At 39.7% G+C, this 144,179-nt stretch overlaps 2 long non-coding RNA genes across 3 annotated transcripts; one reads left to right on the forward strand and one right to left on the reverse strand.

Moving 5' to 3' along the window:
• The first annotated feature begins 5,671 nt into the window (after positions 1–5,671).
• On the forward strand, positions 5,672–6,995 carry LOC124159637. 2 transcript variants are annotated; one of them, XR_006864992.1, is made up of 4 exons: positions 5,672–6,252; positions 6,329–6,528; positions 6,628–6,831; positions 6,940–6,995. It is a non-coding gene; the product is annotated as an uncharacterized LOC124159637 (long non-coding RNA). The 2 variants fall into 2 exon arrangements; XR_006864991.1 differs by having other exon boundaries at positions 5,672–6,528.
• An 11,926-nt stretch (positions 6,996–18,921) lies between these two features.
• Positions 18,922–78,806, reverse strand: LOC124158418. The gene is made up of 5 exons (XR_006864783.1): positions 77,663–78,806; positions 72,497–72,534; positions 52,846–52,940; positions 19,484–19,565; positions 18,922–19,190 (listed from the first exon to the last, which is right to left on the reverse strand). It is a non-coding gene; the product is annotated as an uncharacterized LOC124158418 (long non-coding RNA).
• Positions 78,807–144,179: the final 65,373 nt, after the last annotated feature.

The raw sequence follows: 144,179 nt of genomic DNA on the forward strand, positions 1-144,179 counted from the left end.
ACTCCATGAAAACCTACCTTAATCGGTAGAATACTATAATAATAATAATAATGTTGATCTAATAAAAAACTTCCATCATTCTGAGGGCAGAATCAAGTGGCATAACACTAAATTATATAGCTTTCTCGGACTATTGCCAGAGAACTGCAGAGCTATATGTTTACCTGTATCCGTGGTATTATATGCCAACCACGGTGCATAAGGTACTGCTGCATGGAAGCGAAATTGCAAAAGAAGCGATTCTTTCCTTGGGGCAACTTTCAGAAGAGGCACTGGAAGCTCGGAATAAGAACACACGTACATTCCGCATGAGATTTCGTAGGAAGCACTCCAGAGAGGCCACAAACGACGACCTATTCAAAAGACTGCTGTTAACGTCTGATCCGTTTCTTTCCTCTACACTGACATCAACTCGGAGAAGACCAAAAGAAATGCCAAAAGATTTAAGATATCTGCTGATTTTGGATGATGTTGAAGAAGAGGACTCAGACATCAGTGACGACAGTTCATTCGGGGATTGAAAGTTGAATTACCGTTGATGAAAAAAGTAGAGATGGGTCGAATAGCAGATTTCTCGAATTCGATTATCGAATTCGAATATTAAATCATAGCTCGAATATTCGAATACCTCGAATTTCGAATACCTCGAATACTAAATGATGAATGCTGGAATGTTTGACTCGGTTGCCTATGCAGCAGGCAACACAAGATTTTGGGGAGTAATTTTGATTTCCTTAAAATGATTCGAACAGGAATTTAGCTGATTAATGAATAATTTAATTTTATGGAAACAATTGGGCATATAATTAATTCAACTAACATCGCTTTACCCCCACTCCTGCTGCCAAGTGCTAGCTGACAATCTGAGGCATTTTGCAAAATACAAGCTCTTTTCCACCGGATTTTCTTCAATTATTTTCAGTCCATCTTTGGGAGTTCTCACGAGATAAGAAGATGAATTGGAATTGCTATCAGGGAAAAACCAAATATTCTGAGAAAGTATCCTTTTGTCTGTGACTGTAACAATAAAGATTTATAGCACCACTCATAAATTGTAACTTGATATATGTTTTTGGAAAAAAATACCGCATCAACTTCCGAGAAGCTCTGCTGCTCATATCGAGTTTCGCCAGAATGCTAAGTCTCCGTCGTGTTTTGACATTTATTTCTTTGCGTAAAATGCTTAAATAAACTCAGAAATACGTCGTGTTTGGTCTTATTCTTTTTGAAATTACGCGCACATTACTAATATTTCAATTCAATAAAGGTGTAACATCAATTGACGAAAGTCATTCTTAGACACCCTTTGTGCTAATAGATGACTCATGCAGCGGTTGACCTCCACAGAAATGGGGAACTTCGAAGCTGGTAGGAAAAAAAAGGTCAGTGGGGGAGGAGAGGGAGGGCCCGAAACACGTTTCTATTGTTCTCGCGTATTTTTTCGAAGCTAAGGTCTTCGTAATATGATCCCTGCGCGAGCTGTGACCTTTTTTTTATTTTGAAGAAGAGGAAAGCCTCAGAGGGGGGCTAGTGCTGAATGGAGAGGGATACCGGACCTTGGGAAATGCGCTAATGTAAGTATCCCACGGTACTCACACAGCAGTTGACCTCCAGAAATGGGGAACTTCGAAGCAGGTAGCCAGAAAAAGGTCAGTGGGTGAGAAAAGGGGGGAGGGCGTGAAACACGTTTTTATTGTTCTCGTAACTCGATATTTTTTCGAAGCAGGGGTCTTCGTAATGCGATCCCTGCGCGAGCTGGGACCTTATGTTTGATTTCGGAGAAGAGGAAAGCGTCAGAGTGGTTGAGGCGAGTGCTGAATGGAGGGGGATAGAGGATCGTGGGAAATGCCCTAAGGTTGCTATCCCACGGCACTGAGTTTCTCCTGGTGGGGGGAATGGGGGATTTTCGGATTTTTTCACCCGACTATTTTCGGTTCCCCTCGTCGAACACTTTTCACCGCTAAAATCCACGAATTTGATGCAATTCGTCAACTTGCGTAAAACGGCGCTGCGAGCACTAAATGACTACAGTTCTCTACATTTTTCCGAGTCACTACCAACGACGTGCGTGCGACAGTGTATGACGCGAAATTCAAAGTATTCGAGGTATTCGAGGCGGTACTTTTCGCATAACTATTCGAAATCTCGAATATCGAATACTTTCTAGTATTCGAGGTATTCGAGTATTCGCGGATACTATTCGCACATCTCTAGAAAAAAGACAATCTAAAACCTCATTAAAAAAGTGATGTAAAAGATGAATTCCGAAGTACGTATTCTCTTTATATTCTTGTTTATAACTCCACATTAAATTAATTCGTAAGATTTAGAGCTAATGATTGGTAATCCGCTAATTCTACATTCTTTTATTATTGAAATATTCCACTACGAATTTAAAAAACAGTTTCCAAACTTCATTAACGCAAATGTTTGATTTCATAATGATTTTTGCATTTATCAAACGTGTTTCTTGTATGCTGCATAACGATGGATGAAAAGTTAAATTTGAGAAAATCAATTTAACTCTTTATTTACCATATTAATATAATATTTAATTATGAATTCAAGGATAAAAGTTATCTTTTCTTTCTCCCTCAAACATTCTCCTATTGTATGGTGACATCAAAAAGGAAAAACCCGTGTAGAAGGACCCTTTACATACCTTTGCCTTTAAAGGCCTTGCGTGGTCATTAAACGCCACTATCCGCGCGACCCTCCTCTGCGAGGGTTGAAAAGGGAGGGTAGCTAGTGGTAGGGACAAAGAATATAGGTCGCTGCCTTCCCCAGAAGCTGTTTACTTCTCTCTTTATTTCGCATGCCAACTGAATCTCTTAACAATACTTCAATATCCGAAGCATACTTCGTGAACGTAGAATGGTACGGACAAAAATCTAATCCTTACCATCTTCACTAGAGTAATGCGTTAACCGGTTAATCTATTGATCCATTATCTTGGTAATAGTGTTTAAAGTCAATGCTTACTATGTGTCATGCTTCAAATGGTGATTTTTAAGAAGCAATTCTGAAAAAAAAACTGATAAATCGCCCGCAGTTACCGAGCCTCTGAGTCCCGCGTGGCGTAGCTCTCACTTGACGCGCGATCGAAAAATCGCTCTCATTTTCGTGGTCGCAAACATTTTTCCAAGATTTCTTCGCAGTATTCTTAATAAATGTCTACTTCACACTGTGATGTAAATTTCCCGATTACCATATTTCGTAAACGGAAGATAATATCTACTATATTTGAAATTTCACGCGAAAAATGGGTACGCCATTTTGTGTTGTAAAACCATGTAAATGTAAACCAAAATCTTCAAAAATCATGAACAATATGGCCAAAGCATTTGCTCAAAGGAATTTAGTGTTTTTTATTCCATAAATATCATACAACTGCAACACCACCTGCATAAGTTCAAAGATTTTCGGAGAAAAGCGAGTTCGCCCGAGTTTTTGGAAATTGGTCATGTTTGAGCTGCTGCATCTCAACAACGGATCAAAATTATGAAAAATGGCATACAAGTCCATAATTAACCATCATTTGTGAGTATTTGTGCCAAGTTTTAGGTCCCTATCTCAATAAAAGCCATTTGGGACTTTTGTCCGGCTTTTTCCGATTTCAGACCACTGTACGGCGCACAGTGGGCCAAAACCGAAAAAAACTGGCCAAAAGTCGAAAAATGAAGTTAGCGCAAATCAACCAAAAACAGTTTATATTTATTATTAAGCATTTACTCTTTAAGATAGGGTGCCATACAGAGCATAGAATGTGTTAATATAATTTTTACAGCTGGTCAAAGTAGAGCATGTCAGAGAGACTTTAGTGACCTGATTTTTTCCGTTGAAAATAGCTAAATTTGTGGCTTCATTACAGAGTCGTTGTTAAGAATATTGGTTTCAAAGTATTTTTATCCATAACATTGATCTTTATTAAATGAATGGAGAGAGTTTTTGTTTGATTTTACTTACTAATTAATATTTTTATAATTTTTCAAAAACTGTGTTGATTTTCCATGAAATTTTATGTTTAACGGTAATTATCGTTTATATGTACATCAGGCTACACAGAGTTATTTATACTGTGAGATAGAAAAAAGCATGTAGAACAATTTACAGAATGCAGTTATTGCGATAACTTGCGATCCTAATTTTAACAACCATATTTATGTGAATCCACCCCGGCCACTCGGACCACTGTGGCGGCCACGAAACGGCGGCGGGACTAAGCGAGGAAAGGATATGATATCCGTGCATAAAGACGACGGAATGCCTGTTCAATGACATAAGTCACTTGAATACATATTTTATGAATACTAATAACCTTGATTTTTGCATATTATACTATAAATGGCTAAATTCAACGTACATCTTGGCGCAGATAACAGTTTCTTGCTAAATTGGTGACTGGCAATTCTACGATTAGGAGGTAATTGGGAGGTTTCTCAGCAGAGTTATGGGCTAAAATCTTTGAAAAGATTTTTCCAGAATTTCGGATTTCCCTCAAGCATCATGAGCAGGCTGTGGTCGAGGGGTTTAGGGAAGGTCATGCACATGCAGCGGCAGGCGCCCGCGCCGGCTGGTTGAGGATTTGCGACCCTCCGTACTTACTGGCCCGGCAATGCTGGTTTTACAACCTTGCTGGTAATGACTCTTTTCTACTTCCCCTAATTCTATGGTAGCTATCCCAAGTTATGCTTTTTACACGTTTTCGCCTCTTGCCGACCCTTTCCGCCACTTGTTCCGACAAATGGAATTCTCAGTTATTGTCCCTAGGGGTTTTCCGGTTGTTTTTGCCCACCACATGCATCAGTTGTCCTAGAGAGTGTCGAGTGAACATCCACTGTAAGTGACTGTGCTGTGTGATAACACTGGATTGATCTGTCAACGTTAGAAGCACTTCAAAGGAGGATATAGTTGTACCTGGGAAGCAAAGCCTCCTTGCACCCGCCTCCGTTTCGTTGTGACTACAATAAGTGTACTCCTCATCCATCGAAAACGATTTTACTCTCCATTGTGGTGAGAAGAGTGCTAATGGTAAGCAAAATGTTCATTTTTAAAATGGATTCCTCGTTAGAGTCCGCATTTTTTTTTTGCTACCCATGTATGACTGATGATAGTTGGGTTGTCGATGGAACTGATTACCTGATATTTTTTTATTTCATATAGTAGTGTTTGATACTAAATTTGATATAAACCATGGAGAGTAGAGAAGTGACGCGGTTACAGCTTCATGACAAAATTGTGGAGAGAAAAAAAGTACCACGGCACGTGAGATAAAAAATGTTGTGATAGATTTTTTGATTGAAAAATATCGATTGAATGCTAATTTAAAAGGTATTTTGACGAAGTGCCTACAAGCATACTTTTTCGCAAGATATTTTGAGAAATGGAAGAAGGCGCAGCGAAGGGAAAGCTACTTTAGAGCTAATAATAGCAAATGGCTAGAGGAAGAAATCAAATTCCCTGAAGTAGTGTACAAATATCTTCCTGCTACCTACGGTGCGTTCATTAAAATGTTTAATAAATAGTTTTTTTTTAGATAGAATCACTTTTCTATGTCACTAATTCGTATTTTTACAGATTCACCGCAGGACACCGTGTTTGGTAGACCTGCATTACACTTTGAAGTTTCTAGTGAAAGATCAAAACTAAGGAAAACGGAGCAGCTAAGAGCTGTTACATCAGTAAAGGAGTTATCATTCGCCGCGTCCATGAAATTCCGCGAGCGAGGAGAGGAATCAACTGCCAAAGTAATTAGAGAAGTGACAATGACGACTCCCACAAGAGCTACTAGAATTCTTTCCAAATGGAGGAAAAAGGACCATTCTCAGAGGGAAATGACACCAGAAACGGCACTTTCCCTTTTTATTTTAGTGAATATGGCAAAATTCCAGTACAACCTCATCCGGCATGTGTCAAAAAATCACGGGCATAAGTTGTTTCCCAGCTACAATCAGGTGTTTTCCGCAAAAAAATCAACTTATCCAAATGGAATACATATCAGCGAGGAAACGTGTGAGGTGGGCACATAAGAGTTACTTAACCATACGGCACAATGGATCATTGAATCCATGACAAATGATTCTATGGAACATATCGCCATTCCACATGAATGCACGTTGATCTGCAAGTACGGCTTCGACGGCAGTGCGGGGCATTCTCAATATAAGCAAAAATGGACGAGGGATGAACTGAATGATGAATATTTATTTGCAAGTTCATTGGTTCCTCTCCATTTGAAAAGCAATATTTCTGGTAAGAGAAATTATTTCTTTAAATAATGTAGTCTGCTCTATCGGATAAACCTCCTTCATGAAAGACTTTATTCCAGGAAATTTTTTGTGGTCCAATCCCTGCCCTTCATCGGTAAGATATTGCCGACCGATTCGTCTTCAGTGGGCTAATGAAAGTAAAAAGCTTTCAATTGAGGAAGAAAAGTATATAGAAAGGCAAATAAAGACGCTTAAGAATCTAGAGATTGAAAAATGTTCAGTAAAATTTTGTATGGTACTCACAATGATAGACGGAAAGGTTAGTACGAGTAATAGACCTCTATCATTGACATCATTTTGTTTTTCTCTTGTGGCCTGGTTTGAGTGTACTACAGGAGCTCATGATTATCTATTTTAGGTGTGCAATGCTCTTACTAATGCCAGTTCAATGAAGTGTTATATTTGTGGGGCAAGGATATCCGAAATGAACAATCTGGAGAACTTGAGGACTACAATCAGTACCTTAAGATTTTCATTTGGCTTATCCCCTCTCCATTGCTATATTCGGTGCTTGGAGTGTCTTTAACGCATATCCTATCGCTTGGACATAAAGCAGTGGAAAGTGAGTGTATTTTAAACCTACGTGAAGCTTTTATTGCTTGTAATACATTAGTAATGTGTCTGTCCGTGTATTTTAATTCTGATTTCATTTTGAAACTTCATATTTAAGGCAAAGGTTAGTGATGGGAGTAAACAGAAAATGCAGGCTAGGAGAGAAAGGATTCAGAGGTTTTATAAAAAAAATGGGCCTGATAATACATGTACCAAAACCAGGATACGGCACCACAAACGATGGTAACACAGCTAGACGCTTCTTTTCGAACCCAAAATTATCAGCAAAAATTACCGGTAAGAGAGTCTGACGACAGCTACAAAATTTGAAAATCTTCGGTGCTGAAATTAAGAGAGATGTTTTAGTCAATTAAATATTTTTCAGGACTACATGAACAACTGATTTCAAGGCTTTCAAATATTTTGAAAGCAATCTCAAGCTGTCGAGCACTCAAACACAGTGAGTTCAGAAAATACTGTCTAGCGACAGCAAAATTGTATGTGAAAAAATACCCTTGGTATTATATGCCGCCAACGGTGCACAAGCTTTAATTTCATGGTGCAGGTATATCCAAGGAAGCTATTCTACCCATCGGGCAGCTTTCAGAAGATGCCTTGGAATCGAGAAATAAAGATATTAGGAAATTCCGGCAACACAATACGCGGAAGATATCAAGAGAGGCGACTAATGAAGATTTATTTCGGAGGTTGCTGCTCACCTCTGATCCCTTGATATCTTCGATTTCATTTCGCAATAGTAAATTGAAGGAAGATTTAGATCCAGAAGTGAAAAAACTTATTGACAACGGGAATGATGAATATGAAGATGAGAGTGATGACGAGTCATCAGAGGATGAGTGACCACTTTTATTTTATGTATTAATTGATTAAAAATATTGATTCAAGTTTTTGACAATGAAATTATTGGCTAATATTTATTCAATATTCAAATTATAAATTATCATGGTCTCTGTCACTGGTTAAAATTTATGTTGCATTGCACTCAACTACTAATTATATGCGGTGCCTTTATGGTATGTACCCTTTCATGACGGTTTTACCCTTGAGCCTTCGCGCGGAGGCCGCGTGCAAACGGTAAGAAACCTAACGGTTCGCGCGCTCCCCAAGCCCTTTTCACTCGTCGGCTGCCCATTTGTGCACCCAAATTTGTTCTTTTACTTTGAAAACGTGCAAATATTTCCAGTAGAGAAATTTAGTTTTCCCGAAATAAGCCGCCTATGCGATTGGCTCGCTCATTTCTAGCCGAGTCAGTCTCCTTTCAGTATTCCTAGTCGAATTGCCGAATGACGTTCACAGAGTAGTTGCTCAGTTATGGATACAACGAAAGTGACTAGTCAAGATTTACATAATGTGGTCTTGGCAAATAGAGAGGGGACTATTCACAAAGTTTTAATACATGGAGCGGGAATTGTGAAACATTACATTCTTCCTATAGGACAGCTTTCCGAGGAGACATTGGGAGCCCGACACGAGGAAGTTAGAAGACCATAACATATCGGGAAAAACATACCAGAAAAGTTTGTTTTTGGACTCAAAATTTACCTTATGCACAACTATTTGACAGCTTCAACGGCAGAAAAATTCTGTTTTTCCCTTGATATTTCCATAGCAGAAGGTAGGCATGCCCCTGTAGAGTTTGCTTCCCGTATCACATTCGCCTATTTTAATTGTTATCGCCCTTCTAAACAATATTGTGGCCTAAATAATCCTAAATAAGTTGTATTTTTACAATACACAATTTGTAAAAAGTTTCGTTAATTTTCCAATTCTTTGGACTCTAGCGACTTTTGGCCAGCTTTTTTTGATTCTAGCCCACTGTGCGGAGTCTGTGATCCGTCGGCGGAGAAAGCAAGAGATGTCTGTGGAGCTGGAAGACAAGGCGTTGCACTCGGGGCCAAGATTTCCGGGAGAAAGGGTGGAGAAAAGGGGGGGGGATTGGAAGGCACTCGACTTGTCGCCAGGGACGACCTTGAGGAGCGCACAATAGTAGCTGCCGCACACCCCCCCGAGTCCACCATAGGGAGCAGATGCTTCGCGCAACGAACTCCAGACCAAGGGTCATAAACACGCTGCCCGGCGGATAAATATTTGCGGCCCTTAAGAGTTAAAGAAAATATTATGTAGTCACACAGAATATAAAATGTATATCGACACACTCGTCAAAAATTAAAAAATGCCAAAAATCGACAAATTCATTGATTAAAATTTTTAACCAATAATTAATATTGCACGTTGAAATTGCACGTTTTTATTTATTTCAATGATGTTAATTGGATTAATATGGCCCTCCATACGCTGTGAAATCGATTTTTTACCCTTGAATTAAAAAAGGTTGACGATCACTGCCCTAGACGAAGATTACATGAGGCTTCATCCTCGGCGTTTGTGTTTCTTGGCCTCGCACTGCCCGTTATAAAAGCTTTAAGATGCCCACTGCCGGCGCCATGTAAAGCCGATTAGTTTTTAAGTTTAATTTTAGAACTATAAAACCTTAGGGAAATTCATCATCAGGTAATTAATTTTTATTCTTCCTAATTTTAAGAGTGCAATGCACACGCTCACTAGAAGACTTTCTTTCCTTTTCTCCTTCACTTACACTGGAAAGGTAAATACTGGTCCCTTACACGCTTGAAAAGTCATGTCCCGTATGTCGAGATTTATTCTCCAATGCAAATTAAAGACTAATTCTCCAATGCTAATTAAGTGCCAAGGGCACGCTCCAAAATGCTGAAAATGTGGTCTGAAGACGCACAAAGGCAGCAAGCTAAATGCAAGGGCCAAAAGCCCAGTCAATGAGGGAACGAACGAACGCATTAAAATATATAACGGGGAATGTTTACCATGCAAAATTCAATAAAATTTTGCATGGTAAACAATATTTGCATAATCATTAGGTGTATATATTGATATTACGACTTGCACTAGTCTCTTTCAGGGAAGAGGGATTATTATTATTATCTACCAGCTTCAAAAATAAACAAAAACAGTAGCAGTTTTTCTTCAAGAGCCTTAAATGCTCAGAATGGTAGGGTGAAATGGGTAAAGAGAACGCAACATACCCGCAAAACTGCTAGTATTTGGTGAGTTTTGACCTATCAATAGTTTGAAACTTGAATATCATGAGGCAATTTTCAGGAATGTATAACCAGTAACTGCCTGTTCTTAATATTTATCCTGAGTACGGAAATTTAACATAGAAAAAAATTTAGCAGCTTACGAGGAAGAAATTTTTCCATCGTTTCAACAGCGATCATACAGCGTCAAACCATATCAGGTATTTAATTACTGCAATTTTTTATTTTTATTTCCACGAACTAGGGTCGGTGCCAATTTGATTTTGTTGTAGGCACGTGACTCTTAAAATAGGAAATTACAGTTTCTCCACCTTAGTGCCTTTGAGGGAATAAATATCAGCTCATCATCAGTAAAAGCAAGGAAAATTGCCGCACAACCATGGAGACACAGTGATCATAATACCCACACGAAAATGTTATTAATTGTTTTAAAAAAAAGTCGGTAAGTTTTTAATGACACCCCAGATTAAAGCCTTGCCACTCCAGTAAAAACAAAACACACAAGAATAAGTTTTTCGGTGGCACCTCCAATTCGACGGAGTCCACTTGCTTAACAACGTGAAGACTACCGACCTCAGAGCGTCCACCACGCGCCTCCTTGCCGAAAGCAATCTTGTCGTAAGTCTAGCAAGTTAAGTAAGCGAAACTGTGAGGAAGAAGGAAATGGGTCCAGTTCAAAGGCGACGCGTGACTGAAATGCGGAAAGATATCACGATTGCAATTGCCACGATGAGCTTATCGCGAAAGGAATGGAGACCGATCACCATGGTCAACTGATTACACGAATTTCGTTCTCTTTTTTATCATTTATCCGCCTTACCACCGAAAACCGTACTAATTTGGCTCTTAAAATTGGGGTTTTTGAATGAGTTGACAGTTAAACATGCACGAATATCCACGTCCTGTGTAAGAGCAACCCATGTCGGCGGTAGGCGAACCCGCGACCTCCTCTGTGACAGGCGAGGACTTCATCAAGGCCAGCAAATATTAAAATTTTAGAATTAATTTTTCTAATAAATAATTTCTCATCTAATATCATAAAAAATTACGTAAAAATAAGTAAGGTTAATAGAGGTGAACTTGTGCCCTATTCAACTGAAGAGTATGGTTTATCACATACCAAGAACTACATTGCGTTTCTTTCCGCAGACTACGAAAATCGGATTTGCTAGTTGATACACACTTATCATATTTTAGCCTTTGAACGCCCCAAAATTAAAAACAAATGCGATGCAACGCGATCTAGAAGAAGGAACAGATTTCCCTGAAAAGAATTCGTGAAATTCACTAGCCTTGCAGCTTATTGATCTGTGTTGAGTTCTACGCTCACCTATCGAAACTAACTTCCGTTTCGCAACAGTGCTGAGAGATAGTTTATTGCCAAAATGCTCACATTTTAACTTATTCCGGCAGATCTTGCCATAAAAAATTCGCTATGAGCTGAAAAGGAATAAATGTTACCATTAATATAGTTTATGGAGAATATATCCCTCCAATCTGAGAAACCATGCAGTCATTTTAATCGTGCTGAGACCCTTACTAATTAGTGGTTTCCCTTTCCCTCAACCGTCACCCACTCCCACCCCCGCCTATGCTCACAAACGTGGGAAATTTTGTACTCGGTTAATGTCCTTTGTATCCTTTCCTCTCTCCCCTACCTCTTGATTACCCCCCACCCACTACTCTGGTTTATATATAGGAAGAATCTTCATTGTACTCATCGCCGGATGATGACGCAGTGCGTCGAAACCATGGTCGCGTGTTAATAAATATGTGGAAAAACAAAGTAAAAAATTTTTCATTCATCATGAGCAACTTCCATAAAGTAACGCCTCAGACTATCAACTTGATATAGAGGTTAACTGCGAGATGAGCAAGTTCTCTCGTCGAAAAAGCTGTCACGGACAAAAAGCGGCGGTGTTCTGAGTGGGTATTCGGCTACCTTTGGGTAAGGTAGACCATTTAAATGATACCGAAACCTGTTAAGATACCGTTACTTGGCGACTGGGAGCCGCCAACAATTATGCCTCTCATCACCCGGGGGAGAGGGCAGCAGCTCTTCTTCACATGTGCGAAGGTGGAGACCATACTGGTCGGTACAGCGACACACATTTCACTACGGGCGTGGTAACATTTACTTTAACGGCTATAGTACTGCCATGTGGAAGGCAAGGGGAAACCACCACATTATCATCCCGAGGAGTCGCAGCTACTCCAACTCAATTTATATAATGACACGATGGAATTCTCTCGGGTTAAATCGGAGGTAAACTAGTCCCCCATTCGGATCTCCGAGCGGGGACTACTCGAGAGGGTACATCGGTCAAAGGTGATAGAATAGTACGGATAGGAACATGGAACGTCAGATCACTTCGTACCTGCGGTAGGCTAGAGAACTAAAGGGTGGAGATGCGAAGAATGAACCTCAACGCATTAGGCATCAGCGAAATTTTGGAGTGGAAGCTACATAATGATACACGCATGATCACTAAATAGTAATGTTGGAGTAGGGATAATGCTTAGAAAAATTGCCGATGTGCGTGTTAAAAGCTACCTGCAGTTTAATGAAAGGATAGTAATGATGAAGATAGATACTAAACCCGTAGCTACTGTAGTCGTGCAGGTTTACAAGCCTATATCAGAATATGAACTAGTACTCCACTCTACTTATACAGCTACTCCACTCAATTTATATAATGACACGATGGTATTCTCTCGGGTTAAATATTCCGGAGGTAAACTAGTCCCCCATTGGGATCTCCGGGCGGAGACTACTCGAGAGGGTACATCGGTCAAACGAGATAGAAAGTTACGGATAGGAACATGGAACGTCAGATCACTTCGTACCTGCGGTATGCTAGAGAACTTGAAGGTGGAGATGCGAAGAATGAACCTCGATGTATTAGGCATCAGCGAAATGAAATGGCCCCAGGAAGGAGACTTTTGGAGCGGAAGCTACAGAATTATACACACAGGATCGCTAAATGGTAATTCTAGAGTAGGCATAATGCTTAGAAAGAGTGCCGGGATGCGTGTTAAAAGCTACCTGCAGTTTAATGAAAGGATAGTAATGATGAAGATAGATACTAAACACGTAGCTACTGTAGTCGTGCAGGTTTACAAGCCTACATCAGAATATGAAGATGAAGAAGTATAAGATGTCTACCAAGATATAGCGGAAGTTAACAAGCGGGTAAGAGGGGGAGAAAATCTAATTATTTTAGGTGACAGGAACGCCGTCGTCGGCGAAGGTCAAGACCGAATAATAACTGGGAAATATGGGTTAGCTAACCGAAATGAAAGAGGAGAAAGGCTACTGGAATTCTTCACGGAGCACAGGCTAGTCGTTGCCAACACTTTATTCGAAAATCCGCTGCTAATAAATATTACGGTCTAGACGATTCTGTTACTCGTAACGCCGTAAGGTTATATTTTCCCACGCCATATCCGAAGAATTTCGAGACGTATTCATAAACGCGGCATTATAAACACCTTTCTTAATATAATATGCAGGGGAACAAAATAAAAAAATGCGAAAGCCTGCCCCGGTCTCCCCTACCTACTAAGCAGAGAGTTTAAACTAATTTTAACATTTTATGCAAAAAAACTCCATTTGCCAAAGAAATATGTGGTAAATTCACGATTTTTCAAATTTTCATTTTCTTTTATGACGGATAATAATTTTGTTCTTATATTTTGGGGGGCTCCGGACCCCCCGGACCTCCCCTGGCTACGCCACTGCCCCGCGTTACCTGATGTCTGCTCCGTGTGAATTCGTTTAGTGTAGTTTACGAAATCTCACCCGGGGAAATTCGGGGGAACTGTAACGTGTAAAATGGCTAAGAGTAAGAATGCTAATAGCAGCGTCGGAAAAAATAAAACTTCCAGGGCAGGGCATATTCCAATGGAATATGCCCTGGATCCAAATCAGACACATATGAATAAAATTTTGTATTATTGGCAACCACACTTTATTTATTTTTTTAAATTGTATTCCCAAACCACCGAATACAGCTCACCTAGGCCATGTTATATCAGGGTATTCGACAAATCTAACAATTAAACGTACACGAACAACCATGCCCTGAATAGGGGAAACTTACACACGCGGGACTCGAACGTAAGACCTTATGTTCGGCAGTCGTGGACAATACCCGGCCGCCACCGATGCCGGCACTTCAGGAGTCCATTTATTTTTCAATGAAAATGGCACTTGCACCGAGTATTATCACACTTATCTGTATCAAAAAATTTTTTCCTTAACTTTCTCTAACACCATTAATGATAAAATACTGCTCAGAGTATAGATCAAATGTATACGATGCAATAAGGCATTTATCTAACGTTTCAGTTTATTTAAAAATATCATCAGGGCTCAGAACTGTTCAATCACTTCGATTCCCAATTGGGGATACAGCAGCCCACTGAAAGGGCGTAGCGTCGACGTAGCCAACATAAGAAGAAACTAAATGCCGGGCACCGGCACACTTGATGGAAAATTCCTTCCTCGTAACACTTTTCTAACCACATTGTCTTGCGACGGTACACATTAATAATAAGAAAATACATAATATAACCAATCCAACTAATATAACCAGCTAATTTAGGAATATCAAGTTCCCGAAGGCGAGGAATTTTCTTAATTGCTAAATTCGAGCGTGAAAGCGTGTGATATGGCGTCAGTCGCACAGTTGATGCTTGTCTATTTTCACGCCGAGGTACGGTAAGACCTCTACAGGAGTTGAAACAAATTTGATTATGATTTTCTGCTGTTTAGGCTGATGCCCACGTCATCAACCAGGAATTTCACTATATCAAACACTAAGGTCCTTGGAGTATGCTGGTCGCAGGTGAAGACAATTAACCAGTCGTCTAAGTAAGGTACGAGGACAGTCTGGAACCAGGAATATACTTCGTGGCCACCGCTCGCGCCCACCGCTGCATGGTAGCAGGAGCAAGACAGTGGCCCATAGGAAGCCTTGTAAAACCGAAGTATTTATCATTGCACGCATTTCCATAAAACCGCCAGTGGCCTGCACGAACAGAGCGCTGGTAAAATGCGTCTTAGAGGTCGAGCTCGCAGACAAAGGCGTTTAACTGAATTATGCTGACCGCCTGGGTGGCGTATTTCAGGCGGGATTTTGGCCTATAATAAAATTCGGTCCATGGACTCAAGTCGTGAATTGAACGGCAACCACCAGAGGACTTAGGGATTAAATTCGCTTTAAACCCACACTTCGGTATTTCACGTATCAAAATTCTGCGGGACACCATTGATTCTAGAACTGAAATTAACTCTTCTGAGGGCGTTGATCTTAAGAAAACAAAGAGTATTTGTGGGTTTTGGGATGTTTGCACCGGACAATACCAAATCAAGCACTGATTCATCGCCATTTGGGTATATCTTCACCCTGGGTAAATTTCGAATTCAACACTCACCGCCAGCTGTTGTTACGGAGGCTGAGCCAGTAGCTCCTCCAGCGGAAGGGTGTCTGGTCCGTCGACAGGAGCTACGTATCCGAATCCGGGTCCCCGGAAACGGTGTCCTCCGGGGCGTCAACGTGATAAGGGTCCACGGGTGATCCACTGCGCTGAGTTGAGAATGAAGCAGTGTCCTCGTCGTCACTGTTGTATATGAGAAATCACGAATTAGAGACGGATTATATTTAGAGTTAGCATTTTTTAAGTCAGTGGTCGTAGGCCTGTTCTCATTCTACACAGATTGACTGTTACACAATAATGTTTCATAATTTCTTTGCTACCTTATTATGTTCCTAGATATATTTTTAAGCCATAACTATGTATACATGCTTAAAACGTGTACAAAATCAATTTCATATTCGTAATATAATATATTAAAATATCCCCCCTAATTACTGGACATAAGGAACAATTACTGTCTATTTTTCGCAAAAATTCCAAGTTCTCGGAAAAATATAAGTTTTCTTTATATTTCAATATTATGTACGGAATATGTGACGTCGAAAACTGTTATACTCCAAAATTCAAACAAATTACATGAAATTTAATAATTAACATCACCTTTGAAGCATTTGGCCCCAACGTGTGGTGGTCCTGTGGCACAACTTGGGATTCAGGGATGGGAAGGAGACCAGAGTAGTGGTCTCCGATATCAGCTCATGTTGTGTCAGAGGAATGCCGTGGCTGGACCTGGGGCCAGGGTCTGGAACTACGGTTGCAGCGCTGGCAGCGGCTAGATGTCTCTGACCATCCCCAGGGCCCTGGACTCAGTAATGGGATCAAGGGGGATAGGGAGCATGGAGGGTGGCTCTTCCGACGTAGGCGGCTGGACTCGCGTGTTGAGCAGGCTGGATGGAAAGGAGGACATGTGAGATCCCGATGGGGATGTCTTGGGGACAAAGGTCGGAGAAGGCGACTCTTTTCATGGTGAGCGAGAGCGGCTTCGTCAAATCCTGTGCTACCTTTATGACCCATGGTGGCTGAGAGTGTATTAGCCGCAAGTGCTGAAGACGCGAGCGTATGGTCAGTGTGAAATGACGTCCCCTCCCGTGCTAGCTTTCTGGACCATTGTGGCTGCGAGCGTATTACCCGCTAGTGGTAAAGGCGCGAGCTTGCTGCGAGCGTATCAGCCGCTAGTGCTGAAGACGCGAGCGTGTGGTCAGTGTGAAATGACGTCCCCTCCCGTGCTATCTTTCTGGACCATTGTGGCTGCGAGCGTATTACCCGCTAGTGGTAAAGACGCGAGCTTGCTGCAAGCGTATCAGCCGCTAGTGCTGAAGACGCGAGCGTATGGTCAGTGAGAAATGACGTCCCCTCCCGTGCTAGCTTTCTGGACCATTGTGGCTGCGAGCGTATTACCCGCTAGTGGTAAAGACGCGAGCTTGCTGCGAGCGTATCAGCCGCTAGTGCTGAAGACGCGAGCGTATGGTCAGTGTGAAATGACGTCCCCTCCCGTGCTAGCTTTCTGGACCATTGTGGCTGCGAGCGTATTACCCGCTAGTGGTAAAGACGCGAGCTTGCTGCGAGCGTATCAGCCGGTAGTGCTGAAGACGCGAGCGTATGGTCAGTGTGAAATGACGTCCCCTCCCGTGCTAGCTTTCTGGACCATTGTGGCTGCGAGCGTATTACCCGCTAGTGGTAAAGACGCGAGCTTGCTGCGAGCGTATCAGCCGCTAGTGCTGAAGACGCGAGCGTCTGGTCAGTGTGAAATGACGTCCCCTCCCGTGCTAGCTTTCTGGACCATTGTGGCTGCGAGCGTATTACCCGCTAGTGGTAAGGACGCGAGCTTGCTGCGAGCGTATCAGCCGCTAGTGCTGAAGACGCGAGCGTGTGGTCAGTGTGAAATGACGTCCCCTCCCGTGCTAGCTTTCTGGACCATTGTGGCTGCGAGCGTATTACCCGCTAGTGGTAAAGACGCGAGCGTGCTGCGAGCGTATCAGCCGCTAGTGCTGAAGACGCGAGCGTATGGTCAGTGTGAAATGACGTCCCCTCCCGTGCTAGCATTCTGGACCATTGTGGCTGCGAGCGTATTACCCGCTAGTGGTAAAGACGCGAGCTTGCTGCGAGCGTATCGGCCGCTAGTGCTGAAGACGCGAGCGTCTGGTCAGTGTGAAATGACGTCCCCTCCTGTGCTAGCTTTCTGGACCATTGTGGCTGCGAGCGTATTACCCGCTAGTGGTAAAGACGCGAGCTTGCTGCGAGCGTAACAGCCGCTAGTGCTGAAGACGCGAGCGTGTGGTCAGTGTGAAATGACGTCCCCTCCCGTGCTAGCTTTCTGGACCGTTGTGGCTGCGAGCGTATTACCCGCTAGTGGTAAAGACGCGAGCTTGCTGCGAGCGTATCAGCCGCTAGTGCTGAAGACGCGAGCGTATGGTCAGTGTGAATTGACGTCCCCTCCCGTGCTAGCTTTCTGGACCATTGTGGCTGCGAGCGTATTACCCGCTAGTGGTAAAGACGCGAGCTGGCTGCGAGCGTATCAGCCGCTAGTGCTGAAGACGCGAGCGTATGATCAGTGTGAAATGACGTCCCCTCCCGTGCTAGCTTTCTGGACCATTGTGGCTGCGAGCGTATTACCCGCTAGTGGTAAAGACGCGAGCTTGTTGCGAGCGTATCAGCCGCTAGTGCTGAAGACGCGAGCGTATGATCAGTGTGAAATGACGTCCCCTCCCGTGCTAGCTTTCTGGACCATTGTGGCTGCGAGCGTATTACCCGCTAGTGGTAAAGACGCGAGCTTGCTGCGAGCGTATCAGCCGCTAGTGCTGAAGACGCGAGCGTGTGGTCAGTGTGAAATGACGTCCCCTCCCGTGCTAGCTTTCTGGACCGTTGTGGCTGCGAGCGTATTACCCGCTAGTGGTAAAGACGCGAACTTGCTGCGAGCGTATCAGCCGCTAGTGCTGAAGACGCGAGCGTGTGGTCAGTGTGAAATGACGTCCCCTCCCGTGCTAGCTTTCTGGACCATTGTGACTGCGAGCGTAATACCCGCTAGTGGTAAAGACGCGAGCTTGCTGCGAGCGTATCAGCCGCTAGTGCTGAAGACGCGAGCGTATGGTCAGTGTGAAATGACGTCCCCTCCCGTGCTAGCTTTCTGGACCATTGTGGCTGCGAGCGTATTACCCGCTAGTGGTAAAGACGCGAGCTTGCTGCGAGCGTATCAGCCGCTAGTGCTGAAGGCGCGAGCGTGTGGTCAGTGTGAAATGACGTCCCCTCCCGTGCTAGCTTTCTGGACCGTTGTGGCTGCGAGCGTATTACCCGCTAGTGGTAAAGACGCGAGCTTGCTGCGAGCGTATCAGCCGCTAGTGCTGAAGACGCGAGCGTCTGGTCAGTGTGAAATGACGTCCCCTCCCGTGCTAGCTTTCTGGACCATTGTGGCTGCGAGCGTATTACCCGCTAGTGGTAAAGACGCGAGCTTGCTGCGAGCGTATCGGCCGCTAGTGCTGAAGACGCGAGCGTATGGTCAGTGTGAAATGACGTCCCCTCCTGTGCTAGCTTTCTGGACCATTGTGGCTGCGAGCGTATTACCCGCTAGTGGTAAAGACGCGAGCTTGCTGCGAGCGTAACAGCCGCTAGTGCTGAAGACGCGAGTGTATTGTCAGTGTGAAATTGCGTCCCCTCCCGTGCCAGCTCTCTGAACCATAGTGGCTGCGAGCGTATTACCCGCTAGTGCTAAACGAAGGGGAAGGATATTAGGATTTTTGGATAGAATGAAAGGTAGTTGGTCTTATTGTGCATGAAGAGGGATGCGCATGATGTACGGGGAGGATCCATGATTCCTTCTTAATCACTCCATGGAAACCTACATAAATCGGTAGAATATTTTAATAATAGTGAAAGTTAGTTAACACAGAATACAGTGTTCCGGCAGGATTTTTTACAGGTATCAAATATCATTTTCAGGCAGTGTTTACAAGTATCAATTCTTCTTTAAAACATTAACATACAAGTTCCTATTCTACCCACATGCAGCATAATAGTTTTGACTCTGTCTAAGACTTAGATATTTATGAGGTAGAACACGAGATTTGGTGATCTTTGGTTATGATTTGGTGTATTCTCAATTTAGATGCGTAAAGCACTGATAATACTTACCGCTCGCGGTCTAGAGGCAAATCTTTTTTTAGTACCCTCGTTGAAGATATCTTGATTGTAGTCACTATGAATATTAAGCCACCTGTATCAAGAGAAAATTATGATATAGTAATAATATTCACATTCTTGTTTCCGTTTTCTAAATTGCAGAATGCATATTGCGTACGTTAAATTAGCAAAAAGGCGAAAAAGATTGAAAAGGACAATAAAGTTTTTTCCTATATTTTTATTGCCTTAATGGAAAGATTCCTTTCCCTTGGGCTACAACCTTATCGCGGTGGAAAGGCTCCAAGAACCAAAAAATACCCTTATCCCCCTCACTTAGGGTATTTACTTGCTCTTCATCATCCGAGTCTTCGTCGGATCGATCAATATTTCTGATTACCTCCTCCTCCTCTAGAATATCCTTGAGAGGGCACGTTGGCGTATAAAGCGCGCCAATCTTCGAAAACCAAGGATTTCAGTATTATGCGTACATTCTTGTCTGGAATGGCCTCGTGTATTCTTACAATGTAGTTTTGACTGTCGATAGTGCGAGTTTTCAAAGGTCTAGGTAATGAAGCTAATTTAAATATAGATCGGCAAGAGGAACTACGTCAACGTCAAGACGTACAAAGTATGCTGCGCGACCGTGTATATCATCCTTTGCTATTCTTGAATCGCCTCGCTTATTCTTACAATGTCATTTTTTCTGTCAAAAGCGCGAGTTTTTAAAGCAAAAAGTATTGCAGCAATTGTTTTTAGATTGGCAAGGAAACCCGACCCCCGGGGCGTATACATTACGCCGCACAACCAGCCTCGTATCAACAGTGTGCCTTTAAATTTTTATTACCTATAAATGCACGAGCTTGAACTAATTTCTACAAATAAAGATAAATTTCAACAAAAATCAAGTATTATCGTATAAATGCATACCTCGTGGACAGAGTACGCCACGCTCCCGGTCGTGTAAAAATATCAGGCATGCCCGCTCGAGGGTTAAATGCCTTTAGTAAGAAATTGACAACATGGACGAAATACAATATAAAATAAAATTGTAATGTCACGATAAATTGAAAAGAAGTTAGATACTGTGCTCACTAGAATAAAGAGAACAGGGACGTAATGTAATATAAAATAAAACGGTAATGTCACGAATTGGTAATGGCAAATTGAAAAAAAGCTACAAATAGTGCTCACCATAATATGCCTTGAAGGAACGGAATAAAATGTAATTTTCGAAAACTATTCTCACCAACACGAAGGCACAAGTGGTACTATGGAACTGGCGTCGGAAGAGAATGAACACAATAAAACCCTATTGTAGGGGAAGGCGACGAAACGGAATCGTTACGGGACGCGAATGCGCGTCCATAGGCTTCCTGGCAAAACACTCCGGACGCGTATTCGCGTCCGCCGGCTTGAATGTGTTAAAAGACCAACGCCCGTTAAAATGACAGGTGAGGCGTTTCTATTTCACTTGTAATGGTAACGCGAGCTTTTTATCAAGAAATCACTGCATTGCTTTACGTCTTGCCATTTTGATGTTGCAATATGATGACTTTCTTAGACAAACGTAACTTCCTCCATGACTGTCAGCACGAATTCCAAAAGGTAGATCATGCGAACCACAGATAGCGTTCTTCCTTCGCGACGTTATAAAATCTGGCGACGTTTTTTTCTATATTTTAAGAAAGCTCTCGAGACTGTACCTCACATAAACTTTCATACAAATTACAGCCATTCGGATTAAACGAAACAGTTTTAAACTGGATAGGATACTTTCTCAGTGATCGTAAAAAGAAGTAGTTCTTGACGGTATTACCTCTGACGTTGTATATGTTACATTTGATGTTCCACGAGAAAGCGTAAAAGGGCCCCTGTTGTTCATTACATACATTAATGATCTCGTTCCCGTATTAGATTTAAAATACGTTTATTTGCTGACGACGCGGTCATTTATCGCGAAATTAGTGATCACTCTGACAATGAAATTCTATTATCTGACCTAAACTACGTTCAATTATGGAGCCCGGAGTGGGGATTGGAACTTAATATGAACAAATGCATGGCGGTACATTTCTTCCGGAATTTTCCCAACTCTAACCATGTTTATGCAGTGGATGGTATTAAAATAAAGGCAACAGACGAAGTGAAATACCTGAGAGTTACGATAACCTCGAACCTCACATGGGGAACGCATAAAAAGAATATTTGCGGCATAGCCCTGAAGAAATTAGGATTCGTCAAGCGTATTGTGGGAATATTTTCGCATAAAAAAGCAAAAGAAAGTTGCGATTTCGTACTCGTCCGACTGCATCTTGAATATGCAGCGAGCGTATGGGATCAGAATGGATTGAATCAGGATGCAGAAAGACTTAATCCGCGAACTGAATAAAATACAAAGGAAGACTGTACGTATCGTCAAAAACTGTAAGGGGCGTACAGACAGTGTTACCCAAATTTTATGCGAATGAGGCTGGGAGCCGCTGGAGACTCGGAGGCTGCGCGATAGCCTTAGATAGCTTGAACAATTGCGAATGGATATCTTTAAGGGCGACATGGGGAACATAATATTAGAGCCACACTATATTTCCAGGTGCGACAGAAGCGATAAATTAAGCGAAATGTTTTGCTGGACGGATAGATATGGTAATTCGAGTTTCCCCCGAACCATGAAGGACTTTAATAAACGCTAGTCCAAACTTTTTTAGAGTTCTTCATTTTTTGCAGCTGTAAAAAACTGGTGTCCTAACACCCCCTGCCACACGCCTTTTAGGCGGCTTACGGGGTATTATGTAGATGTAGTTGTAGATGAAGTATTGCGGGTTCGAACAAAAATTACCATTGTATCACTGCATCCAGGTAACCATTACCCTGACCATTCCAGTGTTAAGAAATCTGTCACGGTCTCCGCCGCGATTTCTGTGCATGCCCACCAGCTGAGGGAAAATTTTAGTTACAGGGACTCTTCGCGATCCGACTTGCGTCCGAAAAAACAGGCTCTGGCGTCCCGCAGACCTCTGACCCCCTACTCCCCCTCCTCGCCTCCCCTCCCGGGAGCCCTCCCAACCCGGCGACGTGCGCAGTCTGAACAACCAAGGGGGCGACAGAACTGTAATATATCGTTTATAAAACCTCTTGTTTTGATTTTCTGGAGCCCCAGTGGTCCAACGGCCTATCCAACATAGAGGCGCTGGTGTAGCCTGTTTTTCTGGGCAGTCTGCTGGGCAGTAATAAACTGGGGGCTGCCATATTGAATCTCGTTGTAAACAAAGGTGGTATTGAGGCTTATTGATAGATATTAGTGTTAACTGCAGACTTTTTATTGCTGACATTGTCCCTTACGATTTTTGAAGTTGCTTGAAGAAGGCTACGAGACTCAATGATCTTGACTATTGCTAAATTGCGTGGGTATGAAATGTATTTGGAGATGAAAATGTGAGTAATTCTGTTTCCTCCATTATTCCATTTTGATTTCAACCTGTGATTAGCTAACTTTTTCTCATGTTTTCAAAATTTCATGGTGTCTTGTATTCCTTATATTTCAATGTATTTTTCATTGTACTTGCAGTACTTGTAGTGTTCAAACTACTCATTTATCGCTACTGCTTCGCTTTGGTTTGTTTAACCTTACCATTTTGTTGGTTATGTATGTAATTTGCTATTTCAACTCTGTCCTTCCAACTGTTTAATTGTCATTAATTGAGCATTATTCATTAAGTGTTCTACGATATTTACATTTCTTAAAACTTTAATGTCTTTTATTTTGAAGTAAGAACCTATATACTACATTGTTGTAAAATATTCTTCGCTTTTCTCGTTTTCCACATTTGGAATGCTTTCTTTCGTATAAGTGATGGTTATTAACTTATAAGAACCTTTCATTTTAAGACTACTCTGCCAAGATATGTTGTATATCTTAATGGGTACTCATCATGAACAACTTTATACGAAATAATGTCCTTTCATAATTAAATAATTATCTTCCATGAAATGATATCCAAACTTGCATACTTATTTCTAGTGAAGTGTTGTTATGGTCTATGGTTTCAGAATTAGCATTATATTCCCTGTACCAGAGCTATTGCGAGATACATCTACCTCAAAGAAAATTGGGTCACCCTCATTGTCTATAACTATCGTGTGTTTACTTAAGTAATGGAATCTTACTCCTATTACGCAAAGACTGCTCATATCTCATTGCAACGTACTGCTGTCATTGATATTTGTTGCTTGTGAATCTCATGTGCTTGTAAAATTGTTAACTTCCACAGATTTCATCTATAGAATGCCATATTTAAATTGTTATTGTTGTATTTCTTTTACCAGTTATTGTATCAATAAATACCAACGTCCACTGAACTAAGTTTCCATGATCATTATTCTTACCAACCACCAGATCGTCAGTTGACCTTGTACATTAATCTTATATTATGGTTACTAGTTAAGTAAACTGGGGAAGTTCATCGGGATGATTTTCCTACATTCATTTCTTTTAAGTTTCTCGCAATTGCAGTAGCATTATTAAACCTGAACAGCATGCCCTATCGTGACGCGTAAAAAAAGTTTGAAACGCGCTGAGATGGGCATTCAAACTTCGCGGCAGCCTTGGACCACTGGCATAGATGGCACTGATATATCAAAACCTATACACATTATCCTTAGGGGTTTGTCGCCCCCTTGGTTTGAACAGACACGCTCCGACGCAGTCCTCTCCGCCATGCCTCCCACTTCGCCCGCATCGGGTCCCATTTTAGTGCAGCCAGCTGTTTCTCTCTCGATGGCGTACATCGCCATATGGCTGCAGAGTGGATTTTGTCTTCCTCTCCCAAGTTTATGGGTGAAAGCAGCAGAATATTTATTTTGAAATGACAGGAGTTATATTTTTGTTTTGTTTTATTTTATCTTACAAAGTGTGGTAAGATGAAGAGTAAATGTTTTCGCGGAGTGTGACCTGAGTGAGCGTGTTTTAACTTTGAGGAAACTTCATGATTGGAGGCATAATTGTGAATTGGGGAAACTCCTTACTATTCCCAGAATGTTGGTGAATTTATATTAAATCCTGGTGAAAATAAAACTTGTATCTGTTATACTTCATCTCGTCATAAAAGGTGGTGACTTATCTTCCTTGGTGGTGCATCTAATGCATGCACCTGGCGCTCTATTAATAAAAATATAAATATAAATTGTCTACCTCTCAACCAAGGTTTTGGGGAACCGCCCCATCTCTACCTACGTTCACCAGGTCTGGGCTATGCCTAGGTAACATACAAGTTCAATTCAGTAACTCGCATAACTTGTCATTGTGGGATTTTGCGTCGCAAATACTCATCTATACGCATTTTAATTTAGAGTATTAAGCTATTTTATAGAATACTTTTAAGGGGACATCGCTTGAGTTAAACGAGCGATACGCCGCACAGTGGTCTGAGATGCCCTTTTCGGCGGACAAAAGTCGATTTTTCGATTGCGTTCAAACCATCCAAAAATGCTAAATATGTGAAGCTAAAACATCATTCCATTGTAAATAGATCTTTATATCTTCCTTTACTGCCCATTTTTCGAATTACAGGAGTGATTTTTAGCGAAAGTTGTTTGAGTGTAATTTCTCAAATTTTTGACGGCTTTTTAACTTGATAAATACCATAACCAATTGCCATTTTTTTGTTTTCTTTTGAGTTTATTTCAGCAAACTCACCTTTTTTATGATCCATAAACCTAATTATTAATGTTATGAAAGCGTCCGGGGTGTCAGGATAGCACGCTATAATATCATATGCAAATATTTTTTTTAATTATGCACAGTTAGAGATATAAAAAAAAACCACGCTCTACCACTGTGTTCTCATGTAATAGGATGCAAAGAAAATACTATCCTTGAAGCAATTTAGAAAGAATTATCTACCTTTAGTTGCCTTTTTTAAATTTATAAGCCGAAATGTGTTACAGAGACGCCTGGCTATCCTAACGCCATGGCGCGCTATCTCTCGGCCAGTCGCTTTCGCTGATAAAATCGTCCGTTTTGAGTCTCTCTATCAGACGCAATTGGTTCATTTATTAGCATTATCAGCACCAATTTTATCCATGCCTAAACACTACATGATTCAGTGACCATATCAGGAACAATATAGCCCATTTGACACGGCTTAAACTAACAATTCGGCTGCCACTAGGCTTCTTCCAGTGTGCGACAACTCCAGCTATTGTTAAGATTCCTCTAATTGTTCAGTGAAAATTGAATACTTATTTTCTATGAACCAGTCTTCGGATATGGCACTCGTGAAGGAATATTTTTTTCAATTTACGAGAGATGTGGGCCGAGAAGGACAGCGTTCGTTACAAGCATCTATATGAGTACATTTTAAGGTAGGTGAAAGTGATTTAATTCCGAGGTGCAACATACTAAGGTGATTCATTAACCCATAGTTGGCGTATCATATTTATGTCTTTGGCCACAAGGAAGGTCGAACGTGAAAGATGACAGGAAGCTAAGAATTCAAAACTGGCTGTTTTCTTTCATTACTCGGGCGACACTGAGATGGTAAAAGAGCCGTAGAACAATAAACGTGTTTTTGCAGAACAAAAATATGTGGGTTAATTCAGATATCGATTTTTTTGGCGGGAAAAAATCAAGCCCCAGATAACGAGCTCGGAAACTTCTCAACCCTCTACCTCGGGTAAGTTCAATGTTATCGATGGCATATATTATAGCATTTACGTAAATGAGAGTATTACCTATCAAATGATTGATTTTATTTAGGTGTGTAGTCCATTCAGTCGTCCGTGTAAGAATTTTGAAACGTTGTGCGAGCGATCAAAGCGGAGGAGAACCACGGAATTGCTCGACACTTAGACCATATAAGAACTAGACCCGCCATTCCCCACCCCTACCCATATCTCGCCGTGTGGCCAACATCTCCCCTCCGCTCCCTTCCTTCCCCACCCACTTTTAAAGCGACGTGACGTCACGGTTGGGACGCTCATCGTCGTAGCGCATTGCTACGAATCGGGATTCACTGTATCACTGCGGTATTCTGACAATTTTCTTCGCGATTTTTCAATTAGAAGTACTAATATTTATTGCGTTATGTACAAGAAGTATTCTCTCAGCCATGGTTGGATTGGTGAACTTACAATTAATGAACAGTGGCATTTTTCGGCATTGGCAGCGACGAAAAAATATTGTGGCAGTAAAATGAAGACAAAGCCCTTTGTAAACTTCCGCAGATTTTTTTCTTATCTCGTTAGCGATCTAGCATCATTCGGAACATCGTTATAAAAACATGAAATCTTGCACAAAAATTGTAAACGGGTGGAATTTTATATAGGAAAAGGGTCATGGTGTAAAGAATTTGCCGGTCGTCCACGAAGTAACGCGGCAACGCCTTCGCATATAGTAATTTTTAAACGGTCAATTATGCGATGCAAATTGAACTGCGCGCTAGTGCTATTAAAAAGGGATGTCAACAAATCAGCATTCATATTATTTAGGTAAGTAATTTAGTTATTTCATAAATGCATAATTTTTTACTTAGCAGACAGCTCTCGTGTTATTTATATTTTGTGATGGTGGAAAAAGGTCCAGCGCCGGCTTTGCAAGTGACAACTACGATTTACGTACGCTACGGAAAATTCTGGGAACAAATAATGCCTATCAACATATTTATAATTAGAAAGAAAGAGAGGATTGAATTAAAATAATTTTAAAAATAAATTTGCTTTATAACAATCAATTATATTTAATATATTGAATAACTTATTAAATATTTTCATCTAATGTTGTACGTGTGTACTTACACTGTACATACTTCAATTAAATTTTTTTAAACAATTTACGACATAATTTAATTTTTTATATTCTTGTCACAATACGTAAGAAAAGAGGATGCGGATTCAAAGATGATCTAAGAAGTGAATCTCATTTTAATAAAAAATCCAGAAGCGATTACCGACTCTGTGAAATGTGTGAAATGTAATGGATAATTTTCTATTTTTCACGGCAGTATGATATTTCGAAGCACTTGGAGACGCAAGAGCATAATAGATATTTAAATACTGCTGCACCTTCCTCCAAAATCCGGAATTTTTAGTAAAAACAATTTATGGAGACGAAGAAATAAACTAGCATTAGCAGTAGGATGTCTTTCCATGCTATTTTTCATAGTCATTCCTTCATATCTAAGGCCTGTACATCACAAGTTATCAAATCGGTTTTGCAGCGCACATGATACATAACGCCGTTCAAACAGCTGCTGTTTTGTTGCCCGCAGATGTGGAAAATATTGTCATTAAAATATATTTTTATTTCTACATTACACTGTGCGTCTTGAAATGCTGAAATAACTTTGTTAAACTGCGGAAGTCGCATGTTTAAGAAAATACTTGGTTACTGTAAAACGCGCTAGTTACCTCTTTATTCGTCAGCTGTAGATAGAATTTTTAAATTATACCACTCTATGTATTCCTACTTTCTATATCAGGTTTAATGTCCTAAAATTGTAGAAGAGAGTTTTAAAAAAGATTCCTCAAATTTAGCTAGAGTTTAAAAACAATCAATCACCTCTTTTTCAAAATGCTATTAAAGTTATTGAAGGTGATAAAATTTTTGGTAATCGAAGTAGCGAATGAAGTTAAAAATATCTGAATCAAAAGCGGTCAGAAAGTAATTTTCTTCCATTAACCATCTGTAAGAGTTTAAGCGAGCTCGAAGTGGGTGCAATAAATCATGCAGATATCATGAATCACGTTAAAAATTTCTAAAGTAACTGCAAAGATTATTTAGAAGAGTGGACGCTATATTAAAATTATATTGAACATTTTCATTGGATTACATTAAAAGATGAACTTAATTGGAATAATGTTCTAAAATCATTCGATCATTGTGCATAAAATTTTCCATATAATAATATTTCCAAAAACGAACTTTTTAATGACATATCATTATTTTAAAAAATATATTGGTTAGAAAAGGGTAAAATCTTGGGCTTCTGCACAAATCTTGATAGAGTACAAATGGTTATTAATATTTAATCATTTGAAACAAGGCATATTCCATACAATATTGCCCTAAAATTAAGGAATATTCTTTGCCCTTACCACAAGCAATTGCTGCGACTGAACGCGTTTTTTCTACTGTAAATGAAGTGCGTGCATCAGAAAAGCAATTCAATGTGTGAAATATAACTAAACAAATTCGTGTGAAAAATTTCACGACCTTTTCCGCAAAAGAAATGAAGAAAAAAATCACTCAAATATAAGAAATATGCCAAAGAAAAAATTATACTAGACTTAATTTTTCATGCATCATATTTGCTATTCTTTTTGCCACCCTTATGACCTTGACGGTGACCTTACTGGGTCAACGGTTGAATTTTCGTAGATGAAAGTGTTATTTTCGGGTTTCTCGGTTCCGAAAACCTAAGAATTGACATCTTGGTCAATGAAATGTAGACCTTTTTCTATCTCGATTTTTTTTACATTAAAACCACATAAGGCAAATTAAAATGTTTGGTTTGGACATTATGAGGTCAAAAGGTCAAAATTGTAAAATTTCGCTTTCACTCAACAAAACTTAGGACCTTTCCCCATAAGTGTGCCAATTTTCATGAATATTGCTCGATGCAAAGTTACTAAAATTACAAGTCAAAAATGACACACGACCCTTGGGACAGTCTGTATATTCATTTTCTAGGAATGTCACCGTTAGGTTAATCTACTTGTAAATAAGTAATATTTCTGAAATAATTTTGCTTTTTATGGATCACTCCCTTCACCCTTTGTGAGATATCGTGCGATTTTGCTCCACGCCTTCTTTCTAATCTCACTAAAGATTTTTCAAAATGCGTATTTTCAGTGTAAATGCGTTAATCTAGGCTTCATTGTGTTGGATTTATAAATAAAATGATTTGTTTAATTATCTTTATTAAAGATTACCGAGATCGCAATAAACTGGTTTTTGTGGAAAAAATTACGTGATACTTGCCAGACCCCTTCCTTTTAGGGGGGAAGCCATGGTCTAGGGGGAGGAAAGCCATGGTCTAGGGGGAGGAAAGCCATGGTCTAGGGGGGAAGCCATGATCTAGGAGGGGGGGGCAAGCCAAGTTGTGACATTTTAGCATGGAAAAGATGAATTAAACCAACATTATAAGAACATTATAACAGCGCTTTTTTAGTTTATGAGATTATTTCATTGAAAAAATAGTTTTATTTCAGTTACTTAACTTATAATAATACATATCATTTTTCGTTCATGGTTTGAAGAAAATTTGTTGAATACTTTCGTTTCAATTGAGTACTGATTTTGCTTAAACACTTTTGCGATTTTTGCTTCCAGGGGGTCAGCTGCTCCCCCTGCCCCTCGCTGGGTACGCCCATGTTTACATATGACATTCTTAATCAATTTATTTTACACGATCGCTTCTCGGTTTATCTTGATTTATTTAGCTTTTTGCGCAGAGTCAAGGCTATAAAATGCCTTAGTTCATCGTAAAAATATATTTATTAAGTGTATAATCATTTTACGTGCCCAATATCGTCACTTTTCAGCGACTTTGCAGCGTATGAGCGTTAAAATATCTCAAGCGCGCATACGGAATATCGTCTGCAGTCCCAACTGTGACGTCACGCTCCCTCATCCCACTCACTTCTCCGCCGTGCGATGTTGGCCACAGCGTTCCACCCGAATGGCAGGTCTACTTACTTAAATGGTCTAAGCAGCCCCCTCCAACTCGGCTGTTACGCTGCTGGTTGGCTGGTCCCAAAATCCTCCCACGTTATTCAATTTTTTTAGTTCATTACAGAGTGGCGCTGCGAGCCTGTCGCGCGCCCAGTATCGCGTTGCTGTTACATTCATTTCAATGGTGAACCAGCGAAGCTCATCACTTGGAAGATGTGTTATATTGCTGAAAAGCTATTAAATTTGAAGATGGTTCATGCATCGCGCTTTTGATATGTGTCTAATAATTCTACAAGATACAGGAAAACCAGGAAGGAATGCTGAGCTGAAAATAAAAGTTTTTCCAAAGCAGTGGTAAGTACTCAAAATGCGGTGGGTTACCGATGTTAGTTTTATGGCTCTGTTATCATTAATTTGGTAATTTTTTCGTGGTTTTAGATCTAAGTGACCTCGTTTTTTAGTTGAAAATATGTGTTATTCGCTAAGAATAAATTAGCGGTGCAAATAGATAGCGGAAATACTGCGGTATCTGCAATGGCGGCTTTGTTTACTCTTCTATGCATGTCCTTTCTCTTGTTTTTAAAGAGGATATGGCAAAGCATCCGATATTTATTTACGGAAATTTTTATTTTTATCTTCGCGGGAAATCATTGGTTCATGTTTTTCACATAATACCGAAATAATATCATGCCATGTTGCCGTGGAGGCATAGTTCAATCAGTTTTTACTAATTGTGTTATTGTACTTAATTACAATTGTATAACCTAGGTGGTTTCGTAGCTCGCTCTGCAATTAATTGATGGCTTTAGATATTTAGTGAAGAATTTTGTGTCAGTACAGAAAGAGGAGGAAAAATATCGCTCCACCACGAATTGAAAACTTGTATTATTTCATTCCTATTAGATACAGTTGTGCAGTGAATTTATGTTTTTATGATCATGGTGAAAGTGTTAATGTGCATCCTACTCTAGTTTTAGGACTTAATGACAGTGAAATTATAATGATAGCTTCTGTTATTTGGTGGGATAAGATTTATGGCGCCCTAGCGATAGTTATACTTGCATCCATGCTCATTTTATGCAAGTATTGATGTTGTTTAGCGGACAATAATATACACGGACTAACGGTGATCCGCCTACGGATGTTGAGATATAAATAATTTCATATTTTTTTTACTTCTGTGGATTTGCTGCCATTGCAGTTTAGAAATTGTTGTAGTTGTAAACAAAGTGCAACAACAGTAATGTGGTCAGGATATTTTTTGCTGAGAAGGGGCAGGGGTTACTATCTGTAATAAAAAAGGAAGTCATGAGAATAGAGTAAATGGTGGTTATATTAAGAATTGAAAGGATGAATTTAGCTCTTGATATTTGCAATCGAAAATTTGGCCCCACCCTTTCATTATGATATTTTTCTCGTGCCTCAAAGCCTCACATTTTTGGTGTGACATAACCTCTTGTAACACCATTATTAGCTAACTGTGGAGATTTTTCGTGGTAAAAGTACTGTCATTCCACATTTATAACTGATACGACCTAGGATTTCTACTCATTTTTTAAATATATTTTTTTAAATTTTGCCTAATTTTGAAAAATTTCTATTTCTAGGCGGTCATTCATCTCCAGATCTTTTGGTGGAAGTGATACTGCCACAACCGTGGAAAACCCTCAAATCTTCATGAACTTCGAGATTTATTTACATTTTTCACACTTCCAACCTTTGCCCTTATCCTTTAAGCTCGCCTGTACAGTGTTAATGATAGTGCTTGTGCTTTCATGAATAAATGCATTTTAAATTTAACAACAATCACTTCCTTCAACTACCGTTCCCAGACGTCCCCTTTTCCTTTACATTGGTTGCTGTTTCGGTTGATCTTGTGATGTGTATTTCTGTGACTTACTTGGGTTAAGAATTTAGCAAGGTGTTTTTGTTGTCTTAATTAGGGTTCCCAAACGTACATTTTCCATTTCAGAATAACCATTAAGTCTTAATCTAATCTTAATATGAGTCGTTATGTGAAGCTTTCAGTAATTAATTTTGGGCCAGTTTTTCTCATTGCGGATCTTGTAATTTCTGAATCGGAGATAACCGTATCCTCGTAGCTACCAGTTTAGGATTGCCTGTTTAAGGTGACCTAATGAGAGTTTAAAGGAGATTTCTGCAGCCAAAACTTATTTCCCCATTCAGCATAATTGCGCTGGAGTTCCTTGGAGGAGGAAACGCCGACTCGACTGTCTGTATCGCCAATTTTTTTTGGGGGGACCGATACCTTGATAATTATATGTCAGGCAGTATGCCGTTAGCGATAAATATATGATGATCAGGACGCAAATAACTTCTTTTTTACGAAGTAGAGCTAATAAAATACGACTGCTAGCAGACGACAACATCTCATTTTCAATTTCTTGTAAAGGCAATGTTTTTTGTACATGGACTTTCTAACTGGCTGTCAATGAAATTAAAAGGCTATTAAATTGCTTCTTAGTGTTCAATTCAGTTAAAGGCATTTTAAATTCGTTGTTCCAGCGATCAAGTATTGTATTTGGTTCAATGCAATTTCGTAATGCTGGACGCGCAAACACCCACTAGCACCATCTATCGGAGATTCCCTCGCACGGAGCTTTTGGGGCCACCTAGCGGCCGGGAGTTGGAGGGGGCTGGGTCTAAGGCTCGACACAAAAACAACTGAAGAGCTGGTTTATGCGTCGAACGGAAGTCTTCGGGCAAACAAACAAAGCGATGCAGCTCATATGGTAGATGAGGCAATTCATATAAGCCCCAGTAGAGCCAGAAATATAAGGCAAGCTTGTTATATCCATAGATCTGACACCAAGGTACATAGTTCTTCCCTACAATGCAGACGAGGCATTAGGCTTAGTGATTGAGGCAAAGTTGACTAAACATCAGTATACTATGTCCATCAGGAAAGGGGCCAGATCTCTAATGGCAGCAAGTCTTTAACCTCCTTAAGAAGAAATTCTTTCTGTAAAAAAAACTGTGCTATCCTTTTGGTGCTACGACTGCTTTCATCCCCAAACGTAGACTCGGCACCCGCGTACAAAGACAGTGAAGAAACTAATGATGAGGAGTAATTGTTTTACTTCCTCATATCTATTTGCTTCCTATAATTATTGATTCATTAATTAATTATTCCACGAAATACTTTCATTAAAGATATCTCCCCCCAAAGCATAATGGTCATGTAATTATCTCTAAGTGAGAAAACATCCATTCATTCGTGTAAAACTGGATTTGGCGACTTATAAATGCGTAAGTGTTTTTCAGACCACCATTGCATCACACGTCGTTGTAGTATAATTATTCAGAAAAAAAGCGAATGCGTATTTATTTTTTGAGAAAGTCATTATACATGCATTAGAAGATATATTAAAGTTGTGTAACACCATCATATACCTCTACAAATGGGACAGTCGACTTTTGTCCGGAAAAAAGCGCTCCCCAGACCACTGTGCGCCGGGATAACAAACAAACCACGTCAGACTGAGCAGAGTCCTCTGGATGGCAGTTTTCTGCACTACTCCCTCATAGGGTCCCTCAACTTTGTAGTGTGTTATCAACAATCCAGAGAGCTCTGAGACTGAGAGGCACCGACTTAACTGGGAGCCTCTTAACTGAGTTCCAAAACTATCTTAAAAACGAACTTCGTCACTTAGCTGAATGAAACTCATTACTCTCACAGCACTATTCAAATTATACTTTGAACGGTTTGAGAAAGAAACTTTCAGTACAAATTTTTGATCGGAAGCAAAATCTTGGAAAAATTCTTTGGGTGAATCAGTAACAAACTTTTAAAAATGTTATCCAGCTCACATAAAAACACCTTGCCAAACTAATAATTTCCTGTATTTTCTGAGGCACCTGCAGCTCGATTCTGTAAATGTGATATCTGCGTTTATATGTCTGATAGTGCAAGCACATGCCACTATTCACGATTTATACTGGTGAAAATGTTTCTGGCGCGAATACGAGTTGATTATTAACAGTTTCTGTTAGAGGACGAGATGTTTACGTGTCTTAGTATTTCTATTGTGTCAACAGAAAAAAGTATCACGTTGGCCTTATTACTGAACGGCAGCAAGAATGCATGGAAGATATGGAATAGATGATTATTTTTTACCTTAACGTACTGAAGCATGCCCCGGCAAGCCATCTAAACGTCTAAGAATTAATCGTGGTGTGAGCTCAGTGACAATATTCATCGCCAATCCTCGAGATACGTGGGACAAACACTTCTTAAATGCTCTTCCCGCATCTCGAAGGGATTGTTGATATCGCGTTACTGCCGCCGAAGTATGTGCATCTGTTGCCTCCATCGACATCGATGCTCATGCAAAAGTAGCGGAGTTATGTGAAGAGCCTCCATTCTCCTTAATAAAAACAAATCGAAGGCTTGAACTTACGAAACCAATATTAAATACATCTGTTAGCATTCAATACCGTACAATACTTTTACAATTGGTTCTACTCCAAATTATTATGAACATTATAAGTTGTGAGTATTTGACTTGTACATTCTAGCAGATGCACAAATATAAGATAATTGTCAAACCCTCAGCGCAGGGTTTAACTTCTCACCAACTTCAATTGCAATAAAGGCCAACCAATTAAAATAGTAGGCGTATGTAAATTTAACTTAACGATTTTCTTTTATTTGTTTTTAATACATATTATACATGGGAAGTGACAATATAAAATAGCCACCATCGTAATGAATGAATAATGTGCTATTAATTATCAATCACAGCGAAAATTCATGAGGAAAAATTAGCCGCGACGAAGCTACCACAGGCTCTCTCGGGCGTGAATACTTTCACGGACGCGAAAGTGATAGTGATGTCACTAAAAAGTTTCCGATTCGCTCCAGCGTCAAAGCCGTGTATACATTGACGAAATCCGCTTGTGACGGTCATATCAAATTTACAGAATCGAGCTGCAGGTCTTTGAGAAAATAACTGTACATCACAATGAACTGTTTCAGAAACGATTCATGAATAAAATAAAAGAAAGAAAATAGTAATCCTAACAAACGAATTCTGCGCGGGCCGGCGACAGTATGTAGACAGAGCAATGTAGTAATATCGTCAACAAAAGGGAAAGATGAACTGTGATGTAACAGAAACCATTTCACATTACACGTAATAAAGAAAATAAACGTCCGCCAGTGTTTTAACAGAGAATGTACTCAATCAGCCATTAATTGACATGAATCACAAATAAATTATAATTAAAATGCATTAAAAGTTATAAAAAATTACTATAAGATTCTGGTATTCTACCGATGAAGTTAGGTTTCCATGGAGTGTTCAAGAAGTGATCTGGAAGCCTCCCTTTCCTTCCAGCACTGCCTTCTTTAATTCACTGTAACGCCTACTCTCTTTCAATCTATCTAAAAATCCTATTCTTTCCCTTCCCCTCCCTCGTTTACCCAACATTCTACCTTCTAACACCATTTTCAACATTCTCTCATACCTTCTGTCTCCTCCGTATGTAATCTAAAAGCTGCCTGTCCTCACCCACCATGTCCAGTACTTCGTCGTTCCTTTTCCTCTCCATCCATTTCACCCTCCCCATCCTTCTCAATTCCCACATCTCGAATGCCTCCAATCTGCTCTCGTCTTCTTTCCTCAGTGTCCACGTTACCGCACTGTAGAGAGCTACACTCAAAATCAAACTCTTAAATAACGATCCTGTCAGAAGCTCCTTCCTGTTCATCTGTTCATGAACGCCTCCTTTGCTAGTGCAATTCGCTTCCTGATGTCCTTGTAACTGTGTCCGTTTTCCTCTAATGTGCTGCCCAAATAGTTAAACTGTTCTACCTGTTCAAGTTTTTCCCCACCTACTTTTATCTTGAGTCTCACAACCATCGCTCGCGATACTTTAAATAACCGCATTACCTTCGTCTTCTTGTGATTAATCCTCATCCCATACTCCTCGCACCGCTCGTATAACGCACCCACTAGAGCCTGTAGTCCCCTCGCTGACTGGCTTATCAGCGCTTAATCATCCGCGAACCTTACCGATATATACATCATTCCTCCCACCTTCACTCCAGCTTCCAAATCGTCCCACGCTTCTCTTACCATCTCCTCAGCGTATACGTTAAAAAAAGCGGCAATACAGGACAGCCTTGCCTTACACCTCGGCCAATGCCTGCCCACCCATATTCTCCGTCCGCTACCCTCACTTGCGCAGTCTGGGCCAAATAAAGATTACGAATAAGTCGTAAAACGTATCATATGGCAACTAACTATGCGGACGATTTATTAATTTTGCCCCAAAGTAAAACTGAATTTTTTTATTTCCTGTTGACATTGTGTTGACGATGGGCGATGTGGTCGATTTGGTTAGACGCGGGAAAATGAGAGGAAATTCGGCACGCCCGACGCTATTTTCGAGATGTAGGTGAGGGACCATGGGGCAGGAAGATAAGATTTGAGGACGAGAGGGAAAGGACACGTAAGGAAGTATCATGATCGCCTCAATCCCTCGACTCGATACCTGCGCGACAAGCGAAGTGTCGTCCGTGGATGGGAAATCGATTTGGAGTCTTGTCTCTCGTGAAGGCAGCCTCCACATCCCTTTCCCTTCTATCGAACATGTCTTCCAAGAATGAATGCCGAAGAGGATGAAAGACGGACGTCTTATCCCAGGAATGCCAACCAACTCCTGCCCCACAGTCTCCTTCTCTGTATCCTGACAAAGTCCATCGAGTCAACCAACCCCGGGATGGCAGGATGGGTATTGGAAAGAGTGCTAAATATGCTGATGTAGGCGCACAGTGACTACCGTCATTGAAAAGAAAGCAAAACTCCCGAGTTTTTAGGATCTCTATCGTCTTAAACCGGGCAGTCAATTTCAATTCAGCAAAAAGCATACGAAAGAGAATTTATTTCTACGTCGAATCATTTACTAAAAAAATCTTTGGCTCCATATTCTTTCCTGTACAATATTTTTTCTCAAAAAAAAAGCACTCGTTTTTATGCGCAAAATCTAGTTGTTGGAATTTCACCGCTGGGTTTCCCCGTGGTTTCCGTTCCAATAACTTCTATTTTAGATATAATGAAGACAAATACGGTTTTGACAGTAAGTGTAAATCAAGTTGTTTACACCACTAAAATGGATGGACTTCATGCAAGCAACGCAAACATCTACTAACTTCTGAGCCAATGGGCCAATTGAATTTTCATTGGCACTGTTGTATGCCGCAATATTAATGTAATGCTAGTACTTATAATATTTACATTAAATATCACTATTAACTTCAATATATAGACATTCCACTTTACAACAAATCATTTACCGTTACAGCACGTAGGGAATGTAATAATCTTAAAGTTTCAATTAGAAACTCATCATCATTGGCATCCTTTAAGAGGAGGTTACACAAAGCACTTTTCACTTAAACAACTAGCTGGTAAATATACATGACACTGAGCAGCGCCTACGACAAAGTGATATGTAGTAGTTTTTCACGCCCCCCTTCTTGTGTGGGCGTATTCCTGCAGTGGATGTTTTCGCTGAAGGATACTACACCCTTATTTTTATGTTTTCCCACAAAAAATTTCACACGTACTTGTTAACCTTTTTTATCATTTCACCAACAGTGTATGTTGTACTGTAGGCTGCATCTTCCGGGTTTCACCGCGTCGTGGTTGTGTTGGTGACAACAGTTTCTCCTGCATTCCAGCAGGCGTCTTCAGGTCGAAGTGATTATGCCGTGTTTTGGCTGCCGTTATATAGGCACCCCAGTGGTGTAGGTTCGCCCTGATTGGTCGCCTTGCGGCCAATAGCGTGGGGGTATGGGGCGAAGAGTCTCTTCCATGTGCTGTGGAGTGCGTAGCTATCCTCTCGATTGAAATTATGAGGATGTTTGGATATTTTAATCGCCTCTCGGATGATCCTCGGAAAATATCGGGATTCTCTGGCGATAACTTTTGTTTCTTCCCAGTTGATGTCGTGTCCAGGTTCACTGAGAGTGTGCTCGGCCACAGCCGACAAATGGAATTGTTTGTTTTTCACCGCTCTTCTATGTTCTTGAATGCGGCACTTCACGGCTCTCCCGGTCTGTCCGATGTATGACATACCGCAACTGCATTCAATTTCATAAACTCCTTCGTAGGCGTGAGGAGAGATACGGTCCTTAGGAGTCGGAAGAAGTTCTCCAGTCTTCTTAACACAGTTGAAGCGTGTTGTTACGTCGAATTTTTTGAGGAGTCTCGCGATTTTATCACTGGTGCCAGCCACATAGGGGATTGTCGCATAACCCGCTGCCTTGGGTTTCTCCGTTTTTGGACTTGGTGTCTTATTCTTGAGTTTTCTTTCCATCTTTGCGGTCCTTTTAAGGACCATGTCACTGTGATATCCATTGCTGGCCAGGGCCGTCACCAAATGTTGTTTTTCGGCGGGAAGTGAGAGTTGGTCAGAGATGGAGTATGCTCTGTGCACTAATGTCGAGATTAGAGCTGCCTTCTGAGTAGGGTGGTGGTGTGAGGAGGCGTGCAGATATCGGTCCGTATGTGTCGCCTTACGGTAGACTCCATGGCCGAGTTTTCCATTGGGTTTCTTCGTCACCAGTACGTCAAGAAAGGGTAGGCAGCCGTCCTTTTCCACTTCCATGGTGAACTTGATTGAATCATGTTGGTTGTTGAGGTGTCGTAGAAAATTCTCCAATTCTTGCTCTCCATGTGGCCAGATGACAAATGTGTCGTCCACGTATCGGATCCAGAGGGTAGGTTTCTTTTTGTAAGAAGTCAGCACTAATTCTCAAATTCCTCCATAAACAGGTTGGCGATCACAGGGGACAATGGAGATCCCATAGCAGCGCCATCACTCTGTTCGTAGTAACGGTCATTCCATAAAAAGAATGAATTTCGAAGACAATGCTCCACAAGCCTGGGAAAATCTTTGGGTAATCCGTTATCGATGAGCTTTTCCACGATCTTGATGGAGTCGTTAATGGGTACGTTGGTAAAAAGAGACACGATGTCAAAGCTTACTAGCAGATCTCCATTCTTCACAGTAGTTTCCTGAAGTCGTTCAATGAAGTGCGTTGAATTCTTCACGAAGGACGACGAGTTTCCGGTGAAGGGTTGAAGTGCTTCAGCCAGGTATTGAGCCAAGAGGTAGGTGGGTGCGCCGATATTGCTGACGATAGGCCTGAGTGGAATGCCTTCTTTATGGACTTTAGGGAGTCCATAGAGTCTAGGTGGCTTGGACGCTGATGGCAGGAGTTTCCTTTGTACTTCTGCAGGTATGGAGGAAGTTTTGATGATACTCCTAGTAGATCGTTCTAATTTGGCTGTCGGATCGGATTTTAACTCTTTGTAGGTGGCATTACTCAGCAAAGTAGTGATCTTGTCATTATAGTCTGATCTCTTCATGATCACAGTAGCGTTGCCCTTGTCCGCGGGGATAATGAGGAGGTCCTCGTTATTCTTTAGCTCCTGTAATGCCTTCCTCTCCGCTGCTGTGGTGTTTGGTTTAGGTGGCCGTGTTTTCCTCAGGATCCGCGACACGTCCTCTCGAATCTCATCAGCAAAATTCTTGGGGAGACCGCGAATGGCAGCCTCTACTCCAGTCACGATCTTTTCCTTGGGAATTATGCTTGGAGCAATGGCAAAGTTTCTCTCCTCCTTGGCGTTTCTTCAAAGATGCCGTGATTCTGACACTCTGCCACCCTGTGTCACAGTGAAACATCATCTAAAGACACCAGCAGCAATGAGAATTCTTCGCCGAACCAGCGAAGCGATATTGAGAGAGAGAATCCACAACAACCGCCGCTCCATTCACTACTGTTCAGAAGAATTATACAGACTACACCTAGAATTGAGCTCCTCGCTGACAGCATCTGACTGGGATACTCTGGACCGAATTACGTCTGAATCATCCCGCAAGAAGTTTTCTTCAATCCAGGAGAAACAAATTAAGAAGTACTACAAACTCAAGAGCAGACAGCATCCCTTAGATGAGGTCCAAGGCCCTAAAAAGGACCATCGTACTATCGTGAACCTAACAGACGAACGGCTGAGCGATGCTGCAAAGTCAATTCTATCCAAGGGCTTGTCCCTGCCCTTTCTTTTTACTCAAAATCCTTACCTTAATCACAGTTTTCAGCATTTCAAGCTTGATATTCACTTCATCTACATCATTTATATTTAATTTATCTCCTGTAATAATTCCCTCACCTCACTTTCTACTTCCTTTTCCTCTGTCAATATTATCTATACATTCCTGTATACCTCTATTCTTATCCTCCTTCTGGGTCAGAAATACGAGTTCCATAGCAAATCTTACTCCATATATCTTAAAGAGACTCTATTTGCACTTTGGTGCTGTGATGTTCCCTTTAATTCTCCTCTTTTTATTTATTCCAAGGATTATCTCTGTCTCATCTGTCTTGCTCCGATCTGCATCACTAGAGATATATTTTAACATGCATAGCTGCAACGTATGTAATGAGAAACAGTCTATGAGAATGTTCATGTCACAAAGGCAAATTTCTTAATAGATTTATGAAAGTGGAGTGGATGTAAGGGAAATTGCTTTAATAATCACTTCATAAATAGAACATGGTACGATAAAATTATGTGAGGAAGTCATATTATTGCGTTTATGATAATGGAAGCACATACGTTAATTATAAGTGAGTGATGTCAGTGAGGTGCATTCAGAGATTACTTGGTACAGCATTCAAAAGGATTACCCCAGAAGTAGGTTGTAAAAAAATTACTTACAGTGACAGCATGTAACAACATAATTACATTGAAAACCCATATCCCAAAAAGACAGTTGCAATAAAGGAGTCAATATGATGGAATCCTTATGCTTTGCAATTGATACAAATAAATTCTTTAAATGCTCTATAAATAACTGTATCTTTGTACAGTGATGTATCCATGGGGGGGGGGCTAAGGAGGGTATCCAATTTACTAACCTTGGATATCCAATTTACACTAGATAGAATGGTGGTATATTTCCGGCCCCCACTACAGCTGGAATTTGAACCTCACCTAGCCCACCCCCTTGTCCCTATCCTGGATCCACTACTGTCTTTGTATAATTTAGTACTCTGCTAAATATTTAAAACATGTTCAATGAAAGCTTCATATTTAATGGGCTGAGAATAAAAGAAAATACCTATCTCATGTATAGTAAGGAATTCATAAACACCACTGAGAGTCGAAATTTCATGCTTTCATTCTGATTAGATATGTTTTTCAACAGATTCTTTACAAATTGAACCCAGCAACTTTATTATCATTACACCCATTTCATTTCCTTAAATCTTAAATACAATACAAGCCTTGCTGTTGATTAGATATGAAGTTAGTTACATTAGCACTTAAAACTTATTCTCACACAAGGTTTGCAAAAATAGTATTTACATAAAGAATAGATCCCCCATCATAAGCTATGAGCCAAAAAGAGTTGCAATATTTTGTTACAGATGCATACTGTCATAACAACATGCAGCCTACTTGTAAAGTACGTAAGGTTTGCTGCAAACTGTACATTTATTTAATAATTGGATGGCAAGAGCCCTTGAAGTAACTGTGGTAGGGTTATGCACAAGTTATTCAAGCTTTATTCATTCTTCTCTAATTTAAATTTTCGACTGTGAAGCTATGTACATGATCAGTGATTTCTGAACATCCATTCAATTTTATGAAGGCAATGAATACATTTTCGATGGCATTATCATAAAGACTCACAGTCATCCCTATTACAGTATCAACTACACTATTGACAGCCAGTATCAAAATATGTTTCACTTTATACTTCAAAGGTAAGGGCTACTTGGTGTCATCCAATAGGTGTTGATCTCTCAAATGAAGAAATTTAAACTTAGTTGTGTCCCTTATTGAAAATTTATTTGCCAGAGATTATGGATTTCATGAAACGTATTGCTTCTCAACAGTATATAGTCATATATAAGATGTCGTCATAAATAAGATGAGATAATTTAAAGTTATGAAATATCTGCTGCTAGCTGACAATTATATGGCTCAATGCTTTTCGAGTCTGTTACACGAGTGGCACATGACTGAATTTACCTCCTTATTGTGAACATTTTAATAAAACTAAAAATGATTCTATAAAAACACAAAAAGCATCAAAGGAAATACCATAAATTAATTGATCATAACAATGACATCATAGTGATAGAAGCCTGTTATCGTTTTAATGAACACTGATGAATTTTTCTATTAGACGGTGGTTGGTTATAAATTCTGTTATTTAAATTATGGCCATGGTGAGTACTTTGAAAACGGGAAAGGCTTTGATTATTCACAACTTGCAAGTTGTTCCTAATTCCGTAGGGAACGCAGAGATGATGATAAATTAGCTAGGGGGGCATACTAACGCTAAGAAGATATATCTTACTGCAAAAGTATGATTAAAATTTATCGTCATTATGATTACATAGTAGCCTCAAAATGTTCCTAAAATCTCTGGTGGCCTACTAAATAGAAAACCATTTCGATTGGTTTCACAATACAAATGTGAATCTTCGTTCTCGTGTAATAAGCACAAACAAGGTTAATTTACCACTATTTCTTTCAAAGGGACTCGACCTTGATTCAATCCATTCACAAATAGTCATTTATTATCTCCGTGTAATTTATGGTTTACACGTATATCAGCACTCATACAATTAACGCTTGTACTTGCCAAATATTCACAATTCGAGGCGAGTATTTTTATTTTAACGACACACCGATGATTGACCATTAGATCGTCAATGATTAAAACCGAAAATATTGGCTCATCTTCGTTTTCAAAGCTAACCATCACTTCAAAACAAACGTAAACAATTCTTTCACCATACTCCAACTCGATTTTTTAAATTTTGACTTTCGTCTGTTTCACTTTTCGCGATCAATTGTTGGTATGAGAATTACAGTAGCTGTGCTTTCCTCTCGTTAAAGTTCCCATCAGCCAACCGGCGGTAGGATTTGCTTTATAAAACACAACCTCTCGTTAAACTCCACGTTACCGTAATCTTCACGTTAGTTAACGTGAGGTTTAACCAGACATTATAAAACCGGCCCATAGTGTACGGAAAGGAGAGGGAAATCTTTCAAAAATGTATGCAACTACTTAAATAATGAACGAGGAATGAAGGAATTTTTTTCATTCATCAAGAGTTTTGAAGTTTTTTCAAGTACTTCGAAGAGGACTTTTTTATACCGAAAAAATAACTCTGTACAAGCCCATAAAAATAGCAGCACAAAAGAAGCGATGAGATAGTTATTGTCATGGCTGCAGGCGGATACAGGAGATAGGCGACGCGGATTAAAGAATGGCGCTAATTTCTTATCTTGACAAAGCCATAGAAAAAATGAACAATACAATAATTTCTCATTTAAATTTCATTGGCGTTGTACTTTAAATAGATCATTATAGCGTTAATCTTACTTGTCAATGAGAATATCGAGAGAATTAACAGTTGGGCGCAGACTAATCAATTGAATTTGAATGTAGGGACAACAAAGTCAATAATTATGGGAATTACAGAACAAGGCTGCACGATCCAGGTGAGGAAGGCTTCTGTCTTTACAGGAGAAATGCGTTTATCAGGTGTGAGTATTTCTTTAGCTTTGATGAGTCGATGTAGAGATCTTAAGAAACAAAGGCCTCGCATAATGGGTTTGAGGCGTACATCTAAGGTTCACTGAAACATTACACAGAGATTTTTTACAGTTTTCTTTTGTGGTAAATCGATACCTTCACTGCATAAACGCTAAACAAACAGCAACCGAATCAAATCCGCTCATATAGTACGTAGACCTTGTAATACTAGATGAGCGGATTTGATTCTGTGGGTGATTGTTGAGCTTTGGTGCCGTGGAGGTATTCATGTATACGCCCTCGGCTCACCGTGTTGTGGCAAATAAATAAAAGGGACTCGTGAATATAAGAGCAAGACATTCAAGGGGAATAAAGAATCCTTCTGGACAGCAACAATGAAGAGGGTCGTGGGAAATAATATCTGGGGACGTACCAACGAGGGTAGGTGGCGTGAAGACCGCCATAATTTTTACGACCCTCGGGACTTGGGTCTAAGTGGGATTCCATTCAGAAACAACGGTCCAATAACGTCACTCCAACCGGAGTTTATCGTTTGAACTATCGCCCACTGTGTCTCCTCAGGGGCCCACACTTGGACCACAGTTTGTCAAAGCTTATCCGAAGCTACCCATTCGGATAGTGTAAAATCCCAAGATCAAAGCCTGATGGAGTGGAATTGTTCCATATTGAAATAAACACAATTTCCGCAATTATGAAATTTATTCCGACCTAGAATTCGTTGTTACTACCAGTGGCGCAGCAAGGGAGGGGGTTTTTGGGGGATAAATACCCCCCAGAACTCAGTGAAATTTTAAAATTTAATCCGTTTTAATTAATTCGATAAATATTACTTTAGGAATAGTGTAAGGATTGATAAAATGTCCCTCAGAAAGCCGTAAAACTCACCATTTTGAACCAATTATCCTAAAACATTTCTTGCGGAAGGCGGCCGCACCTCCCGTATTCCATACCCCCAAGTATTAGTTGCTCCGTTCCCCCCCCCCCCTATCCTTAATTCCTAGCTGCGCGCGTGGTAAGTACATCATCTTCAAGATAAAAATGTTTTGTACCTTTCAACCATTTTGTACCTTGAAGATGATGTAGTAATATTGAAACCTTGGTTGGCATATATTTTACAATCGTGAAAAATTGCAAGTGTTTATTTAAACTATTCTGGTGGCTCAAGACAAATCAAACATCACCATTTCGGAGGTAAAAAGTAAACTGATAGTGAAACCGCTTTCTTCAGGCCATTTTCAAGAGCCAAGTTATCGTCGCGGCATTAAGAATGACCTGTTAACTAGTGTTCCTTATTGTGCGTGCGACATTCAATGTCCGCGATGTGCAATGATGCGAGATCCCTATCCCCTATCCTAAACAACCTTTGCGTTGATTCGCTGAGTTAATGAGCGAGGAAACGGAATAATACTGCATTTTTATGAATCCATAAATCGACCTCAAAATGAAAAAAAGAAGATATTTGGCAGTGAAGAATAGTCTCGCGTTTAAAAACGGGTAAGATTTCCCAAAAATCCTTCCAACTTTTCGATGAGCCTTCCATCGCACTCACGGATTCAGAGGTGCAATGCAATCCAATGAAAATCTATTCGATCAACGAAGCGTCGGAGGGAGATTTGGGAAATCTTACCAGAGAATTCTACACTTCGCCATTATTCGCAAGGAAAAAACCGGACATATCAGACATTCTTCTTAAGGGTGCGGTACAAATTATCCCAATGATTTTGCGGCGATCGTCATATAGCGATGTATTTATTCTAGGGATGGTCAGATCGGATACCGCGGATCCAAATATCCGCGGATATTGCCCTTCATCAGATACATCGGATCAAAAGTTGCGGAAGACATCGGATGTGGATCATAAAGATTTTAAATAATAGCTTTATTGAATGCATAAGGGTGGAAAGAGTTCCGATTCTATCTTCGAATGCGCCGTCCTACTCATGAACCGTTTTGTTTGAAAGCTCTTGCAGAGATTGTCATTACACTTTTTTCTTAATATTCGTCTCAAACCGGCCAAATTTTGAGATACGTAATGTAAAAACGTAGCCATCGATATTGAGGATTAATATGCAACAATCGCCAGAGAGCGGTAATTTTTTAAAACCCGTTGATAAGGGAGCCGAGGGTAAGCACAGATAGAGCTTACCAGTGACGCACTACGTCTACATAATAACCTGCGAGCCACCTCTAGGGTGTGTGGAAGGGGGTGATCAATCTCTAGCATGCAGTATGCAAGAGGATTCCCAGATTCACACCACACGGTCATAAAAACGTTGCGCCTCGATCTAATTATGCATCCACATTCATGCAAAAGACAACATTTGCCGACCTCACATCAAGTCAAAATTTCTATAAAGCTAAAAATGCGAAACATGCTGTTAGGAATACTGGGAAAATTGAAAGACATGCATTTAGTTATGCGTAGGTTAGTAGGGCCACCTTTATGCATTGGCTATATAGGCTCTCTACGATTTTTATCCGGGATTAGGGATTATTTCGGATAAACGCAGAGGACAAAACTCTAAAAAGTTCGTATCCATGCTTCTGGGTTTCACCACATGGATTTTCTTAGCGACGACAGTTTCTTTGTGACGACGGGTCGACCTGGAGACGCCGGTTTGAATACCGGAGAAACAGTCGTCGAATAGAAAATCCGTGGTGACACCCAGAAGCATGAGACACCATGTAGACAACGCCACGGAAAACTACGCATCAACTCTAAAAAGATATAACTCCGTGGGAGAGAGTTCATAAACGCCCGCAGGAGACGTGGCGTATCCGTGACGGTCAACAAAACCACATATCGCTCACCGCACGGAACGTCTCCAAGAATGCAGGCCGCGTCGGAATATACGCTACGCGCGCTGTGAATCTCGATCGAGCAGTCATTTGACGTCCACCGCTGCCGGTCACAAGCATGACGCGTCCGCCCATGACATCCGACCCCACTCCGAGTACGCCTGTTGACATTAGAGGACAGAGAAACCAAAAAGAGCGCTCAAGTGTCAAGTGGAAAATTGGGAAACGCGCAATTTCAGTTCCATAGTGATAAACGGGAATGGATACCAAATTAAGCATTTCCTACTTAATTAATAATAAATACCCAGAGTAGCCCCCCAATGCTGCCTGCTCCGTAGTCAGGTCTGGCTCATTGGGCATAGCCAGTATTGCAGCATTACAACCAAATGACATTGAGAACAGGTCCACAGAGCAGGGCGGTGCCACCCAAATGTCATTGAAGGACAATTTTTCCGTGCTTTGGTGTTTCACTACATTAATATGCAATGTATTTTCACTCACATCTGTCCCACGTTTTTTGTTTTTCCGTGTTTACGGCCACGACTCCATGAAATGTAAACGATTTTTCTCAAGCAGCTAGCTCTCACGGAGAGCTATATAGTTAGCTATTTTCAACGGGATTTATACAAAAAACATCTAAGCCGATGATAATTTTATTGCGAAAAAAATCATATTTTACGTCGATTTTTATTAAAAAAAAACATACATATCGACATATTTTCACCTCGTAGCCACGAAAAATGAATTATTCTCATCGTTTGTACAGTTCTCAAGGTGAAACATGATTTGGCGACTTCTACCGAAAACCAGGGTACACCTCTAGGAAAGTCTTTTGAATTTCGCGGTTTTCCCATTACCTCGGTGTTAGGACCAACTTAGGTCCCCGGGTGGTTTTTTTCAGTATTTGTCATCAGATTCACATGAATTTAAAATGATGGTTTTCAAGAATACGTATCGCGAAATAAACGAATTCTCATAAACGGAAACCGATTTACCCGATAAGGCACCCATGCCTGACCGAAATAAGGCTCTCCTAACTCCCACGGCACTGCTAGAGAGCAACTTAAAAGAAAGAATGCGAAATATGTACAGATGGACACCACTGCAAACTTCATACCTATTCATTTCCACGATTGTACTTTAATTTACGTTGCACTGAAATAATAAAATTTTAAAATCGCAAAAATACATGAAAAGAAACGCTCTCGTCATACTTTATCAACTATGCGATTGGTGATTTTTCCGTTTCAATCCCCGTTTCATGCAAAAAAGTCAAAAATCGCTCGTTTCTCTTTAATTTCAGCAGTCTGTAAAGAGACGACCAACACAGCAAATCCATTTGAAGCGACAAATGCATAGTGGCATTGAAAAAAAGTAGCATATGAAATTAGAAAAGAAAGGGCATTGACAACAAAATGCCGTAGAAAGTCAAACTGAATAAAATGCGCTCTATTAAAAAATCGAGATATTCTGGGCCACAAGTCCAAATTGGACGCAAGGAAAATTAAAATTCTAGTTACATCTTCACATGTACAGTGGCGGAAAAAATTAACGCAAAGCTCGTTGGCGTCTGAGAGCGGCCAGTTCAGGAACTACTTGTCTACCAAAATTTTGCCCTCGTAATGCTCTCATACAACCGGGAGTTTTAAAAGCAATATATCCCTTATACCGGGGAAATAATCATACCCGTCGCATTATCACAAGGCGCAAAAGATCCAGCTACGAATTCTTCGCCATATTCTCCGAAGTATGCTTCGCCCTCGACTCACCTACAATGGAATCCACTCTCGTCGGGACATAGTGGACACAGCCGACATATTGGGCATTGAGACTGCCCTAACACCCAATCGTTCGGGTGGTGTAGTGGGTAAAGGCTTCATGCTTCGAATCAGGGGTTCCACGGATCAAGTCCCAGTGACGGATGACTTGATGCTGCTCACAAACACACTGTAAATATTTTTCTGATCTTAAAACTTCGCAATATCTATCAATAGGTCCATAGGACGTTGCATGGCTATTGAATTCTTACGCGCTTATTTATTTGTTGAAATTCAACCACCATATTGCATAACCATTTGGGCAGTTGACTGTGGAGTGAATTTTGACTACCATTTCCGCGTCGTCCAGCACCGCTTCAAGGCCCCTAACCATTTGCTGCATGTGTGATGTGTCACGGCCTGCTACTCCTCCCCTTCAAGGGAAAACTCCTATAGAGTTCCTCAAAACAGAATGAAAGCACTTTTTTGAGCCACCTCCGAGAAATCAGTTGTTTGTTTTCAGTTCAGTATTGCAATGCTTTGCTCAATATTCTACGCCCAATAAGTTTCCCGAGGATTATATTGGAACAACTTGTAACGTACTGCAATTGAAAAGAAATGCGAAGCCGAATTGATTTAGGTAACGCAATATGTTATGGCCATTTTAAGGTTCAATAATTTCTTTCATGTAGTTATCCAAAGAAATTGATTAATTTGGTCAGTAAACGATTTCTTTCATAGTGAAATGAGAGGAGTAAATAGAGCTTTTTGAACTTCATAATGTCTTTAAAACTTGATTTTTAATCTCAATGATGATCCATATGAACGCGTATTTGATTAACAACATCAACTAAAAATTAGATCTTTATTAAAATAGATGTATCTGAACTAAGCGTTATATGTTTTTAAATTTTATTAACTGACATAAAATGAGAATCAGAAAAGTATTATAATTTTCACTTATTGAAAAGTTATTTACGAAACTGGAGATAATACTGAAATTTGAATGGTTGGAAAGGAACGTAAAGGAATTTAATTGTATTTAGTTAATAGAAGGGAATGAATTTTATCTAGAATTTGTTTCCGTGGTAATCGAATTATGATTAATATTTCCTTGCTACAAGTTGATACATTTCATGGACTGATATATTTTTCCTTGTGAATTTCTCGTTCAGGCATAATCAATCAATTGATTCTCGAATTTATTTCTTCTAAATCCAGTGAATATTACTTTTGTTCAAATCTGATCTTTGATGCTAGTTTTCTTTATCAATTCCTGCATAATTCCCCTCTTCTCTGAAACACAAATGCTTTACCTTGCAGTCATTTACCGGTCTACTCCGTTTTTGTGTCCGAATCCTTTTCCGCAAAATATTTAATGTCCACAATTAAACTCATTTACTTTACTTTTGCTACGTAGACTGTTTCAGAAGTCCATCTTTGATGCACATTTCAATTATGCAACAATCATGGGAGTAAATTCTTCGTAAGAAAGTGAAAAGAAAACGCCTGCTGTATATGAGGTAAATTTTTTGTAATCATTATGTGGCTTATTGGAAATATATTTTTTGCTAAGACAATGGGAAAATTCGACCACACACTATAATTCACGGGATGGTCAAAAAAACTCTAAGGCTCCTCTTCAATGAATAGAGAATACTGGAAATTCGGCCATAAAATGAAGATGTAACAATGAATGGTAATTCATGTGATTACAAGAATAAAATTTCTTCATTGATACGTAAAGGTAATGAAAAATCATTTTTATTTTTAAAAAGTTAGTTTGTAAATTAACATAAATGTCTTACAACCGCCTTTCTGACGCGAAATTACCTCGAATAATTCATTGTGAGATTTACTCTATTCCTTAACCTATGTTGAGAGCTAAAAGTAATCACAAGTTCGAAGTAGGGAATAAATAAATAGCTGAAAACGGGGACAGTCCAATATTTCTATGATTTCGAAATAACATTAGTTCCATAATAATGATAAAATATTTTTTTAATGTATGCGTAATGCTCATTTTGTTGAAAAATTTAAGGGTAAGTCTAACCTCTGTTAACTTAACCATTTGCTCAATGTTTCTGATGAAATACATGCGCAGACGCCAAAAATTACCCGATTGAGAACTACTGAGTTTGGGCGGCTTGATGTTCTTCCTTCGCTCAGCTCTGCAGAACTTCCGAGGAATTTTCCCTTGAAATGAGGGAGGAGTAGCAGGCCGTGACACATCACACATGCAGCAAATGGTTAGGGGCCTTGAAGCGGTGCTGGACGACGCGGAAATGGTAGTCAAAATTCACTCCACAGTCAACTGCCCAAATGGTTATGCAATATGGTGGTTGAATTTCAACAAATAAATAAGCGCGTAAGAATTCAATAGCCATGCAACGTCCTATGGACCTATTGATAGATATTGCGAAGTTTTAAGATCAGAAAAATATTTACAGTGTGTTTGTGAGCAGCATCAAGTCATCCGTCACTGGGACTTGATCCGTGGAACCCCTGATTCGAAGCATGAAGCCTTTACCCACTACACCACCCGAACGATTGGGTGTTAGGGCAGTCTCAATGCCCAATATGTCGGCTGTGTCCACTATGTCCCGACGAGAGTGGATTCCATTGTAGGTGAGTCGAGGGCGAAGCATACTTCGGAGAATATGGCGAAGAATTCGTAGCTGGATCTTTTGCGCCTTGTGATAATGCGACGGGTATGATTATTTCCCCGGTATAAGGGATATATTGCTTTTAAAACTCCCGGTTGTATGAGAGCATTACGAGGGCAAAATATTGGTAGACAAGTAGTTCCTGAACTGGCCGCTCTCAGACGCCAACGAGCTTTGCGTTAATTTTTTCCGCCACTGTACTAGAATATTTATGATTCACACGAATGATGCTTGGTACTGCATTTACATTGGTGAGTCTTCTACAGCAAGCGTTAGACAGGGTAGGCTATGCCAACTGAACTGTTCCTGATTGACTTTCATGAGTCATGATAAGTTTTGACCTTGCTTAATCATTTATAATACGAAGAAAACAATTGTTTTTGTACAAATATAGGGCATACAATAGAGCGAAAAGAAAATCGGTAATTAAGTGCAAGCCTTCTTACTGCTTTAATTTCCGTGACGGAGGTCCGCAATACCCTCACATTTCAAAGCACTGATTGCTTTTCATATTTTAGCAGATGAGATAAATTAGCGGTATGATAACTTTTTTGCGAATTTAATCTAAGTTTTCTACCAGTTAAGGTGGAGTGTTTTGCAGAAACCTGTCTTCCCCCTGTCTTCCCTCCCAACTTTGACTTTCTTCTTCCATTCGGGGTAAGACCCATTCATTTTTTCCATTTTCCAAGTTCCCATTCTGTCTCTCGCTTACCCCACAATCTCACCCCGAACACGGTTTTTAACTTCCCCTCTCCGTTCAGTATTCCCCTGCCATGAAACTTACGTTACAGCTATCATCATTTTACATTAAATTCGAGTGAACCTATCCGTTAATATTTCTTGTACAAATTCATTATTCATCTCTAAAGTCTTATGTAATTACTGCGTACTGGACATTCAAACAATTCGAGAAGAGAGCTTGGTGATCTAACAATCGTTCTGGCCATCTCTCAACAAGTGAGATGAATAACTTTCAACAAAAATACTTAGTATAGGAGTGGGTGAGAAGCCAAGGGGAACAAATGATTTCTTTTTTAAACAGAGTTATGTGCAGATATCACGCAAAGAAAACAAACGAGTTGAACTATATATTTAGTAGTGTATTTGATTTTCTACTCGATGCCAGCCCAGAATATACACTCACTCGAATCCCTTGGCATCCAAGTTTTAGTGCATTTCTTTTAAAAATTAACTTTACCAAACTTCGACAAGAAATAAATCACTTGTACCCCTTGGCTTCGCACCCCCTCATATAAAAATACTGTCAGCACATGGTTTCAGGGAAAATTATAACGGTTAATTTAAATCCATATGCATGGATTATTGAGAGTACGTACTTAAACAAGGCGGACTGTACAAATCCCGCTCCAGATGTACTTATTTTACCAAATCCGGTCCAATATTTGAGTAAATAATACGACCAATATAAAAAATAATAAAAAATAACCAATTGAAATTCTTTTGGCATCCGACCCCCAAGGTAATACCTTAGTAACAGTTTGTTACAAAAAATGTTGCTGATATACTATTTTTAATCTCCTCTCTTTTTCTTTCACCAGTTTCATTTAAAAACAGCTCTCGAGAATGATGCGTAAGCATTGAAACCGGTCGTGTAAGATTAAAAAAGTGAGGAAAGTTACCACAGCCGCCTCAATTATTATTAGCCATGGAATTCTACACATTCAACTTGTCGACAGTCTGTCTGATTCGTTTAAAAACGTTGATCCAGAGAACGAGGTTATCTCTTACAAAATTACAAATATCTACACTCAGTAAGAACTTTTAAAGCGCTTCAAGAAACTAAATACAGACGAATAAATGGAATAACATGATTACTTAAACGACAAAATGAAAATAAATGTGACTTACCAGAGTAACGGAGTTGACAGACTATACAAAATGTCCCGAACCACTTGGAGATGATGTATGTCGAAATGTAGGACTGCTTCAGGCCGGAGGGAGGGCTGGAAATTCAAAGACGAGACGAGATATATAAGGTTGTGACAGCACTTGGTGAATCAACTGCTTCATCATTTCAATCACTTGCACAGATCTCTGCAATTGGTGTTCATTTCGTCCATTGTCACTTTAAGGGATAAATTCCTAACTTTGCCTGCTAAGTCACTAATCGCAGCACAGGAGTATATGTCGTTAAACAAAAGCTTAAATCACGACGATTTTAGGCCAAAATCACAGTTTTCTGTAGCTCTACTTAACTTTTTCACCGGCTCGTAAAAAATAAAATAAAGGTTCGCAGTCGCAGCTGGAGTGTCGTGGCTTCAAAAGACCCTGGCTGCAGTCCCCAGCGCCCTCCACTACAAGGCCCGCGACTTGCCGCAGTAGGTTAAAACACACGCCGGTAACATTAGCGAGGAAGAATGTTGAATGGCATTCCTTGCCTTACTAGGATGTCTTTGAAAACCACAATACTACCGAATTCCGTCTCACACGATTGTCTGCGAGACATAGAGAAGTTGGCACAACACCCAAAGACACAAATATTAATATGAGTCATTCACCACGGGAAATATTCTAACGCACATACTTCGAGATGACAGCTGTCATAAACTCTCCCCACTAAGTCGATATCAGTCCTATTTTTCCAGATCCACTCTTCATTCCAGTTTAGGGGAAAATGGGAAGCTTAGGTGCAAAGTGACGTAGTATGGAAGGAGACACTTTGACGAGACAGTAACACAGAGTAGTGGTTGTCTCGCAATATTTAGTGCACGAGGCGATAGATAAGAGTGACGGTCAGAAGAAAGGAGCTGGCAGTGCTGCATAGAGATGCCACGGTCACTGTTGGCCGACAACAATACGCGAAGCGGCGAAAACTCACAGTGCGGTAATCATAAAAAAAACCACGTCCCGGAGAAGTCAGATGGGAGGGAAAACACTCTACGTAGCAGAGTCACTGACTCGAGAGGATAAGTCAAAAATAATGCGGCAGCGGCAGAGGAATCGGTTTTCAAGCGGGCGCGTCCGACGCCCGGCCGGCGAGTGGCATCAGGTACTACGGCGGCGGAGGGTCGCTCGTCATCGGCGAATGCGTCTCCCTCGGCGGGGGATCGGGAGACACGTCCGAGTTCGACTTCAGAGGGTTGGTGGGAGGAGTGGAGTGAGTAGTAACGCGCGGCGGGAGCCGGTCGAGTGAACTGCCGAACTGCGAGGGAAATAGTGGTGAAGATAGGAGGGGGAGGGGAGTGGGGTGAGGGGGTTGCGACTGTCTACTCCCGGCGATGCGCGGCGCGGTGCGGGGAAGCGGTTCCCGGCCGCATGAGGGCCCAGCGCTCCCGTGGGGACGCCGCGCCGTGGGGCCCTCAGCCGAGGCCCAAAAGCACGCCGGAAGACTGTCACGGTATCTAAAGATTTGATCCTTGGATTTTTCTTCCTCATAGAATAATCCTCCAAGGCCGTTAGAACATTAATTGCGTAAGCTTGGTTTCGCTGATGGTAGGACCCGGCCGCCTATGTGACGGTGCGGGATTCCTCGTCCCTTCCCTTCCTTCCCTATCCCCTCCCAGGAGGCGTCGCCGGGCTCCTATCGCGGCGGCTCCTCCTTCCTTGTTCCTTCTAGTACTTGCCCTCCTGCGGGAAGAGGAAAAAAGCCCGCGCTTACAGTCCCTGCCGCAGAAGTGCAACCCGCGAGCCCCCCCTGGGTGTCTCGTTTCCACTGTCACGTGATACGAGAGGATAGAGCGTCGTTGGAACGCAATGGGGGGCCAAGAAATCGAATCGCTAGTGTAATCGCATAAGGAGGATGGGCTGCGGTGAGCAAGTTACGCAATCAAGCATTTGCCGATCCTACGTGCTCCAACTTCGTTATGTCGCGGGCGCCAACAGTTTTATCTCATTACATGTAATTGCGCCCTGCGGGTCAATGATAGTAACCACTGGCTGCTCCATTGAAGCACAACTCAATGACAAGAAGAGAAGTGTTGTCAACACAAAAGCGGCACGGGGCATCGTGTTGTAGTAATAGGCGAACATGTAACACACATACGTCTACTGTTATAAGGTCCACATATGATTCCACTACCCTTGAGATATGATTCCGATCCAGTACCAAGACACAATACAATATAGTTTTCCATACTTGGTTTAATTCTCACGTATGATCTACATAAATGAGCAAAATTGCAAGCCGATCACTAACTGAGTCTGAAATCTGAAGATGTATACATTGCTGCAGAAATAAAACAAATATACTTTCATTACTGTTGATTCACTTGAGTGGAACAAATTTACAGCACAGATTGGTTTGTGAATATTTAAACGAGCACAAATCACCGAAAATCATAGACTCCAGAGCTTCATAATTATATTGTGGAATGAAATTTTTTTACCGGCTGAATTCTTTGCGTTATAATTTTGCTGAAATAGAGTCAGAGTCGTTTGAAACTGATTTAGAAATATTCCTAAAGTGCAGCCGTAGCTTACCGCAAGGTAAAATTGGGCTCATAAAAGTTATGAATAATGTATGTAATATTAAATGAGCGAAAGTAATTTTAAATTTTAAAATTTTCCATTTAAAAATATTTATGGCATACTCTAGGAATTGTATTTATTTTGGGATGTAAAATTGAAAAAAATACTACATGTTCAAACAAGGCTGCCTTTATGTGAACACATGTGTTACTGATCATTGGCACACATCCTTGTGTACAGATTCTTCCGAAAATATTCTTATTTCAGTCCTTTTGTCACAATTAACACGAAAAGATTTATATCATCTCATTTCTTAATTAATGTTTACATTTTAAGGATATCGAATGCGATGATAGAAACTGATGTATGACACTCAAGTTGGAAAGAGATTAAACTCAATTTCCCTAAAGAAAACCTAGGGTCGGGATAACTTAGAACTTGTGAAATACGCTTCTGATTAAACTCAAATTCTTAAGATTCCTTTGCACGCTAAAATTAAATGTTTCCGTCCAATACGACCTGACTGTCATAGTTTAGATTGGCCGATAGTAGCATTAGGCGGGTTGGGAGGATCGGAATTCCAACTGCCAGCTGATACACACCATGTGGCTACGGGGAAGGAATATTCGTCGGTAAAGAAAGATGGGAAGGGAAACAACGGAAGAGTGCGGCCAGCTAATAATGATTTTGCGGAGGCACATAATCTTGTGAAGAAGTTCGAAAGGGGGCCAAGCATAGATTTCAAACTTCGTTATACATTCAGATATCAAAACTTAACTGCCTTGTAGGAAGAAAAAAAACACTAAAATATGATTCGGAATGAAATTCTACAGTTTCATAGAACCTAAAATACTCCTTTTATTAAACAAAGGAACCTATAAATTAATAATTAAAAAATAAATCGTTCACTAATTGCATCCAGATGTCACACCGATGCAGAAAACCACCGGTTCATAAATGCCCTCGCCCGAGACCTTGACCTTCCTGACACAGCATCTGAATTACTTATCTTTCGGTAAAATTATAGGAATATATTAGAACATGGAACAGATATTGCTTTTTATCTTACAGGAGAAAATTATTTGCTTCCCTACTGTTCTCAAGAGTCTTCCACTCTGTGAGTTATGAAAGTGATGTGAGTGAGTGAGTGAGTGATGTTAAGAAAATCCCGAAGAAAATGAAATTTCCCGAGTGCATTTCCGATAATGGCAATCTATTCATTTACAGTTCTAAGCCGAGTTTGCAATGAGTCGTGATTAATACTGTCTACAAGTTTTCTCAGTTTTATTTTCACATCAACAAAAATGAAAGGAGAATACGTACCATTGCTGTGGCAGTGAAGAATTATCAAAAACATCGACGGATAACTTCTGTGGATTCAAATTGCAAATCTTTCTCTTTCGACTACTAAGAGCCGTACAAAATGTCCTAATTTATGACGTGCTTGGGATAGCAAGGACAGAGATAGCCTCTGGTCGAGAAAAGAGTGGCATGAGAAATAAAGCATTTTGTGGTAGAGAAACCAAACTAAGCAATTATCTGGTTAAACCGCAAAAAATAACTTTGCCTCCACTGCTCAAGAAAGAAGTCCTTTAGGAGCAGCTGTTGAAGGCTCTGGATAAATATGGGAAAATGCCACAAATTAGTTCTGAGAAACTTAATACTGGGATTTTTGATGGCCCACAAATTTGACAGCTAGATAGAGTTCGTGAAGTTAATGAATGAGGCTGAGAAAAATGCTTGAAGATCGTCTGATGATACTGTACACAATTTTATGTTACAGAGGCAATTATTACATAAGGTTTGTACGCGTGATGATAAAAAATATTGGAAGCCTGACAGGCAATATGAGTATTAAGATTCACTATTAGCATAGCTTCATGAACTGCATTTTACAGAATTTTGCAAATACGAGTGAAGAATAAAGTGATAAATTTAATTACGATATAAAAACTATGCAAGACTGCTACAAATGGCTATGAAGTACGCAAATGATGGCAGATTATTGTTCCAACCTTCCGAGATATAATTATGCCGAAGTCCTTCTTCAAAATATCGGGAACGAGGCTTCAGAAGTGGCTACTTACTCTTTTACAGGATGCTATTTTTTACAAGTGCAGTTGTAAATACGCGCTCCCGACATCTTAATGGAAAATGTATTTCTTCCATTCTACTGGAAAATATAAAAAATAATAAACTCATTGTAGATTTGTTTTGTATCTTATAGGCGCCCTTAACTCTGGTAACGTAAAACGCCGATTTTTTTGTCTCAAAAACTAAAGCTATCACGGAAAAACTAATTTTACATTTAGATTAAGGAGATCATTTATACAAAAAATAGACGTAAAAAAGTCCGGCACTAATCTCAGTTTACACGAGTGTTGTCTTTTACAAAAAACCTCTCTTTTCCAATTGTGGCTGCAACTGTGTTGCACTTAACAATAAGGTGGAACAATGTATTACTTGGTCAGACTGAATAAACTAACGTATGACTTACATTCCTCTGTGAATTTATTGATTCATCAATAGGGCCTTATCAGCTCTGTGAAGTTATTCATAAAATAATCACCTTCTCCTTTCAGTCGAGCAATCCTTTGTTCAATAGGGTGGTTTCCTATTATTTTTTATTGCCTAAATCGAAAGATTATTACTCCTGGAGTACGTATTTCACGCTTTCTATTTTTGCTATTAAATGAAAAGTGAAAATTTCCAAGCGCACGAAAACGCGACGGGTAAGTATGAATGCTGGGAAAAGCTCCACGCGACGTCGTTCTGCTTCTCGCTGCCGCAAGTGAGGTGACCTTGGGGCGAGGCTCTTGAGTGCTGATACGATGCAGGATGATAGCAGGTAGCTGAGTACCATGCTACCAGGTTACTGAGTACCATGCTAGCTGGTAGCGCTTGGCTTAACCCTTTCGCTGCTGTTCAATCTCCGAAAACCTACTCCTCACATGCGGCGAAAATGTTAAAATGCGTTTCGTGGGCCCATGGAGCAGGTACTTCCAGGATGGGTGTGTACACCCTCCGAAGGGTCGCTAATCCGCGACCCAATCCTCGACCAGCTCACCCACGCAGGACCGTCTGCGTGGGTGCGGACAACGGGAAAATGGCTATTTTAGCAAAGTTAACAAAATCGTTATTTTTCATTGCAGAAACACGGTTCAAAGACGTGATTGATTGCTTGATTGGCAGAAGTGCGATGAAAACAATCATTTTTTGATGATCGGATTAATCGATTGATTTTCAAATTGCAGTCAGAGCGGTCACTTTTCGGGAGGGAGGCCCCCCGCTGGTAGGGTCGAGGAGACGGTTTTACGTGAGTGAGCTGGTCGAGGATTCCGGGTCCCGGATTAGCAACCCTTCGGAGTGCTTCGGCGAAAGTGCTGACCGCATGGCAGGGACGAAGAAAAAGTACGTCCACAGCAGTCTGCCGTGCGGACGTACTAGGTACGTCCAGAGCAGTGAAAGGGTTAAATAAGGATTATTAATATCTTATCAAACGAAGAAACTTTCCGACCAGCCAGTTTTTATAGGAGATTATTAAGACATGTTTTCCTGAGCTCTGTGCCTCATGCATGCATTGGTAACTCCAGACGACGTGAAACTCCTATCCTCTCGTGTAGAAATAAGGTCCCTGTGACGTCACATGGAGTGGCATCGCATGGGCGCCAATCTGGCCTTTTTCAAATGAGGATTAAATTGACCATTGCCATTTGTCTAAACCGGTATTTCTAAAACCAAATAATTTGTTTTTTATGAATACACTAATGGGGGGTAAGACCGCACGTCACCGGTTAAGGCTTAAGTTGATTCAGTACAACCAGTGCGAGGATGGTATTGATATGAAATAAATATGTATGGTTAGAAAAATGGAACTGTTCATGTATCCAACCTTTTTCCCTACGCGTTGGTACATTACGCCAAACAGACGATGTAATACGGTCAGAGGTGAGTTCTTCCGATGAAAAGCATTTATTTTTTATCATCTGGAGACTAAGTTGTGAAAACACCATATTTGTGGAGAGTGGGAAAAATCATGAGTCGTTACGCCAACAGTTGCGCTCAAATTTTATGACAGAAGAACATCATTAGATTGCGTCAGTGGCTGAGTATTCATTAACACAGTAATTAGCAACGAAAAAACATTATTGGAGCAATGACAATCTTATATCAGTGTTTCACGGGCAATAAATTCAACATTCGGAAACGGTCATCGAAATAAACATTATACGGTTGATATGCTTATTGCTGTGCATTTTAATGAAATTGTGAAAAATGTACCTCATCAATTTCATGGCTCTGTCTTAAGAATAAATATTTCTGGAAATCCTTGTGAAATGTCAGTGAATAAAAATATTTAGCAATCTAACAGAAACAAACAATTATAAGGTATGATCCCTAATTCGCCAATTACGAGCACTAAAATATATTGATGATAAAAAATGACATAAAAGATGCGCACACTTGAGGTTTTCAGGGATTGATGCGAAAATACATTGCCAACTTTTTTTACACGACAACCGATCAATCAAACATGAACGAATATTAGCATTGGAAAGGCAGCGCAACAAGAGCAACAGCCAAGGTATGATGCAGAGTGTTAGAATGGCGTGAGGGATAGAATGTTCTAATACCAAGCGAATGAGATTGATACCCTAAACGATTCGCTATTTTGTTTATTTTATTCAAATCCACTGTGTCTCGAGTACAATCTACCGATTTGATCGATAGATTTTTCTTCCTTATAGGAAAATCTACTAAAATTGGTAGCATATTAATTGCGTATTGCTTGGTTTCGTTAGTGGTAGGACCTGCCCGCCTTTGTGACGGTGCAGGATTCCTCGTCCCTTCCTTCCCTCCCCGTCCTTTCCTTGGAGGCGTCGTCGGGCTCCTATCGCGGCGGCGCCTCCTTTTCTTGTTCCCTCTCGTCCTTCCCCTTCTGGGGGCAGAGGAAAAAAGCTAATCGCTTATAGTCCTCGCCTCAGGAGTGTATCCCGCGAACCCGGCCCAAGGGTTTAGTTACCATTGTGTCTCGAGTACAATCTAACGATTTGATCGTTGGATTATTCTTCCTCATAGAATAATCCCCCAAGGTCGTTAGAACATTAATAGCTTATGCTTGGTTTCGCTGATGGTAGGACCCGCCCGCCTTGTGACGGTGCGGGATTCCTCGTCCCCTCCCTTCCTTTCCTATCCCCTCCCAGGAGGCGTCGTCGGGCTCCTATCGCGGCGGCGCACAGTGGTCGGAAATCGAAAAACGCCGGACAAAAGTCCGAAATGGCTTTTTTTGAGGTAGACAATTGAAATTTGGCGCAAATACGGGGAAATAGTTGCTGATTTTGAAATAGAAAGTCATTTTTATTAAGTCTCAGCCGTTATGGAGTTACGGAGGCTTAAACATGACGAAATTTCGAAAAACTTGCCATTTATCATTTTTCTTCGAAAATGTAAAAAGTTACGCAGATGGTAGAGCAGTGGATGGATTTTCATGAAATTTTAAACATGTTCATCTGTCATTATAGTTTCTTGCCAGTACTTTGCATAAGTTTCAGACATTCTTGTTGATATTTGTGTGCTGTAATGTATCAAAATGGCGGAAGCTTTTTTCAAGCAAAATTTCACTTAAAGCAGTCATTATCTTTTTTATAAGAAATATGTATGTCGAGATATTTCGCAATAATACTAACAAAACATATTTAAACGTTTGTCTGCAAAAGGTTTGGGAAAAAGTTTGCGGCCCTGAGAGAAAATTCGAATTTTCGACCGCGCGTCGCGGTCCGGCTCCACGCGGCGGACCCCGGTAATATCGATTGCGTGTGATGGTTGAAGTTGTTTGCACCTAAATACCTCAAATTTGCCTTTTTCAAGCAAAAAACACTTTTGTGGATTCCCTAAGGTTCTATATCGAAGATATTTTGAAAGCAGTATTGGTCATTAGGTCATAAAATGGCGGACATTTTGTTAGGCAAAAGTTAACATAAAGGAGTCATTATCTCTGGTTTTAGAAAAATGTATATCATGATTTTTTGTCAGGGTATTAAGTAAAAATAATTATAAAGTATTCTGCAAAAATCTGTGGAAAAAGTTTGCGACCCTGAGAAAAAATTCCAATTTTCGATCGCGTTTCGCGGCCCGGCTCGGCTCTGCGCGACCTCGAAACTCCGACTCCCCGCACCGACGAATTTCTGAAGACCTTAATCGGTCGCCGTTTCATCGCATTGATTAATAAATTAATAATTTAAGCCATGTATTAATTTACTGCATTTTAGATTGGAATTGGCCTTACTTTTCGGTTTATCATTGTTAATAGCAAATTGAATGCTACTGATTAACCCCTAAAATTCAATTTATCCAATCCATCAATCAGTTCTTTTATGTAATCTCTCTCTGCTTTCGCAACTTCTCTAGTCTCTTTTAGCCACTGAAGGCGAATAGGTCGGCAAAATCTCATAGAAGATGGCCGAGGATTCGCCCATAATATCTCACCTGGAATATTAAAAGTAGGTACTAAAAATTCCTGTAATGATTCCAATTAGATAAATTACAGATAAAATAGACACGTGAATCTCATTCCTGTATTGTCATCTAGTAACCTAAGTGGCACCAGGGAGCTCATAAATAAATACTCATCTGATGAGTCAGATAGTTCCCACAATTGATTATATTGGGCATGGCCCGAACTGCCATCAAATCCATATTTGCACACTAGTGTGCAATCTACTTCATCATATGAGGTTTCAGCAGTTGAAACGTATGACAGAATTCGCGAAGCTGTGTGATTTAAGAGAGTTTGAAGACTCACTTCGCACATGTTTTCAGTTACCCTGATTCCTTCGGAGTATGCCATACTTTTCGCGTTTAGGACTCTATCGTAGCTTGGATAAAGCTTGTGTCTATACTTTTGAGCCGAGCGTCTCAGTGTATTGTACTGACTCTTCGTTAGCTCAGTTGTAATAACGAGAGACACAGCTTCTTCAGGGGTCATTTCCCTCTGGGGATTATCCCTTTTTCTCCATTTAGACAAAACTCTTCTCGCCCTACTAGGAGTGGTTGTCGTTACCTCGGAATGTAGTTCGGCGGCCGCAATATCTCCTTCCTCCCTTAAACTAAGAGAGGTTGCCAATGCGAGCTCCGCAGCAGAGGAAGACATTTTAATATTTTGGACCTTACGTCTTTTTGATCTCTCCGAGGAAACACTAAAATCTATTTCCGGCCTTCCCAGTGAACTTAGGAAGTAATTATTTAAAAGTAAATAACCCAAGAATAAAAATATTATGTTGTTCAATGAAAAAGGAAGGTTTTCACCGGATGGCACTTACTAGTCTCAGCAGAAGTGCTAGTCAAATACTGACGCACGGTGTCAGGAAAGTTCATCGACTCCATGAGCCATGCGTTACTTCGCTTTAAAAATGTATTTTTATTCCGAGAACTTCTATTCCACCTTTGCAAGTAGGGCAACAAAGAGCTTATTCTGACAAATTCACGAAGACTTCTAATAGCGTCATCAAATTGACCTAAATCAAATCTTCGCACAAGAAAATCCACCAAATATTCCATTTTTTCAGTAGGTGATTTGAACTTTATGCCCATCAATGTATTATGGAGATCAAGCCGCGAGATAAAATTGGAAGACATATCCAATCAGGACTGAAAAACTTGTCTAAGGTCTGAAAATTAATGTAATAGAATGAATCTACCCATTCCACAAATTGTTCAACAACGATAGGCTACATAACGCCAGAAAGTAGGGGCGAAAAATCGGTATTGAAGAAAGTTTGTAAAAAATAGTTCAAGGGACGTAAGAAAACTGGGACGAAAAAGCACGAATGACTAACACCAGGTAAAAACACATGGACAGATATCTTACCTCGAATAAGGTGTGGATTGCTGAGGAAAAAAACACTGATGTAAACCTTCGAAAAAAAACTCGGTAAGGATTCCTATCACTCACACTCAATATCGCGAGTAAAAAATATTTTATCAGAACAGATTTCTCCCAATTCACTTCACCACATCACTTCACCACAAATGCCAAGATAGAACTACTGCTCAACATGCATTTTCTATAGGATAGGGATGGTCCACCCAGGGAAAACCCATTATAACTGTTAAAGGGTGCGCGGTGTCATAAAAACTCCCTCAGGGACCGAGTCGCATGGTGCTATGAAGGCGGAGGGATTTGGCGGCTTGCAGTTTGAAAATGCAAAGAGAGTAGAAAGGGAAAACAGCCAACCCCACACCCTTCCACAAAAGAGTGTATGAGGAACAAAACACCCTCATGTGCACTCAGGAATTGAAGGAGTTCATAATTACTCGGAAAATTCCGTGGAGTAACCGAAGAAAAGCATATTCATCACAGTTAGGCATCACAGTCTACAAACACATGCGCTGGATATAGTATCCCTCTATGATAATAAATATATGACATTTGGTTATCATTGACAGCATGGATGTCTTGAGTAAGGCGAATACAGGACATTAAGGTCCTCAGAAATTCGTCGGTGCGGGGAGTCGGAGTTTCGAGGTCGCGCAGAGCCGAGCCGGGCCGCGAAACGCGATCGAAAATTGGAATTTTTTCTCAGGGTCGCAAACTTTTTCCACAGATTTTTGCAGAATACTTTATAATTATTTTTACTTAATACCCTGACAAAAAATCATGATATACATTTTTCTAAAACCAGAGATAATGACTCCTTTATGTTAACTTTTGCCTAACAAAATGTCCGCCATTTTATGACCTAATGACCAATACTGCTTTCAAAATATCTTCGATATAGAACCTTAGGGAATCCAAAAAAGTGTTTTTTGCTGGAAAAAGGCAAATTTGAGGAATTTAGGTGCAAACAACTTCAACCATCACACGCAATCGATATTACCGGGGTCCGCCGCGTGGAGCCGGACCGCGACGCGCGGTCGAAAATTCGAATTTTCTCTCAGGGCCGCAAACTTTTTCCCAAACCTTTTGCAGACAAACGTTTAAATATGTTTTGTTAGTATTATTGCGAAATATCTCGACATACATATTTCTTATAAAAAAGATAATGACTGCTTTAAGTGAAATTTTGCTTGAAAAAAGCTTCCACCATTTTGATACATTACAGCACACAAATATCAACAAGAATGTCTGAAACTTATGCAAAGTACTGGCAAGAAACTATAATGACAGATGAACATGTTTAAAATTTCATGAAAATCCATCCACTGCTCTACCATCTGCGTAACTTTTTACATTTTCGAAGAAAAATGATAAATGGCAAGTTTTTCGAAATTTCGTCATGTTTAAGCCTCCGTAACTCCATAACGGCTGAGACTTAATAAAAATGACTTTCTATTTCAAAATCAGCAACTATTTCCCCGTATTTGCGCCAAATTTCAATTGTCTACCTCAAAAAAAGCCATTTCGGACTTTTGTCCGGCGTTTTTCGATTTCCGACCACTGTGCGGCGCTTCCTTCCTTGTCCTTCCTGTCCTTCCCCTCCTGTGGGCAGAGGAAAAAAGCTAGCGCTTAGAATCCCTGCCTTAGGAGTGTAACCCGCCAGCCCGTCCTTGGTGTCTCGTTCCCACAGTATCTCTAGTACATCTAAGGATTTGATCGCTGGATCATTATACCTCATAGAACGGTCCTTCAAGGTCGTTAGAACATTAATGCTTATGCTTGGTTTCGCTATTAAGTGGGCCTTCTTCGCTTCTATAGCGTTGAAGTGTTTTCCCCGTCCCGTCCCTTCCGCACCTTTCCCTTCCCAGAGGCGTCGTCGGGCTCCTATCGCGGTGGCGCTTCTTTCCTTTTTCCTTACTCTCCAGCCCCTGCCCGGGTGATCGGGCGTAAAAGCCATTGGCTTGGTTCCTGGCCCTAAAATGGCCTGTCATCTGGCAGACGGAGGGATAACCAGGATTCGAATTCGATCTCCCGATCAGTATCAGCCAATCAAACCACCAAGCCATCCTCTCAAAGCGTTGGTACTTTTGGATGTCTTTCAGAAGCAGCAGAAGCCTGTCAGTTCCGAATTCAAATCCTGGTTAAGCTATATCTTTTTCAAGACGAACTTCATCCGTCGGTGAATTTAACTTTGCATCCGTGCGCGTGACTGCGTGCAAAGTCACTTCTTCCGTACAGGGGTTTGGAATTATTCGTTGCAGAATTGCGACAGAGTAAGGTTTATTTTGTCGGCAGTGGCTTGGTGAGCCCTGTTTCCGTCACAAGTGCTCTAGTGTAGAGTCGTGACGTCAACACCTTGATCGGTACTATTACTCATCCTGAAGTCCGCTGTCGAGAAGATGGCTTAAGCCAAATATTTTTTCATGGTGAAGTTCATCCTTGGTGAGTGTGTTCAGTTTTATACATCACCATATTAACGCTACAAAAGCCATCAAGAATTGTTCTTAAAATATCACTTATCTACCATTTTTCACCTTAAGGAACGTTTCGAACACACGGAATACGTGATAATAAACTTCAATAAACTTGCACTAACGCGAAATCTAAACAAAAAGACATGGAGGACTGCAAATTTAGTCTTGTTCACTTGTATTTTCCATTACGCTCCGCTTCACATGGTTTTCATTTCGTTCAGCAATATCTGGTTCGCTTCTCTAAAGCTTTCCTCCTTAAAAGAAGTATTTAATGCTACCGCCTGCACTTCAAAATTTTACAGCTAAATATCTATACGGTCAAATGAGAATATAATTGGCATATTTAAACAATGTTAGGTCCACTCATCTGAAGTAATATGACTGTATCAACGAATCATTTTTTCATTAATTAGGGAGGTAGATAAATAATCTCGATTTCTTCGACTACTAGCAACTGCTCAAACATTCATTGAAATAAATTTGATTTCCATAGCCCTTTTCACACAATATATTCACCCTTCGAAAAAAAATGTTTGAATAACGATGTAATCGATAAAAATTTATTCACAAGAGACAGAATTGACAAATAAGGTGTTTCCTCCTGATAACATAGATTCCTACAAGTTGTGAACGCCGGAGTAGGACAATTTGACAAATGTGAAACATGTAGATTGACTAAAATATACCTACGTAGCTCGGTGATCCTGGGTTTGAAGTAATAACGTGAAGTATAGATATATTTCTTCATTAAATAGGTATTTCAAAAAACATTCGCCTTTGAATCCCAACATATTATTAAAATGGAAATGCATGACAAGATACCAGGGGCTGGTGAGCAAAAATATTCCATTCAGAAAATTCCTACTGTTAGATATTTTAAAATAAGAGCATAATGGTATGCACTAACGGTAAGCCATGAAAGCTAGAAACTGTCTGATATGAATTCTATATTCATGATGAAGTTAATGCATCACATATTTGGACATTTTAAAATTAACTTATCTGACTCGAAATCATCAATTTTCCCCTTAACTTTCTGAATATACACATTTTATATAATACTTAGTTAAGTAACAGGTTTTGGTCGGGAGGTGAATGAAAGTAAAATATTTTTTAAGCAAACAATTCCAATTAGCTGAATTTTTCCCGTGTTATTCAGTGCAAACAAACGCGTAGGAGAAGTCTTAATTGGCGTATCCTTTATACGTCGGTATACATTTTTCAAAGGGGATGAAGTCTCCATTTACAACGTCCAGTCAAGTTGCTAATGTAAGGACCGAGAGCTTTTAAAAGGATAAAAGGAATAAAAAAATACTATTTCCCCAAATAGACTGCCTTCTTCATTATTCATTACACGTGGGTCAACCCAAAAGGGCATGGTAAGATACCTCAAGGAAATAGAGGCAAAAAAAGAAACAGTTTTTCCTGTAGTTCTTTTGCTTGATAGCTCCCAGCTGTTTACGGTTGCACAGTTTTAAAGAATGAAATCAACTCCTACACTCTTGTTCACTAGGATATGCAAGTGGAGCATTTAAATAGCATTCATTGTTCCTATTCACTGGTGACTGAACATATGGAGCGAAATACAAGTTGAATCATGTTAAATTACCACTTGTTGATCGTTTAGAAAACTACATTATTTTTCTAATTACACAGCACACGACTCATCGGGAGAAGAGCTCTTTCGAACTCATGAGGCCATTAACGATCCTGCATAATTCATATTAGTTGACGCTTACACGCTACATTTCGAACCATCAAGAATTAAATACTCCAGTAAATTAAATGCAAACTTGGAGGTTGCACGTGGTGGAAGGGCTCCATATTATGCATAAAACACACTTTGTTACTTCCACGATATATTTTTTTTTAATTTCGACCGATTTTGGCTGTTACGCTATTAAAAAGTACATAAAACATTTTCTGTACTTGGTAATGGTGTAACAGCCGAAACCGGTAAAAAAATAGATTAAAATAAATATACTGTGGAAGTAACAGTGTCTTTTATTTATAATAATAGCACTAAATATTGACGTTATATAAAGATACTTAAGTGCGCACTATACAAGGAATTGCTTTCATTATGTGGTACGGACATTTTTCAATCAACAAATTCTTTATTACCAGCATGGTAATGTAGGAGCGTGGTCGAGACATTGAAACCGATGATACTTCAATAACATTTCTTCGGTCAAACTGTGCTCAGAGGAAATTCTTCAGATTGCGACAAAACATACTGTAGCAAACAAATGTGGTTTCTGTCTTAAACATCACCATCATTTGCGACAATAACAATTACAAACAAACATTGAACAAGTACTGGTATCAGCACAAAAAAAAACGTTGGAATCATTTTTAAATCGGTAAACCGAATGAATTGCAAGAATTTCGGAACAGCAGTGGAATGAAATTAGTATTTAATTTCTAACCTTAGAAAACAAATGATAGACCAGAAAAATTACTGATCGCGGGAAACTGTGGTAACTACACCATCAACTTCGTTGAACGGAAGATAAGAAGATTTTAATGGAACAAATATGAGCGGAGTCAGAGGGGTATAACTGTGAATTCGATCGGATATGTAAAGAGCCCATTAACTACACATATGTTAAAAAGGAAAATATTTGCTGAACCCAATCCTTCTCCTAATCCAGAAATGGAGTTCCTAGACATCATAGAATGTTTGACATTAAATTTATAACAAAAAAATTAGATGTAAGGAATGTTAGCGTACTTTCTTACTTTTGAGAGATCACTTACAAAAACGAATGAGTACTATGGAGAAAATTTGAAAGGGGGTTTTAGTAATTCTAAATTACCGCTATTTTTTCCATGAGAGATTTTTCTCCAACTTTAAAATTGTAAGAACATGAAACGATATTCCAAAAGTGGTGAAGGAAAATATAGTTACGATACGCTTACGTTAAAAAATATAATTTAATCACGAAATCTCAGTTATTTTATTCATCATCATTCAGTCTGATTCGTCGCGAAACAAATTTAATGCCTTTTAGTCATACAGTATCTCCATAGCCTAAAAGAAATCGCCCAAATTAGGACAGTGGAATCGTTCCATCAGATTTGAATTCTCACTTCATTAAAAGAATTAGGTTTACGAAATGGAAAGATAGATTACAACCGAAAAACTATTATTTATAGCTCCGCTATTCTATCATAATGGGGTTAACTCATTGTCAAACCCAATTTCGCAATTCATGAAGATAATTTCATTAGAGGGCTGGGAAAGATAAGTCATAACGGGAAAAAAAAGTCTTCCTCATCCATCAGCCATTTTATCATACAGTTCTTGGGGAATGATATCCTTGGGCCCGGGGAGGAAGTCTCTTATCTTGGTCACACAGTTGTATCTGGTGACCACGTCATGCTTTTTTAATATTCTGGCGATCCTCTCTGACGTTCCAGCAATGAAAGGGATAGTGTGAGGATAGCTTCCTTGACGACCAAGAACTGTATGAGGGGGTATACAAGGTGCCCTGCTCTTGCGGAAAATCCTACATAGGGGAAACTTGCCGCTCCATGCATGTGAGGATTAAAGAACATCAAAGGGCGACCAATAACAAGCAGTTTCAGCTCTCTGCCATCGCCGAACATGTATGGTCGGAACCTGGCCACGACACAAAATTTGAGGAGAAGAAACTTTTAGTTAAGGAGTGCCGCTACTTCCCTAGACAAATCAGGGAAGCGATAGAAATTCAAAAAACACCTTTGAATTTCAATAGAGAAGACGGATACTTCCTTCACAGCGCATGGAAAACAGTCATCAAAGAGACAGCCAATCACAGTGCAGCTCCCATCCAGCCTACAGTATATAAGCGAGGCAGAAACCAACAGCCGACACATTCGACCTGAAGACGCTGGCAGGACAGCCAGCGAAACTGTTGTCAATCAACCAACAACCTGACGCGGAAGAAAACCCTGGTGAAATGCAGAGATCAGACCATCGCCGCGAAAACCTACGCTCTAACATACCAACACATTATTCATACATCTGTTTTCTTCGCAAAGAATCAAATACGAAGACAAAATACGGCGACAAAGGGAATCGAGGCGGGATGGGAGTGGTCCGAGTAAACTCAAGCAAGCAATCCCATCCAGAATGATTAGTGATTAATCTATAAATAGGCGAGTCGCCATCAGAGGCGTCACCTCCGTTCTCCCTTCAAGGCGATTTCAATTCTCCGAGGAATGACATCGGATACGTTCTGAGAAAAGATTTATCGGTCTGCCTCCGAAATAGAAAAAGGCCAAATGCCATACATCCCTCTGCATTTTTCAGTTTAAAACCTTCCCCATGTATGCCCTTATCCATCTATCACTAAAAGAATTAAAGGACAGTTTGCTTTAAATAATAGGGTAGTTTCCTCCATCAAAGAAAACGAAAGGTATTGATTGCGATTCGTTACCCACCATGTCCATTAATGTATTCATAAAATCCACATTATTTGGTTTTAGAAATCCCAGTTTAGACGAATGATATCGGTCAATTTCATTCTCATTCAAAAAAGGCCAGATTGGCGCCCATGCGATGCCTTTCCACGTGACGTCACAGGGACTTAGTTTCTATACGAGTAGATAGGAGTTTTACATGGTCTGAGATAACCAATGCATGCATGAGGCACAGAGTTCAGGGAAACATCTCTTAATATTCACTCATTAAAAATACCCAAGTTCGGAAAGTTTCCTTCCTTTGATAGGGGAATAATGATCCTTATTTAAGCCAAGCGTTACCTGCTAGCAGGGTACTCAGCTACCTGCTAGAAGTCTGCATCGGAGCGAAGCACACACCCTCGCTCCAAGGTCACCTCACACGGCGGCAGAGGGAACCAGAATGACGTCACACGGGCTTTATCCCAGCATTCATACTAAGCCGTCACGTGTTCGCGCGCTTGAATATTTTTTCGGTTTATTTCATCGCGAAAAATAGATATTGCAATTTAAAAATCTAAATGCGTGAAATAAGTACTCCAGGAGTAATAGTCTTTTGATTAAGGCAATGAAAAAATAATAGAAACCACCCTATTACCAGATTGTTAATTACAAAAATCTGCGAGGAAGATTAACAAATCATAAACTGGGACTTAAAAAATGATGCTACCTAATTTTATGAAACTAAATTTAAGTTTTATGAGTCAATTCGGGGAGTATGAAAAAGATGCAGTAATCCGGTAATTTCGTAGTTAGTAAAGTTTAATGAAAAGAAAAAAGTTTTATTTTCAAATTACTTAAGACAACTGTTCTAGTTTCAAGTCAACAACTGTTCAATCTGTTCACGCAATCTGAAAGAGGAGTGGTAAAAAAAACCTCATGCCACTAAAAAGGGTAGAACTCGAAGGCGTAATATTTTGCGTCATATCCTGTGCGCCGTGCCAAATTTTTATTCTTTCTTCTGCTCTGTTGATAATTTTGCGTCCTAATATTTTTGATGTTGTTAGAAAATGGACCACAATTGTAAAGCATATAGTTTTGCAAGCTTTCTAGAATGAAGAAGGATACTCACAAATAGATAAGGACCTGGGATTGCTAATAGTTATCGTTTTTACAAGTACAAAATGAAAATATTTCACAACTTTGGAGTAAACTAGACGGGCGTCTAATTTTCAACAGTATAATGGGGAGGAATTAATTCAAAATAACACTGCGGGTTATTCGATTTGATGAAGCGACAGAAATGAGGAAAAACAGAGGCAAAGATAAGTTTCAGACTATTAGAGAGATATTTGATGTGCGGAACTCCTATCTACTCGTATAGATACTAGGTCCCAGTGACGTCACGTAGATTGGAATCGCCTCAATCGCGGTTAATCGCCAATCTGGCCTTTTTCAAATGAGGTTCAAATTTACCGTTGCCATTCGTCTAAACTGGGATTTCTAAAACCAAATAATTTGTATATTATGAATACACTAATGGTGGATACCGATTCGCAATCAATGCCTTTCGTTTTCTTTGATGAAGGAAACTACCCTCTTCCCCTCATAGTTTGCTGACATGGTGCAGTTAATGAAAGCATATAATCAAACACACTAGGCGTGACTACGCGAAATAATCTTGTTTCATGGCGATTTTCTGTTCATTTTCAACAAACGTTTTTTCTACCGTACAACCAGTATCACCGCATAGCGCCACCATTAGGCTCCTAATTGATAATCACTAGATGCTCATGAGCTAGACTGAGAGACCGAATCACAACACATAAATAAAGAAGAAATAACGTTCCATAATTTTCAATCCAACCACGGATCCGCCTTCATGTTGAACTACGGTAGAAAAATTATATTTTGTACCATGCAATAATATAATTTTCATAATTAATAGTCACGGGCGTAACTTGTTGGAAATCCATAATCGCAGGAATAGAAGGATCAACAACTTTGCTGTTTCCATTAGGTGGAACATATCAAGGTGGATGATTTTACAGAGTTGATAATGTTACTCTGTGACCAAAGCATGGTCGGTCTCAATAAATTACTATGAGGAAATTGCAAAGTTGCTGATCTTTCTATTCCTGCAATATAATTTTTACTATTTTTACTGCTTGAGGAGATATCAATATACAGTTGCCGCTGTTGGAAAGCCAATTAAATGTTTAAAAAAGTAAAATATGCCATAAATATATCTGGCGTGAAGTAATGAGGTAAAAATAAAATTAACGATCAATCAGAGAACCTTCTTCGTTTGGCTTGACTTATTTTAAGGGTTTCATGAGAGAAAAAAGCGACTCACCTATTCCTTCACCAGATCGATGCAATCATTGGGCCGACCTGAAATAAAATTACATTTAAAATTAGAAAATAAAATATAATAGCCCTCTTCTTTTAAACGTAAAATTATTGTTTTACGGAAGAGCCAATAACTAGAAATGAGGTATTTAGTTAAAAGATTGAAGTGTGTATGATAATTTTAATCCCATCACTCAGTGCTTTACGCCTATAACTTCATCATTTATCAAACTTCCCACTTCGTAAGAAAACAAAAAATAGCCTCTTTCAACCATGTACTCGGGCTACTGGTTGTCTGATCGCGTAGGTTACAGATGAAAACCCAGATTAAAGCTTCACTGGTTTTATTGCTTCATTTATACACATATCCCCCAAAACATCATAATAAGTCCTTCACATCGGGATAGTTGGCAACTTATAACAATGGACGATCACATACTCGTATGACGTGGAAAACTGGCAATTTACGCAGCCAAGATTCGGACCTTTGTCCTTAGATTTGACACGTGAGAATTTTACTCCAATGCCCCCGAGGTCGACAAAAAAAATTGTTCAGATTGCAGGTCGTTCTTGGTTACTGAGAGTTGTGCAGCGTAACTTTCTTAAGCTTCAGGTTCCTTCAATTTATTACGTGTCGTAATGGACTTTCTGTACAAGTTGTATAGTTTTCTCTGTTTCCTAAGTTCCCTTCTCACGTCGTTGTTGTACCAGCGAGGTTCCTTATTATCACATTTCAATTTTTGCGTAATATGTTCGTTGATTCCTTGGCGCAGAATTTCTAAGAAGTGTTTCCATGTTACGTCTGTGCTTTGGTCCTTCGATGTAACTACAAATTTTTTGCAGGAGTCATTAAGAATCTCGCCAAATTTTGTTAAGTTGCATTTATCAAATAAATAAATATTGCGTCCAGGTTATACGGCTGACGCTACACCAATTTTTAACGTTGCAAATATCACTCTGTGATCGCTTATACCGTCAATAATATCGAGTTGTTTTATCAACTTAGGATGGCTTACTGCTATAAGGTCTAATATCTTATTTCGTCTCGTAGGCTTGTCAACTACTTGGGCGGGAGATTGATTTGCAAGTATGTTGAGTAATACCTCGCTGATTTCACTATTCCTTGAATTCGGTTTTACAGTGTAAGTATCCCAGTTTATGGATGGAAGATTAAAATCTCCCCCGATTACTATTACACTTTTACTATCTCCCTGAGTAAATGCGGATATTTGATTTTCTAGAAGGTACATAATATCGACTTCGGAGTTCGGCGGTCTATAAAAAGAGCAAATATGAAAACTCCTTTTGTTTCGTTGTTTAATTGTACACCATACGCTTTCTATTTCGTTGTCAATTATTTCGTGGGTGGCGCTGTGTAAATGTAATTTAACTGCTATAAAAACTCCGCTACCTGTTCTATTGCGTAGATCGCATCTGTAAATTTTATACTCTGGAGGAAAAACTTCGCTTTCGCTAATATTTTCCGTAAGCCAACTGTCTGTCCCCATGACCACGTCAGCGTCCTGAAAAATATGCTCGATTTCGGACCTATGTTTTTAGAACCGAAATGAACGTCATATGCGAGGAAACGGGAGAAGTCTATATTAAGCAGGCGAATAGGAGAGAAAAAGAATTTTAGGTGCAGGACATAAAAGCCAAGCTAAAAAATACGACATCAAAAAGAATACATAAGGGATGTTCCAGGTATGTGTGGGTCTAATAATCTACCAGGAGCTTCACCCTGCAACAAATGCAATTCATCTAATGCAACAAAAATCCCGTGGATTTTAACTCAACAAATTATTATTTCAATAGGATAGAATATCTCCTAAGATTAAAATTCACAAGCATTCCCTGCTGGTTATTGTATTAATATTTTAACGGTGAAAACCTTGTAGGACTGGACGGAAACGAAAAATTATTCCGGGGAAAATAGGGAGAAAATCATTATGTTTTCTGCATTTCCCACAAGAAATGTACCACACGTAGGTCCCCTTAGCAACGCTTAGAATGAGGCAAATAAGATGAGCAGCCATAAATATATCACTTCTTGTCTTCGATAAAAATCTATGATACACCTAGGAAGAGTAAAAAAATCACCCATAACCGCTACGAACGACCAAATGTGCGTGAAAACGAAACGTAATTACCCACAATTAATTCCATCGCCACTTAATTACGCCATTTGTACCTCAAGCTTCACCCGAGAACAAAGGCAACGACTTCATTAGATCATATCGCGGAGTTCTTGGAGGTCTAAGACAGATTGAAAGCGTAAGAGGATTGGCTCAATAAGAGGCTATTTCTCGGACAAGGCGACCTTATCTGTGCCGTTCAATAAGCCACGAATATACGTCTACATGTTCCAGCAAAAGAAAGAGAGTTAAATCGTTTCATCACGATAAATCGCTCAAGCACACACATAACGCAATTGCTTTCTCTACCGTCCTTACAGCGGATGCTTAAAATGCCCTATAGATTCTCATCGCAGGCATTGACCTATACAAACGGAAGATAAGAAAATAATCTGCGATGTAAATTTAGATTTTTCTGGAAGAAAGGGGAATGGGGTTTATTTCGCTGGCAGTGAGGTAAATGTGGAAGCCGTGATATTGAATAGGAATAAAAGGCAGAGTGTGGGTGGGAAGCAGCATATGGTGGGGTAAGTCGTAAGCGAAGGTATAATTAAAAAGACGACTGAATTGGATTGGATGTTTCTGATGAAATACATGCGCAGACGCCAAAAATTACCCGATTGAGAACTATTGAGTTTGGGCGGCTTGATGTTCTTCCTTCGCTCAGCTCTGCAGAACTTCCGAGGAATTTTCCCTTGAAATGAGGGAGGAGTAGCAAGCCGTGACACATTGCACATGCAGCAAATGGTTAGGGGCCTTGAAGCGGTGCTGGACGACGCGGAAATGGTAGTCAAAATTCACTCCACAGTCAACTGCCCAAATGGTTATGCAATATGGTGGTTGAATTTCAACAAATAAATAAGCGCGTAAGAATTCAATAGCCATGCAACGTCCTATGGACCTATTGATAGATATTGCGAAGTTTTAAGAACAGAAAAATATTTACAGTGTGTTTGTGAGCAGCATCAAGTCATCCGTCACTGGGGCTCGATCCGTGGAACCCCTGATTCGAAGCATGAAGCCTTTACCCACTACACCACCCGAACGATTGGGTGTTAGGGCAGTCTCAATGCCCAATATGTCGGCTGTGTCCACTATGTCCCGACGAGAGTGGATTCCATTGTAGGTGAGTCGAGGGCGAAGCATACTTCGGAGAATATGGCGAAGAATTCGTAGCTGGATCTTTTGCGCCTTGTGATAATGCGACGGGTATGATTATTTCCCCGGTATAAGGGATATATTGCTTTTAAAACTCCCGGTTGTATGAGAGCATTACGAGGGCAAAATATTGGTAGACAAGTAGTTCCTGAACTGGCCGCTCTCAGACGCCAACGAGCTTTGCGTTAATTTTTTCCGCCACTGTACTAGAATATTTATGATTCACACGAATGATGCTTGGTACTGCATTTACATTGGTGAGTCTTCTACAGCAAGCGTTAGACAGGGTAGGCTATGCCAACTGAACTGTTCCTGATTGACTTTCATGAGTCATGATAAGTTTTGACCTTGCTTAATCATTTATAATACGAAGAAAACAATTGTTTTTGTACAAATATAGAGCATACAATAGAGCGAAAAGAAAATCGGTAATTAAGTGCAAGCCTTCTTACTGCTTTAATTTCCGTGACGGAGGTCCGCAATACCCTCACATTTCAAAGCACTGATTGCTTTTCATATTTTAGCAGATGAGATAAATTAGCGGTATGATAACTTTTTTGCGAATTTAATCTAAGTTTTCTACCAGTTAAGGTGGAGTGTTTTGCAGAAACCTGTCTTCCCCCTGTCTTCCCTCCCAACTTTGACTTTCTTCTTCCATTCGGGGTAAGACCCATTCATTTTTTCCATTTTCCAAGTTCCCATTCTGTCTCTCGCTTACCCCACAATCTCACCCCGAACACGGTTTTTAACTTCCCCTCTCCGTTCAGTATTCCCCTGCCATGAAACTTACGTTACAGCTATCATCATTTTACATTAAATTCGAGTGAACCTATCCGTTAATATTTCTTGTACAAATTCATTATTCATCTCTAAAGTCTTATGTAATTACTGCGTACTGGACATTCAAACAATTCGAGAAGAGAGCTTGGTGATCCTAACAATCGTTCTGGCCATCTCTCAACAAGTGAGATGAATAACTTTCAACAAAAATACTTAGTATAGGAGTGGGTGAGAAGCCAAGGGGAACAAATGATTTCTTTTTTAAACAGAGTTATGTGCAGATATCACGCAAAGAAAACAAACGAGTTGAACTATATATTTAGTAGTGTATTTGATTTTCTACTCGATGCCAGCCCAGAATATACACTCACTCGAATCCCTTGGCATCCAAGTTTTAGTGCATTTCTTTTAAAAATTAACTTTACCAAACTTCGACAAGAAATAAATCACTTGTACCCCTTGGCTTCGCACCCCCTCATATAAAAATACTGTCAGCACATGGTTTCAGGGAAAATTATAACGGTTAATTTAAATCCATATGCATGGATTATTGAGAGTACGTACTTAAACAAGGCGGACTGTACAAATCCCGCTCCAGATGTACTTATTTTACCAAATCCGGTCCAATATTTGAGTAAATAATACGACCAATATAAAAAATAATAAAAAATAACCAATTGAAATTCTTTTGGCATCCGACCCCCAAGGTAATACCTTAGTAACAGTTTGTTACAAAAAATGTTGCTGATATACTATTTTTCAATCTCCTCTCTTTTTCTTTCACCAGTTTCATTTAAAAACAGCTCTCGAGAATGATGCGTAAGCATTGAAACCGGTCGTGTAAGATTAAAAAAGTGAGGAAAGTTACCACAGCCGCCTCAATTATTATTAGCCATGGAATTCTACACATTCAACTTGTCGACAGTCTGTCTGATTCGTTTAAAAACGTTGATCCAGAGAACGAGGTTATCTCTTACAAAATTACAAATATCTACACTCAGTAAGAACTTTTAAAGCGCTTCAAGAAACTAAATACAGACGAATAAATGGAATAACATGATTACTTAAACGACAAAATGAAAATAAATGTGACTTACCAGAGTAACGGAGTTGACAGACTATACAAAATGTCCCGAACCACTTGGAGATGATGTATGTCGAAATGTAGGACTGCTTCAGGCCGGAGGGAGGGCTGGAAATTCAAAGACGAGACGAGATATATAAGGTTGTGACAGCACTTGGTGAATCAACTGCTTCATCATTTCAATCACTTGCACAGATCTCTGCAATTGGTGTTCATTTCGTCCATTGTCACTTTAAGGGATAAATTCCTAACTTTGCCTGCTAAGTCACTAATCGCAGCACAGGAGTATATGTCGTTAAACAAAAGCTTAAATCACGACGATTTTAGGCCAAAATCACAGTTTTCTGTAGCTCTACTTAACTTTTTCACCGGCTCGTAAAAAATAAAATAAAGGTTCGCAGTCGCAGCTGGAGTGTCGTGGCTTCAAAAGACCCTGGCTGCAGTCCCCAGCGCCCTCCACTACAAGGCCCGCGACTTGCCGCAGTAGGTTAAAACACACGCCGGTAACATTAGCGAGGAAGAATGTTGAATGGCATTCCTTGCCTTACTAGGATGTCTTTGAAAACCACAATACTACCGAATTCCGTCTCACACGATTGTCTGCGAGACATAGAGAAGTTGGCACAACACCCAAAGACACAAATATTAATATGAGTCATTCACCACGGGAAATATTCTAACGCACATACTTCGAGATGACAGCTGTCATAAACTCTCCCCACTAAGTCGATATCAGTCCTATTTTTCCAGATCCACTCTTCATTCCAGTTTAGGGGAAAATGGGAAGCTTAGGTGCAAAGTGACGTAGTATGGAAGGAGACACTTTGACGAGACAGTAACACAGAGTAGTGGTTGTCTCGCAATATTTAGTGCACGAGGCGATAGATAAGAGTGACGGTCAGAAGAAAGGAGCTGGCAGTGCTGCATAGAGATGCCACGGTCACTGTTGGCCGACAACAATACGCGAAGCGGCGAAAACTCACAGTGCGGTAATCATAAAAAAAACCACGTCCCGGAGAAGTCAGATGGGAGGGAAAACACTCTACGTAGCAGAGTCACTGACTCGAGAGGATAAGTCAAAAATAATGCGGCAGCGGCAGAGGAATCGGTTATCATGCGGGGGCGTCCAACGGCCGGCCGGCGAGTGGCTTCAGGTATTAAGGCGGCGGAGGGTCGCTCGTCATCGCGAATGCATCTCCCTCGGCGGGGAATCGGGAGACACGTGTGAGTCCAACTTCAGAGGGTTGGGGAAGGGGGGGGAGCGAGTGGTAACGCACGGCCGGAGCCGGTCGAGTGAACTGCCGAACGGCGAGAGAAATAGTGGTGATGATGGGAGAGAAAGGAGGTGAGGGGTTGCGATGTGAGGGGCGGGGGAGGAGGGGAAGAGAGGGGTGAAGGGCGGATAAGTGGGGAATGAGACGCAAACGCTTAAAAAATGCACCCCTAAGTAACTCGGCATATTCCCAGGCAGGAGACACGCGTTCACAGGAGAAGTCAAACCCACTTCACCCGTTATTTTTTGCAAAGAGTTCGCAAATTACACGTTTAAAACCTAATGCTTTCGTCTTTAAATTTTCCGGATACCTCGCTAATGTTGACCCAGGTCAGTTTAAATTTTACTCTTCATTTTCTCGTGCGTTAAGCAGGCATAAAAAACTGCATTCATGGACATAAAAATTTCAGTGTTGAAATAACCTAAGATATTTCTACAAGGAATGAGTGAAAGACATGTGTTTATGTAGGACCTGAGTCAGAAAAACTGTTCGGGATTCTCTTTAAGGCATTTCGGGAGAGGTGGATACTTTTTTTTTGAGAGATCAGATTCTATCAGTATCTTCTCATTTTGGGGAAGAAGGTTTCAGCCCCACACCCATTTGGTCTTCGGTCTCCAGGTCCGACAGAAGCGATAAATTGAGAGAGATCCTTTGCCCAACGGATGGAAATGGGAACGGATAGAAAATTAAATATGAGCAGCGGAGCTTCGATTAATTCAGTTTCGTGCTGAGAGTAAAGTTTCGTCCCGGGTCGAAACTAAACCCCTTGGTGATTTTAATTCCGTGCGGGAACGAGACTAAACTTAGGTGTCGTATATTCGTTCGAAACGAGACATTTCCGTTTCGTTTCACTTACTATCCTTGTTCAAAATATTTATTAACTGTCCGATATTTTTATAGTATTTTTTAGAGGAAGCAAAACTAGTATTAACCTGGGTCTTAAAGTTTAAAGTATACCGGGACTAGCCACGGTGATAACTTATACGGGAGTCACCCGCAATGCACAATCGTGCGAAAGATCCACAGAGAAAAAATCATCCCGGTCAAGGCGAATGATTTTTTCTCTGTGGATCTTTCGCACTGGGTCTTAAAGTTTGGGTAGAAAGAGGACAGAGGTCAAATGATAAAAGTGTAGGATGACGCATCCGCGGATGTTCACGATATTTCAAAATGTGTGCGAGCCATCTAACGGATGGGAAAAGAACGGAAAGGGATGAAAACGTATGACTAGTTCTGCTCATACATTTTCATCCTATGAAGTAGAAATGCTCTTACTTTGATAGTTCATTATGACCGAGTTAAATTCCTATGCCGGAATTATTGAGGAAGTTAGAATGTTATGAGGAAAATTTTCTCAGAATTATTCCCATCCTACACTGATTGCATAACATTCTAACTCATGTAGCTTATGATGCCTTGATTAATAATTTAACCCATTTTTATCCATTCACCATTTGTAAGCGCGCTGGTCACCACAGAAAAGACGGCTCTTAACCTCAAATCAACCTTGATTTTCACTAGCTTTGAATGAATTGAATATCATCACACACAACCGAGCGGCTAGGAACAAATATTTACGGACGCAAGAGTCAAATTCATATTTTATAAATCAATTTTTAGAAATAAAAATACTATGAGTAACTTCAACATAATATTTGAAAAATCTTCTAGGGATACCGCGCGAGTAAGATTATATGAGAGCGCCGAAGTTTCCGGATTGCAGTAGCTGCGAGAATGGGTAGCGAGTCGGTACCCGAAACGTCAGCGCTCTCATATAATCTTACCCGCGCGGTGTCCCGAGAAGATTTTTCAAAAGTTATTCGCCGGGAAAGCGTTAAATCATATATTCAACGTAGTAGTTTCCAAAGCGATAACGGATCTTTGCAGGCGAGAGAATTCATGTCAAAGAATTGGGCAGGAGACGGTTATTTCGAAGTATAAATTGAGGGGAATAAAACACTCGTCAACCTCAGTAGAGGGACTCGAAAGTGAGACAATGATTAAAATATTGAGGGGGGAAGATGACGCGTTTGGTTTTGACGAGGAAAGAGTGATTGGAGGTGGGCCAGGGCGGGAGCCTGGGGTCAAATATTTTTCGGGCCATCCATTTGGTGGTGAAAGGGGTTGAGGGGGGGGGTGGAAATGAGGGCCGTAATTGGGGGGGTAGGATGTATGGGTGTGGGGGAGGGTGGTCGAAACTGCCCGTTGGTGTGGTCTGAGGAGAACGCGGTTGTTTGCAGGGAGAGGCCGTTTGAAGTTTGACGCATTCACCCCAAGAAAAGTGAGCAAGGGGTCACCTGGTTCCTACGTCACAGTTTCTCCAATGATTGCATACCACAAGTTCCACCTTTGAAGAGTTTCGATGATACAGTGACAGACAGCTAATAGTAAAACATCAACCATAAAGTACTCCAATCTTCGAAATCAAAGGATTTCAACACTGTTTTTTCATTCAGGATTCAAAGGATATCATTCTGGTTTAGAACGGCCACGTGTATTCTTATAATGTACTCTGACTGTTTATAGTACGATTCTAGCGATTAAGGTCTTCCTCATAGAATTATCCTTTAAAATCGCTGGCACAGAAATGGTTTCCTTGATTCGCTGACGGTAGGACCCGCCCGTTTTTGCAGTGCGGGATTCCTCGTCCCATCCCTTCCTTCCCTATCCCGAATATTTTTACACGACCGGGCGCGTGGCGTACTTATTACATTACGGTCGGCTATAAAAAAAATTGGTTACCAGTAAAAGCGCAGGGAAATGATTATCTTACACTCTTAAAATTTCATTTTCAACTGAGCCGGTTGTAAAACGTAACCGTGGTGGTTGATAATAAATTTTCCTTGGGAAAAGTTGTTTGAGAAATAACTTCACGAAGTCTATCGATGAAGAAAGAAAAAAACGTTTACATTGCGCGTGACATAGTTTATTTTACCTGTGTTGACAAGTTATGACCCAAAATTTCACCAAATATTAAGCATTATGTGGTTGTCAATGTTTTGGTCAAAGTAGGCGTGGCTTATCCTACCCAAGCACCCCCATTTCGGCCATACTTCGCTCCACGCTCGAAACCAGTGGTCCCCCCTCCAGATATTTTAAACACCCTTGCTTAATGACCATATAGAGACTGTACTGCAATCAAAATACTTTTCCCTCTGAGAGAGCTTTTAATACAATCAAAATGAGATTTCCATTCGAAGTACAAAACATGAATTTACGAAAAGGTGTCTGCTGCGTGATAACGATAAATTATACTCAATTCTTCCGGGTATTCACCGACTTCTCACGAGTCGATTACATACTTACTTAATTAGAGATATAGCCCATTCACTCGCTCACGGTGAAATTTTATCGAATGAAGGAACCACTCACAAGACAAAAAGCAAAAAACGCTGGGCTTGCATACAAAATACCAAGAAGTAGAAGAGATACGGTTGCTCCTTCGTCGGGAGTCGGTGACGACATCAACCTACCTGCGAAAGGGTTTGCAAAATCCATAATTCCCCGTGAATGTTTCGAGAAGTATGCGATGAATCGAAAATTGTAAAAATGCGGGACTTTCAAAACCTGCGACCATCGGCAAAAACAAGAACTCGGTGAACAAGCCCAATCACTATTCACGGATAAAGTTTTTTATTCTTACAAAGTACCTAAATTATTTCTCTTCATCAAATACACTGGAAATTTTTAGATAAGCATAGCATTATTTTTAATGAGAGACGCTCGATTCTTCGCCAGCTGAAGATTCAAACACTACTAAGCAATTGGGGAATGAAACACTCAAATGGCCGTAACAGGGGTAATACCGGTTTCGGAATTCAAGATTTCCATCTCAACTCAACTGAGGTTTTAGGCTTCACTTCAACAAAGTTGGGTGATAAAAAAACAATAGACACCGCTGAAATATATAGCTAGAGAGGGAGGGTGAATGGTTGTGGAGTTGAGGGTGGAAGAGGAGAGGGGGGGAATAGTGGTTGGGCGTAAGGACGTAAGACGAGCCCCCTGTTACGGCCATTGGAGCATTTCTTTCCCCAGTTGACCTTGAGACCGTAGAGCTCCCCTTTTTATCTACTACAAAGCTCCTGTTGAATCACTTAAATGGCTTCTGTCGACAAAACCAGATCGCCACCTGAAATGAATCTCAGTTTTCTAAAATTTGCATCCAAATGTTGTCCAACGCAAATGACAAGTATATGCAATGCCATATTTTGCCAAGTACACCGCGTTCGCGGCGTTGTAATTGACCTTAAAACGTAGTGGAAAAAAATTCCCCTCAAGAAGGGATCGAACCACAGACTTCTGTCTTTCCAGGCCACTGCATACACCAATCCATGATTAATACATTACATCATATAATGTATTCTCCATGCACCAATCAGTGACGATGTGGTGGTTCCCAAAACGTGTTAGTATTAACTGATGACTTCAGCCTTAGCTGTGTGAAACCTTTCCATTAGTAATGGATAATGAAAGAAGAAACTTCGTGTCACACGTATAATGGGGAACATGCATGAAATTTGTTCATCATAGTAGTAAGTCTCACTGAATAGACAATTGTCTCACGAACTCAAATGTATAAGCCAAGACTATCCTAGTACTCCAAGCTCGCTTGCACGAGACAATTTTTCGTAATTGTAAATGACGTGTGTTTTCCTTCAAAAATTATGGAGAGTCGTTGCGGTTGTGGAAAAAAAGCCTTTTCTGCTTGTTCGTGGTGCCGCAAATCACTTTGCTTTGCATGGCTTGAGTACCATCCTGAAAATTCCAAATAAAGGATTCACTGGAGTGGTGAGGCAGTGTACTGGCCTTCCACATCCAAATCTTGGTAAAGAATTAAGGGGCATTCCTAAATTCAATCCCTGCGTGTAATGTGGATTATTCTAGTTGTGCAGTACTCCGTCCGTCGGGTGGGACGTTAAGCCGTGGTCCCCTTGGCGCCTTTCGTTAAGAGCAGGCTAATTCCGACGCCGGGTTTCTATCCACCCTTCATCCTCAGTTCCTAATCCCAAGCTGATCCATTCCTGATTTAAATATTTAAAAAAAACTCTTTTAAAAATATATTCCATAGTAGTAACGAAGATAAGAAAACGAACTTTAAAAATTTAAACGGTAAAATTCTGAACAATTAACACAAAAAAAGGTCCTTGAGTGAGCATCGAATTCGCTACTTCTCCTCCACAGTCGGATACCGTATCCCCTGGGCTGTCGCCCACTCGGTAAACATTGGTGTTCAAAACAGGTCATATTGCGTACTTTCATTTTTTACGATTTTTAATTGCTTTTTTCTCGGAATTTTACGAGAAGTGCGTAATATTAATGTTTTAATGTGCTAAAACTAAAGCTAGACCGAGCTGCCGGTAAAAATTTAAAGAATGTAGGATTCATTATGGGAATCTGTCCAAAGTTTAACAATATTCATGCGGTAAAGACAGAAGATATATCGCTTTGCTACGTTCCAAATTGGAATATATCAACTGGTCATATTATTACAATATCAACTCAATCCGGCTTAAACGTGTCCAAAATAAATTTCTCAAATTAAATAATTACGATATAGGGATCTCACTGTCTGATTACAACACTTCATATCTTCAATCCGTTGTTAATATGAAAACTCTTGCACGACATACGATCATTCTACAACGCCTTATTCCTCTATACAATTATCAATGCCAATTTAGATTGTTCTTATCTCCTTTTTATCAACAGACGTCTGGAGCAGCGATGGGTTCCCCTCTCTCCCCAGCAATTGCAAATATATTCATGGAGTACATAGAAGATACAGCCATTCAGAACGCCCCCTACAAGCCGAAGATTTGGGTGAGATATATCGACGACACTTTTATCATTTGGACGCACGGCAAAGAAAAGCTTCAGGAATTTTTTACTTATTTGAACGGGATCAACAGCAACATAAAGTTTACAATGGAGGTGGAGGAAGGCGGAAAACTTCCATTCTTAGATGTCCTCGTGGAAAAGAAGAAGGACGGAACATTGGGGCATGCAGTGTATCGAAAACCTACAGCAACAAATCGGTACCTGCACGCCTTATCTCACCATCATCCAGCGCAAATAAATGGAGTGGTCAACACGTTAATTCACCGCTCCTACAAAATAAGCGACCAGAGCAACTTTGCCGAAGAGAGGAAGAAGCTAGAGGCCATTCTACGGGCAAATGGATTCGACGACAGAGTTATCTCTCGAACATTTAATAAAGTTATCAGAAAGAACAACGATATCAAAATCAACACCGCAGAAGCAGCGAACTCCTCTGTTAATGACCTCAGCGACCAGAAGAAAGCCTTCCTGCCATACATTAAGGGGACGACTGACAGAATAGGAAATATCCTACGCAAATTCCAGATAAGGACAATATTCTCGCCTCACGTACAGATAAAGCATCTATTGAAAACCGTCAAGGATAGAACTCCATTACAAGTCGAAGGGGTATACCGAATTCCTTGCCAGACCTGTGGGAAGAACTACATCGGCGAAACTGGCAGATCGGTTAAAACACGTCTAGAGGAGCACGAGAGAGCAATTCGACTGGGGCAGTCAACGAAGTCCGCAGTAGCCGAACACGCAGCGCTGGGCCACACAATCGACCTTAAGGAAGCAAAAATTGTGGCGAGAGTGAAAGGCTTTAAACAGAGACTCGTAAGAGAAGCAATAGAAATATCTAAAGAGGAGAAAAACAACTTTAACAGAGACACTGGCCTTAAAATCAGCCGTACTTGGCAACCCGTAATCGGCAAAAACAATCGACAACCTACTCCTCCAACCTCTCACTCCCCTCCCCCCACCACCTGACACGTATACCTATATATACCAATTTGAAATCCCACCTCTTCAGATTCCCTTGAGAAAGCGACCAGCATCGGTCGGGAAACGTTGGGGCCACCCAAAATCTGACGCGGCGACATAGCCCAAAAGTTTTAATTCAACATGACTTATCTCCTTTATTAGTAAATTTGAATGGATCCCGTCATAAGTACACAAATCCTCACCTGCTCGTTTTTAATTACCATGGAGTAAATTATGTCTTCAACTCCCAGCTATTAAGAATGATGATATATAACTAACTATAAGTAGTCATAACAGTCCGTGAAGCCTATAAGAATCTAGATTCTTCGGGAGAATACGTCAAAAAATTTAATAATATTCACGCATTAAAGACGGTACACATTGCTCTTAGTATTTAACAACAAAAGGCTAAGATTTCGTCTTAATTCGGCACATGTATTGATTTCTCCATGTCTTCGCCTAAATGTTATAAATATATGTGGCGAATTTTATCGTGAAACCCTGTATACATCGATTTCAATCGGTTAATATTTTGAGTATGTTTGTTATTTTACACCATCTGTGAAGTATAATGTAAGGGTAAATGGTTATGGGTTAACCTGTAAATAAAGAAATACATAAAACTGGTATAGTATAGAATATCCGATATCATTTGCTAAATAGAACAGCAGAAAAAACTTTCCCCACACGTCCTTCCATTACCTGCTCAATAATGTCTTCAATCGTTGTCATATATCTTAGATATATTAGAGTTAATTATGAAATATCAATTATTGTATCAAGATTGCAACGGCTCGAAAGAATCGTATATGCTTCGATCTTCATTTCCTAACTTTTTTTCTTGGCACACTAGCGCTAACCATCGTAAGTTCGGCAGTGTTAGGTACTAAGGCCTACGATGGTAACTCTGCGCGTTTACACGACGTTTTGAGGTTACGATCGTACGGATCAACGTCACGACGATCGTTGTGTAAACGGGGCATAAGCTGACCTTGGGTCCTCTCCCTAACCTCTTTCCCATCCAAAAACAGTCGACACCGTCGACACCTCTGTCCGACGGGAAACGAAATCAGATCGGGCTGTGTGTGGGAGAGAGCTGTTGGGACAAAAGAAGCGTGGATAGGAGGGATTTTTTTTATCGCCAGGCGAGCTGCGTCTTCCACGAATCCTTCCCTCTTCTCTCTGCTTGGCTCTTCCCGTTACTACTGAAAACAATTTTACAACATGCAGCTGTGAATAACTGTTGAAAAAGTCTCATACAGTTCAAATAATGTGGTCCGAAGGCAAGAGAGAAAAAATTTTCATGGCACCGGGACCCCCAATTTGATGGTTACAAGTGAAAAATGAAGCATCCTTCATTATTGAAAACTCAAAATTATGTAATATAACCTTAAATTAATCATCGCTTCCGCAAAAATATTATCCATCAGTCCGAAAGAACAAATTCTTAAATTCTAAATGCTTCTCCATTCCGGGTCATATTCCTCCAGGGAATTTTGTTCTATATTGATAAACTAAACGAATACGCTATCAGTGAGAAAACTTCAGGGAAGTATCCACTCGACCTCCAAGGATTTTGATGAAATTTTGGGAGGAGATACGCACAAATATCGAATGGACGTTCAGAGGATTTCAATATAAGACAAGGTCTCAGGCGTTATTATATGGAAATGCTTCATGTTAAATGAAATGGAAATGAAATGGAAATGCTTCCTCTGTTAAATGAAATAAAACATAGTTATTTTATTTCATTTAACAGAGGATTTAATATTCAGCAATGTGAGACTCAATGAGTCCTTAGACGAAGTTCTGCAGCCTTCCGCAATACGGTACTGGCACAAAGGCAAATTTGAAAGATAATAACGTCTATAGTATTTTGTCGGAAGAGGTAAGCCACTTTGTGAAACTTATTGGGTTCCATTAACCCTTAGGTGCACGCTAAGCGCGGTTTTGCCGCATTTTTCAAAAATTCGAAATAGCGCGTTTATTGCGCATGGATCACTGGTGGTACATTTTGGTATTCTAATTCTGTGCTTTTCCCTCTAACAAGAACATATGTTTGCGTCAGTGTGACGACTAACTATTGCGTTAGAATCTTACAAAGTGAGAACGATGACAACTTCGGGTGATTTGCCGCTAGATGGCGTTCACACGATACTAAGGAAATTATGATTATCTGTCGCTACCGTGGAAACTTGGAAGCATAATTCTTTTTTCAATAATATGTTAATATGTTGTTTCGTATTTATTATATTTTTTGTAAACATTTGCGGTATTATTTTGATGTTATTATTATTTATATAACATATCTCAACCTCAAACCACATGTCGTAATTTAAAAATTTCATCTTCATACTCAAATATGAATTACATTTGTGTAAAAATGCGTTATTTACACTTTACTAGTGACCGAAAAATAAGTTATGCACGTTATTTATAATGTATTATGCATTGGATTTTGAAAGCAAAGAGTCGGCACTTGGTGTATCTACCCGCGGGAAAAGAACATAATGCTGCAAAGGCATTATAAAAAGATTTAGGAATCGTAACCTCCTTATGGGCGTAAATTGTATTATGATTTTATTGAATTCTGAACAAATTGATTCGGTGGTGACTAATGTAGAGTATATGATATTCTGAGGTTAGAACGTATTTATTACCCTGATGAGTTCAAACGAGTGCTTCAAAAGCTTGATAATGAAGATGGGAGGGAAGGGCAGGTCCACCACAATATGGAGAATATTTCTCACATGAAAGTAAAGGGGAGGAAGAATTTTCTTGAAGATGCATTACATTTCAGCGATAGTTAGCAGTCTTATGATAATAATATTGTTAGCCACCCACATAATTTCAACGTCTATCTAGTTCAACGGAAACAGTTAAACGTTTTGGCTGAACTCTTAGATACAATTTGCTAACACCAAAACAAAAGCTAAAGACATTTTTCGTGTTTCACTAGGGCCAACATCATTTCCTAAGAATGCCGCAACTGAACCCGAATTGTTGCCGAAAATGATTTCACTGAACGTGATTGAAAAAAGTGTCGAGAATACCAAATTGTATATTGAAGGAAAACTGGTATCTCATGTGTACTCGAGAATCAGATATTGCATCAATACTGCCCGTGTAGAAATAATATCTTTATTTGGAATTAACACTCTCTCTGTAAATAAAAGTTGCTAGACAGATGCTAGAGAAGAGCCTGTAAAACAGATGGAACAGGCCCAATGATTTGCAGAAGAGCGTTCGGGTTAGCAACGGGAATACAGGAATTCGAATGGGAAAATAACAGCAAAACATTACTATTCAAGCCTTGATTTAGCTATATATTTGCTATAAAATGGTCTAACTTTCTTAGGTACCGTGGAAAAAAAAACCTTAAATCCGCAGAGAGTTTCTACCCTGCAAAATTCTATAGGCTGGAACTTCATTTCTTGGTTTCCAGGATACCTGCACTTGTTTCGTACTTCACTAAACCAAACAAATGTGAAATTCTGCTTTCTATGTTGCACTGCAATGTGGACATCGATCTAGAAACTGCGAAACCTGAAATGATCCTGAGCTACAACTCAACCAAGGGAGGTGTCGATTCCGTGGACCAGAAGTGTGTAAATTACTCACTCCCCTTCAAGACGAACACGAAGGTGGACTCTATCACAATTTCTCCGGTTATTTTATATGGCTACTCTTAGCAAACACGTGATTTTTGTAGCTAATAATATTGAAAAAATCCATCGAAGATCAGGAATGGAGTTCAAGGAAGCTCTCGCGTTAAGCTCTGTAGATGACCGTTTGAAGTCCAGGGTAAAAAGGTAGCATCTTCCAGCAGACATAAAGGCTTTTCTAGCAATGAGACTTGGGAAAATTCCTGAAGTATCTGCTTCTACAGGTGAAACTCAATGTAGGGCGGGTGATTGTTTTAAACGTGGAAAATATAAAGTTTATAAAACAGCAAATATACGAATGTTTTCGATTTATATGCAATAATCATTTCATCTGCGTCAAAAAATGCCATGAATGTCATTACAGAGACAATGATGGTCAATAAGGTTGAAAAAATTAATTTTTTTTATAAAGTTTGTTATTTTTATAATTTTAATAATTGCATCAACGATTTGGCATATCAATTTCCTTTTTTTGTGTGTTTTTTGACTTGAAAGTGTCTAGATTATCGTGTGCAATTCCTTTAAAAAATTATTGTATTTATCAAGAAATTTTCATATAATTATGCCATACTTTTGTTTATAAATGAATGGAAAAAATATTTGAAGTGCTTTGATTTATTAAAAGTTACCCAAATACGTTAAAACACCCTCAAATTTGAATGTATATTTAGAAAAATCAAAAATGTAAAAGTGCGGCAAAAAAGCCGCTAGCGTGCACTGGCGCTATACTTGCAGGTGCATGCACCTAAGGGTTAAATGAGGCAATTAAATATTACCCGCTGATAAGTTGACGCAAAAGTGGAGACACATTTATGAAAGTAGGAATCTTTCGTTCGGAGTTTCTTATTTCAGGAATGAAGAGCATATAAAACGTAAACGTTGGCGCACAACAACATGCGAAAAGAATGACACAAAACAGTTCTCCATCTCAATCCGTTTGATTAACTCAAACATTCTCCTGCGAACAGATGTTTTTTATATACGCTGAAAATAGGGTATTTTCGGACAAATTCTAAAATATACGATCACACACACTCTTACAAAATGTTTTTCCTCTATTAGAAGTTTTTTTTAACGTCTGAAAACATTTTACTAGTTTTCAAAAAAGTCCCTAACAATGGAGGAAATTGAGGGCTTTCCTTCGGGAAAATTATTCACAGATAATGGCCCCCTTTTCTCCAATGTATTCATGAGTGACCTACTCCCGAATTTGCAGTGAAATACGTTCAATCGCTGACGACGCTGTCACCTATTTCGAAATTTTACAATCGGATTAAAACAACGTTCATATGATTAGCTATAACTGGGGACTGGAACTTACTATGAGCGAATAATCAGAGGTACATGTCCTCCGCAGGACGTTGAACAAACTCCATTTATAAGCTGTCGTGGGTGTCAAAAATAAAGCCATGGATTGCGAAAAATACCTCGCAATACATCTACATGATACCCTGCGAACCACCTATAGGGTGTTTGGCAGGGGGTGACCAATCACCAACATGCAGCATGCAAGAGGACCGCCACATGCACACCACACGGTCATAGAAATATTACGCACACTAGAAAAATATACATGCTTATTCATACCAAAAAATCTAATGGTTAGTAATTCCCAGAGCAAATACATGCAAAGTTAAAACTACGAAAAAAAACATGCAATGAGTGATCCTAGCGAGCGTTGCCATTAATCCTTTCAATTGAGACAACGTTGCTATCCTTAATAGTACGAGGGAAGAATGACATTTTAAATCTCTTTGTTTTGCAGTCTATTTCTTTTATTTTTTTCTCATGATCGCGTCTACTATAGTACGATGGTAAACGAAGGATATGATTCACGTCGTATGAGAAAATATCTTCTTCGAGTTTCCTAAGTAGGTTAAGCCTATGCTTACTCATCACAAATCTGGCCGCCCTGCGCTGTACTCGATTGATTTCACCTATTATTCCTACCTCGTAAGGGTCCCACACGCTAGCAGCATATTCCAAGTGAGGCCTCACCGGAGTCAGGTAGCTTATTTCTTTCACCTTTTTTGGGCATTTACCGAGAATTCTTTTAACAAATCCAAGTTAACGGTTACCTTTACCGCATACTTTACGTTTGTGCTAAACTCCTACCTACTCGTATTGAATAAAAACTGGGTCCTTGTGACGTCACGTGGAGTGGCATCGCATGGGGGCCAATCTGGCCTTTTTCAAATGAGGATAAAATTGATTGCAATTCGTTACCCACCATGTATTCATATTATACAAATTAGATGTGTTCTAGGAATACCGGTTTAGACGAATGGCAATGGTCAATTTTTATCGTCATTTGAAAAAGGCCAGATTGGCACCAATGCGATGCCACTCCACGTGACGTCACAGGGACCCAGTTTTGATTCAATACGAGTAGGTAGGAGTTTCACATCGTAAAAGATTACCAATGCATGCATGAGGCACAGAGCTCAGGGAAACATCTCTTAATAATCATCCATTATAAATGATTAAGGTCTGAATGTTTTTTTTCTTTTAATAAGGTATTAATTATCCTTATTTAAGATAAGCGCTACCAGCTAGCAGGGCACTCTGCTACCTGCTAGCATCCTGTGTCGCATCAGCGCTCAAAGCCTTGCCCCAAGGTCACCTCACCTGCGGCTGCGGGAACCATAACCACATACTATACGACGAATTCTCGAAGGAGACATCGATTCTTACGGCCGTTTTACACGGGGCACTGAATAGTGTAGTTTTCTTCATAAAAGAAAACGAAAGGCATTGATTGCGATTCTTTACCCACCATTCCTGCATACATATTATACAAATTGTTTGGTTTCAGAATTCCCAGTTTAGACGAATGACTCATTTGAAAAAGTCCAGATTGGCGCCCATGTGATGCCACTCCACGAGACGTCACAGGGACCTAGTTTTTATACGAGTAGTCAGGATGTTTACAGTCTGGGGTTACCAATGCATGCATGATGCTCAGAGATCAGGGAAAAATCTCTTAATAAACACCTATTAAAATTGAATATGGTCGGAATTTTTTTTTTGTTTGATAGGGTGTTAATAATCCTTATTTAAGCCAAGCGCTACCTGCTGGCAGGGTACTCTACGCTACCGCCATGCTCGGCACAAGCAGCCTGCATTGTAGCAGCGTTCATAGCCTCGCACCTGCGCACAGTGGTCGGAAATCGAAAAACGCCGGACAAAAGTCCGAAATGGCTTTTTTTGAGGTAGACAATTGAAATTTGGCGCAAATACGAGGAAATAGTTGCTGATTTTGAAATAGCAAGTCATTTTTATTAAGTCTCAGCCGTTATGGAGTTACGGAGGCTTAAACATGACGAAATTTCGAAAAACTTGCCATTTATCATTTTTCTTCGAAAATGTAAAAAGTTACGCGGATGGTAGAGCAGTGGATGGATTTTCATGAAATTTTAAACATGTTCATCTGTCATTATAGTTTCTTGCCTGTACTTTGCATAAGTTTCAGACATTTTTGTTGATATTTGTGTGCTGTAATGTATCAAAATGGCGGAAGCTTTTTTCAAGCAAAATTTCACTTAAAGCAGTCATTATCTTTTTTATAAGAAATATGTATGTCGAGATATTTCGCAATAATACTGAGAAAACATATTTAAACGTTTGTCTGCAAAAGGTTTGGGAAAAAGTTTGCGGCCCTGAGAGAAAATTCGAATTTTCGACCGCGCGTCGCGGTCCGGCTCCACGCGGCGGACCCCGGTAATATCGATTGCGTGTGATGGTTGAAGTTGTTTGCACCTAAATTCCTCAAATTTGCCTTTTTCAAGCAAAAAACACTTTTGTGGATTCCCTAAGGTTCTATATCGAAGATATTTTGAAAGCAGTATTGGTCATTAGGTCATAAAATGGCGGACATTTTGTTAGGCAAAAGTTAACATAAAGTAGTCATTATCTCTGGTTTTAGAAAAATGTATATCATGATTTTTTGTCAGGGTATTAAGTAAACATAATTTTAAAGTATTCTGCAAAAATCTGTGGAAAAAGTTTGCGACCCTGAGAAAAAATTCCAATGTTTAAGCCTCCGTAACTCCATAACGGCTGAGACTTAATAAAAATGACTTGCTATTTCAAAATCAGCAACTATTTCCTCGTATTTGCGCCAAATTTCAATTGTCTACCTCAAAAAAAGCCATTTCGGACTTTTGTCCGGCGTTTTTCGATTTCCGACCACTGTGCTGCGGTAAGCTACAGAACTTGAAGGTGGAGATGCGAAGAATGAACCTCGATGTATTAGGCATTAGCGGAATGAAGTGGCCCCAGGAAGGAGACCTTAGGAGTGGAAGCTAAAGAACGATACACACAGGATCGCTAAATGATAATGCTGGAGTATGTATAATGCTTAGATGGAGCGTCGGGATGCGTGATAAAAGCTACCTACAGTTTAATGAAAGGATAATAATGGTGAAAACCCGTAGCTACTGTAGTGGTACAGATTTAAATTCCTACGACAAATACTGAAGATGAAGAAGTAGAAGATGTCCACCAAATAATAGCGGAAGTTATCAAGAAGGTAAGAGGGGAAGCATATCTTATTATTTTAGGCGACTGAAACGCCGTCGTCGGCGAAGGTCAAGACGGAATAATAACTGGGAAATATGGGTTAGGTAACCGAAATTAAAGAGGAGAAAGGCTACTTGAATTCTGCACGGAGCACATGCTAGTGGTTGCCAACACTTCATTCAAAAATCCCCTGCAAAGAAAATACACGTGGAAGATGCCAGGAGACCTTGGAAGATTCCAAATCGACTGCATTCTAGTGAAACAAAGATTCAGGAACCAGGTAGAGGACTGCAAAAGTTATCCAGGGGTAGATATCGATAGTGATCATAACTTAGTTTTGATGAAATGCTACCTTAAATTTAAAAGTTGAAGATAGCCGTGAGAAACATATGGCATTTTGAAAAATTGAGGGAGGTTCAGCATCAACTGGCTTTAAAAGTGGTTGTATAAAATAAAATAGGGGATGATACGACCAACAAACCAATGGAAGAGAGTTGGAAAATCATTACAAGTGGTCGGCAGGCAGCAGCTGAGGAAGTTCTTGGTAAAAGAAGAGTCGTTATGAAAAAACCATGGATCACGCAGGAAGTATTAGATCTCACTGAAGAAAGAAGAAAATACAAGGCTGCGAAAACAGAGGAAGGACAGAATCGTTACAAGAGGATAAGGAACGAAATATGTCGTAAAGCGCGGAAGGCTAGAGAAACGTGGATGAAAAGTATTTGTGAAGACGTGCAAAACAATCTTAAGCATAGAAAAGTAAAGGCCGCCAATAGGATAGTGAGGAACCACTTTAAGGAAAGGGGCGTAAGATGTAATACCCTTAGGGACAAAAACGGAGAAATAATGATTGAAAACGAAGAAAAGGGAGGATATGGAAGAATATCTGGAATATTTGTACAAAGGAAGCAGCCACAGAACAAATGCTATCGAAAACGAGAGGGAAGTGGATGCCGATGACATGGGAGCACCAATTTTAAGATCCGAATTTGATGCGGCGGTAAGAGACCATAAGGATAAATAAAGCGTCTGGCATTGATGACATTCCTGCAGAAGTAATTAAATATTTAGGAGAGAAGACGTTGAACCAGCTATACAAAATCATTATTGAAATGTATACGACAGGTGAGATACCAAAGGAATTTGAGAGGAACATTATAATCCCTATTCCTAAGATGAAAAGAGCGGAGAAGTGCGAAGATTTTAGCAGCATTAGCCTTACTACACAGGCGTCAAAGATACTGCCAAGGATCATCTATAAAAGAATAGAACGAAAAGCGGAAGAGTTCTTGGATGAGGACCAGTTTGGATTCAGAAAAAACAAAGGCACAAGGGAAGCAATATTGGCCCTAAGACCCCATAGAGAAGAGAATTGAAAAGGACAAGCCAACGTTCGTTGCGTTTGTGGACTTAGAGAAAGCTTTTGACAGCGTGGATTGGAGCAAAATGCTTGGAATCCTAAAGGAAATTGGGGTTCTTTATAATGACAGAAGAATCATCCACAGTTTATACAAAAACCAAGTAGCCGTGATAAAATCAGGGCCCAGTTGTGAAGAGGCAAGAATAAGGAAAGGAGTGCGACAAGGCTGTTCATTGTCACCCGTAATTTTCAATATTTACATTGAGAAAGCCATTAATGGAATCAAAGAAAAGGCATTGGGAGTGAATATCCATGGAGAAAAAATTAGCATGCTAAGATTTGCCGATGACATAGCCGTTATAGCAGAAACAGAGACGGATTTGAAAAATATTCTGGTTAATATGGGTAGGGTAATGGGTAGATATCAACTGAAAATAAGCAAGAAGAAAACCAAGATCTTAGTATGCAGCAGAAGAGAAGAAGTCAAGACTAACATTAAAATAGGGAGGCAAAAACTGATAGAGGTGGATGAATTCTGTTATTTGGGAAGCAAGATTACTAGTGACGGTAGAAGTAAGAAAGAAATTATCAGCAGAATAGCCCAGGAGAAGAAAGCATTCCACCAAAAGAGAGACCTGATTACAGCGGGAAACTTAAATATGGAAGTAAAGAAACAATTCATAAGAACCTATTATCTGGAGTATGCTCCTATACGGAAGTGAGGCATGGACAATGACCGCAGCGGAGGAAGAAAGGATGAACGCCTTCGAAATGTGGTGCGACAGAAGAATGATGAAAATCAAATGGATCGACCGAGTTAGTAACGAGGAAGTCCTGAGAAGAATAGGAGAGAAGAGAAGCCTCATGAAAACCTTAATAAGAAGACGGAACAACCTTATAGGCCACATCTTGAGACATGATGGCATGATGAAGACAATCGTCGAAGGACAAGTGGAAGGCAAGAATGGAAAAGGAAGACCCCGAACAAAATATGTAGAACAAGTAAAGAGAGATGTGAAAGAGAAGATATACGTAGGTGTGCAATGATTACCTGATAGGAGAATAGAGTGGAGACCTGCGTCAAACCAATCCTAGGATTGTTGACCAATGATGCCGATGAACCTGCCTTAATTTACATGGCCAAAAAACTTTGCGGAAACCTTTATCTTCGAAAATGTGTAACAAAGTTACGTAAGGGTGACTTCTTCATCGAATTATAGCAAAAAAATCTTCAGAACGAATAATTTAAAGACACAAAATTAATGCAAGGGATAAACTTATACAAGGTTAAAAACTTTGGACATAACTTTCCTCCTTCCATTTTTGTGCCCAAATACTTTCATTTTCGAACTTTTCGAATTTTTTAACCCTTTATCATCGATAAAGGGTTAAAAAAAATTTTATGTATAAATGACTTATCCTCAGAAGTTTTAAAGGGTAGAGAAATAAATATTTTCTGTAAGCCAAGGAATAGATGCAATTTCGTAATCTTTAATTCTCGTTCGACAAATACGTCGTTCAATAAGTCCTTAGAACTTCTTAGAGAATGCACTCTACAGATAAAAAAATATTGTTTTTTTCAGAAAGCAGCACTTTTATAGTCAGCTGTCACTGTTTCAGCTGTATCCATGCGATAATTTTATTGTTGCTGCCGATTGTTGTGAACAGCTTTCGTTCGTTAAGAAAAATGGAGGAAAGCTAGTTTTGTGAGGTGATCAAACAGTTGTTTTAAAAGAGGTTGATGACAAAAAGGATTAAATTCTGAGTATTATAAAGTTCACGCCACATCTGCTCTTGTGCATGAAATTATTATACAAGAGGGTGCTTTGCTATTATTTTTTTCACTGCCTAAATCGAAGGATTTCTTCGGGAATACTTATTTCTTTCTTTTAAATACTTACATGACGTTATCTATTTTTCTCCATTTAAGGAAAAGTGAACATTTTCAAGTGTACGATAACGTGACGGCTAAGTATGAATGCTGGCAAAAGCCTGTGTGACGTCATTTTGGTTCCCGGCATCGCCGTGTGAGGTGACCATGGGGCGAGGATATGTGCGCCGCTTTGATGCAGGCTGCTAGGAGGTGGAAGAGTACCCTGGTAGCACGTAGCGCTTGGATTAAATAAGTATTGTTAATACCCTATCAAACGAAGGAAACTTTCCGACCTTAGGCAGTTTTAATAGGGGCTTATTTAGAGATGTTTCCCTGAGCTCTGTGCCTCATGCATGCATTGGTAACCTCAGACGATGTAAAAATCCTATCTACTCGTATAGAAACTATGTCCCGTTTCTACGAAACGTGGAGTGGCATCGCATGGGCGTCAATCTAGCCTTTTTCAAATGAGGTTAAAAATTCACTATTAACAGTCGTCTAAACTGGGATTTCTAAAACAAAATAATTTGCATTTTATGAATACACTAATGCTGGGTAAAGAATCGCAATCAAGGTCTTCAGTTTTCATTGATGGAGTGAAGCTACCCTATTAATAAAATTAATTACGTCACTCGCTACGACGTAGTTTTTCTTTTACCATTGTCATAACCTTGCATAGATATAATTTAGAATTCCTCCGTTGGCAAGTTTTGCGATTTCGTGAAAGTGAACGTATTTTTTAGTTGTTAAGGCTAGCTTTTTTATTACCATGTGGTGTGCAAGAGGTGGTTATTTGCATCCTGCATATTGTTATTGATCACTCCCTGCCAAGCACCCTAGAGGTGGCTCGCAGGATTTAATGAGGATGAAAACAATTCCACTATTTACCACATGAAAATTAAATGCAATCAAATTAGTAATGCCTTCTTTGCGGCTGAATGGCTTTAATTGTCATTAAAATGTTTTGGCGAAAATAATTTATGGTATTTAATTACCACATAGTTTCCAAGTGATAAAACCTGTTACCCGTTTACCTGTTAAAAAATTTGGTCGGCAGTTTATCCTTTCACAATTTCTCGCATCCTTTGCGAATATAAAAATGTTTAAATTGGAAAGTTACCAGGATTAAATATGCAGAAATTAAAAAGGAATTGGGATAGGTTATATCCAAAAGTATTTATTCTGGAGAACTTTATCTCTTGCATAAAATCTTCGCCTTTCCATTTATTCATCGGAAGTTATTCTCAGACTGTCCTGTTTCGTACGTCATTCCAAAAGGACTCAATTCAATTATACAATTTTCATCCACACATTAATGTAAGTACATAGGTAATCTTCCTGTTTTACTGATAAAGAGAAATGATTATACAATTAATCCTAATCAACTCAAATTAAAGTAAATGGTGATACATATGTTAATATTATCGTCAAGGAAGTCATGTTTAGTTTATTTCAGAGCAAAATTGCGATTTTTCCGTTACAATATTTAGGGGAAACAAATACATTGATGTACACATCTATCGATTTTCAGACAAACCTTAGGGGGTAAAACCGAATAACAACTGATTTTGGGGACAGAACGACCCCACAGGACATAATCAAATACTTGTGTTGAAACAGAGAAGGTAAAAAAAGCTGCTTCAGCGTTAAACTTGGACTTGTAAAAGTAATGCTTGATATTTTCTTCTATTTTTCTAACAAAAATGATTAAAAAATGGAAGTTCTGACACCCAAAAATTACCATCATTAAATAAGAAATGGTGGTAGGTAATGTTCCAAGTTTTCAACCCGGAAAAAATACATCCCTTGCATTATATATTTATTCTTTGAATCATTCGAACGTATTCTATTTTCTAAAGCTGATAATCTCATATTTTCTGCATCTTCTTTCAAAGTGACCCACTGTATATTTTTAAGCCTTCGATTGTACGAAAAATCTACAGAGGAAAAATCATTCGCCTTGACCGGGATACGAACCCAGATCCCTCGATTTCCGGCCGAAAGCTTTAGCCAGTTAAGCTACCGAGGCGTCATTATTCCCTGTGGAAATTTGTGGACTATACCGCACATGGTGATTGATTATTCCACTGTGGATTTCTCGCACAATTTGTGCAATGCGGGTAACTCCGTAAAAGTTATCACCAAGGCTAGTCCCGGTATACTTCAATAAAATTAATCCTCCTTTTTATGTAAGGGACTTGAACGAATGGGATTGATTTCAATGGAAATTTAAGATATTTTATCCATAATGTTGACTTTAATAAAAACATAACACTGATCTACACATCCCATTAGGAAGGATATGGTGTCGCACACACTAATATTAACCGGGTATCAAGGAATTCACATTTCGCTGGTATTAAAGTAAATTTGAGACTTAGTCTGCTAATATGGTGATACTAAGGGAAAATAATGTTTTGATATGCCGTTAGTTTGACTTTATGACATAACTTCAACGGTATAATCTGAACACGAATGCATAAAAATGGACCAATGACCCTGTACGACTTGAAAAAAAGTTGTGAATCAATGTTAAAGATAAATGAAGCTCATCTATTAGTTGTTTTCCAAAGAAAATATATCTTCCCTTAAACAGTTGGAAGAAGAACTCACTTTGCATATATTTCCTACACTTTATAGACGATACAAAGTTGAAAAATGAAAGTTTTTGGAAGTGAAAAGTACCTTAAGTGAAAATAATGAAAGAAGAAACTTAGAGGAATTGATAACTCATGCTTACAAGTCCGCAATTCCGAAAGCAACGGGACAAGAAAAAAAGGTCAGGTGGTGGAACGAAGACCTTGACAGCGAGAGAAGAAGACTGCGAAAAAAATGGAAGCTGGTAGGAAACTTAAAAAATCAGGAGAAACTGCCATGGTCCGAAAACAAAAACTAGAATTCGCCACTCTACGGAACATTTACAATAAAATTATTAAAATAGCGAAAGAAAAATATGGATCGAGACAATCGACGATTGCAAAGATGATCCCTGGGACAGGGCTTATCAAATAATTGCATATAAACAAAAAGCTACCATACCAGCCACTCTAAGGTTGCCTTATGGTGAGTTTACAACAAGTCTCAAAGAAGAGGCTAACTTACTTCTTAATAAACTACTACCCGACGATTGTATAACCTATGAAATGGATTTACACGGTGAAATCAGAGATAGAATTTAAAATTCAACGACGCCGACAGAAATAAATTATGCAACCGAAGCTGAACTGGATGCTGTCGTTCACAATCTTAAAAATAGAAAAGCGCCGGGACATGATGGAGTTAAATCGTAGATGGTATAAAGGGCTTAGTCCAGAATAAAGAATAAGCTATTGAATAAAATAAACGAACTTCTAGAAACGAGCCTAATACCAAAGGAATGGAAAAGAGGAATAGTTAAAGTATTTCCAAAAACAGGGAAGGATCTTTGTAATCCCAAGCCGTATCAGCCAATAACTCTACTACCGGTCCTTGGTAATATCTCAGAAAAGATTATTTGTGACTGAATAACCTTACACTTGGAGGCAAATAATCTACTTAATAAACACCAATACGGTTTCGTAAAAGGCAAAGGCACTACAAACGCCTTAATAAATTTAAACCAAAAGATACTTGAATGGAAAGATAAATCCGTACTTGGATTATATCTGGACATTGCCGCTGCATTTGACAATGCATGGTGGCCCGGCATCTTATTAACACTCCCAACTTTCCCAACTACCTCTTCAACTAAAGTAAAGACTACTTCAAAGATAGAATTGTCTCCTTGGATATGGAAGGAGTAACAGCAATAAAAAGAGCAACTATGGGTTGCCCCCAGGGTTCAATACTTGGTCTTACCTAATGGAACATTTTGTTCAACAAGTTCCTTGAAATAGACTACGGGGAAAACACCTCCACGGCCGCATATGCGGACGATGGTATAATACTCATCACAGGAAATAGCCGAAAAGAACTTAAAACGCAAAATGGTGAAAACGCAATACGAAAACTATTAAAATGGGGCCAAGAAATGAAACTTACCTTCTCCGAAAATAAAACAACTATAATGCTTATGAAGGGAAAACTAAAGCGTAAACCAACCATCAGAATGAATAATCGCAATGTTAAATACCTCGTATAACTGCTTCTAAACTGCTAAAAAACCTATAACTGCTTCTCATGATTATAATCCTTATTCAAGCCAAGCACTACCTGCTAGCAGGGTCCTCAACGCTACCACCATGGTCGGTATCAAGCAGCCTGCATCGCAGCGGCATTAATAGCTTCGCCCCCAGTTGGCCTCACACAACATTAGCCAGACGTCACACGGCCTTTTCCCAGCATTCTTACATAGCCGTCGCGTTTTCGCAGGCTTGAAATTTTTCACTTTTCATTTAACCGCTAAAAATAGATGTCGTAATTTAAAAATCTAAAACCGTGAAATACGTACTCCAGGAGTAATAACCTTTCCATATAAGCAACAGGGTGGTTTCCTATTATTTTTTAATTGCTTAAATCGAAAGGTTATTATACTCCTGGAGTATGTATTTCACTACGAATTTCACGCTCTTAGATTTTCGAATGACGACATCTATTTTTCGCGATTAAATGAAAATTGAAAATTTAAAAGGGCACGAAAACGCGGTGGCCAAGTAGGAATGATGGGAAAAGTCCGTGTGACGTATTTCTGGTTCCCGCTACCTTGAGGCGAGGCTTTGAGAGCTATGGGCGCCAATTTGGTCTTTCTCAAATGCGGTTAAAAATTCACCATGAACATTCGTCTAAACTGGGATTTTTAAAACCAAATAATTTGCATATTATGAGTACATTAATGGTGGGTAACGAAACGCAATCAAAGGCTTTCGATTTCTTTGATAAAGGACACTACCCTATTAAATAGAAATAGGAAACCACCCTATAGACATCGCCGTTATAGAGTTCCCCCTCGGTTTCGATATGGCGTCCACCGAGCCGTTGTTTCAATCGGGAGACGAGGAAGTAGTCGCTAGGTGCAGGATAAAGACTGTACGGTGTGTGGTCAAACAGTTCCCAACGAAAATCTTAGATTTTCTTTTAAGTTTTGACAGCAGTCTGAGCTTGTGGCTGAATCCAATTGCAGAAAATAGAATCGAAGGCGACGCTGAAAGGTATACGGGTATCAACCCTGTTTCGCAAAGTCGAGAAAAAGTTGGAACCGATGTGTCAGCATCTACGAAGAGTACTTCAAAGGTGCCCCACGTTTGTTACACAAAAAACAAAAATTGAAGAACCCTTTCTACAAAAACAAGAACCTTCCAACAGTTGAGAATAGAATCATAGAAGTAAGGAAACAGTTAATCAGATGATACTAATCGATGGCTACGTTCTAACAACACGAATCTCAAATTCGGCCGGTTTGCGGTAGGTATATTAAACGAAGTGAAATAACATTTAAAAAATTAAAATACAACAAAAAAACAACCCTTGGGTAGCAAATGAATGCTTGTTTTTCAGTTTTATGAACTTTTGGTTTTAAATTTGAGAGTACAATTAAATGAAATTAATTGCCTTTTTTGCTCTCCTAAAAAGTTGCCATTTTTGAGATACGTGTCGTTAAACTTAGCCATGGATATGGAGCATGTTTCTCAATGGAAGCGAGGCTTGGACGTTGACAGTAGGAGAGAAGTCAAGAGTGGAAGCATTCGAAATGTGGTGCTATACATAAGAATGATGGAGATAAAACAGATCGACCGTGGAGTAAGTAATGAGGAAGTGCTAAGAAGAATTGGGGAGAAAAAAGAAGTCTTTTAAAGAACCTTACGCAGAAGACGGGACAACTTAGTTGGCCACATTATGAGACATGCTGGCCTGATGGAGATAATCGTAGAAGGACAGGTGGAAGGGAAGAAGGGCAAGGGACGGCCTTGAATAATTTACATAGGACAAGGCATGAATGAATAAGGTATGATGAAATGAATGAGGTGCATTGGTTACCAAGTTGTAAACGGTGAAATAGAAAAGAGATATGTCGCTATGAAAAGACTAGCGGATAGGAGAGAGAATAGAGAGCTACGTCACATAAATCTTAATATCGCTGACTTATGAATATGATGATTTTTTTTAAATTGGGTGGGGTTATTTTTGGGATACTCTTTAGGATATCGTGATACAGATGTAAATTGTATCCTCAGTCTTTGTAAAGAAAATCAATTTCGTCGATTTCAAATGATAATAGAATATTGGTTAACATGGTGATTTTAATGGAAAAATATGGATAGTGAGATAGATAGAAAAATATTTACTGTTCAGGAAACATTTATTTTAGTAATATAAACTTTCAAAAACGACAAAAATTGACAAAATACCAAGAGTTATTAAGTAATTTAAAAATAATCTGGTATGTCCCCAAGCCAGTGCCAACCGCTCAAAAAACCGCGCCAGCAGTTTTATTGCATAACTTTCTTACCTCTTATCGAAGATAAAGATTTCCACAATGAAAGTGTTTTGGGCATAGAAATTGAGGAATGTTATGTAAAAAGTTTTTACCCTGGAATAACTTTATCCGTAGCAAAAGTTATTTGATTTCTTGCAACTATCACTTTTTACGAAATGAAATTTTTATTAGTATTTTACTCCTTACGTTGGAAGAAGAATAGTTAATTTCGATGTAACCGTTACTTTCTTTGTAATTTATAAGTCTTTTCTCAAGCTATCCTAGAGATAGACTATACCATCAGGGCTATTCAGTACCTGTTTACGCGGTCGCGAAGACGAAAGATTTCGTGACGGGATCGCGAAAATCACATTGTTGCTATTCTGTAAGCCATTTCGAACATTCCGCCACGTAAGTTTCGTGCTTCAGTTTACGCGACGAGAGTTGTCAACGAAAACTCAGTTTCCGCCGCGTAAACAGCAGGCCGCGGTAGACGACGGGGCCACATGCTGTTAATATATGTCAAGTATTTGCTTGGGCATGTAAACAGCGGTGTTCATTGTAGTTGTGGACGTAATTTCATTTCGTGCAAGTAATATTTTTGCATATTTAACTGTTAATTTCATGAATTTTAAATTATTCTTGTCTTGTATATGCTTCTCATATTCTCTTTTCGGAATACATACCTATTGGAGTTGGAGGTGTTGTTATCTGTTATTGAGGAAATGTTTTATATTTTTCATATTTATCGTCATCGCCCGCTTAATTGCATATCTCAATGGTACTCTATTTATTTTCAACCGTTTATCAAAGTGAATACTTAAGTTGAAAATGTGTCGTCGCATCTTGTTTTTAAGCCGCGTTTACAAGACATTTTCCCGTCGTCTGTTTCACTATGAGTGTAGATGATGTATGAGCGTAGATATTTTAAATGCTTTGTTCTACTTTTCCCCGGGACGGTTACAAAGTTAGGAAGATATTTGTTGGTTAAGAGGAAACGTATGTGTTCCATTCATGAATTTGCTGCTGCGAGTCATCTTTGTGGCGTTAGTCAGTGCTTTCCCACTTCGGAATGCAGTGTTCCTCTATGAATACTAGTGTATATGCAAAAGGAGTATGTAGCGGGATTCAAGAACTTAGGATAAAGTACAAATGCTACTTTTAATAACCACTAAGAAGGTAAACAACTCGTAGTATGATCATAAGATTATTTTGTTTCTTCTGGTTTGAAAGGGCTCATGTTCAACATCAATGCTAAAATAACGTGAATGAATACTGCGCTCTACAGTCTGCATATACAGTTGTATAAGACATTTTTGGATGATGAAGTTGGAGGGACATAACTAGCAGAAAGACAGCTCCTCTGCTGATCAATGTTTTTACTCAGGCTGGCGATGTGTAAATATTCACAATTATTGCCGTATAGTGGATGTATATTTTTTCTCTACGTTGTGATGGCTATTGTTTTAACTAATCAAATACAAGATATTGGCACTGAAAGGATATAACTGATAGGTGAATCGATTTTGTGTGTTTACATTAGGTCCTCTTCGCAAATGAAATGTGCAGCTGCTGTGGCTGGATCCATGTCTAAACTGTGGATAGGTAGATGCTTTTATGACAGATAGACGTTTGTAGGCATGTTATTTATGTACATAGCATAGTGGGAACAACTTAAATTATTTTACCAAGTAGTCATCATTGAGTACACTACTGTTTTCAGCGTCATCTGTCTTGCGACAAAAGATGACTGTAAGTATTTCTTGGCATAAGAGATTTGTTTTGTTCAAAATGGTTAGTACGACACTGGGGACAAGTGTCGTTTTTGTGATATCTATCATACAGGATGTTTCCTTTCGATTAAGCCTATGAGTCCATCGCATGACTACGATTATTATGGAAGAGAGAGCAAGAGTATTTATTCAATGGCCATTAGTGTGATGGTCCCTATTAACCCTTGAACGGCTAGCGTGCCCATATGGGCACAGCTGCAGTGGTCTAAATAATTTCGTATAAATTCCGACCCAAACATTATAGAGCATGCTGTTTTCTCCAAAAATGATTACAATGTATCACTTTATTCGGTTCGTGAGCTTACGGCCAGCATTTGTACCAGCAGTTGACTGTGGCATAATGGGTATTCTTACTCACTCTGTTCGAGGTGGAAAAAGAGGAAAAATGGCGAAGTGTCTTCAGTAAATGCGATTTTTTTCCTTTTTATTTTTTATATTCGGCTAAGTATTTAATCTTATCCTCATAATGAATGATGTCAACTTCGGTTTCTATTGCCAGTATTGTGATATCTTTCGTATGAAACAAGGAATTTGAATTTATTTTTGGGTGATTCCATATGGGCACGCTAGCCGGTAGCCGGGGGTGTCTTTTTTGGCTGGTGTCCTTCGCTACAAACGTCATTATTGGGTCTGTTATCAAATAATTTCGATGTAAAACGCTAATTTTTTGTCAATCTTTCATTTTTTCTTATATCACTCGATTTTAACGACTTCAATATTTTTTTCTGTATTTTTTTTGGTAATATTTCCATTAATTTTTAGTACAAAAATACATTTTATACTATTCAGCACTTTTATTCATGGTATTGCGTTATACTTTGCTCAACTATCCAGTATGAAGAATGATAGGGCTATTTTCTACCACTGGTATACATACCCAACAATCAAGTGCATGGTGGAAGGGTTAAGGATGAGAAAGCTAAAACATGATGAATCCATGATAAAATATTTTGGCAATCATGGCTACAAACAGTTCATACGGGGTGAAACTATAAGTTTCGGCTTTAAAATATAGTGCTTGAATGCTCCTCAAGATTACTTGGTGGACTTCAGCATATAGCAGGGACTGAGTGCTGAAGAAAAAAATAACTACCATAAATTCGTAGGTAAATGCTCTTCGTATTTGCTTATCATGTTTGACAATTTACTAGAGCAAGCGATAAATCTTTTCCATTTATTTTGACAAAAGGTTTACTAGCTTTCCTCTTATAAATCAGTTAAAATCTCAAGGATGTGAGGCTACTGGAACAGTTGTGATAAAAAGGATACTCAAAGGTCGAAAAAACAGCTAGCTAAGCGGCCCCGCTCCTCCCATGCTTTCGCACGGGAGAAAAAAGGGAATATTGTTGTTGTTAGATAGAATGATTTTTCGGTAGTGACTGTCAAGTCACCTTGCCAATGTGTACACCCACTCACAAATGTCACGAGATTCCCGCGTGTTACCTCTAAAATGGTACAAGTTAGGCAGCCAGCAGTGGCAGAGCAGCTCTATATACAATATTTAGATAGGCGGAACTGATCTCACGGATCAAAATATCAACAGGTACAGGAATGCTATCAGAGGAAAAAATGGTGATGGTCCACATGAAGCTATTTCCTTGATGCTGTCATTGTAAATGCCTGGATCAATATGGAAAATTCTGGTTCAAATATACCGCAGTAAACCTTTAGGCGAGAGATTGCACAAGTGTTTTTGTAACGAAAATGTACCTTTTCCAGAGCTGGTGGTCGTATTTAATATTCCCTATCAAGTGCAACTAATCATAGCCAGTCTGATGACATAAGGTATGATGGCAGGGATAACCAATTTGTCCCGTTTCATAGACGCCGATGTTCTTACGAAGAATATTCTTCCCGCGCGCGCTCAGACTGTGCTACGTGCCCTGGTGTTTGCCTTCAATGAAATTCTAACTATAATACTCGGCAATTGAAAACCCAATATATAGTATTCAAAAACTCTACCAGCAATAAAGGACTAATTTTGTTGATAAACTCATCGATAACGTGATTTTTTATTCAATAACTGTTTTCAAATCTGTGTTATATACTGTTAAGATCTTTGGACAGGCAAAAAAATGTTTAAACCGAAAAAAATATAGTATAATGACTTGAAATTACTTCAAATTGCCAAATAAAAGAAGTACTATAGGTAAATGCGAAAATATATGGCGTATCACGCAGTAAAAATAAGAATTATGATGGTTCGAGCGATTCTTCTGCAGAATGCAGACCGGTGGCCGGAACGGCTAGCGTGCCCATATGGGCACACCCCCTCTAGCAAGTACGAATCCACAGAATTTTAAAATTAAGTGTTTTTCAGAATCCTTAGGAGGTAATCAATCAGTTTTTAACGGAAAAACATAATAAAACTCCGAAAAAAAAACTCCGCTGTTTAAGGGTTAAAGAATTGAGGCAAGTCAATCATCTTATTTGTATTGATTGTGGATAGTGGTGAGAGGATATTGTCTGAGAGCCAGATACCTGTTTGTGCCTGCTGCAGTACCATGATTGTATAAAGGAATTGACTCCCACATTCTAGCCACTCAGAACCCTAGCTAAGGGATTTATGCTTTTATGTGAAATGACTCATTGTAAATCTATGAAATAAGACAGCCAATTACTTCTTAATGTGCTATAGATATATATTGTTCCATATAACATTTTGAGACCATTTATTGTTTCGGTGATTACAATTTTAATGTTCTCATAAGGTGAGGTGAAGCTAACCTATTTTCATTTGAATGTGTATCGTTAATTTATGTAGCGATCGAATCTGATTGAAAATTATTGGTGTGAGAGCCCTAGAAATACTTAGGAGGAGGAGAGAGATGAAAGAGTCAGTCTTGTGTGAGGGAACTAATGAATGTATATGACCCTTTTGTATTAACATAAGAAGTATTTCAGGGAAAATATTGGATAAAGATTGAGCTTGGAAGCTAATAAATATTTTATGTCCCCACATGATTCCAGCTCAAAGAGCTCTTGTAGTACGAATACATTTGAAGGTATATTACTAAACCACATCAACCACTATCCCTATGTAAGTTAGTGAAAATTGTACATGGAATACCTACCTAAATCTAGATATATTGTGCACTGCAATTTTATGGGCGTGGCAGCTACTGGTAGTGACAATAATTTGGGACTTGGCCATCCCTCTGTCAGCAGAGAAGTTGAAGAGGTTACAGAAGCATAGAATTCTCCTCCCATATTGACCAAAGATATATAATTCCCATCAATAGAAAATGGGCAGAGTAGAGTAATGTAAAATTAAGCATGAATTGCTGCTGATGTAGATGCCCATGAATTTTTGGAACAAATTGTGATGAGCCCATTACTGTCTACATAGCATTTTCCAACAAATTTATACTGTTGGAGAATAATCAAACCAACATTGTAATTTATTTTAATAATTTATCATGGATTAGACCTTGACTCCGAAAATTATTCTCTTGAGTGTTTCTAAATCATCATTACCTTACATGCCAGTCCTTCTCAAATTAATTGGTGATAGTCGAGGTATTCCTACAAATAGGCCTAACACAGTTAATAGGTATTTATGCATTCACAATAAAGGATCCAGTTCCTTTCGTTAAATTTCCTGCATTATAATATGGCATGATGTAAGTAACCGATTAATGGAGATGTTGCTCTGGATGTTCATCAACTTTACCTAGGCTGTTTCCATTAGTATGGGATCAGAAATGTAGCATTGAAAAGAATTTGGTGATAATGCCACACTTCTATTCATATTACAAACTTTTACCAAATTACAGCTCACCACCCCCTGTAATTTAATGATTCATATTCACTATATCATGAAACCGATTCTACATCCACAGCTTATGTCTCTTGTAACTACTCTCATTCCATATGCTATGAAAACCCACTCAGAAGCATATTAATAACATGCTTGTGAAACAGGCTCTTAAACAATTTGAAACGTGGTGGTAACTGATACCACCTCCAGAACAACGGTTGCATTTCGCTATTCTTTATAGTTACTAAATAATTACAGGTAAGCTCAAAGGAAATAAAGTAAGAGAGTATCATTTCTAAGTCATTCCTATTTTATTTAACAGAAATTTGCAAGCATCAATTTTTCCAGATTATCAGTTATGTCGATACATATATGGAATCAATCAGCCATGCATTGGGAAATGAAATGTACTTGGGAGAGTGGATATCAGTGTTCGTTGTTTGGTATAAATTTAGAAAAATAATCATCTGGTACATAATTTAGCATACATTATATGATATTAATAATATATTGGAAGTAATGACCTTGATTTTTTAAAAGTAAACTCCTTGCATCGAAAAGAAAGAATAATTTTATATCATATCTGTATCCTTGAGCACCGAATATATTAAAAACAGTGTAATGAATGATAGGTGGCTTAGGTAACCCACACCACCACTGGCCCCAGACTGGAATACTATGTGGCAGGCCAAGTAGGTACCCCTGAAACTTATTAAACTGAAGCCCATAAGGAAATTATGAAGTCTATTGAGAGGTGCATGGGGGTTCTTAACTCTAGGTTCATATAATTGTTGAGGCATTGAGTGCTGGAGTGTACACCAATAAAATCAGGATTGATAGTTAATTCTTGTGTTGTACTTCATAATATGTGTGTAGGGGCTGGTTTTCCCTTCCCAGACGAGGCTGATTATTATGGAGATTCCAGCTCTTGCAGAGTCCCTAATTCTTGGAAGAGGCATATTAAACAAGTCCAGAACTATTAGACAAGCGATTATTAACAGGTTACCTAATGCATTGGTAAATTACCAATTGATACACTACCATTGCTTTTGTTGGTGGTCAAACTACGGTTTTCCACCTTAAAATTAATCATGGGATCCCTCGTAGAAGGGATACCCTGTAGTTGCCACCAACCTCATCAAAATGGACTAAAATGAGAAAAGAAATATTACGAATGGGTCATGTTTCATCCATTATTTTTTCATGCATTTTTCTGTTACTTGCATAAGACATATAATTTCTTTCACTAGGTAGAAATTTCCCTTAACAATTATCTCTGCTTGGGTCTCTTAACCTTCTTGATTGTGAGGTACTTCAGGATAAAAGTATAACAGTCATCACTATAGCTCAGTTCATATCGATTGCCACCCATTCAGGCTGTGCTTCCTTTTTCTTAGGAACGGTAGTAAGAAAGTGATATTTTTAGGTGTGCTGATGACTTTAGATGCTGCAAATTTGCTACCTATATAATATTATAGCGTGATTGATTTTTAAGAAGATCCAAAATTATGAGGTAGAAACTCCTTCACTTGACTTTGTACATAATTTAAAAATTCCCAAGGTAACTCTTAAATTGAAACTACTACAAAATGAAGAAGATTTGAATTTATTCAATAAAAATATGAACTTAATGTCACTTCTATTCTAAAAAGTTAGGTGTACTTCTATACGTTAGCGACAAATGTTGAGGTGCATTTCGTCAGTACCATAACTCTTAAATATTAATGCCAGGATACAAATTGTGAACATTGAAGTCAGGGTTGCAACGTAATGATAGGCAGTCCGTTGTAAATAGATTCTTATTTTTATCAATTTTGAGGGGTTTTGTTCACCTTATTTTCCGTCTTCTTAGCACCCTGTTACCAGCTCTTATCCCGTAAAATTATCCTTTCTTATCTACAGTCTTCCAATAATTAAGTAATCTTAGGACATCGCTTGCGGTTGATAATAATTTTCAAAACATTTTACCACACTCATGAGGACTGTTTACATTACCATTTTCATTGCCTGTAACTAATTATCCGGCCAATTCTGCGATAAACGATATGACGAAACTGACTACTTCAATTCAAATACTTGTATTATCATGAAAATGGGTCCATCAAAGCAAAGGCATAACCAAATCTGGCATAAGCAAATGCATAATAACGCCAAATTCCTCTCATTTACAAGTTTTTATCCCAATTACTCACTGTAATCTTAGGTGTCTAATCGCATACATATTTCCAACGCACTCACCTTCAATATTAATATACACGTTGAGCTCTCACTTGTATTTAAAAGTGTACAACATACTTTTAATTAATCAACGTTATAATTCAATAGCATTGCACTTACCAGCTGAATCTCGCTCTATTTTTGTTTGTCGAGGACAATTGCATGCGGATTTTCTCTGATTGGCTCGCAGTGACGTATTGCAGGAAAACTTCGGGTATCTTCGACTTCCCCACTACCGCGGAGGGGAAGGCACGAAAATGTTTTCGTGAAGCCCACTGAATAGCAAATTACGCGTCTTCGAATGTTTACGCGGCGTAACCACGTAAACGGAATCTTTCGTCTTCGCGACCGCGTAAAGAGTTCCTGAATAGCCCTGCAGGTCCATTATGGTCCGTGACTGTAAGCGGAAAAAAACATCGAATATCTATTGATTATGTAGTCTTATTTCCCAATCTTATCTTACGATTGCTTCTACTTCAAAATCATTAGGTTCCATCTTAAAATAAAGGTAAAATTTTCGTACTAACTAATTGCAGGGAATAACAAATATAAATAATTTTGTCGCTGATTGTTAAGGAAATCATATTTATTTCATTTTAATGTAAATTACTGATTAAGGTCGTGACTTTATGTTAAACCAAAATATTAATATTAAGCTCTAGAGTTTTAAGACAATTCTAACTCGGTAAAAACAGAATACCATATCATTCAACCTCCTATTGTGACTGTGTACGACGAACACAAGAGGATTTATTGAAATATTAAGGATAACAATAAATCATCAGTTCCTTGGTTTTCAAAGAATATATCTCTTTCCTTTAAAAATCGGCGTAGAAGTTTGATTTGCATAATTTTAAACCCTTTATCCATGAGAAAAAGTTCGAAAATGAAAGTTTTTTGGGCATAAAAATTAAGGAAGTTTACGTCCAAAGTTTTTACCCTGGGATAAATTTATCCCTTGCATAAATTTTGCGCCTTTCAATTACTCCTTCATAAGTTTTTTTCCAATGATGATAAACTGCTCTTTTTAATATCTTCTTCCAAAGTGACCCAATGTTACTTTTTATCTTTCTCTCGACTTTTGTCCGGGACTCAAAAAGTTTTTTTTGGGAAGAGAAAGAAGTTACAAGAGGAGTGGTTAGTCAATGATAAGTTCTTTTACACTTCTTTTACTTTCTTTATTACACACTTTTTTAAGGTCAAGGTTCATTGGAGTCTAAGTTCGGCCGAAAATTTGCGATCCATATGGGTGACTTTACTGTCGGAAAATATCCCTTAATGTCGCAATATTATTCCGAACGTTAAAAAATATGGAACAATATTTTATAGTTAACCAGGGTCAAGACCGTTGAAGATTCACTAAACGAATTTTTGCAAAAATATCTGTTGGTTAACTACAACAATTCCAAATATTGTAATTAATATATCACGGTAAATGGCATACATAGAAAAGTAATTAATATTCATGATATTAAATAATAAAGCTAATAAAAAAATTAATAATAGCTAGCCATTTTCTAATAAGGATAAAATTGACAATTACAATTTCTCTAAACTGGGATTTCTAAAACAAAATAGTTTGTATAATATGAATACACTAATGGTAGGTAACGAATCTCAATCAATGCCTTCCGTTTTATTTGATTAAGGAAACTATCCTATTGCTTTATTCCGTAATGACCAAAACTCAAGGACTTTAACGATTAACATTGCACACAAAAACTGTCCTCGGAAAGCTTTATTAGAATTTAATATTAAAGACATGACTCAGAATATTTTTTAAATTCACTTTTGTACACCACTGTCGTTGGCTCTGAAACTTAACCCATCAGCTATATACTCAGAGCATTTGAATTGAAAAATCTTCCAAAGTCTCCTAAGGGGAGAGAAAAAAATTCATCAGATGATTCACATGAAATATGTTTCTCTATGGAAGCGAAGCTTGGACGTCGACAGCAGCACAGAGAAGTCAAGAGTGGAAGAATTCGAAATGTGTGCCACCGAACAATGATGAAGATAAAATGTATTGACAGAGTAAGTAATGAGGAACTAATGTTTGAAAGTTCGGCAGGATGTCGACCACAATAAGACTCAGGTCTAATCTAAAGACTAAGGCATGGAGCAAAATAGAGCAGGCTATGGAAAATGTTACTTTAGGAAAAATATATGCTTCAAGAGGTGAAAGAGTTTTTTTTACCTACGCATAGTAAACGTCTAATCAGTAGCATTACTATGGGGGGGATGAGGGGACGTATTCCCCCCCCCCCCAAAGCCACAGAGAAATCAAAAAATGATTTAAAAATCTTGTCCGATTTAGTATATAATAACAGCATCTGCTAAAATTTAAATTTTAAGTCCCGAAATGATGTAAATTGTATTTTCAGGCATGTTATTTTTCACAAATTTTCCTGAGACTCCTGAGGGGGTAGCCTCCACTCATCCCCCTCTTCCCCCCACCTCTAAAGTCCCGCCAAAGTCTATTCCTAGTTACGCCGCAGACAAGGAGACTTTGCCCAACTGATGTCTAGAACAGAGAAGCAACCTATTTTGTTTGAAAGTAGACACGTAGGTAAAAATACTGCTGAACGGTTTTGTTACTATACGACGGGGTCTGAGAGAAAAAAGCATTTAAAATTTTAAAAATACGGTCACGTTAAATTTAATTTAAATTTTCACCCATTGTTTTAAGGCCGATTGGGCCTAGTAGTACCGCATCGCATTTTCGTTTTGAAAAGCCAGGGTTCGAGCCAAACCAGCACTTAACTTAAGGATTTAAAACTTCCTGAATCGGTATTACTATTTTTCGTTGTTCCTAGGTATCAAATTCTTTTTGCGACCTATAAAAATCTTCCTAGACATTTTCTACTTCATTTTTTTGCAGTTGATCCGCAATTCATCTTATTAGAACAATGTTATTGTCACAACAATATCCTCGATACGTCGCACAGTGGGGCCAAATCCATAAAAGGTGGCCATAATTAGAAAAATAAAAGTTTGGGGTTATGATTTCTTTATACATGGTTGGGAAGACACTTATTTGAGCTGCTGAGAAATAAGTTCATGAAGCAGGTAAGTGCGCACCTCTTCGTAAAAATCACTTTCAAAGTGACATGTGCGATGCTGGGATACATCGCCTCCCTCTCGCTTCGAAATACCCTCATCTTCTAGACTCCTCCTCAGCTACGCGATTGGCTAAATTTAAAAAATAGAATCAACGCAGCAATGTGCAAAGATAAAAAATGTTGGTTTACCATAACATTAAAACAATATTAAAATTATTATTAACATAAATTAACATAACATTAACATTAGCGGAAGTTATCAAGCAGATAAGAGGGGAAGACAATCTTATTATTTTAGGTGACTGGAACGCTGTCATCGGCGAAGGTCAAGACGGAATAATAACTGGGAAATATGGGTTGGGTAACCGAAATGAAAGAGGAGAAAGGCTACTTGAATTCTGCACGGAGCACAGCCTAGTGTTTGCCAACACTTTATTCAAAAATCCCCTGCGAAGAAGATACACCTGGAAGATGCCAGGAGACCGTAGAGGATTCCAAATTGACTACATTCTAGTGAAACAAAGATTCAGGAACCAGGTGAAGGACTGCAAAAGCTATCCAGGGCAGATATCGATAGTGACCATAACCTAGTTATGATGAAATGCCACCTTAAATTTAAAAAGTTGAAGAAAGCCGTGAAAAACATATGGCAGGTTGAAAATTTGAGGGAGGTTCAGCATCAACTGGCTTTTAAATAGGCCGTAGAAAATAAATAGGGGAGGATCCGACAAACAAACCAATGGAAGAGAGTTGGAAAACCATTAGAAGTGGTCTGCAGGCGGCAGCTGAGGAAGTTCTTGGTAAAAGAAGAGTCGTTATGAAAAAACCATGGATCACGCAGGAAGTATTAGATCTCACTGAAGAAAGAAGAAAATACAAGGCTGCGAAAACAGAGGAAGGACAGAATCGTTACAAGAGGATAAGGAACGAAATATGTCGTAAAGCGCGGAAGGCTAGAGAAACGTGGATGAAAAGCATTTGCGAAGACGTGCAAAAAAAATCTTAAACATGGAAAAGTAGAGGCCGCTTATAGGATAGTGAGGAACCACTTTAAGGAAAGGGGCGTAAGATGTAATACCCTTATGGACAAAAACGGAGAACTATTGATGAAAACGAAGAAAAAGGGAAGAGATGGAAGGAATATCTGGAAGATTTGTACAAAGGAAGTCGCCTCAGAACGAATGCTATCGAAAACGAGAGGGAAGTGGATGCCGATGACATGGGAGCCCCAATTTTAAGATCGGAATTTGATGCGGCTGTAAGAGACCTCAGGATAAATATAGCGTCTGGCATTGATGACATTCCTGCAGAAATAATCAAAAATTCAGGAGAGAAGACGTTGAGCCAGCTATACAAAATCATTAGTGAAATGTATACGACAGGTGAGATACCAAAGGATTTCGAGAGGAACATTATAATCCCTATTCCTAAGAAGAAACGAGCGGAGAAGTGCGAAGATTTTAGGACCATAAGCCTTACTACACATGCATCAAAGATACTGACAAGGATCATCTATAGAAGAATAGAACGAAAAGCAGAAGAGTACTTGGATGAGGACCAATTTGGATTCAGGAAAAACAAAGGCACAAGGGAAGCAATATTGGCCCTAAGACTGCTCATAGAAAAGAGAATGGAAAAGAACAAGCCAACATTCGTTGCGTTTGTGGACTTAGAGAATGCATTTGATAACGTGGTTTGGAGCACAATGCTTGGAATCCTAAAGGAAATTGGGGTTCTTTATAATGACAGAAGAATCATCCACAGTTTATACAAAAACCAAGTAGCCGTGATAAAATCAGGGCCCAGTTGTGAAGAGGCAAGAATAAGGAAAGGAGTGCGACAAGGCTGTTCATTGTCACCCGTAATTTTCAATATTTACATTGAGAAAGCCATTAATGGAATCAAAGAAAAGGCATTGGGAGTGAATATCCATGGAGAAAAAATTAGCATGCTAAGATTTGCCGATGACATAGCCGTTATAGCAGAAACAGAGACGGATTTGAAAAATATTCTGGTTAATATGGGTAGGGTAATGGGTAGATATCAACTGAAAATAAGCAAGAAGAAAACCAAGATCTTAGTATGCAGCAGAAGAGAAGAAGTCAAGACTAACATTAAAATAGGGAGGCAAAAACTGATAGAGGTGGATGAATTCTGTTATTTGGGAAGCAAGATTACTAGTGACGGTAGAAGTAAGAAAGAAATTGTCAGCAGAATAGCCCAGGCGAAGAAAGCATTCCACCAAAAGAGAGACCTGCTTACAGCGGGAAACTTATATATGGATGTTAAGAAACAATTTATAAGAACCTACAGCTGGAGTATGCTCCTATACGGAAGTGAGGCATGGACAATGACCGCAGCGGAGAAAGCAAGGATAGAGGCCTTTGAAATGTGGTGCTACAGAAGAATGATGAAAATCAAATGGATCGACCGAGTTAGTAACGAGGAAGTCCTAAGAAGAATAGGAGAGAAGAGAAGCCTCATGAAAACCTTAATAAGATGACGGAACAACCTTATAGGCCACATCTTGAGACATGATGGCCTGATGAAGACAATCGTCGAAGGACAGGTGGAAGGCAAGAATGGAAAAGGAAGACCTCGAACAAAATATATGGAACAAGTAAAGAGAGATGTGAAAGAGAAGAAATACATAGGAGTGAAAAGATTAGCTGATAGGAGAACTGAGTGGAGAGCTGCGTCAAACCAATCCTAGGATTGTTGACCAGTGATGATGATGATTAACATAAATATTAACCAATAAATTGCACAAATTTTATTCAAAAATAAAAATACGAACATCATTAAGTTATATAGCAGTGCTCTGTAGTGCTCTTATATAGTTATATTATTGTAGCCACAACTCTCGGCTATCAAAACAAAAAAAATTAACCGCCCCAACCCGCCCCTTCGTGAATTAATGAAGAAATACGTAAGTAACCTCCAACCGTATGGACGCCGAAGCGCGCAGCTCTTTGACACGTTGCATGCAAGAGGGAGCACTTAATTTATAATCGGCGTAACAAAATCAGTTCTTTTGCAATAAATTGCCGCAACAAAGACTCAAGACAAAGTATGTACAAAGTTAATGCTATAATATCTCGTCCAGTAAAGAATGATATGCCTAATGTAGTTGTACCACGTTGCATGCATGGATTCGTAATTTCGATTGCTGCTTGCAAGTGGCTTTCAGAATGTAAGTTAAAACCTGGCAGATCTGCAATACAAACGCCAAAAAATGGGTGGAGGAGCCGAAGAAGGAGAAGGACTTAAACAGGAGCTTAGTTTTAACCGGCCAAAGCAGGTGTATGGTATTAATAACGACGAGAAAAAACTCGAGAACTCTAAAATTTCCGCCAATATACCAAGCCTCAATTTGGAGCTTATCCAGACATTTAATACTGTTTAACAAGCTGTATTCTGGCTATAGAATAAATTATTATGTAATATAGATATCTGCGAAGTGTATTCTATCTAAACAGCACGGCTATTGTTGAATTATATCACTGGTTTTGCATGCCAACAATGTTTACCCTAAATACTGTTGCACGAAAGGAATGTCATTCAAAATTTATTGTTACCAATCGGAAAAATGTCAGAGGAAGCGCAGTAAGCGTACAACAAATTGTTGAGGAAATTCAGGGAAGATTTTACCCGAAAGAGCTCGAGGAAAAAAATGTAGTGGACTTGGTCGTGAGATTGATGTTACATTCCGACTCGATTATTGTAAGTCAGATTGTGATGCGGTCCAAGTCATCGACAGTTTTATGTTCCGGAGCCATGAATATTTTGTATGAATCCTACCCGATAGAATCAGGATCTTCATCGGAATCGGTAGACAATTCTTTGGATAGAACGAAGTCTGATTGAAATTTGTGTTTACGTTTATAAGCCTGTGTGCGCAGCTCTTTTCATATTCAACGTAGAAAACCTACTATATAATAATGTGTGATGTAAATGTGTTTGTTAACTTGTTATATATTCTTAAAAAGACATTTAAGTTATTAGTTTTCATTTAATATTTAAAATAATAAGTGGGTTTATTCAATAATGCAGTTTTGGGCTTATATAATTATTCATGGGACGAATTAGAGACGGATTATATTTAGTGTTTGCATTTTTTTAAGTGAGTGGTCGCGGGCCTATTCATATTCTACGCAGACTGACTGTTATATAATAATGTTTTATAATTTCTTTGCTACCTTATTATGTTCCAGGATGTATTTTTAAGCCATAAGTATGCATACATGCTTATAAAGTGTACAAACAATAAGATACATGTAACAATATCCGAAATTAATTCGTTTAGAATGTTTGAAAATTAAAAATAGCCATAAAATGATATTCATTTAAAATTATTCGTAAAATTATTTATCGGTTGCCTTTAAGCTTTGAAATGTATTTCATATAATTTTCAAAATCAGTTTCATATTCGTAATATAATATAATAAAAAATATTCCCCCTTTTTACTGGACATATGGAACAATTACTGTCTTATTTTAGCAAAAATTCCAATATTTTGGCAAAATATAAATTTTCTTTATATTTCAATATCATATTTGGAATTAGCGACCTCGAAAACTGTTATATTCCAAATTTCAAGCAAATTACATGATATTTAATAATTATGACCAACTTTTAAGCATTTGGCCCCACTGTGACGCGTCGGCCAAACTGGAAAATTACACGAGCGCCGTCATAAGTGATTCGAGTCTCAAATAGACAGACGTTTCGGAAGACGATTTGTCTTCCATTTTCAAGGCGTGTTACTCAATGAAAGTCCCATTTTCACACAGAACCGAATCGACCGCTTAGCGAGCAAGACAATAAGATTCAAGCGTCGTCCGATTGGCTGAAGGTTTTTTGAAATTCTTTAAATTCCTGATAAATATAATAATTACATTACACTGAAGGCACAAATACGGGAGGTAGTTTTTACATCCGATATCATTATTTGTAAAGTAATGGGAATTTTCAGAGCATTAGGAAGTAAGAGTCTATTCTATCCGTTACTAATAATAAATATAATATGTTATTTAATTGCGATATCTCAAGCGATAATGCATGGTCTTTTCGCAAGGCAGGACAAGAAAACAGCTGACTGCGGAAAAACGAAAAGGGGCAAACATACCCCCCGTAAAAATATGTGAAATTCAGTTCTTCCATCGTCATGTCTAGCCTCAACTACCCTTTCCCCTAAAAAGAAAACCTCCATTTCCTCCATCCAGGGGAACACCTGTAGCATCCTCCCAGCTCTCTCCCGCAGCCCCACCGTGCGAAGAGTGAGTAGCCGCATTTTTAAACCTAGTGACTATAAATACCATAATCATGAGACATTGCTAGTATCTATTTAAGTATAGTTTGATTGCCCGTTTGCCTGTTTTATTGTACACACTATTTCTTTCTTGTTTCCTCCGTCGCTGGTTCATCGGCCATTAAAGTAGCAAAATTTCTTCACTAATTCAAGCCAATGTTTTCTTAGTTTAATGTTTGTCCCAGTCCGCTATTTTTATCATTATTTTTTCGATGAAATTAACCTCTTCGCTGCTATGTCGTCCAACCGAAGGTCCTCCCGAACAAGGCGCGCACTACCCCCCCTCCCGGCAAGCCACACACCTCAGCCCATCCCCCTCGCCCTTCCCCGCATAATATATCTGCCGTCGCCATCATCTTCCCTCCTCGCAGAATCGGGCGTGATTTCATTGGTGGGCTGAGCCCGAGGGGTCGTCGGGAGATTTTGTGGGGGAGAGAGGAAAGGAAATAGTGTAACGCGGCGAACGGAGCGCGATGGCCTCGACATCACGTTCTCCTGTTTAAGGAGACGATGAGAGGGGTTGGGGTGAGAGGTCCAAGGGGTGCACACAGTGGGCGGAATCCAGGATCTAGGCGGAAAAAAGTCCAAAAACCGACTTTACAGTTGGGACAATTTTTGCCGTTAGCCTTATCCTGGGATAGTTGGAGCACCCTTTTTCACCACTAAGGTCACAACCCTCGGCACATAGCGCCGCTATGGCCATTTAGAGGCACACTTTCTACGGAGACGTATTTCCGACCAGGCTCAGATGTGTTTTGACAGTGAAGTGAAGAGCTTGCCGTAAGGTGACCAGTGCACAAGGCATTTATATAGAATTTGGATTATCATTTTTTATGGTATATTTTACCGTTTTTCATGATATATAGTGTTACATTTATCATTTCAAATTTTTCACTTTTTTTTAAAATAAACATTGCAAAAATACTTGATTTTTTGTGATACCAAATGTTTGGTTTGATTTATAAAAAATGTTCTAGGGATGTCAAGCTCATTAAAGTAAAAATGTCAAGTGAATGTATTTAAAAATGAGGCCATAAAGGGATTTGGTGCGGAAAAGTACGAAAATATAGTTTTGGGTTTTTTTCAGGCGACATGGAGAGCGCTGTCGTGACGCACGGAGAGCTATGTAGCCTACTTCACGACAACATCGAGACATAAGATTCATTACCAGATTATTTAATGAAGAAATTTGAGTTGAGTGACAGTGTATAAGTGTAGATATTAGAAATTTTTTAAATAATTACGCCAGGCGTTTAAAAAAAAGTGGAAGAAAATATGAATATTTTCTTACAAAACATAACACGTGGCTTCAAAACCCATTGCTCCTGCCCAAATAAGTGACCGAAAAACGTCTCAGAATTAACTTTAGTGCCGAAGCTGAGTCATCAACCTCCAAGGGAAGACCCAGAAAAGTGTTCGAACACTGCACGAATAGAGCGAAACGGACTAGAGTGCAGCCGTTGATTAAGTTGCACGCAGAGGATGAAATCGTGTTCGCGGCCCAGTATACTCTCCATTCTTCTGGGAACCGAGACGCTGCAGCTATGGTGAGAGAAGTTACCCAAAATACTAAGTAGGGCTAATACAATAAAGAAAGCCTACAAATCGCCCCCATAACCCACAATACCTAGGGAGGAGGCGCTAGCGCTTCTGATTGACACTGGATTGACAAAGGCGCAGTACACGAGAATCAGGACAGGAGCAAAGGACAGATTAAGCAACATTTACCCGTCTTATGATGTGTTAAAATTGTCAATTGCAGTGCTATCCTCCTAAGGTAACTTTAAAAGTAACAGAAAGGTGTGCAGAAATAAAATTACAAGCTCTTTTGGACCACACAATCGAACGCATTGCAATAGAGCAAAAGAATGTTCTCATGAAGTGCACTATTGAGAGAGAACTGCATTTAATATTGAAATGGGGGTGTGATGGTAGCAGTGGTCAAAGCGTATATAAACAGCGCTATCAAAGTTATGAGGATGTTCAGAATGATTCATCTGTGTTTGCCATCTCTATCGTACCTCTAGAATTATACGAAATGCAGGGACTAGGGAGGAATTAAACGATACTGTGGAAAAATCCACAACCGTCGTCCACTAAATTCTGCCGGCCAGTAAAAGTAATACATGATGCTTCCATAATAGAATCAGCCATTCTTCCTATTGGACAGTTGTCAGAAGAGGCACAGGAGCCAAGAGACAAGGATTTTTAAAAATTAGGAGTGGGCATTCTTGGAAGATTTTTCTTTCCGCAAATATTGAGGATGTCTTCATTAGGTTGCTAATTTCTTCAGATCCTCTGATTTCATCCAAACGTCAACAAAGTACAAAGAAAAGTAATGGTATTTCTGTTGAAGTTTTGTAATTATTACAAGAGCCATGTGAGTTCATACCAGGAGAAAGTGAGGTTGATGATAGCAGTGAAATCGAAACGTCAGACAGTGACAAATAATATGATAACATTATTGTGAATATTATCATTCTGCCGCAGAGAAAATTACATGCATAGCAAAATTTTGACTCGTATATTAATATTACCTGTATGACGGAATGAACAGTTTAACAGACTAACGAAGAAAGACGCACTTGGTGTGAATTTTGGTGCATCTGGGGCGTTCGGAGGGTACGCCGGCGGCCTTCAACCTTATTCATCCATTTAGTCACAGCTGTCGCACAATAACGGAATAGAAGTGCATAACCTAAGTTCCCAAACCTTCATAGCCACTCGAGAGGCGTCTTCATAGATCGTAGTCTCCTTTCCTGCGTGCGCAGATCTAAAAATATTTCATCACTTCTCTAAAAGTTGGTAACATCGATTTGTTTAACGCCGACGAGGCGCCAAATAAGGGACAAGTCGTCTCACTACGCATCGTTTTTTACCTTCTACCATCTTCTTATTTATATTATCAAAGATAAAAGACCTCCTAGCAGCATGCGCGGGATGAATTTAGCTGTATTAGAGGCGTGGGAGGGGGAGAAGCGAGCGTGGAGGGGAAGGGATCGGCCTGCGGCTCTGGTATCCGCGACGCTGCGTGGGCGTTGGAATATTTTCTTCGCGGACGCGGACTCAAATTAGGCATTTTGTGGCTAAACGGTAGCAGATACGTCAAAATGCACGAAATTTTGCCCTAAAAGAGCAGTAACTCGGTAAAATCTTTAGGGAATGACCATAAAATATTATATTTTTCGAATTTTGACCTTCCCCCCCTAAATTGCATTTGAGCGAGGGTCAGGGGTTCATGTACAGGTCTAAAATTTTTCAGGCCTTATTTTTGATCGGTCCCACAACTTTTTTCATTGGGCCAGATGGATTTCAAAAAAATCGATTTTTGCGATCCGCCCTACTGCGCAAGTGAGGATAGCGGACGGAGAATCCGGGTGGGCAAGCATTGGCCGAGGTGTGAGGCAAGGCTGTCCTCTATCGCCGCTGCTCTTTAACGTGTACGCTGAAGAGATGGTAAGGGAAGCGTGGGATGAGCTAGAAGCTGGGATAAAAGTGGGAGGAATGATTTTCAAATCAGTGAGATTCGCGGATGACCAAGCGTTGATCAGCCAGTCAGCGAGGGGGCTTCAGGCTCTAGTGGATGCGTTATACAAACGTTGCGAGGAGTATGGGATGAGGTTTAATCACAAGAAAACTAAGGTTATGCGGTTTTGTAAAGCATCACGAGCGAGGAATGTGAGACTCAAGATAAAGGTGGGTGGTGAAAAACTTGAGCAGGTTGAGCAATTCAACTATTTAGGCAGTACGTTAGAGGAAAACGGATACAGTAGTAAGGACATCAGGAAGAGAATAGCATTAGCGAAGGAGGCGTTCATGAACAGGAAGGAGCTTCTGAGAGGATCGTTGTGTAAAAGTTTAAAGAAAAGGCTGGTGAAGAGTTTGATTTGGAGTGTAGCTCTCTACGGTGCGGAAAAGTGGACACTGAGGAAAGAAGACGAGAGAAGATTGGAGGCATTCGAGATGTGGGTATGGAGAAGAATGGAGAGGGTGAAATGGACGGAGAGGAAAAGGAACGACGAAGTGCTGGATATGGTTGGCGAGGAGAGGCAGCTTTTAGATGAGATACGCAGGAGACAGAAGGTATGGATGGAGTTAGTGCTTAGTGGTGAGGGGATGCTGAAAATGGTGTTGGAGGGTAGAATGTTAGGTAAACGAGGGAGGGGAAGGAAAAGAATAGGTTTTTTAGATAGATTGAAAGAGAGTAGGCCTTACAGTGAATTAAAGAAGGCAGTGCTGGAAGGAAAGGGAGGCTCCCAGATCGCTTCTCGAATACTCCATGGAAACCTACCTTAATCGGTAGAATACTATAATATATATTAATATAAATTAAACTTTTAGCCACCTTTACCACTTGTTAAAAACTATTATTTTGCTCTTCTTCGCTTATACTGAGTGAATTTTTTTAGCCTTGCTCTGCTCATATTTGTTTTTGTTTTTTCTTTGGGGAATGCTTTGAATACCTGATCGTATGCAATAAAAGCATTTACATCTCTTTTCTATATTTTACTCCTGCCTCAGTCAAAATCAACAAAATTTGGGCGGAATCGAATTTGTGGAGGCGGGTGATCACGGTAAGTTTCTTTGTTAGCCGCACGTAGGCTGTAGCATTTACTGCCATAAACTGCCTCCCCCCGCAAACAAAAGTGCCATTATTTTCTACGATTTGGAATATATATTTGGAGACGATCAAAATTCCTGGGCAAGTAAAAGGAAATACCATTATCGGATGTGCATGCAAGGTTGCCATTGTCAAACCGCTAGTTTAGGTCTAGTCCCTAAATACCGTTAAATGGTATTGAATGGCTAAAATTGAGTTTAAAGCGAATTTATATATGAAAATATTATTGGCTAATAATTTTCACTAAAAAATTAACAAAAACATGAAGATAGTTCATATTTTGCCCAAATTTAGAAAAAAATATTTTTTTCCGCCTAGATTGGGTATTCCGCCCACTGAGGGGTGGGGTGAAAGTTATCGGCATTGCGGTTGCGCAGGTGAAGGCGGCGGCCGATGCGTGCCTGGCTGGGAATCGTCATTGCAGTTTTTGCTGCGGAAAACGCGATCGAGATGTTCTGACTAGTATGGGTGAGAAATCTGGTGGACATTTTTTTTATGAATGACTTGGATTAAAGCTAGGGTTTCCGGAATAATTATGTGCCAATCTATGATGTTTAACGCAGTGAAAGCACTTGTCTATTTCCGGACTTGAACCACTCTCAAGGGAAAAATGACATCATGTACCCAAACCTGGGTCGGTAGTATTAAAGAAGTGTTTAAATAGACAAGTGCTCTCGTTACTTTAAATTACATGAATTACCTGTTTTATTGAAGTAATTGTGAAACTGGTGTACGGTACAATCTTGATTCTAAAGTTAGCGCATTCGAGGTGGATTTTGCAAAAATGTCATTTTCTTCTCCTCCATGCCCGGAAAAAGTGGGATCCGTTTTATTAGGTATGCAAGTCGTGTTTCTCTCAGAAGATAAATAGTTTCAGAATCCAGCTAACATTTTCATTTATCTCTCATATGAATCATTCTTCTGTTCTAATCAATCTATTTGGAGTGACTATTTTCAACTTGCTCTGTTCCATGAGTGTAGGAATAAACAATTCACGCTCCATTTTGCTGAGCACCGACCGAGTGCGTTCGTGTTCCGATATAACTTCACTTTTTCCCCTTACTTACTTTAATTTGGTCCTTTTTCCTGGAAAATCTTTCCGAAAGTTAGCTAATGTCCCTATAAGACAATCGTCTGAGCATATATACGGCCACTTAATCCTTTCAGATGCTTAAGATTGCCCCAGAGAATGTCGGTTCTACTGCTCCCACAGTGTGACTGAGGTTAGGATGGTCGAGAGAGTCCATTCCCGCGTGGAAATGACCGAGAAGGGGAGAGAAAAGAAAATTGGCCATTTCCCCTTCGTTTTTTCCTCCTCCTCCTTCAACACCTACTACTTCCTGTCCCCGAAGGAGTCTCGGTGCCGCCGACGCCTTCCAGCCGGAGGCACCGACTTGCTTCCCGCCGCGAAAAAACTTCCGCCACGATATTATTCCCTCATTGGCACCCGAAGTGCGGATATATGCAAGTGCCCCCACGACGATGATGATGATGACGACGATGTGGTGGTGGACGGCGGACCGCATTGCCGTCGCTCCATCGGGAGGAAAGGGGGTGTCGTGTTCAAAGAATAATTCTGCAATTAATCTTAAAAAAAGCGTGCCAACGGGGAGAGGACTAACCAAGCAGGGATAGGGTGGGAGAGAGCAAGGCATACCGGAATGGAGAAAGAAATACAACGAGGGAAATTGTATGTTGGTGGTGATCAATAAAGGATGAAGAGTCGCATCACACGTAAATTTAACTTGCTGCTGGGTAAATTGTACTTGTAATTATAAGCAACGGTCCTAAAACATTAATATGTGACTCCAGGTGGAGCAAACGATCCCGTTTTTTCAAGGTTGTGAAGGGAATGAACGTGTGGAAGGTGAAAGAGACTAAGGTGAACCAGAGAGCGAAGAAATAGGAAGAGGAAAACAGAAAGCCAGACTGGCTTTCCTCGGTGGCTCACTGGAGGAGGTGAGGCCGGGTAGGAGCAAGAAGGGGATGGAAGATAAATATTTAATTGTTGGACGACTCACCCTTCCCATGAGACTAGAGGCCTCGTCCTTCCCACGCCCCTTCGCCCCCTCAAACCACCAAGCTCGCACACAAACCTTAGCGTTGGTCAGTGGAATACGGCTTGAGAGGCCACACTCATATCACTCGGGATTCTGGGGCGGTCACAATGGAAGAGGACGACACATTCGAGTGGCATGTTAGACATGGACGGGGTGGGGGAAAGACCAGCTGAAAGAGAGCTAACGTGGCAGCTTTCAAGTCGAACGCATATGTTAAAATGAACATTTTTCCGAGAAAATAACTTAAGAGATGCATTAATATCGGTCATTGTAAAAAAATAAGATGTGCAGATTTAAAAAGCACAGCGGTTTTCCATTTCAATCACCTGCGTATGCACGTCGATTATGTTTTTTCCAATGGATTAGAAAAAATAAAAGCACAACCATAGCAGCAAATCACTAATATAACAAAAACAGTGCCATATCATTTCCGCCTGCTCCGCAAAATCTGGTATGAGAGCATGGATCGGCAGAATTCCAATTCTACATCAGAAATAGTTCATTGAACGCTTTAAAAATGATAGTTTAAAGGGTGGTGTAACACCCACCTGAATGGTTTCATTTGTTTTTATTCACTTCTCTAAATTCAGCTGCTTGTATTTTATGAGCATGGTTTTACAATCTCTAAAAATAGGTGGTGTGCCTTCCCTTATTTTCTTGTTTGAAGTACGACTTTAAAGAAAACTTAAATAGTTTAATCCATAATTTTCGTTTGCTTAATTTTTTTAACCGAGAATGTGTACGAGATGAATGAAGGAGGATGACTATGAAACGCAGGGCGGAGACGGGATACGGGTGTCCTTCCCTCCCGAGTCGAGAAGGAAAGTGAGCGTGCGTGGATGGGCGGGAGGGGAGGAGAGAGTAAAGAGGTAGAAGGGAATTAGAGGGAGCCAATATCTCCGAGGAAACGTCTGCACGGACGGTTAAAGCTCGGTTAGAGAAGGAAGGGAGGGCTGCGACGAGGGTTGTTGGGGGAGGGGGGAGGTTTTGATTCGAGGGAAAAGGGTTGGACGATGGAGGGGAAGAGGAGCACATTTATACGTAAAAAGAGGAGTGATGCAGCAAAGAAACACAATCGAAAAGGAAATCCGAGTGAGGAATTCTGATGGTTAATGGAACAAAAGAGGAAAGATTTCGAGGAGGGAAAAAACGGAGTAAACGTCACGGCGGTGGATATTGAAGGATACGTGCGGTCAAAAGCGATTGAGCGTGACCACCGCTTCGTATGGAAAGAAAGAGGGAAAGTAACTACACATCAACGAACTATGGACGGAACAACAACTTCGTGAAATTAGATAAGTGGAATGGGTATTCAATCAACTTTTGTAAACCTCACTGTTAAAATATTTATGAAAAACAACACTGGTTTTATAACCTAGTGAGTAAGATAGCTTTCTCTGAGGCCAAGCAATAAATTCAACTCAATGGTACCTTCTGACAAATGTTTCTCGGGTTTGCATCCAGGTTAAAGCTTTTATGGTACCTTGCTTGAACAAATTGACATCTCTCGCTATTTCTGAATTAGGACACATTGGAAAAAGTTTGTACCGAAAAATGTCCATGCTTGTAACAGTGTAATACACACAGACTGAATTACTAATATAAAAAGTTTAGAAAGCAAATATAACAGAAATCACCGTGAAAAAACATAAATTACTTTTTAATCAGGAAGAATCCTCGAAATGTAGGTTTTAATTTAAATTAATAAAGGCAAAGGTTATTTCACCATCTTCTGATCGAGCCACTAATTTGCGAATGGAACAGTATGGCTTGTATGAGTATTTTCCACTAGCTTGCACCAAAAACCTGGGTGAAATGGCAATGCCTTTGAACCTATTCATGTCAAAAAGCCAGAATATAAATATCGAAACAAATTTTGAAGAATTAAAGTTTCTCATGAGGCTACTCAAATGGTGAAAGATTCCATCCCATCAATCCATCACCTCCGACAAATCGCTGGTATGTATAGCATTTCTGGGCTGGAAATAAAACGATGACAGGCAAGAGAAGTAAATACCAAAAGATATTGATACTCGACTACATGGGCCTATTTCTTTGGGATCATATTTCGAAGAGGGAGGGGTCACTAGAAAAATAGACCCGAACGGCGTTCTCATCGAACCTGAAGGTGTGTGTGGGGATGGGGAACCTGATTGTCTTTTTACAAGTTGATTGCGCCACAGATGAAAACCAAAGGATGCCCCGAAAAGCATAGGGTCGCTGGAAAAGGACAAAGGAAAAGGTGAAGGGTGAAAAGAAGCAACGGAGGCGAGTGTCTCGGAAAGGGTTATGCGGGCGGGGGGAGGTCGGGTAGGGGGGAAAAAGAGAGAGAGAGAAAGAGAAGATGAGAAGGAAGGCAGACCAGAGGTCTGAGTAGCAGCGTGAAGAAAACCTCGAGAACCCGCTGAATTGAAAGTTGGAAGGGCTACGTCGCAAACAAAGGGGAGTAAGTTCGGTGACGGACATAAAGCCAAGCGCATGGAGTCCCACGCTAGAAAGCGCAAAGGACGACACACGATCGAAGAGTCCAAGCCACGAAACTCGGCATTTTATTCTCTCGTATAGCAACTCGTTTCAATGAGGACTATACCGGAAGTCTCAAACAGCAGCGAAGATGCCCATGCGCCTTATTGTCAACCACGCTTATCAAGGTGTGCTCACGGATGCCTATTTAACCAAGAATAACGACAGGTAACACGACAAGAAAGCATTGAAGAAAGTGTCACACAATTCCCAATGGATTGGGGAAAGTGAAGACCAATAGCATCCGCACTAATAGGGAGAAAAATACTGCAGATTAAGATTAGTAAAGAAAACAAGACTTAAATAATTGTCTCCTTCTGGAACTCAGAGATGTAAGTGGATTATCTATCCCAAGGAATTTATGAAAAAACAACAAGACTAAAACAGAAGCATTGCAATGCACAAAAATCCGAATTACACCTGACAATATTGACAAGAGGGAAATAAAGTTAGGACATTAATGGATATAATTCAAGAATAGGATTTATTTAAAAACCCTGAACGTGGATGAAGCGATAATAATAGACCAAAGATAGGAGGAGAGAAATTGAATTTGATAAAGAGAAGGCCAAGAAGTCGGTCTCTGCAAATAAAACGACCGGGCCCCGGCGGAATGCGGTGGATATTCAAACGAGGATGGGAGAGGGAACCAATAAGTGAGTGGCCAAACGGAAAAAAAGAGAAAATTACTCAAAGAGAGATACAGGCAAAAATGTGATCCAGAAAAAAAATCTTTTGGCTCAAATGGCAAGAGAGGAAAGTGGCGATTAAGAAGCATTTGGGAGCTGTGGGGGTCGAGGGGAAAGACGAATGAGAGGCTATAGCGGAGGAGAGTGAGAGATGAACCCCTATTACAAACCCTTCAGTATCTTCACCCTCTCCCCCCCTCCCCCAAAACACAGCAGAGAGAGGAGAGTATTATTACTGTGGGGAGGGAGGAGGAGAAGGAGGGTGGGGAAAGCAGAGAGGGAGAAATCCTGCGAGAAATCTACTGCGGGGTGTGGTTCAGTTACAGGGCAAGTGAAGCGAGTTCTAAGTAAAAATGTTATTTATCTATTCCATTAATTACCCGTGCACAGTGTTACTTCAAAAAATATACAGGGTAAAATAGGTTTACATCGATAACAATGCACATGATTACCTATAATCACCACCCGTATCCGTCCTCATATGGCCATTCTTTTCCCCAGTTCCGCATAAGGTGTGTTACGCTCCACCCACAAACCATAGAAAGAGGGTTATAATTGTATCTCATTATCCCACGACTGTGAAATAAAGCAAATGTTGGCCCAAGCAATGAGTAAAAATTGATTTGCTTGATGCCGGTGTAATGAAGAGGACATTATAGTTCGACAAAGTATTTTAATAAGCCGCATAATCAATTTCAAAACATATTATCAGAAAAAGTAGCTTCCATTCAGGAAAAAGACGGGAGAATGATAGCAAATCAGAAAGATTTTTTTCTTTGACGGGTAAAAGTAGATAATGGTAATACCTTCATTTAATAAAAGGTTACTACCAAATCCTGATCCGCAAAAGTCCAAGCTGGTCTATTTACAAGCCCGGGAGAATGGGATTTCAGGCCCTAGCTCTTCTGCAAACATCGCTTAAGACACAAATCTCGGTTCTCGGCGATCGATACTGGCAGTTGTTGACACTAAAATATATGAAATGAAGCCTCAATAACTTCCCTCCACGAAGGGGTAACACTCCTCATTCAATCGAGGTCACCCATTTATGCCAGATTAACTGATGTGATATGCAAAAGAAATCGGCAATGTGTGAATATCCCAGACAGTAATAACCACCTCACGGTCACTCGGTGCGCAAACCTACCACCCACCCACGGAGGAAATACTCATTTCTCACGGAGTAGGAAGACAATGGGGATCTGTTGACCAAAGTTATACCCCTTAAATCGATAGATATTGGCGCATCACATGGTTGCACACACAAACGTCAAACACAAAAACAAAGCCACTGCCAAATGACCCTCTCTCCCAGCTGAGCTTTACGCGCGTTCACCTGATCCTCCTTATCACATACCCCACTTTCGATTCTCGCCGCTCCCACCGAGACAATGGTTCGCAGGGCGGAGTGAAGGCAGCCGGCGGGAGATTGGCAGGGGAGGGTTATATTACTGTTCTCTCGGTTAGGGATTACGTCCGTCTGGGATGATCGATCATCGCTCACGCGGACCCCGTTGCCCAAGTATGGGGATAAAAAAAGATCTATCGAGAGAACTGCTGGCTTTGGAGTGAAAACTGTGAAATTCGTCCATTCTAGGCACGTCAAGGACTTTTAAGGCGACACAATAGGGACAAGAGGTCCCGGCTGTCAGACCGATTTGCTCCCGGAAGTGCTAGATTGTACGCTAGTAATTCTTTCGGCAAGCGGTAAAAATACCGAAAAGGATAAATACCGTATATCAAAGCGTAGAAGACAGCGCCGAGGGCATTATATTTCTTCCTATTACGCAACCAAAGTGGCGTAATAATCCGTGGACTGAGCTATTCAAATCAAGCAAATATTATTTTCTTTCGTAAAAGTACTTATCAGGTGTTTAACCTCTTCAGTCCGGAGGTCCACATTTGAGGACCTCATTTAACTATTTTTTCTTCCGAGCATTGTGCTACAAAGTAACAATTTTGACGCGTGTTCCGCTTCGACCAACCTTTTTCCTCAATGTAATAGAGACCGGAGTGCCATTCAGCTCACCGTTTTCAAAGTACAACGTGTTCTCTCAGTCTTGTCCTGGTCAACGTGCAAAATGGCTTCATCTTCCTGACTTCGTCGTGGCAAGTGCTTATTATTCAGCAAAGTAATTCAGTCTTGGTGCTTATGATTTTTATAATTAAAAACTGAATCATGTTCAATAAATATTCACCGCTTATTTATAGTTTAAATTATTTTCACGATCATACCAGCTGTTTAAAGAATGGTCCTCATGTGTGGACCTCGGGTCTCAACTGAGATATCCTTAATTTTTGAAGTGGATTTGTTTCAGGTCGAAAGTTACAAACTGACAAAGAAATACGTGCATTTTAGGACGACAGTGATGCTGATCTGTCAAGTGGCGATGAGATGGAATCTAATAGCATAAATAACAGTACCAGTGGGGAAGAAAATGGAGACGAAGACAATTTTTTAGGACATGAGGAAGTCCAAATTGAGATACCTTCATTACCTCCTGGGCGTAAGAGACCACTTTTATGGAAAAGAGCAAGGTGAGTGAGATTTTGAAATAACCACCGTGAAGATCTAAACACATTTTCACTTATTGGAGATGATTTTCAACTATTATTTACAGCAACAAATTTGTCCGTCAATTTTGAAATTTGAGAACAAGTCGCAGTTATGATATCAATGATATGCAATAATTTGGTTGGATTTCAATATCTGATAATTTTATATCGATTTTGATTAGATATTATTTTCACTTGGGGTGCGGTAATCCAAGTAACAATGGAACATTAATCTTCCTCTCCCTTTTACTCCTCCTTCATTTTCTTTGCTCCAATGTCCTCCTCTCCACCCTTACTTTGGTTACGGATTCATGACCTCTCCTTTGACAGACTTATTTTCCAATATTAATCCCAGGAGTTGTATTTGACAACTACTTTGTTTGTACAAAAACTGTTCTATGGGAATGATTGCCAGTTGAAATCAAATTTGATTAACGCTCTGGCTTCATTTTGAGTTATCAATTGAGTAATGGATGTACGAATTAACTAAATATGTTTTCCCTATATTCTCTCAACTTATTCCACCGATCAATACTCCTTCGCTTATTGCAAAATTTTCTTTATTCCCAGAATGCAAATGAAAGTGCCTCCCGTGGACGAAAGTCTTCTCACAGAACATGATGAAAAGAAAGGAGTATTTTCGTCTTTTCTGGAGTATTTGCCGTTAGAGTTTTGGGAAGATGCAGCAAAAAATACGTGTCTCTATTCTGTGCAGGAAAGAGAACTAAGATCTGTGAAGACTACCGCAGAGGAGTTGATGCATTTTGTTGGGATACATTTAATAATGGGGTGTCTTGGATATCCTCAGGTAAAAATGTATTGGCAGCGGGGCACCGAAGTTCCAGTGATATCTAATTGTATGTCAAGAGACCGGTTTTTTGAATTGAGACATTATTTGCATTTTGTGGACAGTCAAGGTGAGCACGACCACAATGATAGAATGTGGAAAGTGCGTCCATTTTTTGATTTTGTAAAAATTAAATGTGTAGCTTTACCCAGGCCAGCTCACATGTCATTGGATGAACAAATGGTACCATTTTCTGGCAGATGTTTGTTTCGACAGTATGTCCCTTCTAAACCGAATCCACTCGGATTGAAGTGTTTTGTACTTGCAGCCTCAGATGGGTTGGTGTTGGATTTCCATATGTATACTGAAATGACTTGAAAGAAATGGGTCTGGGATCTTCCGTGGTAAAGCTACTTACCCAAAGTGTACCGCAAGATGGAAGGCACTGCGTTACACCGATAGATTTTTTACCAGCATTAAATCCATCAAATACCTCAGGAAAAATAATATCTTTCAAGTAGAAACAGTAATGAGGAACAGAATCGGACCAGTGATAAACAAGTGAAACTGAAAAAAAACTCAAAAGAGGAGAATGGGACGAATTAGTAGAGGAGATGGATAGCACTTGCCTCGTGAAGTGGAAAGATAATTAATGTGTTTTAATGCTGTCATCCTGTGCTGGTAGTCAACCACTCTCTACTTGTAAAAGGTGGAGTAAGGAGGAGAAGAAAAAGATTGAGGTACCCCAGCCATACGTTGTAAAAATTTACAATGAAAAAATGGGAGGTGTAGATTTATGCGATAGGTACATGTCGTACTATAGATGCAATGTGCGCACTAGAAAGTGGCCCGTGAGACTTTTCAACCATTTTGTTGATTTGGTGACTGTAAACTGTTGGATCATGAACCAAAGGCACTACAAAAAGGAAGACACTCCAAAATAGGAAACAACATCGTTATTAGATTACAAAATGCATTTAGGAAGAGCACTGACCCTGTATGGCAGAACTGAAGACACCCAGCGAAGTCGAGGACGACCACGATCACACTCGCCATCACCCAATGTGGAGGCTACCGGCGAAATAGAAGAGCCAATGGCTGAGCTACCGAGAAAGATTGTCTCGCATGCCATTCCAGACGTTCGGATGGACAATATTGGGCATATACCCACTTATATAGAAGCGAAAAATGCCTCCAAATGTAAAATGCCAGGCTGTACTTCTAAAACCAGGACGATGTGCAAAAAATGTCATTTGTATTTGTGTATAGTTAAAAATAATTGTTTTGAAAAATATCACAAAAAAATAAATTGTTATCTAACGCCAGTTTAAAAATTAGTAATTATTTGAAAAACCCTCACAATGAACCATAAAGAAGTGACGCAAAAAATAAAATGGATGATTTTGCTTTGACCATTCTTTGTGTTATTAGAGCCCTGAGGTCCACAAATGAGGACCTACCATTATGCCGAAATAGGCTGGTGAAAAACATTTTTTTGTAAATTTGGTTTTCAGTACTCCTTGCATGGCCATATTTCAGTAAATAATATTTTTTTAGGCGATACTTTGATCTCAGGTCTGAAGAGGTTAAGCGCGCACTGCAAATACGATTGCACAGTTTTGACTAAAAATTAAATTAGCCTACATTTCCGAGAGCAGAGAGCTCAATACTTAAAATCTTCATTCTTTTTCGCATTGCCATCAATATCCTTCTCTTATAAATCAGGTAATTATTTTACATTTCACAACTCTCTCCGACAGAGACCACATTCGGCCTACTATATACGGCTGTTCTACTTTCTTTGAGACTTCTAAAATGAAGCGACTCGCACAGCAATTACTTCCTAACTTCACTATTATTCGACCAAAAAATACAGAACACTTTTTTTCATGACCTCTTGGAAATACCAACACGACGTTCTTGCAAGCGCGTGATGTACACCGTAACTTTGTAATATAATACTGAAGAAAACCTCATAAAAAATCAATATCATTCAAATCGAACAGGAAAGAAGATATAAAATAATTTTTAATATAATATTTTTAATCACGCAATTGTAACGGAATGTCCTCTAAGAATAGAGGTCAGTAAATGCTGAAAATATTTAAGGGCGAAAAAAAAATGTGAGACGGGATGTGCGGTCGTATTCAAGAAACTGCAGAAGACGGGGAGAGGAAATAGGAAGACACAAGGTCAATGGCGGTCAAGTGGAGAGGGGTGGGATGACGATAAAGTGAAAACATGAAGGGAAAAAAGCGCGCGGTGCTCGCATCAAACGCGAGAGGAGGGAAGAGATCGGAATTGAATCAAGTGATGCCGTCGCCGCCGCGGTAATACGAAACCGTAAAATTGCGGACTTTACGGATTAGTCCGGATGTACCCTAAATGTAAAACACTCGCTGAGGCGGCAGAGTCGTTTAGAAGGGTTCTACTTTATCTCTCCTCCCTCTCTTCCCACCTAAATACGCATATGATTCCCAAAATAAAAAAAAGAGAAAAAGCGGAAAGAAATGTGGGCGGTAAAGATTCCGCCGAGGCGGGTGCAGACAGCGTGATTGGCGGCAATCCCTTCGACGCTCCCGGGAGAAAAGTGTTGATCCGGGGAAGGGAATGAGAGAGAGAAGGGTTGGAAGAAGATCATCATTTACCATAATCACTGTGGGCGGGGCTGCAACACAGGAACGCACTTATTCAGCGATATCGGAAAAAGGAAACACTGCATCGATTGAGTTCTCGAGATGGCTGCTTCCCTCCATGCGCCCCCACACTCTCCAGAGATTTCCTCCTTTTTATGCACATATCGTGGAGTACCAAGATGAAAATTTGAAACAATCAACAAAACGAAACATTTTTGCTCAATTTAATGCGTCAGTTCGTCATTTTACTCCGAAAAGTCGAAATAGGTTTCAAAGAGAGAGAAATAAAACAAAATCCAAATAAAAAACTTAAAAGTATAATGACTGGATTGCGGGAAATCCGTCAACGAATGACACGGCAGATTCTTGACGCTCAAGTGTCCTCCTCGTCGTCCATTCACCGAGCGCACCCCCTCCCTCCCCTCCGCTACCCACTCAAACTCCCGATAAGATGGCCGCCCGCGCATTCATCCTCGAAGAGCGAACATTTCTCAGCACCCCGTCGTCCTTCGCCTCCCTCACCCCCCTCCCAAACCCTGTTTTCGCGCTAACGGCTCGCGCATCCGCCTCCAGGGAAAGAGAAAGAGTGGCCCCATCCTCCGAATAAAAGCAAAAGAATCATTCTTGCCGTCATCTTGAGCCCTTTACCCAGCGTCCCCCCTTCGCTCCTCGCCTGCCAGCCGTATCCCCCTCCGACCACCACTCAGCACTAGAGGCAGCACCATCCACGAACCCAGCTTCCTTCAACGAGCCCAAAAAAACACATTCCTCTCGGAGTCGGAGGATCAGCTTAAGTTATAAAATTTGCGATTAACGATTCCTTTCCGAGTGAAAAGTATACACACAAAATTAAAAAGGATTTTATTATGATGGAACCAAGCGAATACCGCCCAAAAAGGAGGCATCATCCCTTTGATATAAGCATAATTCCAACATCCCTTGCTGTGTGAGTAAACTCTTCTCGGGATTCCCACCGGGTTAATTTTTCCATAATGGCCAACTTTTCAAGCTCCGACTCGTTACTCATCCTCAGGGATAAATTACGTTGAATCCCGAGAAGAGTTTACCCACATCATTCGCTAGGAAAGCACCAAATCGCATTTCATCCCTTACAGTGGTCTATTTGCTAATTGCACTACGTTGGATTAGATTTGCGACATGAACATTGGGAGGGTAATCTAGGGTGCGTTCCGAATCACGCATCATGCGCATCAAAGCATGACCTTGATGCAGCCGTTCCGAAATTGCATCAAGGCATTGATGCGCTGATGCTGATGCGTGATTCGGAACGACTTGATGCGATATGAGCGGGAAGTATTCCGCCGTTCAAAATACCCGCAGGCACCAGTGCTGGAAGATAGTTCGGGTTAAGCGATAACACAATGATTGATATGCCGAAATTTAATATGCATAGTACATATGATGATGAAAAACGTTTATTGATGCGTATATTAATACTTTATTATGTTCATTACGGTCGTTCGCAAGTTCCAAGCCGTAACTTGCAACTCATTTTTACTTAAAATAGTGATAGACTGAGCGAATTGACGGGAATTCGTGCAGCTAACTCGAAAAACGGTCAATAAGGAAGCGTAGTGTATAGTATATCTCAGCCATCAATGAGTTTTACGGGTTAAATTGTTTTGAAGAGACGATTTTTACGATCAATAGTACGTAGATTTAGCTGCTAGACATCAATTTATGGCTTTCCGATAAGATATACGACTCGAAAACAAATTTTTCCATAAAAACCGGGAACAAATACTTAAAAGCTCGGTAAAATTTTCACAAACGCTTTTTCATACTGCATATATAATGCTTAAAAATAAACTCCAAGACATTTCTATTTTAGTATTTTTGGTATTAAGGTAGGTTTGCATGGAGCATTCCAAAAGTCCCCCCTGCCCTCATGGACTTCCCTCCGGAATTAACAGCTTCACCCTTTTCATGCTATCTAAAAATCCTATCCTCTCCTTTGTTTACCCAACATTCTATTCTCTAATAGTGTTTTCAACATCCACTCCCAGCTCAGTACTCGCCTAATCCATACCTCCTGTCTCCTTTGAATTCTATCCAGTGCCTCTCTTCACTCAACATGTCTCGCACTTTGACCTTCTTTCTTCTCTCAGTCCACTTCACTTTCTCCTTACCAACATCTCAAACACCTCCAGTCTCTCCCATCCTCCTCCCTAAGTGCCCATGTTCCCACACTGTAAAGTGCTATACTCCAAATCAAAATGTTACAAATTTATCAACCGATGTACTGTCTGTAAGCAAGCTAGTTAAAAAGACACAGCTGTCTTGTTTAATGAATCTGGGTACAGCTTATTTGATGCCAGATCTTTGGAAGTAAAAGGAGTGATCTAGTCACTAGTTTTGAAGAAAATGGCATATGTTGTCAAGATTTGAAACAATTCAGAAAGTAAAGGTAATGCAACTTGTTACGTAGGATTGACTGTCAAAGTAGCAGAGGAATGTTTACTAAGTCTGTGGCACAAGAGTAGCAGACTTGTTACAGAGTAACATGCAGGTTATAATGTGGTTGTCAGTGGTGTGGATTGTCCCCCTAATAATAAATTTCAGCCTTGTGCAGCATATGTTGATGGCAAGTTAGCAAAGAAATGATTCGAGATAAGTGCTAGAATGGAAGCTGTATGTAATAAATTAAGGCTGACCCTCTCATAATTGTGTGGTCTGATGGTATTATAGGTGAAAATATATGTCTACTATTTATGTAAAATATATGCTCACCTTCACCGATTACTGCACAAGAAAGGTTTTTGTTTTCTTTATTAAAAGTAAGGAGTCTCATTTAGTCCTACAATGCTATACAATTTTTAAGACAAGCATGGAGAATGAGACAGGGAACAATATGAAATGCCTGCATACAGATTATGGGGGTGAATATATGGGTCAGGCATAACAGGGAAGGTTAAGGGCATGAGCGATAAAAGATTAAACTATAAAATCTTATAATATTCAAGCAGAAATGATTAGCTGAGCAAATAGAAAGCTAGGTACAAACTCTCTGGCACCAATTTACTAAAATATTATTGGGTTGAAGCTTGTTGAGCAGCTGTATATCTCAAAACAGTACCATCCAAAGCAGGAGGGAATGCATTACCTGAGGAGAGATGGTCTGAACGAAAATTTAATCGAAGACATCTAAAAGTATTTGGATGTATTTTCTATGCTTATGTGGCTAAAGAGCAATGAAAGATGCTGGATGCCAAATCCAAAGAGTATTGGCAATTGTGAGGAGTGGTATCTTTTGGCTGACCCTGATATATCGGGAAGATTCATCGTAGCATGTGATGTAGTATTCTTTGTAAATATGTTTAGGGACCTCAAACTCTTGGTAACTCTTTTATTCTACCTAGGCTCTTAGGGGGATAAGGGATAATTAGGTACTAGCCTCAACCTGACAGTGGAGAGAATGGCAGTGCTGAACTCACAAAGGTGCCCAAGTAGTGAGGAGAATATCAGAATATCAAGTAATGAAGACTCCATCCCTGAATCAAGTTGTGAGGATAATGACAAAGTTCCAACTAATGTAGACACTAGTTTTGAGAGTAATCAAGAAAATGAGTTAGTGTTTGGAAGCGAGGGAGGAGAAGCAGAAGAGATGTTTTCTTTAAAAAAATGGAGTGGCTCGAAAATTACCAGATCACATAATCTCCTTGTCATCTACTAACTTGACCTGCAATCAACCTTTGTCTCATAGAAGCAGGTATTAATGTAGCTCCTGGTGACCCAAAAACATTTCCTGATGTTCCATTTCTAGTTTTGATTGGTTGTCTTACGTATGCAATGATTTGTACAAGACCAGATCTTGTCTTTGCAGTGTCAAAGTTAAGAAGTTTATTGATGATTGAACAATGCAATACTGGGCATATGCAAAGAGTATATTAAGATATTTGAATTCAATTGAATCCCTTAAGGGAACTATAAAGTATCTTATTTCTTATTCTTAATCAAGAAAGTTTTTGGAGGGATACACAAATGCTGACTTTGCCATCGACAAAATAGATTGAGTGTCCTGTACTGGATATACGACAAGTTAGTTCATGGAGCAGTAGCTTGGGAAAACAAAAAGTAGTGCTGAGCAGTGGCCATGTATACAATAGAAGGCGAGTATGTTAGTTAGGCAGCTGGAGCAAAAAATGGTACTGTAATCTCCAGAGAATTATAAAAGAAATCATTGGAAAGAACTGCATTTAAAAACTTGGTACTGATGAGGTGCATGTATGCAATGATGACCAGTCTGCAGTAAAAAATACAAAGTGGAGATGGAAGGTCAAAGAACAGAGGTTAGACATCATTTTGTTAAAAACTCTGTTGCCAAAGGAAAAAATATTTTCTGATTACATGCCAAAATATACGGTAGCAAATTTGCTTTTAATTTTTATAATAATTAAAATTTAAATGTGCTTCCAAATGGGCTTAACAATGGTAAGCATTTGAACTGAATTAATGAATAGAATTTTGTAGCTGATGGAAGCAACTAGTTGAAGGGAGGTTGTTGTGCTTGTAACCTAATGGCAAAGTTAAGGAATAAATAGCTACATGTTAAAATAGTTCTTGGAGTGTAGGTCAATGTCTCATTTTTCAACATAGGTACATATTTAACTGTTCCGAGTCCATAAACAAGCCTAAATCACAATAAAATTAAGTACATTTTGTGGATTGGATAGTTGGGCACTGGCCATTTACGGAGTGGCATTCATCAAATAGAATTTAGCATTTCCTTCTGATCTTACAAAATTTTATATGGTGTAATTATGACTGAAAATTGAACGTAAACATTGAAAACCCGTAATCACTATATTTAGTTATGGCGATTTCCGATTTTCAATAATTTTGTTTACTTTCCAATGCTTGATGATGCAGCTTCTTAAGACAAATACCCAAGTTCAAGCGAGAACCATTTTGAAAACCCATTACTTTTGATATCATTGATAGAAGTGTGCCTTTAGTTGGATAGCATTTAGGAGGACACTGAAAATAAGTTGGCCGCGTCATCAATGCGTCGATTAAAGAGTATTTGGAGCCAATTTATAAACTAACTGCAGTACGTATTTATGCGGGCTTACCAAATCACACGCTATAAAAAAATAATTGCACTGAATACTCAATCAACTCGATGGGATTCTTCAAGCACACATCACTGTAAATCAAGCACACATCCATGATCCTAGCACAAATGCGTAAATAAATTAATTGATGATGTTAAATTTATCACGGCATCACTACCCTGAGTGTCCCTTTACTTGTGGTACCATAACGTGAACTAATCTCTTTAGCAGGGGAAAATAATTTTAGTACCTACCGAGCAAATTCACTTGCAATGAATGTATAGTTTCGCATATTAAATAGCTAATAAACGTTTGGCAAAATAGCAATAATTTGCAACATATATGCCTTCAAATGATAGACCAGTGAGATTCTGCAAAGCGTAAGCAATTCTAATATTCCGACGAACAAAGTCTTGTATAGCTATTTTGAAGATACTATAATACTATAAACCACAGTCTCTGTGCTATAAACACTCCCTGATGTAGCTTTTCAACTAATCTTCTCACAATATAACGTTAAAGTGTCGAAAATTTCCACAAGTTAGGGTACAGAAGCAAAATTACGGTTAAAACTACCACGCCTGCATATCAATGTGTGAAATTATAGATCGTATTTTGCATTTTTTACCACCAATTAAATTAATAACGGTTGTAAACAAGTTAAATACACGCAGACTTCAACGCATCGGATATAGGTTTCACCATTTTCCATTTTATATGGACATATTATTTCAAAAACTAATAACTATAACTCCTTCAACTCTTTCCTATGATCGTAGAAGCACAATAGAGTCGTGTAAACACCCTATACAAACACAAAACAACAGTCACAATTTTAAAAGTTGCGCCCATTTTCGCCTTCGCATCAACTGCATCAAGAATTTCTGATGCGAGCCGATGCGAGTTGATGCTTCCGAAACCTCGAAATATGCTCGATGCAGGGCCGCATCGATGCGCATCAATGCTTAATTCGGAACGGCCTGATGCGCATCGATGCACATGATGCGTGATTCGGAACGCACCCCTAGGGACCCAATTTGCGTTGCTGCAAGGATGCGCTCGGCGACCAATCCGAGATTTTTTTAATTGCTGTATTTTAATATCGACTTCAAGGACTACCCGCTGATGATATATTAGGGAGACACTCCGGTTCCTTCGGCTATATCTGAGCTTAGTGCTGTGGAAATTAAAAATCTATTGATGAACGCTCAAATTTGAATTTAAATATTCCTTTTATTACACATGCGGACAAGAGATTCGCGAAAGAATTTACCAAAACTTTGTTGACAGCAGCGAAAGACGAGGAATGACGCTGACATAAGAAATACAGACTGGAAAGTAGATAATTGAGTAATTCTTTCGTGATTGTTCCTCACCGGACGATGCTAAAACATCAAATAGTAGTAAGACTAACGAAGAAAGACGCATTTGGTGTGCATTTTGGTGCTCCTGGGGAGTTTGAGAGGGGAGGGGGCAGGGGACGCCGGCGGCCTTCACCCAAAATCCATTTCGTCAAAGCTGTTGGACAATACCGGAATAGAAGTGCATATCCTAAGTTCCCACACCTTCATAGCCGCTCGAGAGGCGTCTTCATAGACCGTAGGCTTCTTTCCTGCGCTCGCAGATCTAAAAATATTTCATCAATTCTCTAAAAGCCGTTTTACACGGGACACGTACTTGCACAATCTGACATGCGTACGGAGGCGCAGTCGAAATTGCGTCGTGTAAAGCGGTGAATCGCCAGAACACATGCGACAATGCGTGGATGTGAGACGGCATAATAGCCCCTGTTCTAATTTAGGGGCATAACTTTTAATGCCGTTTTACACGGTACACGGAATTGCGCAGGTTAGAGCTGCATGAATTTGTAAAATGGCGTGGAATTGCGCGAATACATGAACGAAATTAGAACAGGGGCTATTTTGCCGTCTCGCATCCACGCATTCTCGCATGTGTTCTAGCAATTCACCGCTTTACACGACGCAATTTTGATTGCGCCTTCATACGTAAGTCAGACTGCGCAATTCCGTGTACCGTGTAAAACGGCCTTTTAAGGCCATCTCATCCACTCGCGCCGGTGGCAGTTTTTATCTCCTAGAAAACAGTGCGGATACATTTTCATTTTGCCTGATACATTCGCCTCGCTCCGGGGGATATTCAATGGGGAATTTTTCATTGAAGATAACTGCCTCCTTTTCTCTCCCTCGATATAAAATCTTTCCCTTCTCTCCTTCCACCCAAGCGCGTCGCGTCGACCTCCGCCGTAAGTCCCACTAAGTCTTCCAACCAAATGCCCCTCTTATTCTGCCCTAGCCCCGAGCACGAGAAAACGATAATTCATTCTGTAAGGCTACGTGGGTTTAATTTCGCCAATGCCTCCAAGGTTTCAATTTCATTTCAGTTCATCTGAATAAGGTGGAAAAATAGATGTTGCCGTACTAATTTAACTAATGACTTTTGTTACCATCGATTTGGAAGATCAGAGCTCTTAATTGACACGAACCAATCATGACAGTGACGATACAACAGCGCGTGGGTGCATGTAGCCTTATGACGGACAAATCTTCCAAATATATTCAGACATAACTTTATTTAAAAGTAGGAGACACCTGAGAGCAATATAAGTTTTATATCGAGGAGAGTGTCTTGAAAATTTCAATGATAGAAATGGGCGGAATGGCTGGAAATCAATTTCATATTTTTGCACTATTGTACTGTTAACACCTTCAAAATGGTAAAAACTTCACTTACGTAGCCAAATCCATTTAGGTCCCACACACTTAATATCAATCCATACCACGAATGACAAATTAAAGCTGGAGATATAGACCAAACAATCCTTCAGAAGTGAAGTAGAGCAATTCCGAAGTACTGTGACCGAAATTACCAAGCTTTTACCCCCCCTGTCATCTTACTTTCGCCAGTACATTTATTTACTAAACTTTTTCTTCCTCATTCCAGGCAAATCTTCCAAAGCTTTCCCTCTAAACATGGCTGGGTGGCAGCGTTTCCTCCACGCGTCCCCTTGAGACAATCCCTCTTCCGTCGCGGCGGAATCACAAACAAACACGCAGGATAGAACACTCGGAATGAATGTCTCTATGGATTCCAAAAGTTACCCTCAAAAGGATTCAGCAAACTTTATCCACCAATTAGCCCACTACCTCAAGCACTTCAACAAATATTGCACTTATCTTGAGACCCATCTCCCTAACTTACCCTGCCGAGGCAGTTTTGAGGACGTTGAAGATCTCCCTTGCTCTACGGGACTGACTGAAGAGCAGTGAGTGATAGGAGAAATCACTATCGTGGCATGAAATTCCCTGAATAAAAAATCAAAGAGAGCTAAGCCTAAGACCCGAAAAAGAATAGTTATCTTAAATCGGGTAACATGATTAAAACAAGGTTAGCGGGTAAAGATGGGTAAACGAGGGAGAAGAAGAAAGATAATAGAATTTTTAATAAAAAATAAAAGGGAAATACACGATATTGAAAGTTCGCCATGAAAAAATTTGACTTAGCCGGGATACGAACCCGGAACTCCCGTATTG

The sequence above is a fragment of the Ischnura elegans genome, chromosome 5 (genome assembly GCF_921293095.1).
Source record: "Ischnura elegans chromosome 5, ioIscEleg1.1, whole genome shotgun sequence".
NCBI classification, from domain to species: domain Eukaryota; kingdom Metazoa; phylum Arthropoda; class Insecta; order Odonata; family Coenagrionidae; genus Ischnura; species Ischnura elegans.